This window comes from Parasteatoda tepidariorum, chromosome 7 (assembly GCF_982258835.1).
Source record: "Parasteatoda tepidariorum strain Cologne lab strain chromosome 7, Ptep-v5.0, whole genome shotgun sequence".
Taxonomy (NCBI): domain Eukaryota; kingdom Metazoa; phylum Arthropoda; class Arachnida; order Araneae; family Theridiidae; genus Parasteatoda; species Parasteatoda tepidariorum.
The window spans coordinates 112,790,797-112,934,975 of record NC_141761.1 but is presented as its reverse complement, the minus strand read 5'-3'; the positions used below and the strand labels follow the sequence as shown (position 1 = coordinate 112,934,975).

The 144,179-nt window shown below is 30.5% G+C and overlaps 4 protein-coding genes across 7 annotated transcripts; all 4 read left to right on the top strand.

Moving 5' to 3' along the window:
• The first annotated feature begins 30,193 nt into the window (after nucleotides 1-30,193).
• On the top strand, nucleotides 30,194-31,609 carry LOC122271128 (general transcription factor II-I repeat domain-containing protein 2B-like). The gene has a single exon (XM_043051297.2). It carries the CDS (start codon nucleotides 30,194-30,196, stop codon nucleotides 31,607-31,609), a length of 1,416 nt encoding a protein of 471 aa, XP_042907231.2.
• A 7,421-nt stretch (nucleotides 31,610-39,030) lies between these two features.
• LOC107450514 (uncharacterized) lies at nucleotides 39,031-86,599 on the top strand. 4 transcript variants are annotated; one of them, XM_071183730.2, is made up of 10 exons: nucleotides 39,038-39,277; nucleotides 67,201-67,270; nucleotides 68,629-68,714; nucleotides 71,034-71,126; nucleotides 71,484-71,543; nucleotides 72,480-72,566; nucleotides 77,751-77,834; nucleotides 80,528-80,668; nucleotides 82,724-82,863; nucleotides 86,425-86,599. In XM_071183730.2, the coding sequence occupies exons 1-9, from the start codon at nucleotides 39,203-39,205 to the stop codon at nucleotides 82,814-82,816; spliced, it is 789 nt and encodes a 262-aa protein (XP_071039831.1). In that variant the 5' UTR covers nucleotides 39,038-39,202; the 3' UTR covers nucleotides 82,817-82,863; nucleotides 86,425-86,599. The 4 variants fall into 4 exon arrangements, with proteins under 4 accessions (XP_071039832.1, XP_071039834.1, XP_071039831.1 ...); XM_071183731.2 differs by lacking the exon at nucleotides 82,724-82,863 and having other exon boundaries at nucleotides 39,031-39,277; nucleotides 86,425-86,591; XM_071183733.2 differs by lacking the exon at nucleotides 80,528-80,668 and having other exon boundaries at nucleotides 39,031-39,277; nucleotides 86,425-86,583.
• Nucleotides 86,600-92,265: 5,666 nt separating this feature from the next.
• On the top strand, nucleotides 92,266-93,879 carry LOC107450510 (uncharacterized). The gene has a single exon (XM_016066323.2). It carries the CDS (start codon nucleotides 92,266-92,268, stop codon nucleotides 93,877-93,879), a length of 1,614 nt encoding a protein of 537 aa, XP_015921809.2.
• A 17,640-nt stretch (nucleotides 93,880-111,519) lies between these two features.
• Nucleotides 111,520-111,999, top strand: LOC107450507 (uncharacterized). Its single transcript, XM_016066322.1, has one exon. The coding sequence runs from the start codon at nucleotides 111,520-111,522 to the stop codon at nucleotides 111,997-111,999; it is 480 nt and encodes a 159-aa protein (XP_015921808.1).
• Nucleotides 112,000-144,179: the final 32,180 nt, after the last annotated feature.

The following is a 144,179-nucleotide window of genomic DNA, read 5'->3' as shown; positions in this document are numbered from 1 at the left end:
AAATACTTTGTAAAATAATTAAGTAATGCATTTTTTTCTATGCATTGAAAATAATAAACGGCTAAAAAAGTAATTTATTGGAAATCTAAAATGTAATTAAATATACGACTTTTAAAATTTCGATTTCTCAGGAATTACTCTCAATGGATTTTGATCAAATTCTGTATTTTGCCATGTAAAATTATTTACTTTAAAATGACGACAATTCAAAATTTTTCGACTGTTATTAAATAAGAAAATAGGAAACAATAAATATTTGCTAAAATTTAGTTTTTGCATGGAATTATCTTTGGATAACCAAATTTTATAATTGCGTGCAAAAAAAAAAAAAAAAAAGAAACAAAAAAAAAAGAATTCAAATCACTCTCGAGATAGAGCATTTGAAATACGGCGAAGTTCCCTGGATATTGTGAAATACGCAAAAAAATAGAATTACCATTACGGAGTTCAAACTTTGGATTGCTCTCCTAACCGAACGATGGGGACCCTATTTTCCAGATTGTGGCTACCTCCTATGCTTTTGGGGTCAGAAATCCATATGTGTTGAAAAAATGCATACTTATTTAAGAAAAGTACGTTTTTGTGCATGATTTCGTAACTTAAAATATCGTCTGCACTTACTAATTAGCATATTTGAACTCACCCTCTAGAACAATTAAGAATGAATCCAAGAACGTGAAAATCCGATCATTAGATCAAAAGGTATTCAGGGTGGTCTTTTTTTGGCGCGCTGTACATTAAAGATATTACATATTTCCTTTATTTTATCTTATCTTTTTTTAATATTGGGTGGGGTATTTTGAGTTATACAAATCTTTTTCCTTTCTGATATTCATATTAATGGATAAAAACGATTCTGATTCGTAGTTGCAATGCATTTCAGGTACAAACTCTCATAATAGCTAAACTTTGCTGATCATTAATTTTGATATTTCGATGAGGGGTTTGATCTCATTGTACTCAGTGTTTCGAGATGTAGTTTTTTTTTTTGAAATTTAATATAAAAATAGGCCGGTATTAATACATTTAGTCAGTTAAAACAGTTATACCATTAATTTATGACTGCTACTTCAATAATTTTACACTTTTTAACTCACAAAAAATACAATAATTATTGAATAAAAGTTGCTTTTAGGTTGGTTGTTTACTTAAATGCGTGTTTTATTTCTCTATCCAACTGCACTATTATTTTGACACGATTTGCTTTGGAATAAGTGTACAAAGAAAAAGATACTTTCTTTTGAGACTTTTCCTTATCAAACTTGATGGAGTTTATTATCTTTCACCTGAAAATATTTTGTTCTTTCGACTTTTTCCATGTTATCTTTGGTATACTTAGCATGGAACCTATAAAAGATACGTACGACTAATTAGCATAAAATATATATTGCACTAGTTAAAAATTATTAAGAATATCGAATTCCTAAACAGAAAAAAATTATTTAGATGTAGAGGATATGCACGTGTTTAAGTTTTAAAGCCAGTGGTGATTCCCCTCGGATTAGGGTACGTTTGTCAATCTATATATCTCTAATCTCATAAGAATCTCATAGTTTTAAAGCTAGTGGGGATTCCAAGCACCCCTCGTATTAGGCTACGTTTTGTCAAAAATCTCATAAAAATATTAAATAAATCTCGTAAGACAAAAAGTCTCATGAAAACATTATAATAATTATAAATAGTTAATGTAACTTAAAATGTGCAGTAAAATGACATTAAATACCATTTAAAAAATAAAACTATGCACTTCCTTAAAATTTTAAATGTTTTATAAGTTTATGTCACGTATTAACGTCAACAACGAATACTGCTTGTTTTAATAATGTGCAATATTTAGCATTTTATTGGGCGCAATTTTTCAAATATGCACAAATTATCGACCAAGCTTTTAATACTTTTGTCGCTTTGAATCCCATACATAAGCACTCATAATGTAAATTAGTAAAGAAGATGGAATAATGAAAGAAGATTTTTGAATTGTGGAAAATTCAGAGTGGTACACATGGATTAACTTTCAACCGAAACACCTTTATTCAGACTGATTTTGAGATGTTTATTTATTTAGAGAATATTAAAGGCTACTTGTAAGCAATATATATTGGTAGGAAAATGAAACTGTGTTAAAATAGGGCTTTGAATTCTACTGGAAATGCATTATATTATATACATTGTTGCTTAGTTTCAATTTTAGAGACTCAGCATACTACAATAAACCCATAGACAATTTAGAATAGAAGCTTTTAATAACAGATATAAGGATTATTTTGTTGGATGAAGTGCTTTTTAATTGTCATAAATTTTGACATTTTTTTTCTTGTGGCTAGAAATCAGTAAATATGTTGTTGTTGTAGTAGTTTATTACCGTGACTCTAGAGCTGCACAATGGGCTATTGGCGACACCCTGGGAAACATCTCCGAGGTTGATCCGAAACCATGCCATCACAATTTTGATCCTCTGCAGAGGGGATGGCACCCCCGCTTCGCTGGCCCGATGACCTGCACGCGAAGTCGTGCAGGTCATCGTGCTACCGAACCAATACGAGGACCAATACAGCACACCCTCGGCTCATACGAAGACTGATCCAAGTGGTCACTCACCCGCACACTGACCTCAGCCAGTGATGCTTAACTTTGGTGATCTGCTGCGAACCGTGTCTTAAAGATTATTCCACTGCGGGACACCAGTAAATATGTAAAAAATATAAAAAGTTAGATATAAAAAACCATGCCATTCTAGCCTTGATACCAATTAGTATTATTGTAGCTATTAATAAAGAGCACTGATTGAATTATGGTAAGTTTTTAAATCATCATTATTTAAAATTAACTAAGGGACAATGATATGTAATGAAATTTAGAGACTGTAAATTTAGAGATCCGAGTTCGAACCGACCGCAGTACTAACTTAAAATATTCATATATGGTGCTAGTGGAGATTTGCTTCGTAGCTTTCATAGAGAAATGTCACAGGAACATAAATCCTAAGACAATCCTGTTAAACATTCTTTGTGACAAAAGATTTATTTTGTAACTATTACAGAAAAAATTTCTTTTAGTATGGTAAAAAGCAATTATGACTTCGGATTTTCTTCATAATCTTTTCGAAGAAAATTTGTTGTTGCGTCATAAGAAATCTTTGTGACTATGGATTTACTTTGTAAATTTTGAGGAAAAAAATTGTTCTTGCATCCTTTACAAAACATAGGTTGTTTTGCGGTATCCACTTGAGGTAAAAGAATGAGGTTATGCTTTGCACCAAATGTAACCTCATCAATAACCTCAATTTCAACCTAATTTGCACCTCGTAAAATAAACCTCATATATTAATGAGCAATACTCTTAGTTGAAATTAGGTAAAATTATTCACTCCTTTATTATATTTATTTTCTTTAAGTGTAGAACAAATAACATATACAACCAAAAAAAAAAAAAAATCTCTGAAAGCTGGTTGCTCCAATGTTAATTTTTCAATCTCAAAACAACCTCAGGCGTGAATAAAACAACTTCATTCACCTTGATTATAAACCTTGGGAGGTGGAACTTTTATGGTTGTTTTTGAAGTCTACTACAAATAAATTTGAAATAAACCACAAAAACACTTTAAGCTTTCGCAAGGACAGTTTAAAACCGTTGCTGATACGGATTTACTAAGTTTTACAGTCTTGCAAAGTGAATCAAGCTGCCAGTTTAAAAACGCACATTTTACGGGATAATTTATCACAGTGAGTCAAGAATTAATTGAAGAACAAATTATGCTGAAAATTCAATACGATCAAAAATTAATCAGGGAGCAATAATAAACAGCTCATGTTATGCTGACAAGAATTAATAAGGAAATTCTGCCTTGTAAATTAAGTGACATCAAGAGTCATTCCGAAAGTGATGACATAAAATTACCTTCTATCACGAGCCAAATAATGAGCCATGATAACTTTGAAATTCATTTGTAAACTACAGTTTTACTTCGAAAAATATTAACTACCTGCCTGTGTCAGGGAACTGGCTTTACATCAGAAAGGTTTTGGGTTCGAATCTCGGGCAAGACAAGGATGTTCTTCCATTCTTTGTACTATCTGTCCCTACTGTGGGAGCAGCGCTGGCCCACCTAATAGGGTGCCCCCTTAAAAGCGGCCAACAAATCTGCCCTGTAAATGCCTGAATGACGAAATGACATTATCCACACAGACATTGGAAAATAAAAACTTTGAAAATATTTGAAACTTATTTGAATTTTTCATAGTACAAATTAAATAGCTAAACTGAAATTAGATTATTATGTATACACTCAAAACAGCACTATTTCTTTGTAAAGGTCACGTATAAAATTACCTTTAAGAAACTGCTGTTAGTTTTAAGTCACTGTAAGAAAGAAATCCTGAATTTTGAGTTTTTGTCTGCCCAACAATTAGGCCTACAACTTTTATCTAAGACCATCGCCAAATTTTATTTGTTCAGCAGAAGTACACTGTTGCCTGCATGTAAAAGGTTGCTTCCAGGCAGGGTTAAAGAGAATAGAAGGGCTGGTTAACTCCTTTGAAGTAGCTCTCGCCGCACCAATCCTCCGATTTTCTCTAGTAACGTCACTTTGGCTCAAAGCTTGCACTTTTACTTCAAGAACGGAACGTTCGGCCTTAATAGCTCTAACTAATATTGGAGCATTTCTTTTTGCGAGATATTCTAAGACATTTGTAATTTTCTATAATGACTTTCCTCAGTTTTTGCAGTGAGTTTACAAGAATTTAAAACTATTATCGAAATGCCAGTTTGCGCGATTGCAACTTGGAAAAAATTCTGATAGAAAAGCAAAAGGAAAAAATATAATTTTCCGCGTGTTCCCTAAAGTAAATGAACAACTATGTAAAGAATGGATTCCGAAATGACACAATTAATATAAAACAGCAATACGTTTATTCTGTCGTTAAGAACTTTTATAAAAATTCATTATCTAAATAGAAACCGCCTCGTTACTTCAAAAAGAAAGGCAGGTGAAAAAAATTAAAAAACGGATAAAGTCAAAGAAAATTAAAATGTAAATAAAAAGTATAAATAAAATATATAGTATATAGTTGGAATTCTCCTAATTTCATAACATATTTTTTAATGTAGTTATTCTAAATATTTATGATTTTTTTTGAAAATTACAGTCTCTTAAATTTAAATATCTATAAATTATATCATCGTATCGTAAGTTTAAATATCTATAAGCAATTGTAAAATTTCTAATGTCATTATGAAATCTAAATTAATTATTTTGTTTCAGTAATTGGTGTTTAAGGTTCATGTTTCCTAATGATTAAGTATGAACAAATTGCTATTAACGGCATATTTTAAAATCAGGGATTCTAAATTTAACTCAACTTATTGTTATAAAAGAATATGTAGTTAAAAAAAGCGTCGATATATGCTTTCATTTTTCTTAATAATTAAAGTTAAAACTGAACTTTTTAAAATAAAGTATTTATGGTGTCATTTTCTCCAACTAGTAAAACATTTTTATAAGTTTAAAATGGTATTTTTTTTTTAATATAATGGCCAAGAAAGTTTTTTTGAACTATGCTTATGAACGGAAATAATGTGCTAATTACGTAAAGTTTGAAAGCTAATAAACAGAAAAAGTCTAAACTTATTTTTACGAAGAGAAGGATGCAAAGTTATCATAATATCTTTGCTTGCGATCTCCGAGATCTGTGAACACAGTGACGTCATGAGGAGGGAAATCGTAGCTTCAGCTCTAAGAGCGGAGTGAACTAGCCCTTCTATTCTCTTTAGCCCTATCTTCCAGGTATACGACTAGTTTGGACAATTTTTTTAAATATTAATATAAAAATTTTAAAAAACTAGTTTATGTGTTCTATTATGTGTAAAAAATTATGTAAAACTAGCAAAAAATTATTATTAATTTATTTTATTTCTTTAAATGGTAATTTTTAGGCAAAAATAAGGCGATTTTTTGCATCTATCGCCCAAAACTATCGCTAAAACCTATCGCCCAAAACTAAAAATCTATTGAAGATTTTATTTAGAAGGCTATCAACTATGTTTTGAACTGCTATCTTAAAAGCAAGTGCTATATACTACTGAGCTAGGGATCAATATAGTAAGCAAAGCACTTGTCTTTGCGAAAACACGTGCAAAAAAATATAAAATTCTGCATTTTTTCTCTTAGTCCGCAGTTCAAATAATGTGTGCTATAATCATGAACACTCATGAAAAATTGTAGATCATTATTTTTTTTAAAAAAAGAAAGATATTTTGGTGGTGTAAAAGGAGAAAAAAAACAACTTGATTTTGAGATAAACCCATTTAAAGACTTAAAATCCCTTGTCTACGCACTGTTATCACTTAGCCCAAAAACTGCTATAACTTTGTAAATAATTGAGGGTACAAACAAAAGTAAAGTATTTTTAGAAAGCTACGCAGACTGCAGGAATTCTAAATTTATTATAAACTCAATTTTAGGAATTTTGTCCAAAATCAAGTTTTTACCCTAGTCAGATACTTTAATTCCTTAACTTTAATTGGAAGCTTAAATATTTTAATTCTCAAATGATAAATTTAAAAATTAAGATAAAGAATAATTTTTTTTGCATAAATCCAAAGTCCCGATAGATCCTTGAATTTTATTAGTATTTATTAAGATAAAAAATTATTTTCTTAAATAGAACACTAATTAGAAGTAGTTAAAAATTTATCTGTCTTTTCTAATTAGTATGTAAATTGGTTCTCTCAACTGTGTCAGTCGTTGTTTATAATCCGTTGTAACTTCTGCGATTCTTTACAAATATTTTGCGATATCTTTTTTCAGCAGTTTATGTCTTCGTAATAAAACTAAATTAGATATAACGTAATGAATATACTATTTCATAGTAAAAAATACCTTTATTGAATCAAATGTGAAACAGAAGATGTAAATTTGGTTAAATAAATAACATAATTTATATCCTAAAATATGAAAAAAGCGCTGCTCTCATAAACAAAATATAATTTACTTAATTAAAATTTAAATAAAATTTTTCTTTTGTATTTTTGCCATGAAAGTAAACTTCTCATAGTTAATAAATTATAGAACCAAACTTAATGCCTTAAAAACGTATTTTTTGGTTAAAACAATTTATTTGATCTGCATTAAAAATAAACGAGGGAATAAATTAAAATAAACCTGAGCTAAAAATGGATGATTTTTTATGGTTTTTCTCTTCATGATAAGTGCGGGTTTGTTTCATTGAAAAAATTTATGAAACGTTTTCGTTAGTCTAATGTAGAAATCCAAGAGTTCCTTAGACTTTCGGATTGGGTTAAAATTTATTGGGTTCAAGTAAACAAGGAAATAAATTAAAATAAAAACAATAAATATCATAAAAAATTAAATCTTTAAAAATGAACGAAGGAAAAATTAAATCTTTAAAAATAAGCGAGGAAATTTTTTTAAAATTTTAACAATCTATGCTTTTTGCTTACTTAGAATGTAAATTAAGTTCTTTATAGTTTAAAAATCTCTTCCAAAACTCAATAGAGAGCTAATAAAATATATTCTATGATTTTTAGCCTGGCAAAAAAGTAAAGATTATCATCTTACTTGTTTGCTAAAGTTTTAACGCTTTTCAAAAAAAAATTTTTTCTTACATAAAGGCTTTCTTTTCCTTAATTTATTTTTCTGTAAAAGAATCTTTTGAAAACGAAAATCTTTCGAAATTATCGATCAAAATAAAAATCTAATGAAAGAGAGAATGAGCCGTTGTTCAATAAAATGATCTATTCTTTTAGGGCTTCATCATAAATTCTTAACAAGGCGTAAGACAATATTTTGGAGCTTCCTTTAGAAAATTCCATTAATGTCTAGTTCAGCAATAAACTCTAAAGATAAGTGAGTAATTAAGGAGAATTGTCGCATTATTATTAAATACATAAATTCTCTTAATTCTTCTCTATTAAATTAATATTTACTTTATGTTCTTTCGTATTACATATGATGGATGTTTGAATTGAAGCCGGGAATCGTGTTGTATTGTTTTGCGTAAAATATTCAAATTTCAACTTATTTTCGAAATTTGTTTTAACTGTTTAGTAACAATGAGACAAAAGAGAGAAGAATTGTTTTATATTTTTTCACATATTACGTGGAGAAAAGAATTATTAGATATTTTCGATTTTTAGCCATTTTCTTTTCTAATGCTTTAAGTGTTTGATGCATTACCTTGTTACGTTTGGATTCTAAAATTCACGTGATTACAATTTTTAGTGACTAGCATTGAACAGATCAGCGGAATCATTTGTGCTCTTGATGGGTTAAAATAGAAAGCTAAGAAACTCTTTGTTCTACGCATTTAAACTTTAAACTACGCTTTTAAACTTTTTTCCCATTAAGATTTAATAGGGAAAGAAAGCTTGCAGGCACGGATAAAACCAAACAAACTTTCTTAGACATTACAGTTTTACAAAATACTTAATAAAGATAAAAAATTTTTCAATTCGACTGTATTGTGTGATCTTGTGTAAAATTGCTCTAAGCCAGATCAACTTCGATTTTTATCAAGATAGCACGAAGAATAGGAGAAAGATTATAGGTTGTTTACTTTACAGAACGCTACGTTATTTTCTAGCCATCACGAGTTGAGCTCTCAGTGAGGATCAGCTTGTGATTGACAGACAGAAAGTAAATAAGAACTTAAGGAAGTGCACATCTTAATGTACCACCCCTTCAAGAAGTAGAATCAACATTTTTAGGGAGTTATTGCTTCCAAAAACCAATAGCAAAATTATAAAATCGTATAAAACAGGAATCAACAAGTTTGGAGAATGGCAGTCGGTGAATGAAAGAAGACCTTTTTGTTCATTTAGTTTCTGCTTTAGTTTTAGGAAGTATATTTGTTTAGAGAAATATGTAACGCTAATAAAACGTTTTTATTTTATATTGTACCTTATATAATAAATAAATGTAAATCAATTATTAATCTTAGTTTAGATGTAAAAAGGGAAACAACATTTCTTTACATTAAATAGATTGTAGTGGCCCTAAGTATTCTAGGATCGTGAGAGCAACTTTAAAACTCGGATTTAGTTCTTGATATAAATATTTCATATTTCACCTTTAACTGATCTCTTTGTAGTATGGCTTGACATTCCTGGCATTAATATAGCCGAGAAAAAAAATGTCAGGTGATTAAGTTTGTGTATGGCATATTGTGCTATATTTGAAGCTTTTTATTTTTGAGTTTTGTTACAATCATATTCCACGCAAGCATGTATATTAAATGGAACGAAATTAGGTATTTTTCGAAAAAAAACAGGTAAAAAGAGATTTTAAAGTACCAATTTTGAAGAAGAGACCTAGAAATACTCTTCACAACATCAAAAATAGGTAGTATTTTCTTAAACAGTCGTTTTTCTTACAAAAACTTAAGTTAAAGAATGGTTATTTTATCATCTTCAATTCACCTAGGCAGTCTATGTGAGAATTCGAATGTTTCAACTCAACTTTGAAAACTTCTGAATTGAGTTGAGCCTTCTTCTTAGTGTAAGCTAAGTTTTTGTCTTCTTCTTACTGTTTAATAGTAAAAGTTGAGTTTTTGTCTCCTTTTTGCTGTTTAAATGCACAAATACTTAGTATGTTAATAAATGACTCTTAGATCAAAACTGCTTCAAGTGTTCCGTTTCTTAATTTGTACATTTTGCAATGATTTTTTGTCGGTAGAGAATTAGTTTAGTGCCACAAGAATTATTTTAGCTATAAGAACAATTATAATTGAAATAAAAGTTATGATTACGAAAACTATCAGCAAAGAATTCTAAAAATTTGAGAACGTTGAATAAATAAACAATGTCAGAATAACTGAAGAGTTTACTCAGAGCATTTATATTAAGTTTCGTTAATTTGACTTGGTATTTAATTAGTTTCAAATGAGGAAAGAATTTTTCATTCAAAAGTATTTAACCTTATTTTCGTTTTTATTTCTGTTTGAAAGATATATGCAAATTAAAATACTGTCTGGGCTTTGTCAGAGAGCTGTTTATCTCAAAATTGCATTGCTCTGAATTGAAAATTAAAGTTTCCTTTAGAAAATGCTTGATTAATGAATGAGAAATAAAAATAAAAAAAATAAAAGGGCTTCATGAACATGAAAGTCTCCTTAATCCAGTGATTCTCAACCACTGTGCCGCGGCACTTTTGTGTGCCGCCAAATTTTTAAAATGTGTCGCCAAATATTAGAAACGATACAATAAAAATTAAAATGCTTTTTTATTACGAGTAAAGTTTAAATTAAAGAAAAGTGTATATTATGTATAATATCATATATATATATATATATATATATATATATATATATATATATATATATATATATACATAATATTATATATATATATATATACATAATATTATATATATATATACTTTTACAATTTTTCCGGACTTTAACAGCGTGAAAATCTTTGTCATCGATTGTCTTGTCTCTGACAATCTCAAAATAAGTTAAAATAAGAAGGAAGCATTTAAATTGTCTATGGCAATTTTAAAAAATGTTGAAATAAGTAAAAAATTTAATGACCATTAAAATTATTAATTAACAAAAGAAAGAAAACTAAATATGACTTTCAAACGGAAATAAAAGCTAATCATTAAAATAAGCTATACAATTAATAGTTATAAAAGCGAATTAGCAAAGGATAACTAACAAAAAAATATGCTAACAATTAAGTAGCAAAAAAACTAGTTAACAAGAAATCACACAAAAATAGCAATGTAGAAAAACTAACAGTTAATAACTATAGAAAACAAGTTAACAATTAATAACTAGCAAAAAAATAAATAACTGTTACCAACTAATACAAAATTAGTCGAAAGAAATAATTATCTCTTAATAAACGTGCTTTTGTTGTACATATTATTTTATTTCACATTCAAAATTATTATCACTAACTATTTAACACGGTGTATTATAGGTAAGTAAACAACTTTTAAACTATTTTTTTTTATTGTGTGCCGGCAAATTTCGAAATCGTTAAAATTGTGCCGCCACAAAAGAAAGGTTGAGAATCACTGCCTTAATCTATTTTAATGAAGTCTATTTTAACGAATTTTAAAATCAATTTTATAGTGTATAAGATCAGGAAGCAATTTTAAAAGCTGTTATTTCTTTCATTTAAAATCACCTCAAGGGTCGAGATAGCCTGTTCGGTAGGGCGCTGGGCCCATATCCGAGAGTTCGTGGGTTCGTACCCCGCCGGCCAAAGTTTCCCCGTGTAGTAAATGGTGACTGATGCACGTTAAATCTGTCGAGTGGCAGAAGTCAAATTCTTGTCCATAGATGGCGCCACTGGAAAACAAGAACAATCGCACCCCTCTTCCTTAGCAGACGAGAGAGAGAAAATCATCTCATATCAAGAGTCAACAAAGTTAATTGATGTTTTGTTTCGCTCGTCGCAGCCATAATATGTTCCCGATAATTAAAAACCATTTTATTTACGTAATCTAAATAGTAAACTAATATGTTTTTATTCAGAGTTGGCATATTCAATATTTAAAAACCATTTCAGTTAAAGACTTAACAAAATTAATTCATGGTTTCTATTTTATTCGAGGCATTTGACGACTCAGCTATAACATATTTATCACTTTGGTTTTGCTTTTACCATTGATGGTTGATTTTTACTATTATTCGAGGCAGTCATAATATATTTATCACAAATTATTGCCTAATAAGTTATAGTAATGACATTGCCTGCCAAATAAATTTCAGTAATGATTTTATAACGCAATAAATGAACATTGCAATCAGCTTATATATTTTTTTAGATTTTGAGATTTAATCAAAATTAAAAACGTACTAATAGCAATGAATAACATTAAGAAGGAATGATAAATGGATATTACAGGAGAGCAGCGCTAAATAAGAGATAAATGAATAAGTTACAAGGAATCAAAATACGTGTTATTCTCAAGAAACAGAGTCCTACCTTGAAATAGATTCTTATAGATTTGGAACAGCAAGGGGTTTTGCTTACTTAGGATCAATTATTATTATTGATAACAGAATGTCTCCTGAAATAAAAAACAGACTCCATCTGGAAAATAGGGCTGTCTATGCGCTGAGAAAGTTTATTAAATCAAGATTTCCTTCTAGAAAAACAAAGTTCGTAATTTACAAAACTCTTGTCAGGCCGGTTTTGACATATGCTTCTGAAACTTGGATAATGACAAAACTGGAGGAAAATTGTATCGCAATATTTGAGAGAAAGATTTTGCAGAGTATACTGGGTGGTGTAAGTGAAAACAATAATTGGAGAAGGAGATTTAATTTTGAACTGGAGAAGATTCATAAACAACCCGATATTATTAAATGCATAAAAATAAATAGAATAGATGGCCCACGTGATTTGAATGAGTGATGACAATACAAAAGAAAAATATTGCTTTTTAGACCCACCTGAAACAAGAAGGCAGGGAAGGTTGAGATGGGCTGATTCGGTGGAGTCTTGTTTTCTTACCATCAATGAAAAGAATTGGAGACCAAAAATAAATTGGAAGTCAAGGAGAAATTTTCAGAAGAAGGCATTGGCCCACATTGGGCCGCCTGGCCAACTATGATGATGATGATGAATAAGTTACAAAATATAAATTTATTAATGAAATATTTTTTATTAAGATCTTTATATCTCCATTAATTTCAAGCTAATGAAATCGTAATGCATTCTTTTTTTATTATTATGAATCGCACCATGTGATTCCATGTCCAATACGAATGTAACGGCAATAATAAGATAAGTTTAGATAATTTTTGCTTAATGTAATACTGGGGAATAAAGAATTTATGAGAAAAAAATTCTGAAGAGCTACTGCACAGAACTCTTCATTTTCTAATTTCTTATGATCTTTCTAATTAAAACATTTTTTTAAAACAAAATAGTAAAGCATTACTTAAATCAATAGTTTTTCTTTTTCTTTTGTAACTATAGTTGCAGCATAAATTTATTTCACAGCTGAATATTTGAATTTAGCTCTCAGGTGGCACAGAAGGAGACTTCAAGAGAAAGCTAAAACTAAACTGTAAAAAGGAGTTTAACATCAAATAATTGTTTTATTCTGTGCAAGTAATCAAGACACAAAATTGGAGTAAAATATGCGCTGAATATCTAAGTCATTATAACTTTGTAGTGATAATGTAATTATTTTTGACAGCTTAAATGAATAAGAAGAAACAAAATCATGCAATGCAAACAATTGAAGTCAGTTTTTAAGTAGGTAGAATGAATGAAATGTAGTTAAATAAACTTTCAAGAAATAAAAAGTCTATTTAATGCTTATTCTAAGAATTTTTATAATAGAGCAAAGGAGTTATTAATTAAGTTTTAAATGTCACCACACCAATGAGTTTAAAAACAATGATCAATGATGATATATTTGTTTTCAATCATACGAATCATCAGTTTCTGCAGCTGGAAAGCAACATTCTCCTACTTGTAATTGACTGTGAACTCAAACATATTTAAACCGCACTAACCATATGAGTTTAGAGGAAGAGAAGATATTTAACGTAGGGTGTTAATGATCTTGGGGTAAGCGTTTTGCATTTTCGGTGTTTCAAGCTTTCATACACCCTTTTAATTGTATATAAAAACTCGATTAGGTGTCAATTTGAGAAGAAGAGCATCAAATTCGGAGAAATATTGCACCATAGTTCTGAGAGTATGCGTAATAAGTACCACAAATACGAATATAGAATATGCACGAAATTTAAGTACGAATTACTATATTGGTACATTTGGTAATTAAAGTTACACCAATAGGGCCGTGAGAGCCTGGTTGGCGGGTGTTGGACTCACTTTAGTTAGAACGGGAGTTTGAATCCAGCCAGCCGAAGACTCCCCGTGTAGTAAATGGTGACTGGTGCACGTTAAATCCGTCGGGTCACAAAATCCTCCTATCCCCAAAACAAATTATGCCTCTGGAAGTAATGAATTGGAGATTGGTCGTCGTCTGGTTCAGGTCAAAATTATGATCTCTGGTTGAATGAATGGTTGTATGAATGGGTCCGCCCTGTAAACTGGTGTGATGTATGTGTGTGGCAGGAGTCGAATTCTTAGGCATAGAGGGCACCACGGGAAAACAAGAAGAATGGCACTCCTTGCCTTACGACAACAACAAAAACAGTTAAACTAATACTGAGCAGTTTTAGTATAAATACTGTGGTAATCGATGCCTAAAGTTACGGTTCATAGAAGAATAAAAACAAGAGAAAATTACTTGATGGAGGTAAATTTTGACTATCATGAGTTGGCTGCGAGCTATAGTCAAGTGATATTGAATACATTTAATATTCATTTTTATGGGACGAACTACAAATAAAACGTGTTTTACTTAATCTAATGACGTAAATCTACCGTGTTGGGCATAGGAATAAATGGATAAATAAACAAATAACTGGAATAATTTTTATTGCTATTATTTTATTTCATAATTTAACGGAACAAAAAGTGTCTCACACCAAAACACATATTTGGAATCTAACCCTCCACCTAAAATAATTCCCCTTTAAACTAAACTAATAGTCTTTTAATTGGTATTTAATGTGATTGTTCAGTTGAGCATTGATGATACACTTAATTTGGCTGGAAAAATCCAAATTGCATTTTTAAATCAATTTACAGTTAAAAAAAACCAAAAATAATTAAAATTACAGTTTCGAACAGTTTTACAGTCAAACTAAATTACAGTTTCAAAACTACTAATTTGTGTAAAGTATTTAAAAATATGTATCCCCTAGAATATCTATGGAGACTTACTCCCCTGTGGGCACAAATGCTTCCGTCAGCCCGGGAAAGAAAACAATAAGTTTGAGATTACGAACTAATCATAAATATTTAAAAATAGTCTTACTTTGGCATTTAGTTTTTTTTCCTTATTCTTGTTTATTTCATGGTATTTTATTGAAATAATTATAAAAAACTTTTTTATTTCAGTTTTTTTAACGTTTTCTTCCGTTTGGGTTTGGAGAGACTCGTTTTTATTTTTTAATACTACTTATTCGCTCAGAATTGTGTAAAATTAATTTTCTCTTCTATTTCAAATGATTTAATTAAAATTTCAAATAGTTCACTTCTTAAATTTAATATTTTATTTATGACTTTCCATTTAATATGCACTTATTTCGTAGAAACACTCGTGTCCGCAGGATTCATGTAAATTAATCTATGAAATATTAAATATCTACGAAGGAATTTTAACGAGAAAAAAGTAATGCAGGAAAGTAATGAAATTTATTTTTAAGGAGACATAAAAGCTTTTAGTCTCATGAAATTCATTATTTTATTCGACATTTCGGAATAGTTTATAGCATTGAATTTTTAATAACTGCTCACCTAAAATCCTAATTAAACATTAAGGTGCTTTGTGCTTCAATTTTTGTTTCGGAGTAAAATGTATTACTTGGCAAAAGTCCTCAAACCAATCCACGTGGACATATATATAACTATATATATATATATATATATATATATATATATATATATATATATATATATATATATATATATATATATATATATATACAAACACCGAAGAGTCATTACATTATGACCACCCTCCATCTATAACAATGATCTCGCCCAGGAACAATGTTTTCATGGGGCACATTAGGACCCATAATCCTCATCCCTGACGTCTGTAAGCTACTTGAACATAGTTGCAAACCAGGTTCACCCATTCATGACAACAGGTTTTCCTGCGGGGGATGGCGTTTACCAGCAGGATAATGCACCATGTCATAAGGGTCGAATCGCCGAGGAACATTACAGTGACTTTCAAGTCATGTCTTGGCCCCCAAATTCACCTGACCTTAATCCAATAGAGCATTTGTAGTCCTACTTGGAAAACCAAATTCGTGCTGCCACACTACCCCCTCGCAATGTGAGGGAATTGCAGGACCAGTTGGTGAGCGCTTGGTACCAGGTACCTCAGACTACCTATCAGAACCTTGTGGAATCACTGCCACAGCGGGTGCTAGCAGTTTCGAGGGCTAAAGGTGATCCTACATGTTATTAGCAGGGTAGTCATAATGTAATGGCTCTTCAGTGTGTATATTCCCACAGAAAAAGAAAAAAAGAAACGAAAGAAATTGAGAAAAACAGTAAGTTTTATTTACTGCGCACAAGTAATTAGAACTCATGAAATAAGTTCAAAATGTAAGGGAAACATGGAAAAAATTATAGAACAATGAAAAAAAGGGAAATATAAGAATAATAAAAATCCAGAAAAATAATCCGAAAAAAGGAAAAAAAAAATCAGAAAAATCCATAAAATTCAATATATATATATATATATATATATATATATATATATATATATATATATATATATATATATATATATATATATATATATATATATATATATATATATATATATATATATATATATATATATATTCAAAAATATCATCCTAGGCGAGTTATAGTCTCAAAAATTTGAAATTTGATTGAGGAAACTGAAACTTAAATGTTTTCAGTTAGGTTAAGACAGTCATAACAGTCAGTTATCAGTACTCCTTGAACTTTAAACTTACCTTTATTCCTTAAAATTCAAGTTAATAATCCTTAGTGGGACAGATTTTACTTTCTTGTAATTTGAAATGAAGAGCAGATTTGGCACATATGCCACTCTTTGCTCGTGTGACCAATGCAGTGATTCTGAAAGTACCACGTGTAGGTAGCAGGAACTTAAGGATTTCCCTATCCTTATCGTGACAACCAAATTTATAACCGGTTTCATGGATTTTCTGGTGAAATTTTCAGAAATTTTGATTTTCTTACAGCTTGTTGAGAAAGTAAATTCAGTTTTATGATTCAATGCCTAGCGTTACAACCACATAACCGAAATCTTCGTCTTCTTTAGTCAAATTTAGGTCCTACTTTGGAAGAGACTATTTAGGTTCTCACGCTAGTGTCGTAAAATGAAAGTTTGTCAATGAGATATTCACTTGCATTCAATAGACGGAGCTGTGATGGCTCAGTGGATAGAGCGCTCACCTTCAAATGAGGTGAACCGGGTTCGAATTCCGTCGATGGCTGGTCAATACGAATTCCGTAATATATCCTCAGTGTGGTGGACAGATCATGGGTCAGAATCCACTTGCAATCGAGCTAACCATGGGAGGTTTTCGTGGTTTTACCCTCCATGTAATGCAAATGCGGGTTAGTTTCATTGAAAAGTTCTCCATGAAGGCAAATTTCTCAAAATATCAGATCCAGGAGTTCCTTTTTTTTCTGGATTGGGTTTAAAATTACAGGGTTACAGTGTTGAACATTAGTAGTCGTGAACCCAAAAATTGGGCCGGCTTTTCAACAACGGTTATAAAATAAAATAAAATAGTAATAGACGCTTGAGTTATATCCCATTTAATGACATTTGCGTTATCCTTCGCTCCAATGTTCGGCCTCTACAACCACTAATTCTTGCTTAGTCAAACAGGTTTAGAACTATCTGCTTCTGAAAAGATTACAGTAGCGAAAATTAAAACAATTAAATTTAATTTTAAACTCAGCAGCGACTTGATGAAATTCCTCCAGGCATCTAAGACAATTGATTTTGGAGAAAGCCTCATTGCTTAGTGGTTCTGGACAAGAGTTTGAAATGATCTAAATCCAGGTATTTATTAAATAATCAGACCGATGTTTTTTTTTCATCCTATTTTTAAATGAATGCTTATTTAGTTATCCCTGAGATTGTTTTTTCTGGCCACGATGGCTGCTATTCGTTTTGCTGTGTTTTTTTTGCTGCCAAATAAGATTTCTATTGCTCGTCAAGAATCTTCTTCGTTCCATTTTACGTTATGACATTCCACAGTTGAAGAGAAGGATTACGCATATTGGTTCCATTGGTAAATTACTCAAGTGTGGAGTCCTAAGTGCAGACATGGTAGGTGACTGCAAATGTAGATTAAATCGAAGAAAAGCAAGTGAAACGCATTATCTATAATATCTATAAGATAAACCGTATTATTCTGTCCATTTTTTTTTTATCCTCTGGTCGTTCGTTTTTATAGTTCTGTTGTAAATGATAAATATTAAAAATCAAGGTTTTTTTTAAAATTTAAATCGATATTTTTAAATAGAATTATAAGTAAAAAATGTAAATGTTTCTTTTAAAAAAAACGGGGAAAATTATTTTGCAGCAAAGTCAAATATTTTTTTTATGAGATTATAATATACCAATATTTCTTACAAATATTTCAATATTTAATTCTCAATATTTCATTATGACAATATATTTTATAATTATTTTAAGATAAAAATATTTCTTATAAGTATTTCTTATAAATATCTTAATAAACAATAATTTATAAATATATTGCCTTTTATCATGTTTACTATCTGTTGTAGATAAGTAAATGTTGAAATTGTAGAATAAAAGAAAGGTTTATGAACAATAAAATGAATTTGTGTTTTCTTTTTAAACTTAAATTTTTTCTTGATGGAAGTTTTTATTTACTTTAAAATTATCTTATAAAATGCAACCAAAAGAAAAGCATTGTTTTTTTAAATTAAAAACAGAGGAAAAGTGTATTGTAAATCCTTGAAAATAACAAACTTCTTTTTTTAAAAAAAATATTTATTGATTTAAAATCAATAAATATTCTTCTCAAAAGACAAATGAACTCATATTTAAAATTTCTTCGCAGACATAATTGTATACAGCGAAATTGTTTTTTTTTAATTTATATTTTTTTAAATTTTTTTAATATTTGCATTTTTTATATTTCAGATTTTTTAATTTATATTTCATATTTGAGTAAATGCGACTGATAAATTTTTTTTTGAAATTTTGAATGAATAAGTTATTGGATATTATGCTTCAGCTCTTATTTTATTTTTAAAAAAACCAATCTAATTACTGAATTTGCTAGGTGAAATTTTTTTATAAGACAGAATTTTAATGACACTACTTTTTCGTTTTATCCAAGTTTCTCAAGTTTCAGTAACATCCGTTCTGGGGATTAAAAAGTTTCATTCCATCAGTTTGAAAGAAAACTTGGTATCTTATTTTTTCTCTAATAATTCTGATAGATTACTTAAAGTATTTTAAAAATCATGTTTTAAAACTATTCTCTTATACTATAAAATAAAAAGTTATACATTTAAAAAAAAAAAGAAAAAAATAGTAAATTATGAATTTAAATGACATTATGAGTTCCTTTTCTTTTAAAGAAATGAAATCAGGGACCTTTTTTTCAAATTTTCTTTTTTAAAATTTGAATGAATGAATTATGTTATTTTCACGAAGGCGGATTGGGTTACCACGGTTGATAGGACGTTGGTCCCCTGTTCGGAAGATTGTAAGTACGAATCCTACCAGCCGAGGAATCTCGTGTATTAAATTGTGACAAGTGCATGCTAAATCTGTCTGGGTAACAAAGCCCTCTAATTTCCTGTAACCTCTGGAGGTACTGAATTAGAGATTGATCGTTTTTCGGTTCAGATCAAAATTTCGATCTGCGGAAGAATAAATGAGACATTAATGGGTCTTCAGTGTAAAACGAGTTGTGACGTGTGTGTGGTTGAAGTCGTATTCTTGGCCATAGATGACGACACTAAAAAACAAGAAACGCACCATTTGCCTCAAAAATTCGCTTTGGTTTCCCATAACAGGATTGCTGGTATACGCAAGTGGCATAATTATCGTTAGAGTCTCGATGGCTCAGGTAATAGAGCAAATTTATCGGGTTTACCACATTTTATGTTCAACTTCTCAGTTTTGTAATTTTGAACCCAATTCAGAAGACAAGGTAACTCCTAGATTAAGTATTGGGAGAAATTTGTCTTCACGGAGAACACTCTGATGGAACTAACTCGCATTTTCGTTGCATGAAGAAGAAAACCACGAAAACCTCCTATGGTTAGCTGGATTGCAAGTGGATTCTGACCCATGATCTGTCTACCACTGAGGATATATTTTACGTCAGCTCTGTGCGCTGTGTGGGCCGGGTGCGAAATTTGAATCGATCTGCCATCGCTGAAATTCGAACCCGGTTCACCTGATTGGAAGGCGAATGCTCTATCCCCTGAGCCACCACGGCTCGAAAGAAACATATTGCACAACTCTCGATTTACTAATGCATTTATCTCTTTCATATCAAATCCAATAAAAGGATAAAACATATTTTTACGCGTATATAAAACATATTGTGAGATATAAAAATGATTGCTTTACTCATATATTTAAAAAACTATATCGATATGAAATTTCAGATACATCTTTCCCATATTAATAACATTAACATCATACAACATTTGAACTATATTATGGATAAATATTACTTTTCCCAAAATATTAATAAACCTGCGTACTAAGAAAGCAATTTAATACATTTTATACATTCGGTATTTTAACCCTAATCTGGCTATACTTTAAATTTAATGACGATCTTTTTCTTATCTAATTAATTAAATTGAACAATTTTATGCATATGTAATTTGTATGCAACCGTTATTTTAAGAACCGAGCGCCTATCTGATTGCTCATGAAAAGCGACTTACAAGGGTCAACTGTCCTTTAATTGGGATGACAAGCATTAATAACGAAAAGCTTTTATGTCGGTAGAGAATTAGTTACGGTTACTTACCAAGCCGATGCCTGTCTAATATATAGGTTGATGTGCATTGCGATTATAATACTTAGAGAACTTTTAAAGTAATGTCTAGAAAATGTGCTTTTATCCTTTACTTATTATGCAAAATGATAGTATTATGCGTAAAGATACACTTATGAATTAAACTTATTTGTTAATTAATAAACAACAAGCTTCATAGGCTATTTTTGTATTATTTTTGTTAATTAATCTATTTTTGAGCCGCGATGGCTCAGGGGATAGGTCGTCCACCTTCCAATGAGGCGAAACGGGCTCGAATCCCAGTTGTTACTGATAGGAAAAAAGTAGTAAATCTTACCTTGTAAAGGCGATGAGTACGATGAATGGCTGAAAATAAGTTCTTTGAAATTGATTAATTTGTGAAGGAGTTAAACTAGAATCATTGAAGAATCATCTCTTTAAGCAATATAGAAATTTAATGATGCATTTTGACAAAACATTTTTACAAGCAGTGAGGAAGGAAAAGGCTTCTCCCTCAGTTGAAGATACACAAAAGGAAAAAGTGAAATCTGAAAAACGAAGTGCATTAAAACATAAAATATAACATTAATATTCAGACCTTGAAAAGATACATGTGATGAGAGTCACATGACATGAAAGTTTCAGTTCTCAAAAACTACACTTCCTGGTTGTAAAATATAGCTTCAGAGATCATTTTATCCAACAGTTACGAATTCCGCACCCGGCTTGCACCGACCACAGTGCTGACGTGAAATATCCTCAGTGGCAGACGGATCATGGATCATGGTCCCCTTGCCGTCAGGCTAACTGTGGGATATTTTTGCGGTCTTTCTCTCCATGTAACGCAAATGTAAATTAGCTCCATTAAAAAGTCCTTCACGAAAGCAAATTTCTCCCAATACACGATCCAGGAGTTCCCTTGTCTTCTAGATTGGGTTCAAAATTACAGGGCTACGGAGTTGAACATTAGTAGTAGTAAACCCATTGAATTGGGTCGGCTGTTCATCGACAATTATAAAATAAAATAAAATTAATCTATTTGTGCAAATTTTAACTGTGCTAAATTTACCTATTTTTAATATTAGTAGGGTGCCCCACTCCCTTCTCGCTCCCCTCGTAATCTCCTTAATTGCTTCTCATTCACCATTGTTTATTTATTTTTAAACATAAATATTTCCCATAAAATCACTGAGCATTTTCGATTCAAAATATACAATTAGCGTGGCTTTATATAAGAACATTTTGTTAATGTGGTAATCGTAACGAAATGGACTTTTACCTAGATCTGAAAAATAATCATCTGAAAAAAAAAAAACAACTTAAGAAAGCAGATTGAAATACTCAATACGAGGAAATAAATGAAAATTATTTTTACTAGTTCAGGAGACTAATTCAAATAGAGAAATTAATTTGTGAAATTTAGTAATTCAAATAGAGAATGGTTTTTATCGTTATTCATTAAGTTTGTTTTATTTTTAAAAATTTCACTATGCATGCTAAGATTTATATCTGGCACCAAGTAATTAATCTCTCTCTTTCTTTCCTACCTTCGATTGACATCTACTCGAGTGGGGGCTCATAAAATATAGATGCTGTGAATAATTTTTCTTCATCAAGTAATAAATAGTCAATATTTAAAGCAAAAGTTTTAAAAAAAGCACTTAAATTTGCAATAACTTTTGAACAAATAAAAATTTCAAAGAAATCTTGTTAAAATTAAGATACAAAATGGTCCTGACAGCATTTCAGCTATTTATTTGCATTTTAGTTGACACTTGATCAACGAAAAGGATTTTTTTATTATAAGTTTAACAGTTAATTAATCAGAAATTTCTTTATTTTCCGTCCTATATATTTTTCTGCAAACCTTCGAAATTTAAAGTTTCTAAGTTTTATAGACTTACAGCAGCGAAACAAAATATCAGGTAAAGCAAAAAAATGATAGATACAATATTCCGAGTAATTAGGTTATAACTTTATTAAAATTATAGAAACGCTTTGGGAAAACTACATTTGAAAATTGAATTGAAAAGCAAATAAAAAAATACGATTCGCTAAAAAATGAAGAAAATTGCGATCGCCGCATGGCCATCACAGGTTACCCTTTGGAAAAATGGTTGTTGTCAAATTTTTTTTGGGAAAAAAAAACTTTATTGTGTTTTCATCTTGGACTTCTTTAACTGTTAATCCTGAACTGCTCGGTACACAATTTCGCAGACATATTTTAATGCAGCTCAGACTCATTCTGTTTAAATTCTTTTGAGGACTGAATAGACATTGAACAGCCAATCGAGATTAATATTAACGTTTTTGGATTGGTACAATGGTGTTTGATGGAGATTGCAAGCTGCATCATACACCCGTTTCGGATTCACAAGTTCATACACGAAATATGATTTGAAAGCTAGGCGTTTTTTCAATTTTACTCAAATAGTGAATGAATTATTTATATTGCGCGGAAGACAGTTTACGGTCTTGTGCAAGTTATTGGGTACGTTGACAATGGATCCTTTTATCCCTAACTGGTGATCAACACCCAGTTCTCGTATTTGCATGAAAGGGGTTCGGAGAGTCACCATTCTCTCTTCGGTAGGGTTCAATTCTCTCAACCACTTTGGTACTTTTGTGAGGGACCGGCTTCATGCTTGCGTTTGCGAACGAAATCTTTTCGCTTTTCCGTTTGTGCGTAACTCTTAAGATATTCCCGTCTACGCTCTTTGGCTTTTGCTTTTTCAGCCTCGGTAAGCTTAGGCCTTGGCATCAATTTTCTTGTTTCAACTCTAACTTATGAGACCGTGTCAATCAGTTTGGACCCTCTTTATGTGTGATATTCTCCTGAATTAGTATTGAAAATGATCCAGTTTGAACTGCAGGTAAGAATTTCTGATTCTTAATTAAAACAATAAAAACAAAAACATAGTTTATATGATGAAATTCTCTTTTATTCACAACTCAAGAAGTATTTATGGGATCTCTCTGGTCCCATATCTCAAAAATAAAAATGCATAACAAAATTTAAAGTGAAAAAAAGAATTATAAAAAAAATATCAAACAGCAGCGGTCGCCATAGCATCACATGCGCACTGTTTACTATTACTCTTGATTATTGTAGTTGAAAAGTGAGGAAGTCATGAAATCCAAACCAAGGCCCATTTTGCCAATGGGTAAAAAAATCATAAAGAGCTTAAAATTGCAATAATTTTCGAACAAATTAAAATTTCAAAAAAAGAAAACAAACTCTGTGCTAAGTTTAGAAGAAATGTGATTCTTTCAGCATACCAAAAGTCTACTCTGTAGTTCCATTTCTGCGACGTATAGAGCGGTCCGTGTTGTATATTTTCCAACGAGTTTAACACTTAATAATTCTCGATCATAATTTTTTTTATTCCATTATAATCGCAGTACACTTATCAACACACCATAGTAGATAGAAAGTTTTAAATTTTATAGTTTCTGCTCAGCAAAACAAAATGTAACGTAAAAGTTAAATTTCCAAAACAGGGTTGGCAACGGACCTTACAATGTTTTAATGTAGAGGGAAATATGTAAAATTATTTTAAGCAACTAGTTCTAAATAGATAATTTTGATACGGAAACGTTATGAAATTTCAATTAGGTTTTTAAGTATTTTTATATCTATGTTTTGCAGCATTGTACGTAAACAAACACATTTGAATAAAATTTAAGTTTTTATCTAAGCAGAGAAAATATAAGGGAAAATTTTTTCTCTTTATGGATGAACTTCTTCGTCGTATCAAAAAGTAAGCAACCACTACACTTTGTATTGAAAAATATGCAAAATAATTTGAAGTTTGAGTTTTCAGGCATGAGGCTAATTTGAGTTCTCAGGCATGCATTATTCAAAAATGGCTACTCTGTTTTCACAGTTTCTTATAAATTTGATTCACATCAGAAATGGCTACTAAAATATTTATGGAAATATATTTATAATTTATGTTTCGAAAAAATATTTAATTTTTTAGATTTTAAAGGTGAGCATTTAAAAGACCATAAAAAAATCATAAATATGATTTAATTAGATCGTTAAAAACTTGTTCATCTGATAAACACTCTTCATGTAATATTATAATAATTATTTTTTTAAATGTTTTTAATGTTACATTTTATGGTAAAAATAATGAAGCAAATACTTTTTTTGTGTAAGGATGTTATTGTTAAAAATGCATAATGAAATTAATATTAACAATCCTTCTAATTGAGTTCAAGCTATTACAAATGATTTTTGTTGTATACTTGTTAATACATTCTAAATATAATATTTTTAAATTTAAAATTTTAAAATTATATGACAAATAAAAGCATTTTTGGAGGATATTTATTTGGATGATTAATATTTAAAAAAATGATTATTTGCACTTTAATAGTCAGATTTTTATCTAATTTTCTTTTACGAAGTATGCAATTTTTAAAAAAATAAAAACAATAGCTTATGGGAACTTTCAACCAACTGTGTTTTGTATGGATCCCTGTGGGGAGTGAAAAATTGACTATTTCAACCTTCATCTATCAAAAGGTACCACGAGATAAAATTAACATGTCTTATATACTATTGGCATTTAATACTTGTAGTGGCACATTACTCCCCTTCCATAATTTTATCCGTGATAGAATTCGATGGACCACTAGTTGATTAGTCCTCTTTATATATATTTTTTTCGCTCATTATCTATATATAGTTTTTTTGTCTCTATATTCTTTCTTATTTCTTGTCATTGGCCAGGAGAATAGTATTTACTTCACCGGATTTTTGAGCGATATTTTTCGAGCAAATCAACTGTTCAATGTGGACCATCCATCGATGTCACCAGTGCACAGCGGGCCAGCATCCAAGGTTTCGTGGCCAAAATTAGTATTTTGATAAAATTTGTTTCAAAATTTGTATTTAGGGGTTTTTATGTGCAGGTTAATTGAATTCATAGTTGAAATTTTGAAATACACTAAAAATACCCGAAAGACAAACAAAAGGGAGGCTGAAATATGGCGAGCAAAAATAAAAAAATAATATTGAACCTTTAAATAATTAAATATAGCAGTGGAAATATAATAATTTTCGTAATTTTATATTAAAAATGAAAAGCATATTATATTTTCGAATAATATCTATAATAACAATTTCTTAAAGCAATTAATTTTTTATTAATATATAAAAAAATATAGCTTTAAATTAGTAAAACAATGTTCGGTCATAAAAATTAAGCAACATAATCAAGAAATTATTTATTCGTTGATTGTTTAACATAAGAAATGAAATATTTCACTGTTTTTGCTATCAAAAACATAAAAAAATGTTATTATAATGCGATATTTAAGTAACCAACATTCAATCTCCATCATCTTCGTCTTCAGAAGCTGTTAACTCCATATTATCTGTCCAATTTTCTACTCCATCTTCATCTAGCAATTCAGTATCGCAATTTGTTTGTGGAATTTTAGGCAAATCCAATACAGCTATCACCTCAGGAGAAAAAATTTCTTTTTTTTTGCTTTGAAACTCGCTCCTGCAAATCCATACTCGATAAAATGGGGTCTGAACAATCCATTGCACGATTAAAAATATCTTGTAGTGTTGCACGACTACTATATTGTCTACTATGATGTGCTCTGAAACTTTTTTAGCTTTTATTATTTCCCTCTGAGGCTTCTTCTGCTAATACACCTATTGGCAATGTACATGATCGAATGACTTCACTACTGTGAATCAAAATTTTGTGCAATGTAGCTGACATTGGAAACCATGGATATAAAAAAACATAAAGCTTAGCAGTTGCTAAACAATATCGTTCAAGGGAATCTGGATTAATGGGTAAATGACAAGATAGAGACACTAAAATGTTTTTCAAATGGCACAATAATTTCTTATTGATACCGAGACAAGCAGCAAGTTTTTCAGGATCATGAAATGCTCTGCGAGCGGTATTGCCATCGTTTGTGTTCCCAAAACCACCAACTTTGGGTTTGTCGACTTTCAAGCCCAGATTTTCCCACAGAATTCGCTGGATGTCTATTTTCTTCTGTGCAAATAACTTTTTATCAATACCAGATCTGACTTGCCATTTTTTAAATTGAATGCGGTAAGAGATGTGCAAGCAACACTCGAATATTCTGATCCAAGCATGTAGAGGACTTAATCCATGTTGCAATGATGATAAACTCGTAGAAAACTTGTCAGTATTGATGCTGGATAGATCATTTAAAGATTTTGGGATAGCATGACAAAACGGGCAAAATTGCATAGATTTCGTGTTTGTTTTTATATTCAAGACCTTGTCATCAATCAAAGTTAAATATAATTTAAAATGCACATGAACAATTTTGTCTTCCAAAGAAATCGTACATTGATCTAAATTCCTTATTTGTTCTTCAAAAGCGACCTTGTTCTGCAGAATAACTTCTTTAGATTCTTTAATAAACTGAAGCTTAATGGGACGACAAAATCTTGTGGATTGAGGTGTTCTATTGTACCATAATATCTCACCATTTTGGTTTGATAGTTGAAGAGGAATTAAAGTAGTTACGAAAAAGTGCTCATCATCTAAGTGATCAATTTCTTCTTTATGTAATTGCTTGTATGAAGAATATCCGCTACTTCCGTCAAAACCCCATGAGCAAAATAATAAAACTTCTGTTTCTGCTGTATTTGCTGTTTTCATGAGTTGAAGAATCACTTCTGACTGATAACTACAAATTCTGCTTACGGTGTGGTTTAATAAACCTTGAAGCGATACTTCTGCAACTGTCTCAGTTATAATGATTGAGCTTGATGGTGGTCTACAAATAGTTTTAGTTTCTCTGACAATATTATAAGCAGGCCAAATATCAACCCCACTTTTTATGCTGCCTAATCTCATATTTGTATACTGAGCTTTAGAAAGTGAATTGTTTAATAAAAAAAGTAAAGCTTCTTCAGGTGTTTTTTTTACTATTAAATTCCTGGGCTCATCAAGCATTTTCCTTGTTTTTGCTGACTGTTCTCGATCTTTTACAATTTTGTCTACAAATTTCGCCATAGCTTTATCTCCCGATTTTTTAGCAGCGTAGCGACACACTTGTAATAATTTATTTGGATCATTTTTAAGTTCTAAACTTACTGTAGCAATTTCTCGCCTCTTCGATCGTTCCGATTTTTCATAAAATTCGAGACTTGGTCTTCCTGGACGTTTTTTCTCGGCAGAAGTAGACGTTAAATCTTCAATCTTGATTCTCAAGCTTCCAACTTTAAAAGCAGATTGCAACCAATTTGAATTTTGTTTGCGAAATCTGTCTTTCATCCGATTTGATGCATCCCATTTTTGTTTGAATTTGCATAACAATGTATTCACAGACTTCGTTAATCTACTTAAGTCATCAGACTCTACCATCTTTATATCTGCATTTCTTTTTTCCATAATATAGTTCAATACTAAATTTGTGCATTGTGACACATAACTGAATCTTCCGTGAACTAAATCTACCAATTCTTGTTTTAAAATTGTAACCTCCAAGTCCGAGTTCATGTTTGTTTAGATCTACCAATGGAAATATTGCATCATTTCTATGCATTTCACCTGTAACTCACCTGTGAAACGTATTTATTCGATACATTTATATACGATAAATTATAAATGATGCTAAATCCGAATGAATTAATAATTAAATCCGAATTGATCCTGATGAATTAATAATTAAATCCGAAATTTAATGAGTTATTTTCACTATAAACATAACATAGTTCGTTTAGAAGAATCAATATCCTCCATTGCATTAGCATAAGATATTAAGGAATTGAAAAACAGAGCCATCTATATAAAAAAAATTGAAACCATTGTGTAAAACAAATATTTCAGACAGTAGGATGCAATTTTTACAATAAATAAACCTCATTTAGAACAATAATAATATTTTATATGAATATCTATACAAAATACCGCAAAAAAATGAAAAAAAGAAAATTTTTGATTTTTGGTATATTTAGTCCACCTTCGCAATATGGGCAAAATGGGGCAGGTTTTTTCGAAAGAAGAAACATCAAAGAAGACAACAAAAAAAAAGTTTAGCTAATTACCTCGTGGAACTTTTTGGAGATAAGTTTCGAAAGTGAGTCAAACATTGTAAAATGTCAAATGATAAAATATAAACTATAAGTTTGTCAAGAGTATTAACTAATTCAGCAAATTGAAAAATTGTACTATATTTTCAGACTAATTACTCTGATAAAAATGTAACAGAAAGGTGAAATTTATATATATATTTCTGAAATATAAATTTAAAAGCTATATTAAAAAAAAATTTTTAACATATTTTTCACTACATTGCACTCTTGTCGGTCCAAAAAGTAAACTAAAATGTTTGGAATGATTATGAATACTTAATTTGGGCGATATTAAAGCTGACTAAACATGTTTTAGTTGAAATTTAATTTTTGACTTTTGGCCAAAATTCAAGGTCTTCTGGCCCACTGTGCAGTGGGGTGAGCGTAATATCGACTTCATCTATCAAAAGTTACTTCGAGATAGAATCTAGTTAACAAGTTCAATATACCAGGAATCGGTATTTAATATTTGTAGTGGTAGTTATGCCGCATTACAAAATTTAGAATTCTTGATATATTGATCTCTCATTAACAACCTATGCAATTTTGTTCAGTCTGATCTATTTTAAAAAATCTTTCCGTTAATAACTTTGAGTACTGTCCCTGGACAAATTATTAGACGCACTGTAAGATTCTACTTAAAATTTTAATTATCAGGTGATACTCTACAGCATAGGTGGGGAACCTGCGGCCTCCGCCAGGCTCTTGTGCGGCCCTTTGCCACCTAGTACAAAATGGTAGAGTTCGTTTTAAAAAACAACTATTGTACATCAACGCCATGACAGTTGCGCGAAAAATCCCGCCAAAGACTGAAAATTCCACAAATTCCTTTACTGAAAATTCCACAATGTTTATGTAATTTACATATCTACAAGAAACGAATAATGTTCTATGTAATATTTATTTGAAAATAAATTAAAATTACAAAATACTATTTACAAAATTTGTTGGTTTCAGATCTCCCGCTTGAGTGTCACACCTTGCTTTGGCTTCTCTGACTCGCATCTCTCAACGCTTCCCTGTTGCGATCTTCAGCAAACTGTAGTTAACAGTGCGTGCTTATAACAGTTGTTGAAGATATTATTTGATATTCGTTTTTTTATTCATCATGTCAAATAGTAAGAGAAGAAAATTAGGTGATGAAAACAGAACATTTAATGTAGAATGGGAGTTAGATTTTTTCTTTACTGCTGAGAAAGATAAAATGATGTGTTTGTTGTGCAATGCAGTTTTAAATACTTTAAAAAAAGCGAATGCAAATAAACACTATTTGACTCATAAAGAACATAAATATTTCGCTTCAGAAGATTAATCACGAAAAGCTGCACTTCGAAAGTTTAAAAATGAGAAGCATCATCAGCAGGCATCTTTTAGTGCCTTTGTAAATCAAAATTCCGCTGCAGTTGCTGTTACGTATAAAATAGCACATATACTTGGAAAAAGGGGCAAACCATTTAGTGACATTGAAATAATTAAAGAATGTATTGTTGAAGCAGTGAGTATGTTAGATCCAAGAAATGTCGACAAATACAAACAATTACCTCTTTCAAGAAGAACTGTAACAGATCGACAGCACGAATTAGCGCAAAATGTAACAGAGCAACTTCATACAATTATACAAAATGAAGATGTTTATTTTTCAATTGCTTTAGATGAAAGCACTGATAAAACAGATTCGGCACAAGTTTTATATTTTATTCGTGCTATAACTAAAGATTTTCAATGTGACGAAGAACTACTTGCGTTGGGTACACTAACTGGAAGAATTCGCGGAGCCGATATTTTCGAAAACTTCAAAGAAGTATGTAATAAATTACAATTGAATGTCAGTAATTTAGTCAGTGTCTGCACCGATGGTGCACCTTCCATGAGAGGCAAAAAAGAAGGATTCGTTGCTTTGTTAAAAAAGGAAAACTTAAACTTGAAAAAATTGATATCATTTTACTGCATTTTGCATCAGCAAAATCTTTGCGCAAAATCTACCATTTTGCAAGACACTCTGGATAGAACCATTGCCATTGTCAACTATATTCGCGTAAATGCAATGCGTCATCGTGAATTTCGGCAGATGCTCTCTTTAGATAAGGAAACGTATAGTGTTGACCTACCATACTACTGCAAGGTTCGCTGGCTATCAACAGGTCAGGTTTTGATAAAAGTTTTGTCTTTACGACGACAAATTTTAAACTTTTATCAAGAACAAGGAAAACAATGTGATCTATCAGATGAAGTATTTCTCAGAAACCTTGCATTTTTGTCTGATATGACGACAAAACAAAACAATTTAAATATTTGTCTGCAAGGTGAAACGAGGTATATTTATGAAATGTGGCAAAAGATCCAAGCGTTTAGAAAAAAATTATCATTTTTCAAAACATTGCTTTGTCGATCGGAAATATCTGCACAACACTTCCCGGAGCTAGCTAAAATGTTAAATGAGCAGAACTGTGAAAATAAAATATTCGATGAACATGTAGGTGTCTTGGATTGTTTAATAGAAGAGTATACTAAAAGATTTTCTGATTTTGACGAGCACACTCCTGCTATGAAACTGGCATTTGAACCACATTTAATAGATATATCCGAGGCTCCTGCAGAACTACAAATGGAGTTAATTGATTTAGGGGAAGATAGTATCATCAAATCCCTTTTTAACGCTAAAAAGGATCCCATAGAAATCTGGAAAAATGCTGTTGAATATCCATGCCTTCGAGAACATGCTCGCCGTTTACTTTCCTGCTTCGGAAGTACCTACTGTTGCGAGACAACATTTTCTCTCATGTCAAAAATAAAAACAAATTTAAGAACGCAAATTACAGATGCACATTTAGAGGATCAATTAAAGCTGTGTGTTACGAAGCTTGATCCAAATATACAATTACTGTCAAACAAAAAACAAAGCCAAATAAGTCACTAACTTAGTGAATAAAAAAATATTTTTTATTGTATTTTTTCATAATATTTTTATATTATTTTATATGTATATTATATTAAAAATTTTGTAGTATTATATTTTATTTTTTCTATATAATGCAATAAATTGTTAAATCTATAGAAAAACTATAATAATTTCACAAAAGTCACTTTCTTAGGTCAATCAGCTTATGCGGCCTCTCTTATTGCTGCCTAATTTAAATGTGGCCTCTAATGGTAAAAAGGTTCCCCACCTCTGCTCTACAGCTTTTACTCCGCTGAAACCAGAATACACTTGTTTATGGTCATGTATAATTTAGTTAACATTGTAATGCAATACGTTGAAATTAAATATAAATAGGAAGTATAGAAAAAAAATATCCTCTATTAGAACCCATTACATGTATGTTTATATTTAAAAGTATTGCCTCGTGCAAAACATGCAATTATTAAAACACTACAGTGCGTCTAATAATTTGATCTAATTATTACAATATACTAAAATAATGCTTGATATAATATATATTCTATATTTATATAATATATCGTCCAATTTAACAAATCATTGAATTTGTATTATATATCGTTTAATTTCACGAATTGATACACGAACGTAACCAAGTGCAAACAGGCTTCAGCAGCGTAAAAAAAATAAAGCTGTAAAATATCACCTGACAATTCAAATTTTAGCATCTTAGAACGCGTCTAATAATTTGGCCAGGGACTGTAATATTGTTAAATCAAAAAGTGCAAGATCATGGAAGTAAAAAGTTATAGAATTATAAAATGTCATTATCCTTGCACTTGAAAACCAGATTATGACAGAAAATGAAAAAAAAGGGAAAAACTAAATTCATATTTGGTTTTCAAACCTTCTACAAATCTTTGTTTTATAAACAAAAATAGAATAAAAAAGGTAAAATCAGTTGGGTTAAGATTTTGAACATTTTTAATTCTGACGTTGGATTACTTGATTGCTCTAATTTGAAAGCTGTTTCAATTTATCAGTATCAAATATCCTTAAAACAAGTCTGATCCCTAAATTTAAAAAAAAAAAAAAAAAAAAAAAAATTGAAAATCACGCCCCAATTTCAATGAACGAAAATCACATGATATTTTCCATCAGGCAAGCACAATCACATGCCGTAATCGTAAAACACATACGTCAAAACACAGTGGGAAAAAAATAACGTTGTTATCGGTGTGTGGCCTATCGTCGAAAAAGTTTGAAGCTGAAATCAGTAGCTAAACTAGAAAAACATTGAGTTGTTTTAAATTGTTGTCCCATGAATTATAACCGTCGTAGAACACCCGACCGCCAATGATCAACTCCGCATCCTTGAAATTTTGAGCTCAGTCCAAAAGACAAGGGAACTTCTGGATCACGTATTTTGAGAGCTTTGCCTTCGTGGAGGACTTCTTGATAGAATTAACCCTGCATTTGCATTACATGGAGAGGAAAACCACGAAAATCTCCCACGGTTAGTCTGATTACAAGGAGATTCTGACCCATGATCCGTATACCACTGAGGATATATTTTACGTCAGAATTGTGGTCGGTGCAAGCTGGGTGCGGAATTCTTATCGATCAGCTGGGATTCTAAGCCGTTTCACCTGATTGGAAGGCGAACGCTCTATTCCCTGCGCCACCACGGCTCAAACGAAGCATATTGCACAACTTTATCGATTTATTAATCATACAAGCAATGCATTTATTTCTTTTATATTAAATCCAATTAAAGTCTAAAACAGACTTTTAAGCCGTGAGGTATGAAAATAATTGTTTTACTCGTATATTGAAGAAACTATATCAATATGGAATTTCAGATACATCTTCTTTTCCCGTATGAATAGCATCATACAACATTTAAACTATATTATTTTTGTTCCGGCTCTGTCCCATGAATTGTGGATCTATTTGTTAATAAGGACATAATTAACATTTTGCATCGGCCAATGTAAATTTATATATGCATAATAAATATGCAGCCAGCTTGAAAGATACCTATTTTATCTGAATAGTAAATCATTTATTACAAACTGAAAGTTGAAAGAAGGTAAATTATAAACTATCAAACAATGCTGACAAATGCTGACAATATATTTCCAAACGCTGACAACTATATATAGTCAGATACTGGCAGTTTAAAATATAATAAACCGTTTATAAATATTAATGATTACTTTATTACGAAATAAATCTTGAAAAAGAATAAATTATCAATATTAAAATGTGGAATAATGCCCAGATACTGATTATATATATATATCAACAATATATATCCAGATACTGATAATATATATGGCCAGCCATTGATAATTCGCAGACTGTTTACAAATATGAATTAATAAAAAATAAATGTTGTTAAATGGTAAGTGATCAAAGAGAAGGGGGGAATAATAATAAATTATCGACTAAGTATTTTTAAAAACAAAATGCCAATGAAATTTAAACAAGAGTTGTAACATTTCTTTCTCTTCGACATGAAAGCATTGTTCAACAATACGCTTTTGAATCTACCCTTTAATAGAAATACACAAACGATAAGGAAAAAAAATATCTCTGCATAAATGAAGCTCAGCCCTTGTACGAACAATGGAGGCTACTGACAATTTTTCCGAATTCTTTTTATACCAGACTCATGTTTCCGAAGGCGCTTTTAACGGGAAAATTGTTGATTTTATTATCAATGAAAGTTTCAGTTTTATGTTTCCAAATTAGATTTCATCTTTAAAGGTCATTCTCGAGAAAGAGTTCCTTTTATTCAATTTATTCTTCTTTCAATACCTTTATTTTTATCAAAACACTTAATAAAGCCTCCCGATTGCGCATAGCAGCAGCTTATTTTAAATGTTCCAAAATGTCTTCATTTGTGTCGATAAATACAGTACAGAATATATATATATATAAGAAGAGAGTGAAATGATAACACATAGCCATTCACAGAAGACTTGCGGTTAGTAACGAACAAAACAGTCAATCAAAATTGAGAACGCATGAGTGTGAAAAAGTAATAATTTTTAATAATGCTATCTGCTGCATTGTTACAACTAAACTTACTACCTAAAGTTTGTTGAAATTTTTATTTTGTTTTGAGTATCTCTAATGATTGTTACATTGTTGTCCATGCATTTTTATTGACCGGAAAACCACGTAGTAGGACTAGTTTTTTCTCATTCTTTTCCAATTTGTTTTGGTTGTCATCAGCATAAAACTAATATAAGTCGTAAAGATATTGTTTTTCTATAAAGATTTTTGTATCCCTAATTTAAAGTTATTTTCCTTACAGCTACTATTCGCGATCGCAACGAACTATAGGGGGCGTTGTTGTATGAGACTAATACCTGCGATTTCTATATGAACAGTCATTCAGTTACTCTAGAGACGTCGTTAATGTAGCACGTAGCATTGCAACGTTCCTTCTTTATTGTGGCTAATTAAATTTAAAAAAGAAAAATGCTTGATATTCTTTCTTATGCAAACGAAAACAAAATGGTATCTCTTTTTATTAGAGAAGGAATATCCAAAACACATCGGAAAAATATTTGTACATTAGCAGAAAAAAATATGTATGTTCTTATAAGAGTTAAAACCTAATGCCCAAGAAATAGTATTACTAAATTTAATGATATAACATGAAAGGCCCATTTAAACTTTACATTCTATAGTTTTAAGAATCATATTACTTCAAAAATTAAAATGAACAAAAAGTATACATAAGCCTCATAATTTTATGAAATTTATTTTTGTAAACAAAGTTTTTTGACAGCAATTTTTTACCAAAAAATTTCAAGTTTCAATTAAAATCATTATTTAGAAACTAAGAAACGTAAAATAAAGAATGCTGACGAAAAAGAAAAAAAACAATTCTTTTTTGTCGCCATTTTTAGTGCTACGAAAATTCGTCTTTGGGATTTGCCAAAAACAAAACAAGATGCAATTTTATTTTTTCAGGAGGGAAATAGTTTACCGAAAAAACGAAAATGTACCAATTCCCACAACATAAAACTTTATCTTGGTAAACGTACGTTTTGGAAATGTTATTTCATTTGGAATCTTATTTATCAGAGTTCATATGGCGATATGATTGTTTTGAATCTATGCTAAACTCTATATCGGCTCATTTTCCACCGAAATCCGATTGACTATTTTGATTTTAAATAAAGAGTTTTATTTTATGAATTATCGCAAAAATTTTAAGTGTAGATTGGCGGCACTTAAAAACCGCCAAATCTGTAGCGGCGGTGGCGTTAATACGTAAGTACCGAATTTTTATTCCATACTTTTCTGAATCATATTACTTCAAACATTGGAATATACAAGAAGTATACATAAACACATAATGTTATACCATTTAATTTAAAAAAAACAGTATTTTGAGAACAATTGTTATCAAAAAATTATAAACTAAAAAACGGAAAATAAAGAATTCAAGGATAAAAAAACGATTTTAAGAATTCTTTACATTGAAATAAAAACTTTCATATTGTTTCTTTTTTTATTATTCTTATATGTCTTAATCAGACGTAAAAAACCATTCTGTAGAGAACCATCATCAAATGAAAAAAAAAAATATTTACAAGCAAATTTTTTATTGTAAAAATCATTGCACTTACCTGATTTATAATTCCCGGAGAACTCCAAAATGATAAGTTCCTTGCTTGAAAACTTTATTCTCAAATAAAAGATACATAGTTTATCCCTTCATTACTTTTAGATAACATACTACACAGCAAAATTTTATAATATATATGAATTTGAATATGTAGCTAAAAACAGAATAGCTGAATTCTAGTTGAACTTATTCTTTCAAAACTAAAAAATACTTACCAAGAAAACGATTATAATTAATTAAGAATCAGCACAAATGGCACTATTTGAAGTAACTTGGATAATTTTTTATTGTTGTTTTCCGAATTATATGGATACAGAAATATGTACTATTCTATAACGAAGAAGAATATGCTATAACTATTACAATTCTGTATGTTCTGAATTCATATTTATTCACTGGAATGACGAAAGCAATGTTGACTTCACTTTAATTCGTAATGAATTGAAGACAGAAGAAATGCATTTTACCTTAATACACACATCTGTAACAGTATCCGAAATCGGAAGTCATCAGTTGCAAGTTTGTTGATAATAGAAATTAAAAATTATTGAGGAATTTTTCTTCAAATGTTTGGCGTGTTCTGTTCCTGAAAGATTTACTAATATTCTGGAGATTTTTTTCAAGTTCTTCGGCCTTTTCCTTAGGGAAATTCTGCTTATTATTTGCTGCTAAAAAATGGCGTCTGATTCAGTCAATGATTTTGATGGAACTAAATGAAAACGTGATAAATTAATGTCTGATATTTACAGGCTCCCGCTAGACGGCGTACTCGAGCGTTGCGATCGCGAATTACGTTTTTAACTCAATTTTCGAGTTTAAAACTAAGAGAATAGTTGTATTTTTCATTATTATTATAATGTAATTCAAAAGCGTAAACAAACAGAATTTCCTTTATTACATATACGTTAAGTGGATAATTTTAACATTTGTGGAAAAAATTGTGTTCTGCCAAAAAATGACAGTAATGAAAAAAGATGCCAAAAAATGACAGGGTCGGTGAGCGGCAGCGAACATATATATATATATATATATATATATATATATATATATATATATATATATATTATTGTTATTATTTGACCATAAAATGGTCATACATTTCGGAAATTTACGCAAAATTGTTAAATAGTTTACCGTTTATTTATACAGCTTTTCTTTGGGAAAATGCGCACTGTCTATAATTGTAACGAATATCAGTAAAATTAGTAGAGTTAACCGTCAATTTATACTTCTATTATATAAAGCATCCTAACTCAATGCATAGGGGTACACCTTATTCCATTGATTACAACATCTAACTACTGACAAAAACGTGCCGGGTTCTTTCCCAGGCCGCAATAAAGATCTTTCTCAAGCACTCACGAGCTCGTAATAGTGACCACAGGCAACGAACACGCAACACCCGCATTCCTCTACAAGGCAGATATTTCGTTTAGTTTCCCACGGTTTGCCTTGATTCGGCAAACAAACCACAACGTCGAGACCCCGAATTAAAGATAACTTTAAGGAGCATAATGTTTATTTACCTTCAGTGAACATACATTTTATGAGAAAAAATTTATTGGCAGACTTGTATCTTCATGATCATAATAGCTTTACCGGCGGGAATATATTTTTACGGACGGTGACAGGAACTCTTTTTTCCTGGTTTTTAAACATTTTAGAGAGCACTAATTGAATCAAATAGGAATGAAACATTAGTTTTTTCTTCACACGCAGATGAAATATTGTAAGTTATATTGTGAGTAGGTTAAATACAATAATATGCTATTTTCATAACCACTGGTCAATATGAAGGAAAGAGTACCAGTACTGACGATATAATGAAAATTCAGTTTTGTTAAAAACGCTTGTGATCTTATTTTTTAATATTTAAAAAGTTATTCCCATGCTGTATTGCCTGGACTGGAAAAAATTGAGAATTATTTATTGTTATTGCTAATTTTTTATCTAGGAGTAAAAATCTCCCCAAATTGGTTATTTTCAAAAAATGTTTTATAACGTTTAAAATATTTAAGTTATTTGTCCGTTCTAACACTCACGTAATTCTTAACGGCTAAATGGCATATATAACTTAAGATTATAGTTTTGCTTAAAGGGAAAGGCAATTTAACTGTTGCATTTAGGAATATCATGTTAATTTACCGTCAGTGGCCATATATTTTATGAGAAAAATTTACAGGCAGATCCGTATCTTTATGATTATGAGAGCTTTACGTTAATAAATTCATTTTTATGGACAGTGCCTTGAACTCTTTTTGTTGGTCATACACTGCAATCTAGTGGTGAATAGTTTGATAATTAACATGATAAGTAACAAGCGTTTCTTTTAAAACTTATAAAAATGAATAACCGAACATTACTTTTATTTTCTATACAATGAGAATTCTGAGACATCCACAATTAAAACCAGTACCAAATCAATCCCAGTTACAAAATCCCAATTTCAAAACCTGAATAAATTTTTAAATATTTTTGCCTCAAATTGTACTTCATAGTTTAAATTTTAATATTTAACCTATGAAATTAACTACGACAAACAATAAAAAAATTAATTAATGATGCATTTTATACAGTTTTTCTGCATAAATATTTTTAATCTACGTAGACATTTTTCAGAATACTTTATAAAAATATCTGATTTCTGAATTTCAGTTTAGCCAATCGAAAATTTCATTTAATATGAATATCCAATGCCAAGGACAGGAAGAAAAAAACTGAACTTATATTTAATTTACGACCGTCGTCCTCAACTGTCATCCTCAACTCAAACATCTATGAGTTTTATACCGGTGTGATCGAATAATATTGCAACAGGCACGGTTCTAGTAGATGGCGCTTCTTATAAGAAACGTGCGCGAATATCCCAAATTCCTCGTTTTATTTCGTGCCTCGTTCACTGAATTTATTTTAAATTACCAACTCCGGAGGATATAGATGCAGAAATTTTCTCCCGAATTTGCTATAGCACGTGCTTTGATATGGCTATAGTAAATGGTTGCTGTTGTTGGAGAAGTTTAAGAAGTGGAAGTTTTGCCGCAGGATTTTATGTTTTGGTAAGCATTGTATTTATATATTTTGAGAAAAATAATTGTTGTTTGACTGAATATGTATATATAGTATTATTGCTACGTTAAAATCTCAAGAATTTAAATCAACTATAAAAATCTTTACAACTGATTTCTTATGAAGAAATTAAAATTTTTCGTCAACTACAAGTTATTGAAATAAAATTATTTTTAAACTGAAAAGAATGACAGGCAAAAAGAATTCTGCTCTGAACAAAAATTGCTATTAACAAATTTAGCATTTTAAGAAATAACACTCCATTTTCAACGAATAACCAAATAAAAATAACTAAATAAAATTATTATTATCGAAGTGTAGTTAAAGCATAATATACGAACATTTACTTGATATAAACTATTCACTCTTAACACTTCTTCCCATATTATAGAACCGTTTATTTTTGGTTTTTGTAGTCCAAGCGAGAAAGGAACATTCTTTCAGAAATTTGTAAACATAAATGTTTACTCTTTCACGCTTATGGCAGCTTATACGCTTTATATTTCAATTCTTTGTTGCCAACCTGAAAAAGAAATGAGGATTTCATTTATCTACGTGTATATATACTATATAAACAGTTTTTCAAAGCAAGGAATTATTAGTTAGATGTACTAACTAAATAATCCTAGACATACTTGTACTAACTAAATAACTGAAGCGGTGAGATATTACTTGATTTAAAAAACTTCATTGATTTCAAGAATATACAGATGGAAATAAAAATCGATACGTTTCAAACTCTCGAAAATAGGCACCCATTCTCAAGATTTGACAAATGTGATGGCACCCATTCTCAGGAAATCGCACCACTTTTGTGTGTGAGGCTCATTCAGATGAACATGTGGTACAATGTTAAATGCTTGGGTTCATTCGAAATGTGCCTGTTAAAAGTTAAAAAAAAGAAGTTTAGTATGAATCTGAAACATAGCTAAATCAAAAACCCATCAAACACTGAGCCAAATGGTTAATTTAATAAGTTCATTTCAAATAAAAGTCATGATTGAGCTTTCTAGTAACAAACTGCCATGTTTTATGTTAACTTTTTTTGGCTTAATATCATTTACTGAACATGTAACAGTTCAGAAAATGTAATACTGTGTTTTACATTATAATACTAAACATTTGTTTTAGATTACTTATTCTCTATTTATATATTTAATCATTTTTTCTCTCTCTGTATATATATATATATATATATATATATATATATATATATATATATATATATATATATATATATATATATATATATATATATATATATATATATATATATATATATATATATATATATATATATATATATATATATATATATATATATATATATATATATATATATATATATATATATATATATGAAAAATTATGTATACTATACACGATGTAAATTTATAAGCAAATCGGAAAAGAACAATAAGACTGATCATGAAGTTATACTTAAAACAGAAGAGAAAAAACGGAGAACAATGTAGAATATAATTACTGATCCTCTTTAAATTTAATTTAATAAATGTTGAATTAACTAATTAAATTCAAGAAAAATATTTAAATTGATTTTTTTTTTTGAAATTATTTTCAATTGTAACATGAAAAATTAGTAAATTTTCATTTCTACCCCTTTATCTGTATCTACCCCTTTACATAAAACACCTAATCTATTCGCTTTGGCAGCAACAAAGAAACGATTGAGCAGTTATGAAAACATGAAAAACAAAGCATCTACTTTGAATACTAATAAAATAGGCCCCGTTTAAGTAATAAAATCTAGAAAATAAATAAATAAATGAAGCGTTAGACCGTAGACCGTTCACTACGATTTTATCTTTCTCACGACAAACCGTAAGTACGTAGTCGTTCGCTCGTTCCTTTCGTTCAACCAAAAGTATATATTTTATACGAACAGGACATAAATAACGAGAACTGATCAAACCATTAGGCATATAGCTGTAAATAATAGCTTTCTTACCTTTTTTCTCTAGTTCAAAAAAAAATGCATATTTATTTTTCCAGGCATTTTTTGTAGAGATGAAAGACAAAAATAGTTATAGCAACGGATAACAGGCAATGGTAAATGAATATAGAAGGTTGAAATTAAATTAAATGCAATAATCTAAACCTTGAACCAATCGTAAAATTCTAAACAAAAAGTGTAGCGTGTAGTATCGGCTTGGCGATAATTTTCATTCAGATTTGCTGTAAACCCTTTTTCTGGGTACCATGATAATCTTTGTTGTCTTTGCTTTCAATAAAGTCAAATTCGGGTTACCACAACTTTTGTTTACCTTTAGCGATTGGTTCTAGTTTTTATTTTTCGTTTTTTCCCATTCATCATTGTTTATTATCTTCTTTGTTCGAGATCTTTTTTCAACTTTGTTCTCGTGGTCCTCCCACGGTTAGCTCGACGGCATGGGAATCTAACCCATGATACGCCTACCAATGAGGATATTTCACGTCAGCACTGTGGTCGGTGCAAGTCGGATGCGGAATTCGTATTGGCCAGACATCGCTGGGATTCGATCCCGGTTCACCTCATTTGAAGGCGAACGTTCTGAACCCTTCAGCCATCACTGCTCAAGGTATTAAAATTGAAACAAGTGTTGTCTACTATATTAGATTTTGTTCTTATTAAAATGAATGCCGTATATAATAAGAAATGCACTATTCAAAATCTCTAAACGAAATAACGAATTTTCTGCGAGTGAATTCAAACTAGACAGATAATATACTGAGAAACTCAATGAATATTTTTTCTTCATATTGCTTGCTGTAGGATTAGGTTAAAAGCGTTTGCGAGCAATTGTTTGCAAAGCTTTCAGGTAATAAAACTAAACAGACTGCACAATGATTACCTTTTTTCCTTTCCGGAAATTTTTTTACATTTTCTCATTTTATTAACGAAGACAAACAGTGAATTTGTCAATCAGCTAATTATATACCATTTGTTTATTTTAGAGTTTCATGAAAAAATTCGTTCAGAGCTTTTTCTTGTCAAATTAAATTTGTTAATACGAGTGACTTGATTTAATTAAATGTTTTATTTGCATTAGAGCTAAATTTTTAAATAAAATTAATTGTAAGACATAGTAATAAGAGCAATAGCAATTAGTTAAAGTGCATTTTTACATTACACTTATTTCACAGCAATAATAATTATTTTGTTCGAAATACACTTTCATCGTAAAATAATACAATAATTAAGTAGTAAATAATAAAGTATTACACTTTGCTGGCATGCGTATTTTTAGATTTCGTTTTGCTTTTATTTAAATTCTCACATTTTTATTTAGATACAATAATACTTATTTTGGTTGAAATGCGCTTTTACCGCATACTTTAGAAATATATTGCAAAAATGCACTTCAACGAATATATCATCTGTAATATATCTTCTGTATCAGCTGTTCTGGAATTTTTTAAACGGCACTTAGAGTATGTTTGAAATTTAGTTTAATAATGAATTCTCTTTGACACTAATATTGCGAAAATTATGTTAGCAGCGATCAGAAAACGATTGGAACATGTACTGTTTTCAGATAACGGAGCTTAATTGAATTTTGAAACTCTAGCTCAACGAAATGATGTCAGGAATTTGATTAACGACACATTTATTGCAATATTTGCTGCTGATAAATTAATATAGTGACGCATTCTGTATGTGGTGGTTAGAAAACGATGCGAATTGTATTGTAATCAGGAGCAGAGTTTAAAATAAAATTTGAGGCCTTTTGCAAAGCTTTGACAGGAGAAACTATCCTATCACTATAACTTCCGATCACTTTATTGCATTTAGCATGCAATATAGTGAATGGAATTCTTTTATTTTTATTTCTTTTTAATGGCCTGCATTGAATTTTAATTTTTCGCCACGAAAATGCTGCTCATTTAACGTTACCTGTGGGTATCCGTGACCTAAGTCACGGGAGGGGGGGGGGTACCATTACCCAAGTCACAGATACCCGTTTACAGGATTGGTCACATTCACACAACGCAGAACAACACGCAGACAGAAACATCCATGCCTGAGAGCAATTGGAATCCGCAACCATTGGCTTTGCAGTCAAGCATGCTGACAGCGCGGCCTCCTGGCTGGCAGTGATCTGAATTTTGAATGATGGAGAAAAAAACTATAAAGTTTGCTAGCAATCTATAGAGACAGATTGAAATTTATGTTCTCATTAGGATCACGACTGTAATATAGACAAGAGAGCTTTAGATTGAAAATTTTGAAATTTTATTACAAGATACCTTTTTTCAGAAATACGTTTAATTAAAAACTGTATAGACTAGACCAGTGTTTCCCAACCTTTCTTGTGCCATGCCCCACCTAAGACATTCTAAAATTCTTCTGCCCCCCTATGTAACATATACATAATTTTTAATATTAAAAAATTGAATTGTTCACTTAAGAAACTTAAATGATATGTTTTAGGAAGAAATCACCAGGAAATTGTTAACGAAACACAGTAAGTAAATTTTCGAAACATATAATGAAAAAACTAAAATTCAAATAGTTTTAATAAAGATTTTTCTATAATAATTTAATATTTTAATTTAGTCAGATCCTTGCAGCACAGAGATTTTATGTTAGGTTCCAATTTGGTTAGCTTCAGTCTCAAGTATCCCCGTTGTGTAATATCCAGACGATTTCTTTTTTTAGCAGTAAACCATTTACAGCACTAAATCCAAATTCAGCTAAATATGAAGATGGAAACGGTAGCAATAGTTTTCTTGCACATTTAGTTGAATTTGTGTATTTGATTTCTGTTTCCTCACAAAGTCATGCCACCACTCCCTTTATATTAAATAAAGTTTCAACTGACTCATCATTTTGCATTTCTGCGGGTTCTTCTTGGTACTGCATATTTGATATATCAGACAAATCCACTAACTTGGGCTGCATCATCAATGTTGGAAAATCAATTTGTTTTAAATCAGAGAATCTTTCTTTTAAATCAGCCGATAGAATTTTCAGATGATCAACAGTAACAAGTAAAGCGGTATTATTTACTTCACATTTTTGGAGCCAATGAAACTGTTCAAAGTTTTTGTTATTAATATATATCTAACATAACTCAATAAGGGTAATGAAACCAAATATCTATTTGTTTCTTGAAGTTGCTTATTTAATATATTTAGTTTTTCAAAGATATCGGCTGAATAACTCACAAATGCATCATCGACTGTTAACAGATATTTCATTTTAGGTTTATCGCTTAAAAAATCACTAAGAATATCAAACAGTTCCATAAATCTTTTCAAGCAGTTCCCTTCAGAGAGCCATCTCACTTCAGTGTGAAGTGAAAGTCTCACATGGTCTGCATTTTGTTCTTCACAAAATAGCTTGAGGAGAAGCTCACATTTGGCATTAGCTTTAATATCATTGATGCACTTGATTACTGAATGTAGTAAGCAGGCAAGATGTTTCTAGCTACCAAGTTTTCCCTATGAATAACACAATGCACGAGAATCATTTCTGGATTCTCATCTCTTTCATCAATTTTAAGCGGCCATTTTTCTCAGAGGCACCATCTGCAGCACAAGATGTTATGTATTTATTGGTATATTATTGACATTTATGTACATTTTTAGCTTATTATATATATCGTTGGAGGTAGTGGTGCTTTCTAATCTTTTACAGAACAACATTTCTTCAGCAAAATGCCCTTTATCAATATATCTTACGTAAGTCATCAATATTGCCACATTGTCTATCAAAGTTGATTCATCCATTTGCACTGAGAATTTTCTTGTTTTCATCTTTTCAACATGTTGTTTTTCAATATCTTCACTCATTTCGTCTATTCTTCTGCTAACAGTATTGTTACTGAGTGGCATAGCTTTTGCAGCTTTGTCATCTTTTTCAAGAACTGCTTTAAGAGATGCTGATATTGACGATTTTATCAAAATCTCTCCTGTAGTATGATTTTTTCCAGATTTAGCGATGAATAAAAAAATTTGATAACTAGGCTCAAGAATACGATTATGAGTTTAAGTGTGAGCAGTAAATAGAGACTTTACTGTTGTCCTCTTTTCAAAATTTTTCTTATAAGTTTGAAAGTCCACGCGGAGTCTGCTGCAGGGAGGTTAACTTGACGCCGCCAAAAACCCAGTTGATATTCTGGTCTCGTCAAAAGAATTTATGATATTTATTGGCTGCAATTATTTAAGAATTTGATTTTTTCTTTCATAGACACCGAAATCTAGCATTGCATTTAAATGGCTCGGAGCAAAAGGATTAAACTCGTGTCGAGTCCATTTTTGAATTGTCCCCCAGTGGGGCGTGGGCCCTACGTTGGGAAACACTGGACTATACTATAAAGTTTATAAAGTAGCTAAAAAATAGTTTATAAAGTAAGGACTAAAATAAAAGATAGAGCTTTAGAAGTTTGAAATTTTTGTTACAAGATACCTCTTTCACAAGTACGTTAAATAAAAAGACTAAAAATAAACTTTCGACAACTTATCGAATCGCCACTTTCGCTTACACTGTAAAAATTTCCGGATCTACTGACGATAAAAAGTACTGGCGTACTGAGTGCAGCAACCGCAAAAATTCATTTTACAATAAAGTTCATTTTATAACAAAATCAATTTTACCTTGAATTCCATTTGTATCGTAAAATTTGTACCATAATTTTAGCAGCAATATTAATTTTTTTACAGTGATTTTTTATAAATTGTTAAAAGCGATATATCTGAGTTTCTGATGTTACGGTAAAAATGGATTTTGCAGTTAAAAGTACACTCAAAGTGCTCGAAATTTTGTCATTCATATTGCGATAAATTCTGTTTGAAGGGGTCAGGAAACGATTGGAACTTGAGCTTTTTTTAGATACAGAGCTTAACCACATTTTGAATACTCTAGTTCAACGAAAATCTGTTAGAAATTTGATTGACAATGTTTAGGGGAAAAAAAGTTGACGATAAATCTTGCATGTAATATTTAGAAAAATATTGAAATTTACATTTTCTTCAGGATAGCATACCTGCCAATTTTTACGCATTTGGCGTAAAAAATTTCTTCTATATTTAAAGTGGTAGTAAAATGTATAATTTCCATATATTCCTTGCATTTATAAACTTAATTTATAATCTTTTTGACCCATCACTATTTTAAAAAAAAATCATATATATTAATATATAATTCTGTTATCTTAGTTTGCGTAAGCTTGTTCAAAAATCAGCGTATCTTTCTACCTAAAATTGTAATATGAATCCCATTTTACTACCACTGAGAAAAATCATCCTCGAAAAGATTAAAAGTTGGCAGGTATGGGATAGCAATTCTAGTGGACAGGTGACACGTATGAAATTTACTTCAATATTTCAATATTTTATATTTATTATTATATTTTCAATATTTTAAATTTCACAAAATTTTATTTCAATATACATCCTTCAAAAACATGATAGCGAGTTCATAAAACATTAAGTTTAAAGAAAGCTTCGACAGCTTAATAGAATTGCAACTTTCGCCTATTCTGTAAAAAAAATCAGGATAAAATTTTGGAAAAAAAGATGCTAGCACCCTGAGAGCAGCATTCATAAAATCCATTTTACCGTAAAATTTTATACCTGAATCCTCACTGTAATATTTATTTAATTTCAGCGATTGAGTGATTTTACAGTAAATATTACTGTAAAAATTTCGGTAATTGAAGTTTGATGCGGAATTTTTTACAGTAGTAGATTTTAACTAACCTTTGGAATCTTACTTACTTACATATAGAATATTTCGTATGGAACAATTAAGAAATAAATGTTGTTGAAAATATTAGATCCTTTTAGACAAAAGACTAAATAATAATATAGAATAATAGATTTTTAAAAATGATTGATACTACCCATCTTCAAAAACTGCAGCGCATATTTATAAAAGGAATGAGGGCGGTACCCCAGCGATGGCTCAGGTGATAGAGCATTATCCTTCCAATGAGGTGAGCCGGGTTCAAATCCCAATCATGGCTGGTTGATGCAAATACCACATCCGGCTTGCACCGACCCTATTGCTGACGTGAAATATCCTCATCGGCAAACTCATCATGGGTTAGTGTCCCCTTGCCATCGATTTCCTTGCCTTGCGATCTTGGTTTTCCTCTCCATGTAACGCAAATGCGGGTTAGTACCATCAAAAAGTCCTCCACGAAGGCAAATACTTGATCCAGGAGTTTCCTAGTCTTTTGGATTGGTTTCAAAATTAGAAGGCTAAGGAGTTGAACATTAGTAGTGGTGAACCCAAAAAGTGGCTCAGTTGTTCACCGACTGTTATAAAATATAAAAAATTATTTAAATACAGTGTTTGAGTGATTTTTACGATAAATATTACTGTATATAAACATTGAAGTATATCAGATTTTTTTGTTTCGTAAAATTTTGCGGACAAAAGCACCCTGAGTGTCGGTACTTTTTTCCCAAGTCTGATTCGGAATTCTCAACAGTAGTAATTTTTTTAACTGACATTTGGAATTCTACTTACATATAGAACGTTGCTTACGGAACAAATAAGAAATAGCTGCCGTAGAAAATGTTACATCTTTTCAGTTCAAATATTAGTATGAAATAGGAGATTTTTTTAAGAAAATTATTGCTTCTTGTCTTCGAAAATTGCAACGTATGAAAAGAATGCTAAGAAATAAAAAAACGACAATTGTCAAGAGAAAAACCTTTAACACTAATTTTATCGATCATTTAGTGTTGTCAAGGACAACGTTCTTTCTTTAAGAAGTGAGATGCATAGTAAATACTTAAATATTACTTTAAAGACAACGACTTTCCTTAAAGATCAATACTTAAACAGTTCTGTTTGCTAATGATAATGTTTGATTGAATATATGACTCACTATTATAAAGATTAGAAAATTTAAATATGCTAGTTTGCACATTTCTCTGACCAAATCCTGATTTGCAATAATTGATCGCATAAATCCAATTTTTTCTGCGGAATTAATCACTTAAAATTTATTGTAGTGTAAAGATTGATGATGCGCTTGTGCCTCCTTTCTTTGAATTAAATGTTTATTTCGCTGAAAATTTGAAGAGTTAAATATTATGAAGGATCTCACGCGATCCCTTACGATACTATCAGTTAACAATTTTGCTTAGTTGTAATTTTTCAAAAAAAATAACTCTTAAAATTAAAGGTACATTAAAAGTTGTGTCAAATTTGCTGAGTTCACAACTGTACTTCAAGAAGACCTCCCATACCCACGCATGTCAGCGCCATCTAATCTTTATCAGTAAAATGGCATATTATACAGTTGAGCTAAGTTTTTCTATATAAGTTGGAATAATAACGATACGTTAATTAAATATAGAGCCGTATCGCTCATCGAATGAGTTGAAATATAATTCTTTCTCGTCTATTTCTTTTACTTAACTTAGATTTATTAATTGTTTGTGTATTTTATGGTGACCATTATATATTTTTAATTTGTGCACCGAACAACTTCAATGCATAATTAGTTTGTTTATGTTCCACATGGCATCTTGCCTGCTTTTGTGTTAAGTCTCTGTGTAAATATATAAGTGAAAGAATTGAAATCTTTGAGAAAGAATTTAGAATGTGTCACTTAAGAGATACTTAAGATACTAGAGATATTTGACGGGTTTGAACGATGAAGGGCTTGAACGAACGAAATGAACGATGAAGAAAAATTGCTGAAGTTAAGAATTGTGGAGTAACTACCACTATAAATATTAAATACAAAATCACTAGTATATAAGACATGTTAACTTAAATCCATCTTGAGGTATCTTTTGATAGATGAAGGTTGACATAGTCTATAATTAACTCCCCACAGAAATATAGAAAATCGATTCAGATGAGTTCTTATCTTAAAACTTTACGGCTATAAGTTAATACCATAGAATTACGTTGCAATAACGAACAACTCTTTTAATTTTAAACCCTTATTTTTAAAAATAATCAAAATTGTAAATGTGATGGAATGAATTAGAAAAATAAATATTACAGGCAAAATTTGGGAAGCCAAATTTGCGATCGCAACGCTCGAGTACGCCCTCTAGCGGGAGCCTGAAAATATCGGCCATTAGTTCCAGCATAACCATTGGCAATGACGGATGCCATTTTCTTAGCAGCAATTAAGAAGCAAAATTTCCCTAAGGAAAAGGTAGAAGAACTTGAAAAAACTGACCAGAACATGCCAAACAATGAAGCAGAACACGCCAAGCATTTGAAGAACAATTTCTCAATAATTTTTACTTTTCTATTACCAACAACATAACTTCTGATTTCATGGTCATTTGCTGTTACAGATGTGTGTATTACGGTAAAATAATTTTTTCTGTCTTCTATTCATTACAAATTAAAGTGAAGTCAACATTGCTTTTGCCATTCCAATGAATAAATGTGAATTCAGAACGTGCAGAACTGTAATAGTTATAGAATATTCTTCTTATTTGTAGAATAGTATGTATTTCTGTATCTATATAATTCCAAAAACAACAATAAATAATCATCAAATTAGTTGAAATAGTATCATTTGTGCTGATTATTAATAAGTTTTTATCGTTTTCTTAGTAAGTATTTTTTAGTTTTGAAAGAATAATTTCAACTAGAATTCAGCTATTCTGTTTTTAAGCTACATATTCATATTCATATAGAGATCTCACAATTATAAAATTTTTATGTGTGGTATGTTATCTAAAAGTAATGAAGGGATAATCTATGCATATATTATTTGAAAATAAAATTTTCAAATGAAGAACATTTCATTTGGAATTCTGCGGATTTAAAATATAGGTGAGTGTTATGATTTTTATAATTAAAAATTTGCTTGCAAATAATTCTTTTTCTTATTTGATGATCGTTCTCTTCAGAATGGTTTTTTGCGTCTGATTAAGAACTATAAGAATAAAAAAAAAAACTAGCAATATGAAAGTTCTTATTTCAATATGAAGAATTTTTAAAATTGTTTTTTATACTAAGAATTCTTTATTTTGCGTTTTTTAGTTAAAGTTTTTTGATAAAAATTGTTGTCAGAATACTTTTCTTGAAAGATTAAATGGTATAACATTATGTGTTTATGTATACTTCTTGCATATTCTAATGTTTGAAGTAATATGATTCAGAAAGCATGGAATAAAAATTCAGTACTTACGTATTAACGCCACCGAAGCTACAGATTTGGCGGTTTTTAAGTGCCTTAATCCACACTTAAAATTTTTGTGACAAATCATAAAATAAAACACTTTATTTAAAGTCAAAGTAGTCAATCGGATTTCGGTGGAAAATGGGCCGATATAGAGTTTAGTATAGATTCAAAACAATCTCTATTCTCTTTGACCTGGTCGCATGTAAACTCTAATACAGTGATTCTCAACCTGTGGGGCGCGAGCACACTAGAGGGGTGGCGCGAGAATATTCAAGAGAAAATATTATTTAAAAAAAATTGATTAACTGTATGAAAGGAAAGCGCACAAACACATAGAAAACAAAATACATTTCGACATATTTAATAACTTATTAAAGTGAAACAACTTATTGAATCAAAACTTAAGGTAGGGAGCCAAAAATGGGTTTGCTTTGAGGATTTTTCCTAATTTTCTGGTTAAGTCTGTGTGGCTGAAATTTTTTTTGTAACATCTTACACCTATATCTAATATATATCACGTATACTTTTAATTGTAAAATAAAATTTCATTTATTTTATAGTACAATTTCAAAATTGTAGCTTCTGCACCTAAAGTTTCCCACAGGTTCCAAAGGTGAGCCATATATTGAAATCACTTTTTCACTTACTCAAATTATCCTTAGAAAAAACATTTAGACTGGCAAACGTCTTTTAAAAAGGCACTTTAAGTGTCTTGTTGGTAGGAACAAGTTTCCCGATTTTGAAAAAGATATTTGTTTTTTCAGAGTGTATAATTTGTTTATTGATTTTACATTGATAGTTCTTGTGTGAAGTCACTAGCGATTCTTTTAATCTTTATTACTGAGTTAATTTTTTCAAAAGGATTAACTAACAAGAATTAAATAACCATACTAGAGTTAACTAACCTAACCCATAACTAGTATAAAAATACCCATATTTACAAGAAAATACCAGAATCGACCACAAAAACACTCATAATTACCAGAAAAATAAATAAAAAAATACCTGAAAAATTACTTTGAAATGCAAACAATACAAAAAACTTGTAACAAAATATCGCAATTTCTGCTAAAATGCAGAGAACGTCAAAATATTATAAAAGTTTAAAAAATACCAAAGTTCCATATTTGCTTAAAATGAAATAAATCAATTGGCATTCAATTCAATCATTCCTCTTTGAGAAATAATATGCTACGTAATGATTTATAATGAACTCTTTTATAGATTTCACGTTTGTTTCCGAAGGTGGCCCCTGTGTCCCCAAGATGGCACCGGTGTCGGGCCACCTTGGGAACATGCATATGGTCACCATTTGCACGACTTAAAACTATTAATCTGATAGATTAATTAGAATTAAAGTAATGTGGTTAAAGAAAAAGAAATAAACTTTCAAAGTTCTAAGAATTTGAACACATATAAATTACAATATCTTCTTACCCGGAAATTAGAGCAACTGCAAAAAATTAAATCACTTCATAGAGTGGAGGCCATTCAAGGAAATATCTTCCAATTCAGCCTCGTGCACCTCAGATACAAGATTTACAATGCAGCAGGGACGTCCTATGATTCAAAATAAATTTAATTTTACTTTGGGGGGTGGGCTACGTTAGGAGCACTGACCACCTTTGGCTTACCCACCTTACTTAATCAAAGCACACTAAATTTAAAAAAGAATGTAATAATTTTTAGTGACTTCCTTGGGCCCAAAGAGCGGAAAAGATTCTTTATCTCAGGGTTCTCATTTTTATATAATTTGTAATCGTTACAACCATAGTTAACACAATATTAAAACCAGGGACGCATTTCTTTTGAAGCCAAAGCTTCTCTGTGGATCATGCAATGTGTCCAGACGCATGTAGCCGATTTTTTACAAGTTTACAAGTGCTTGCATACTTTCGAACCTTCCGGATATTGAACGAGCACCATCGGTGCATATTCCGATGCAATTTTTGCATTCTATATTTGCCTCATTCATAACTTCATTTGAAATATCAAATAATGCTAGCGCTGTTGTTTTGAGTTCTATTGATTTGCAGAAAAGAAGTTCTTCTACTGACATATTATCACAAAATCAAACATAGGCAATTAAATGAGCATCTTTATTATGCTTCATCAAACTGTATTAAAAACATTTTGTCAAGCAACACCGAGAAAAGCTGACACTACATTTTCAGCTGTATCACCAATTCGAGGAGCAACAGTATCGTTTGAAAGAGGACGGTAATTCTTTTGAAAAATTAACTCCAAACATAGTTTCTGCAATCTCAATTGCTGCTGGCTTTTACTTTACTTTTGTTTTGGCAGTTAGTTAAAAATATTTTAAAGACAGAATTCAAAATACTCAATATACATTATTGTTGTATACATTTTACTGTAAGTGGGGGGCGCGATGAAAATTATGATAGAAAACTGGGCCGCGAATACTGAAAGGTTGAGAACCGCTGCTCTAATAAATAAGATTCCAAATGTAATAACATTTCCAAAACGTATGTTTGCTAAGATAAAGTTTCATGTCATGGGAACTGGAACATTTTCGGTGAAATATTTTGTTCCTGAAAAAATAAAATTGCATCTTGTTTTTTTTCTTTTTTTTTTTGAATCCCAAAGACGCTTTTTGTATCACTAAAAAATGGCGTCAAAAAAGAATTGTTTTTTTTTTTCTTCTTTGTTTTTGTTTCTGTTTCGTAAGCATTCTTCATTTTACTTTTTTTAGTTTCTGAATTCGCGATCGCAACGAACTATAGGGGGCGTTGTTGTATGAGACTAATACCTGTGATTTCTATATGAACAGTCATTCAGTTACTCTAGAGACGTCGTTAATGTAGCACGTAGCATTGCAACGTTCCTTCTTTATTGTGGCTAATTAAATTTAAAAAAGAAAAATGCTTGATATTCTTTCTTATGCAAACGAAAACAAAATGGTATCTCTTTTTATTAGAGAAGGAATATCCAAAACACATCGGAAAAATATTTGTACATTAACAGAAAAAAATATGTATATTCTTATAAGAGTTAAAACCTAATGCCCGAGAAATAGTATTACTAAATTTAATGATATAACATGAAAGGCCTATTTAAACTTTACATTCTATAGTTTTAAGAATCATATTACTTCAAAAATTAAAATGAACAAAAAGTATACATAAGCCTCATAATTTTATGAAATTTAATTTTGTAAACAAAGTTTTTTGACAACAATTCTTATCAAAAAATTTCAATTCAATAAAAATCATTATTTAGAAACTAAGAAACGTAAAATAAAGAATGCTGACGAAACAAAAACAAAAAATCAATTCTTTTTTGTCGCCATTTTTAGTGCTACGAAAATTCGTCTTTGAGATTTGCCAAAAACAAAACAAGATGCAATTTTATTTTTTCAGGAGGGAAATATTTTACCGAAAAAACGAAAATGTACCAATTTCCACAACATGAAACTTCATCTTGGTAAACGTACGTTTTGGAAATGTTATTTCATTTGGAATCTTATTTATTAGAGTTCATATGGCGATATGATTGGTTTGAATCGATGCTAAACTCTATATCGGCTCATTTTCCACCGAAATCCGATCGACTATTTTGATTTTAAATAAAGAGTTTTATTTTATGAATTGACGCAAAAATATTAAGTATAGATTGGCGGCACTTAAAAACCGCCAAATCTGTAGCGGCGGTGGCGTTAATACGTAAGTACTGAAGTTTTATTCCATACTTTTCTGAATCATATTACTTCAAACATTGGAATATACAAGAAGTATACATAAACACATAATGTTATACCATTTAATTTTTCAAAACAAGTATTTTGAGAACAATTTTTATCAAAAAATTATAAACTAAAAAACGAAAAATAAAGAATTCTTAGGATAAAAAAACTATTTTAAGAATTCTTTACATTGAAATAAAAACTTTCATATTGTTTCTTTTTTATTATTCTTATAGTTCTTAATCAGACGTAAAAAACCATTCTGACGTAGAGAACCATCATCAAATGAAAAAAAAAAAATATTTACGCGCAAATTTTTTATTGTAAAAATCATTGCACTTACCTGATTTATAATTCCCGGAGAATTCCAAAATGATAAGTTCCTTGTTTGAAAACTTTATTCTCGAATAATAGATACATAGTTTATCCCTTCATTACTTTTAGATAACATACTACACAGCAAAATTTTATAATTGATATGAATTTGAATATGTAGCTAAAAACAGAATAGCTGAATTCCAGTTGAGCTTATTCTTTCAAAACTAAAAAATACTTACCAGGAAAACGATTAAAATTAATTAAGAATCAGCACAAATGGCACTATTTCAAGTAACTTGGATAATTTTTTATTGTTGTTTTCCGAATTATATGGATACAGAAATATATACTATTCCATAACGAAGAAGAATATGCTATAACTATTACAATTCTGTATGTTCTGAATTCCTATTTATTCACTGGAATGACGAAATCAATGTTGACTTCACTTTAATTCGTAATGAATTGAAGACAGAAGAAATGCATTTTACCTTAATACACACATCTGTAACAGTATCCGAAATCGGAAGTCATCAGTTGCAAGTTTGTTGATAATAGAAATTTAAAATTATTGAGGAATTTTTCTTCAAATGTTTGGTGTGTTCTGTTTCTGAAAGATTTACTAATATTCTGGAGATTTTTTTCAAGTTCTTCGGCCTTTTCCTTAGGGAAATTTTGCTTCTTATTTGCTGCTAAAAAATGGCGTCTGATTCAGTCAATGATTTTGATGGAACTAAATGAAAACGTGATAAATTAATGTCTGATATTTACAGGCTCCCGCTAGACGGCGTACTCGAGCGTTGCGATCGCGAATAATGATTTTTATTGAAACTTAAAATTTTTGATATAAATTGTTGTCAAACAACTTTGTTTACAAAATTAAATTATATAAAATTATGAGGCTTTATGTCCTCTTTTTTTGTTCATTTTAATTTTTGAAGTAATATGATTCTTAAAACTATGGAATGTAAAGTTTAATGGGCCTTTTATATTATATCATTAAATTTAGTAAAACTATTTCTCAGGCATAAGGTTTTAACTCTAATAAGAATATACATATTTTTTTCTGTTTATTTATAAATATTTTTCAGATGTGTTTTGGATGTTCCTTCTCTAAAAAAGAGATACCATTTTGTTTCCGTTTGCATAAAAACGAATATCAAAACTTTTTCTTTTTTGAATTTAATAAGCCACAATAAAAAAAGAACGTTACAATGCTACACGCTATATTAAAGACATTTCAAGAGTAACTGAATGACTGTTCTTATAGAAATCGCAGGTCTCATACACCAACGCCCCCTATAGTTCGTTGCGATCGCGAATTATTTTATAGGTCAACAGTTCTTTTTAGCTTTTATTAAATTCATGCTGATGACAGCTATAAAATATAAAAATTAAAATGGAAGAACTGGATCCTACCATGTGATTTTCCATTAAATAAAAATATACCGATAAGTATGGAAAACTGCGACAACACCATTAGATTTTTATATATGCACTGAGAAAAAGAGTATGGCAAAAAGTATCAGAATATGGGTAAATTTACTGTGCTTCTGGCTTTGTGGGAACACAAAATCTCAGAACAGTGAATTGGTAAAACCAATAATAAAATATTGTTTTATAATAGGCGATTAAATTTTGTTATTTTATGACTCTTTAGAACGAACATGGAGCAAAAACATTTATTCTGATCAATTTACTTTTCAGATTTGTATTTATTAACAAATGTTAGGTGAACTAAAATTTTGAAAATTAAAATTTCAGGTAAAAGTTTATCACATGAACGGAAAAATTGCCAAAAAACCGTATACTTCGGTTTTATCAACCAGAATTATGGTTTCGTTTTAACCAGAAATGTCAAACATCATACAGTACGGAAATTTTACTGGATATTTTCTCTGTGTATAACCGGTTTTGAACAAAATCTGTCACAAAATTCTATCCAAAAGTAAATCATTGCCAAAGAAAAATTCCAAACTTGTAAAACTTGCTGGAACACTTTAATTTTAACTGAACTCTTAGTTAAAATGAAAAAGTGAGTTTCAATTTATTTCCTGAACTATATCTTCAAAACACTCACGTTATTATCACCTCAATTTAATAGCGAAATTAAATTAATCGTCAATCGAAATTCCGACTATTCCGTGGATCTGACAAGCTCTAACTTGACTTCTGTTTTCAATAACAATGAATATTTTAATTGTTTTCTTACTAATTAAAGAAAAATTTGCCACCATACTATGGCAAAATAGACAAAATCATTGAAAGATATTTCGATTCGATGATTTCTGTGCTGAATAACAATACAAATTCTAATCTTTTCTGAAATTATCGTCGTATGATCACAGAAAAATATATTTCGTAAATCTATACAAATTACAATAACTAGTAAAAAAAAAGTTTCTCCTAATTCTAGGTAATAATCAAAACATAACATCGCGTTCTACACGTATTAACGCGAATATTTAAATTTCACTGACTATCAGGTAAGTAGTTCATTCACTAGTTAGTAATTACGTGGACATTTTGGATGGGGAAAAAACACACAATAGTTACTTAATTTAACTTTATTTACACTCTTTGATAGATTGGTTTTCTCTCAAATAAATAGATGGCAGAACTGAAATAATGTGCTCAATATTTAGAGTATGTTTCGGTTGCTTATATTAGTAGTTAGTAAGGAAAATAGTCATTTGGAAGGTAATTTTTAGATATTTTTAGATACTATTTTGATGTTGGTAAATTGATTCTCTGTAATGGGGAAAAATGTTACACAGTTTCAGCATTACGAATGTCAAGATTTCGAACATTTTTGACATATCTGTGAGTGCGTTATTAGTGACTTTAATGTGATATGAGTTGCTTAAGGAATATTATGATGTCTCAAAATAATGCTTCTTTTTTTATTTGAACAGTAATCAATGCATTTGTTATTAGAGTTTGAATCCATCAAAAATAAAGTGAAGAAAATATATTCATTTGGAACGGCATATCTTTATTTAGGAGACAAAAAATCATATGCAAATCCATCGCATCATTAAAATGGTTGTCGAAATTAACAACATAAATATCTCTTTTGTAGCAGCAGGACAACTAGGGAGATAGGAACGACGATTATAAAATTTATTGAGCAATCAAACTGGTTTTGATGTTTTTTTTTTTACTGGTCTGACTTCCAAATGTGATTCATCAGCTTGTAATAATATGTTTGCTTTTCCGTTGTTTAAATATTGTTGTTACTTGAGGATGCGTTTCCTGTTTTTTTCAGTGACGCCATTTATGGCTAAAAATACAACCTCAAGTACACACATCCCGTTTTACAAGAAAGACACAATCAAACTTCGTTTTTTCAATAATTCCCAGATCGTTATTTTGGCCTGAACCAAAGAAATATTAATCTTCAATTCAGCACTTACAGAGGTACTGATTTGTTGTGGGATCATTGAGGACTTTGTGACCCTAAAAGATTTAATGTGCACCTGTCGCAATTTAATACATGGGGATTCTTCGGCCTGTAGGATTCGAACTCACGTTCTGACGAACACGAGCCCATTGTCCTACCAACCGAGCTAGTTGACATATTAATTTGCGAAACTTAGTGTATATAATTTTTGACTAGAAATTTATACTATATACATACATATTAAAAGTGATGATAGTGTAACCTCGTGTGCATTGTTCAGCTTTTTTTAATTATTCTCAATGGCACTTGACAGAAAAAATAACTTAAATCTCTTATTAGAAATGATGCATTCATATAGAAACGCAAAAATTTAAATTTTACTGCTAAAAAATAAACTAACAGAAATTAAAGTATAAAGTGGAAAACAAATTGAGAGAAAAATAATGCATTAAAAAGTAAATGCGTTTTTACTTATGGTAGAAAACAACATTTACTTTAAGTAAATCCCTTTTTTTAAAAAAAAATGTGACAGGATGAAGAATTGTATAAAAAAAATATGGAACATTTTATGAGTTCAAACTATATTCAGTACTCCGAAAGTGAGTTAAGATCTTTTTTGTTGCCATGCTTACTTCAAATACTATGACAGAATTACTTTTAAAAAAAAGATTTCATCGTAAGCACAATTTGTAACATTGTTGACAGAGGATTTTATTAAATACTAGGTGACATTTAACAAAATAAAAATAAAAATCAGTTTTTTTTTATGTAGCTCGCATTTCAATTTTAAAAGAAACAATTTATATTATATTATATTAAGCTAGGAGGCTTCGCCCCCTGCTCGCTGGCGCTCACCAACCCCCGGAACTGCTTTCACAGTTCACTTCGGATTGGTTCGCAATCCAACGCTCGCTTTTTGCTCGCTCATTGGATACGTTCTTAACGTCTAGTTTTTGTATACTTTTTTGAATACTGAAGTTCCGAAAACTTTTCACTGTAGAAAATTCTAAACCTGTACATTTCAATATTAATTTGAAATTGCAAACAGTTCATATATTTTTCTTAATCACACTATTCTAAATTTCAGTTGTTGAGAAAAGTAACTGTTGTAAGTTTTGTTTTAAAGTCTTTCCCACCAGAGGGCTAAAGCCATGTGTTGTAAAGCAATATGAAATAGTAGTCTGCCACTGAACGCCGGATGTAAAACATCGGCTTTGATGAAGATAATTTTGTGTTTTTAATTCTCTGAAGGGCGCCACCTTAATAATATGGAATTTGTAAAATAAATTTATATATTTTTGATTGTTGATGAAGCCCATCATTTTGTGTTTTCATCAGTGTTCAGAAGCAGAACAACTATAAGTTTTTTATTTTATCACAAAAAAATAAAATGTATAAAAAACAAAGAAAAGAGTAAGAAAATGAGTATAGTCATAGAAAAAGTTTAAATTATAATATAGTATTTGTCAGTTAAAATAAAACTTTTTGTTTAAGTCAGTGCTAACAATTCATATTTCTCCGAGGCAATTCTAAAGTATAAATTAAGGAAGTTTTGTTAAGTTGAAACACAATATTTTTAGTTTTGATGTCAACAATACAATTCAATTTTTCACAAAAACGATTGTTTCCATTGTTAAGTTCAATGTCAACAATTCAAATTTTTCTGAGGCAACTCGTAACCTCTAAATATTATTTTTTATGTACACATTTCTAAATGTCAGTATTCAACCACAAAACAACTTAAAATCCTCAAATTTAGCATGAAGTTGTAAAATGTAATGAAAGAAGGTCATAGCAATAATGAAAGTAGAAGTAAAGTTAGTACTGTAAAATTAAAACAATATTTTTAATCAATGAGCAAAGTTCTTCAAGAAGCAGTTGTAGAAGTAGGTTGTTTATTTAAAACTTTTTATAGAATTTCCTTAAGAACACAATTGTTAATTTGGGCATTTGGCGATACAACACTTTTAGAATTGAAGGATTTGTTACGTCAAGCGCTCAGGTATCATAATTTTGATATAGTTGCACTTCTATGTCATTTTGATTTATGTTGCTAAGTTAACTTTTAAAAAATTCTGACTGGCAACAGCATTTTTATTTTTTAAGTTGTTTATTTTTATTTCTTTTAGAATTCGTTATTTTTTTAGCAAAATGCTTTTTAACCTAACAGAATTCTTTGCCGACTGTTTTCTCTAGGAATAAAGAAAATAAAGTAAATATTTAACTGTTGTGAAAAGAATCTTATTTAGATGTACAAAGTACTTCAGCCAAAATTTGAGAGCCACGTAAGAGAATTATATATATTAGATCAGAAACACATCATTTAAAGGCAGGATGCTTTGGTGTTTTCAAAACAAAGCAAGCGTTGCCACCAGCGGAAAAGAAATACAGCCAAAATTTGGGAGCCACGTAAGAGAATTATATATAATAGATTATATTATATTATATTACATTACATAACATTACATTACATTACATTATAACCATCATTGAACAGTCAACCCAATTTAGGGTTTACGACTACTAACGTTCATTTCCGAAACATTGTAATATTGAACCCAATCCAGAAGACAAGGGCACTCCTGGATCAAATATTGGGAGAAATTTACCTTCGTGGAGGACTTTTTGATGGAGCTAACCCGCATTTACGCTATATGGTAAGGAAAAACCACGAAGACCTCCCACGGTTAGCCTGACGACAAGAGGACTCTACCCCATGGTCCGTCTACTAACGAGCAATCTACCAATGAGGATATTTTACGTCAGCACTGTAATCGATGGGTGCGGAATTCTTATCCACCAGCCATTGCTGGGACTCGAACGCGGTTCACCTCATTGGAAGGCGAAATTTGGAAATTCTCGTAGTTTAAATTATTTAAAGTGAAATTTATGTTTTATGGAACGCCGATTGGCCTGTTTATGGGCCAGGGAACTGGCCTTGCATCAGAAAGGTTCTGGGCTCGAATCCTGGGCAAGGCATGGGTGTTCTTTCATTCTCAGTACTATCTATCCTTACTGTGGCAGCAACGTTGGCCCACCTAATATGGTGCCCCTGGAAAAGTGCCCAACAAATATGCCCTTCAGATGCCTATATGACGAAAGGTCATTCCGCAGGCGGGCATTGTAAAAAATGTTTTAAGGAAGTAAAAGATAATGCAAAAATACTATTTATAAAAATATAATTTTGGAATTATTCTACATGTTGTTTTTTTAGATAACAAAAATTATATTGAAAACACTGAAATCTGCGAAATAAGAAATTGAAATCTCCTAAGTGTCATCATCATCATAGTTGGCCAGACAGCCCAATGAGGGCCAATGCCTTCCTCGGAAGATTTCTCCATAATGACTTCCGATTTATCTTTGATCTCCAATTCTTTTAATTAATTGCAAGAAAATCCACTGAGTCAGCCCATCTCAATCGCGGAGTGCCAGATGTCAGTAATAAGTTCTGATAAATTTCTCAATAAGGTAGGTTCACAATTTTTTAGTAGTTCTGCTGAAATAAGATCATGTCCCGAAGACTTCTTATTCTTTAAGGTTTCAATTGCAGCCCTGATCTCCTCAATAGTTGAGCCTCAACCTCTCTGTCATTGCTGGATTCAGGTGCAATTATTTCAACATCCTCACAATTATCATTAAGAAGTTCTTTGAAATGTTCACGCCATCGTTTTAAAATTTCTTGTTTATCATTAATAACTTCTCCAAATTTGTTTCTGCATAAACAAGTAAAATTTCTGCATAACAGTAAGTTTCTGCATAACCATTTAAAGTCCAATCGACTGCGGTTAGTTTTTCGATAGAATGCTCTGCATTCATTAATAGATTTCAGATGTTCAACATCTTTAAACAATGCTTCATCAAAGACCCTTTTCTTTCACCTAAAGAGTTTTTTCACCTCTTTTCTTCGTCTAGGGTACTCCTCCGCACTAATTCTTGTGTGTGTTTGTATCATATGTTTATATGCAACATTCTTTATATCATTAGCAATGGCGCAATCAATATCATACCAATCCTTAACCTGTTTCTTAGTTAATTTAGCAATCACGGTATTGGCAGTGTTACAGATACTGTCTTTTATACATTCCCATTTATTTTCCATAGTACCGTCACAATTCATTAAATTCAACTGCTCCTTTACTTTTTCGCAAAATTGAAATATTATCCTTTTATTTTTAAGTTTATCACAGTCATATTCACTCAACGTCTCTCCCTTAAACTTTTTGGTGTTCGATAATCTTGATCTGACTTTAGCAATAATCAAGAAGTGATCTGAATCCGCATTAGCCCCAAGATAATTTCTCACGTCCATCAAGTTTGAGTAATGTTTTGCTTCAAATAGTACGTGATCAATTTCATTAGCATAAGTGCCACATGGGGAACGCAGAAGTGGTCTACCTATTAATTTTTGTACCTTCTTAAAAATACTCGTTCAATTTTGAATCGGGACCATGATATCAACACTTTAAATCGTAATATGCTCTTAGGATTATTTGCAACCTTAAAAAAGTGTTAAATTAAATCAGGTGTTCAATTAAATCTGGTGAACTGATCGACTAAGCATTAAGAATGATGAAATAAGCATTGCGAATGATGAGATTTCGAACATTTTTGACGTATTTGCGAGTGCGTTGTTATAGTGACTCTAATGTGATTATGGATTGCCTAAGGAACATTATAAAACCTAGAATTAATTTTTTTAAAAATTTAAACAAATGGCTCCTTAACCACTGTTTTTAATATGTTAAGTTTGAATCCATCAACAATAAAGTGAAGTCCTCATTTGGAATGGCGTATCTTCATTTAGGGGAGACAAAAAAAAAACATATGCAAACCAGCTAGCTGCATCATTAAAATGGAAGTCGAAACATAAAAACATAAATATGCATAAACATGTATATATATATATATATATATATATATATATATATATATATATATATATATATATATATATATATATATATATATATATATATATATGCATGTCTGAAAATAATCTGTGTAAAGCGATCAAATCATGTTTTTCCTAAAATAATTGTCAGTTTTCCAAAATCATTAGAATTGCATAATTAAATATCAACCTTATTAATTATAAACTTTAAATTATTCAGTATCATATTATTACCTTGAGCACATCCATTTTCGGGTCAATCCGAGGCAACTATCAAATCAAACGTGCCTCAGTACTGCAGTAAGAAATCGCCATAAAATATGTCTCTATTTACGCTTCTGTTTTCATATTTTTTAATCTGGCAATACGAAAATAATTTGTATCATTCTTGAAAGATTCCGGTACGTGTAAAGTTCATTTGAATTCACTACTCGCTTTATTGATTTCATTTTGTGCTTTGTTCTGTATTTTCCTTACATTTTATTTCCTGTTTTTGCTTCATATGTTCTTTTTCGTATATATTTTTTACTTAATGTGTTCTATTTTCGTTTCAATTTTTTTGAGTGCCCTTCACACTATTGTATTGATAAATTTTGCTTTGGCCATATTGATACAATATCAGAAAGGACTTCTTTCAGCGGATATAATCGTGTGATCTGATGAATAGGTTATATATTTTCTTTATTTTGTTTTCCAGCTTTTTAATATTTTTTTTAAATAAAGTTTTTTTTTGAATATTTTTTATAATATTTATTTTTAGTAATTTCTCTTTTCATTAATCTTTATTATATTTACTTGATTGAAAGAATATTTAAAATATGTTTTGCCTTATTATAAAAAAAAGATACAATCATAGAAAAGCAAAAATTAAAATTTTGCACTAAAAAACCAAGCTGACGGATAATAAAGTATAAATGAGAAAAAAGAGAAAATAAAGCATTAAAAATTAAATAGTTTTTACTTTGAAAAATGATGAGTGGTTTCTAAGATCTCTCGTTCGTAAAAACATAGTTTCTCGAAAAACGCAACTGAAGTTTGAAGACTTTGTAGCATATGGCGGAACTACATATCACTCTCATTCATCAATAAATTAATGTTTTGAAACTTTATTTTAATTTTTTTTATTACTACACTCATTTATTCATTAATTACACTTCATTAATTCAGACTCTCATTCGATAGTTACCTATTTCTTTTATCCTGCAGTAAGTTAATAATTTCGTAAATTGAAGAAAAAAAACTTTTAGAGCTATGGATAAGAGTTTTTCCTGTGTAAACTTTAGCATGACTTGTACCTATATTTAATGACAAGGTAACAAGGTGCGTAATTTAACATTGACTCTAAGACACTGTTCAATTAAAATTTTAAAAAGCGCATACTAAAGTCCGAGATTTTAGCAAAAAAGCAGTACATTAAACCAATCAGTTTTAATTCCTTTATTATTTCATTAATTTTGTTCATTATTTTATTAATTTATTCATTATTTCATAAATTTATACATTATCCCATTAATTTATTCATTAATTCCATTTCATTTATTAAATCTTTTATTATTTAATATTTATTATATAAAAGAAAAACGAAAATGGAAACCTTTAGAGCTACAGATAAGAATTTTCCTCCATTAACGTATCATGGCTTCTTGCATTTAAATTTTCCTCTATTAGCTTTATCATGTCTTCTTTCTACATTTAATAACAATTTACGCAATTTAACATCGACTCAAAAGTACTGTCTATTTAAATTTTAAAAAAGTACTTACGGTAACTCAAATTTTTAAGAAAGAAAACAATTCACTTAAGAACATTTCATTTCTTATTCATTATCATTTCATGATTTTATTCATTATTTCCTTAATTTATACATTAATTAGATTTCATTATTTGAGACTTTTATATTCAATATTTTTTCGTGTATCAAGCAGTAAAGGACATAAGTCAAAAAAAAAAATTCTTTTTAGAGTTATCTATCCGTATTTTACTCCAAGACATGAGGTTGTTTCTTATATTTAATAACAAGGAACAGAATTTAACATTAGCTCTGAAATACTCTTTACTTAGAGTTTTAAAAAGCGCTTACTGAAGCTCAAATCTTAAAGCAGTTTACCGTAGTTTCTGTCTTCTCATCTTCTCATCTTATGTCATTAACTTTTTAAGTAAGAAAGTGAAAGACACGTCATTAAGTAAAGAAATGTAGCTGAGATGCATAATCTTAACACGAAATTATAGTGTTTTAGATAAAAATAAAAGCTCTTCACTTGTGTTAAAACTCAATCGATAAAAACCAAGAATCTCTGAAAATGAGAGTGTATATTCGAGTTAAGTAAAATATGTGTTTTAGGGTTTTACATATATTATTTTTAGCTAATCAAAATGTTTTGCTTTGCGCAATAATACATTATTACGCAAATCACGTAATTATATTTTATTCAAGTTGTTTAAATGATTTTGTGCATGTTAAAATAATCTTTTCAACTTATGCTTTATCAATATTCTTTTAACAGATGTCTTAAGAGCCGTGATGGCTTAAGGCAGGGTTTCTTAACCTGTGGTTCATGGACCCCTAAGGGGTCCATGAGTCATATTTTGGGGGTCCGCTGACTACTTCTAATTTTTAAAATGTGTGGAAGCCTACCCATTGCTTGTAAAGCGAGCTATGGCAGCTATAATTCCGTTTGCTGCAGTGAACCTTCGCGAAGCTGGATTTTCCCCACTTGTGACAATAAAATCAAAATATCGAAATCGATTGAATGTTGAACATGATATGCGCGTTGCTTTGTCGAATACCATCCCTCAATCCAATTTATTAATTAAGGAAAAGCAGCAGCAACCTTCACATTAAAAATTTAAATTTTAAAAATTTTGTATACTATGAAAATAATAAAATTAAATGTTTTCTAATAATTGATGTTTTTTGCAATAATTTTTTTCACAGGGGGTGGTCTGTGACTTCTTAAAAAATTTTAAAAGGGGTCCATTATACCAAAAAGGTTAAGAAACACTGGCTTAAGGGATAGAGCATTCGTATTCCAATGAGGTGAACCGGGTTCGAATCCCAGCGAAGAACTGGTCAACCCGAATTCCGCATCCGGCTCACACCGATCACAGTGCTGACGTGAAATTTTCTTATTATCGATATTTAGATTAAATTATTACTCGATACTAAGATAATTTAGATAATTACTCGTTCAAATGGCTATGAATAGCTAAACCATAAATAGGAAGCCCCGACTATCGTATGAGGACATTTACGATCCTGAGTTGTTATAAATTTTTTAAAACCATAAAACCGGTTTTGAAATCATGATGCGCTCCCCTTCTGGTTCGTAAATGTTCCACTAAATCCCCGTTTATGCATCAATCAAGGATTCAAATTCAGTAATATGATTTTTTGTATGCATGAAAGATTAAACCTTTCGGATCAAATATTAAATTTGTTTCGTTCTTTAGAGACTTATGAAAATATGTAAATGTAAAATGTGTAACTTATTAAAATGTGCATATGTTTTTCTATTTTGTTTCACAGATCTATTTTCTTCGGTTTCGCAAAATTTATTGCATCCTTTTTTTTTAAAAATTTTATACTTAAAAGCCTGTACATGTTTTTGCTTTGAATTTTAAACTCAAAAGACATTAGTGTTCTGTAAATGAGATTAAAAAACAGAACATAAAATTTAAATATTCGTTTGGCAAAATAAAATATTTAATTAATGTAATTAAATCAGTTACTTACTTGTTACGTTGAAAGTAAATAATGCTGGAATTAGGAAACTTAATATTAGAAATATCTGTTAACATCTGGGTTTTTTTGTATACAAAAAAATTTCAGAACTAAGGAAACCTAACTAAATAACTAACTTAAAACTAACTAAGAAAATAAAATTTAAATGTTAACTATCTGTAGTCAACGGTTTTTGCCTCCACAGAAGGACTTTGACTTCAAATTTAACTATTTTCAAGAGATGTCCGCGATACAGTCAAGTTAATGTTTTCTATGTACTGAATTTTAGAAATAATAAAAATCTGTCCGGCAAACTATTAAATCCCACATACCACCATATGTAAGAGTTCAAATAAGAGTTTTTTCTTCATAAATCGCTTCTAAGAAATATAAGTTATAGTCTTTGTCATACGTTTTTTTTTCTTTAATAAAAGTTTTCAATATAGAAAAGAAAGGAGAAAAAATACTAGTTCTTAAAGGATATATATGGCTTTGTTCAATGGGCTATAATTTATTTTCAATAATTTATTTTAAGTTATTTTTTATCCTTAATAGGCTGCGTTTTATAATAAATATGAATTATTGTGCTTTGTTGTTTAATCATTGTTTTTTAAACTAAAGATTTAGTAATTTGAAATAATATCATTTGAAAGGATTAAGTTTCAGCAATAACAGATATGAAATATTTGAAAGTTTAAAAAATATAACTTTATTTGAATTTTCTCAATTTCATTTCTGTTCCTTTGTTTCGTTTCAGGTTTTATACACAATCATTCTTACTGCAGGAGTTTTTCAGCATTTTTTCAACACAATCACAGAAAGTCCAAGTAAGTTTTTAACGCAATATGTAACGGAAGAAATATAGTTTTGAAATTGATACGATTTTCCCCAATGTATTTGTTATTGTTATATTTCTTTAAAACAGGATAGGCGTCTTAAAAATGCACGATTAACTCTCTCTATATACGTTCCTTCATCCCGTATAAGTATATTCGAACTTCTTTTTTAAACACACTGCAGTGGGAGAAAATAAAGACAAGAATTGCTGAAAACATTATCCATCTACCTTTTCCGAGCACTAGTATTATCTAACTTCCTTCTGAAACTCACTGCTGTGGGAGAAAATAAAGACAAGAATTGCTGAAAACATTATTCATCTACCTTTTCCGAGCACTAGTATTATCTAACTTCCTTCTGAAACTCACTGCTGTGGGAGAAAAAAACAACAACAACAATTGCTGAAACCATGGTATGAAAGGGCTGATTGCTAAGCGAAAATTGCATCATCCAAATAAGAACTTAAAAATAAGTAAAAAGATTGGTGTGTGACGCATGTTAACCTAAATGAGGTAACAATTACATAGTGGTACCTAATTCTACAAGTTTTTTAAAAAAAGTGCTCTAGTGCGATTCTTTCCTTACACCGTGGATATATTTAGCCTTTAGAAGATGGCTAGTAAGGAAAAAAAAAGAATGCCTTTTATTATAATTTAATTTCTCTGTTGTATTTTATATAAAAATTCGAATTTGTAGTATTTGAAAATAAGTACTTACTATTTTTATTTACTAATAGTCATATTTAATGTATCAAAAGGTGTACCTTAATCTTGTTTCTTAGTTAACTGAGATAATATGTTAAGTTATGAAGCCAGAATAAAAGTATCTCTGATAAATATTGTTAATGGATTTCTGACCATAAATATGGTGTGAAGCTGCAAGCCGCTTACTTTGGGACGTTGGTCAATATTTTTTTTTCAGTTTCACTTTTTCAATAATTTGAATTTTCTATAATTCTATGTGAATGAAAAATAGCTTGCATCTACTTAAAAATTTCCATTTACCAAAAATATTTACATAAAATGTGTTCAACTACTTATTATTTTTCGTTATTTAATTTAATTGTTCAAAAACGGTTAATTAATAAAGTATTAAATTAATTTACATGATCTCAAACAATATCATTTAAAATAACAGAATTTTAAATTTGGACTAAATAAACTTAATAATTTCTCAAAAATATAAATAGTTCCGGTCAGGCAAATCCGATGTTCTGTTCTATGCCCATTCTATACAGCACCATTCTATACAGCGTTTTCGCACTAGAATTAGCAAATTTTTTTCCCCTAGCATTTTTACACATTGGGATCAATTTAATACAGCGGTGTTAAATTTTTAATTTTTACAGGTACTCTTATATTTACACTTGTACTGATATTTTTCTCCGTATGCTGTGTGATTTCATCAGTTTTGCTCTTAGTTGGACTCTGCGTGGTGAGATACAGACATTTTCAACTTTATTTGAGTTACTTAATTTTTAATTGATTTTAAATTATTAATATTTGAAAGATATTCTTTAATAATTATTCTAATTTGTATATATATATGATATATATATGATATATATATATATAGTCCAGTCATATTGATTGACCACCTGTCAAAAGCCAGAATAACCAGCTTTAGCAGAGCGGACCGCTGCGAGACGTGTAGGAAGAGAGTCAATTAGGTTTACTCTTGGTTGCCCTTTGGTTCATCTGGGCAGTCAGTTGCTCAACAGTTGCACGTCTATTCGCCCGAACGCATCTCCGTACCCTTCGTTCGCCTCTGTCATCTATAGCCCGTGGTGTACCACATGTGCCACGCAGCTTATTTTGGATAGCGCCATTTTGCAATGCACGGTATACTTTTACCACCGCCGCACTCGAACAGTTCACAAAATTAGCCGTTTCCGAAATGCTTCCACCCTTGGTCCGAAAGCCAATAATCATGGCCTTTTGGACGTCGGATAAATCGCTACGTTTCTGCATTACGCCAGCAATTGAAATGCTTTCCGATGCCCTAGGAGATTATTTGTATACACTCCACTGCTGCAATCTGCCTTCTGTTATTCGTTATTGCACGTTGAAGTCGAAAGTAGGCGTGGGTCACATTAATGTGACTGGACTGTATATATATATATATATATATATATTTTCTTTTCTTTTATTTTATTTATTTATTTATTAAATTTTAATTGTCCAATGTGATAAGCAGTTATTTTTTTAAAACATTTTTTTATTATTTTTTCAACATATAGGAATAAGGCTCTGACTTACAAACGGACACTCTTGATGAATGCTAATAAGTGCAGACTTTAGTGTTATGATTGAATGTATGAATGAAGGATAAAGTCTATAAAGGGCTTTATATCCATGTATGTAGGCTCTAACTTAAAAACAGTTACTCTAAGAAAGTAGGAAAACCCATGAAAGGGTTATATTCCTAGTTTACGTTTGTATGTTAAGCTTTACAAGCATTAACTATTTCACTTTTTTTTTCATAGATTTTACAAAAAATTTTTTTTTGTGTCATTATTAATTTCTTTACCTGTTATGTGCTTTGTTGCTTAAAATCTCCAATTATTATAACAAAAGCGTTTTTTTTCATAGATGACAGCCCTGAAATGTAATTTGCTTTAGATATTCTTTTACCAATTATTTTCTACTTAAAGCTAAAGGCACATTAATCATATTTTTCCTCTTTAACAATTTTTATTAACTATTAGATTAGTATATTTAATTTTATCACATGTTTATTAAAATTAAATTATTTAAATTCTTTAGTGGCATAGACGCATTATAACGAGTAATTTTTATCTTAGGATAATTATTCTTTATTTCGAAATGTCTCTTTCACTGTCTTAATGAATGTGTTCTGATGAGAACCTTTTCCTTTTTTCATAAATGTTTTTATTTTTTAAAATTATTTTTCGAATTATATTATGGTTATATATATATATATATATATATATATATATATATATATATATATATATATATATATATATATATATATATATATATATATATATATATATATATATATATATATATATATATATATATACATGCAGGTGATTATCAAAATAAGGGAACTTGTGAATAAAAGGGATATTTAAGAATTCGCTTCATAAGCATTAAAATATAATCTTAGCTACCAGTTTTTTTTAATATGAAAAGTACATATATTAGGTGGTATGAGAGAACTTTAGCAGAGTTGTCTACGTTTTGATTTTTTGTCAGAAGCGTAAAATGTCAGACCTCACAGATTTTCAGAAAGGCCAAATTGTAGGAGCCCGACTAGTTGGAGCAACAGTGACCGAAACATCCCAGCTTTTAGGCGTTTCTAGAGGAACGGTGTCTAAAGTCATGACAGCATGCACACACCGCGGAAAGACAAGCTCAGCAAAGCAAAATAGTGGACGGAAGGAAAAACTGATTGAAAGAGACCGACGGGTATTGAAGCGGATTGTAATGTCTAAAAAGAAAACAACTGCAGCCAAAGTGACCACAGAGCTCAATCAGCATCTCCAGTGTCAACAATTACAGTTAGAAGATACCTTCTTAAAGAGAACATTTGCGGCATAACAGCAATTCGCAAGCCTTCAAAATCTAGGGTGTTTCCATTATTTTGATAACCACCTGTATATATATATATATATATATATATATATATATATATATATATATATATATATATATATATATATATATATATATATATATATATATATATATATATATATATATATATATATAATTTTTTTTTCAGGATAGCAGAACGTTGATGCTTCCTTGGTTAATATCTGTTTTTTCAGCAACACTTCTTGATGTTTTGGGAGCATTGTATCTAATAATAGACTCAGTAGGTAGCATTATCCTTTTTCAATTTTTAAATCTAAATATTAATAAAGCAGATAGCAGAAAAAAACATCTCGTTCTACTGTAATTGAAGTGCTTAGTAGCGAAGCATGTTAAGAAAAATCTTAATGGAAGAACATGTTCAAAAAGTTAGGAATTTGTCTTAAAAAAAATTGCTGTTTCTGGGTGTTAGGAAGAATTTTATCGAAGAACATGTTCAGTGAACCTAAAACTGGTTTTATTATATTGAACTTAACACGCTCTTCTCTTCTAATATTATTTCATAACGAGCTGTAATTTTAAAAATATTAAAGTGCATGAAATATTTTTATTTTTAAAATATGATAAACTTTTTTTCCAGAAATATCATGAATACCTGATTACTTTGTTCATCTTTGATATCATTATTCTTGGGTTAAATGTAAGTTCTTTTAACTTCATTTCTAAATTTAATTTTTTGTATAATCTTTTCATGATGAAAATATATGAATAGTAAATAATTTATGTTTAGCCAGTATTTCCTCACATGCGGGTCACTAATTAAGATTTAAGCTTCTAGCAAAACAAAACACGATTCCTCATACTTATCAATGAAATTTATAGTTTTTACAGGTTTGAGGGACCAATAATAAATTACAAACGAATAATAAGGTTTTTGATCTCCCTATGCCAAAAAAATGTTGCAATAAATTTGTAGTTTTTAACAAATAGTTCGGTAATTATGCAATAACTGCACAAAATTTTATAAAAAAACAAATTTTTTTTGTCTTACAATTTCTTTGCAATGATTCTAAAAAAATCATTTAAATAAGAAAAATTTTTTGGAGCAATTTAAAATTAATAAAAAATTTTTTTCTTAAAAAACTTGAAAAAAACTTGTTGAAAATTGTGCAATATATAAGTAATTAAAGTAATCATTTTTTGCTTCGCATGTGCACGAAAAAGTGAAAATTTTTGTTCATAATTTTGCAGTAAATCGTATTTGCCAACAATTGAAAAAAGTCCGATTTGAATATCTCGAAATTTTAAAAAGTTTCGAGCAATTTTCGAAGTAGTTTTTGTACTTTTTAAAAAGAAATTCAAATTGTTATGGTGTTTTCTATAAATATTAATTTGTATCATAAAACAAAACGAAATAACGGATGATAATACCTTAGAATAGCCGTTAATACACCGAAATATGATTGTATAAGGAAAGAAAATAAAACACAAAACGAAATATATAATGCGATCAACGAAATCAAATGAAATTTCACGTACCGAAATAGTTTTGTGTTTTGTTCTGTATTTTCTGTTATTTGCTTGATATGTTTTATTTCTCATATATATTTTACTTAATGTGTTCTATTTTTTTTAGTATTCCTCACACGATTGTATAGATATAGTTCGCTTCGGCTATATTGAAAAAATATTAGAGAGCATACTTTTTTGCGAATATAATCTTGTGAGGAAATTATATCTTTTCATTATTTTGCTTTCCACCTTTCTTATATTTATTTTAAATAATTTTTTTAAAATTATTTTTAAAAAATATCTTATTTTTCTTCTCTTTTCATTGATTTTTATTATTTTCCGCGTTTTCTCTATATTTTTGACTTATTTTATGAGTTCTATATACTTGTAACTTATGCGCAGTTGATTTTCTCAATTTTCTTCGTTCTTCTTTTTTTTCTTTTATCCTTTTTGTCTTTATTGTGCTATATTTTGTATATATATATATATAGTGGTTGATTTTTTGTAAAAAATAAAATAATGCAGTCAGTAAACGATGTACTTAATTTGCTAATTTACTAAATTTTATTTATTTTTTAAAAGATGTAATTTAATGAAAGTTCTAGTGTTAATGAGGAATTTATTTACAATATTTACATCAGATGTATAGAAAGTCTTTAAAAAATATTCAACTTTCACAATATGGAGTTGGGAAAATTTAAATTTATTCAGTAAATCAGTTAATAAATAAAATTGTTATCATACCTTTACTTTTCGTAAACTAAATCACCTTTTGACATCTATGTGAATGGCGAATCTATTTGATAAAATTGGTAGGTCCCTTGCAATTAAAGTAAATAGATTATTAAATAACAATAAAGGACAAATATGTAATAGTAAAGAGAAATAGTTTTAGCTACCATAATAGTTTAATAAAAAATGCATTAACGGGATTACGGAAGAAAAATGTTATTATTATCAATATAGTTTAAAAATGGAACTTTCTGTTCCCCTAATAAATATCCTAAGAACTAAGTAATCAAGATACCAGTCTGTAGTTTATTGAAAGAAAAAAATAGATATGTTTTCAGCGTAAGAGTTTCGGGTTTATTAATTTATTTAATTAAAAATAATTATTTTTAATATCATATATTACGTAGTGAAATTCTTTATTACTGAAAAAAAAATCTAATTTGTGCTAAGTGTTAAAGATGAGCGGTTTTTTTAATAAGTGAATTTTAACCGACATGGTTGGTATTACTTAGATTTAAAGAATTGCAAATGAATTTTTTCACTTTTAAATGAAATATTTAAGAAACTAATGCATTTTGTTTGCAATAATTTTTCTGTTGATATGGCATATGTTGATAGGACATCCTATGTTGATATGACACTTCATAGTTGCGATCCCCAGGCCACGGACAGTCTTTAAAAAAACTATTCTACTCGTATAATTTTTCATTTTATTTCTATTATCATTCCAACAAAAGCAAACAATAGGCACATTAATTACCCTGCATTTAGATTTTTACACCGTAATGCGGTTTCCATCGTTTGCGTTCGGCAACAGCAGAAAATCATTATTTTTAGATATGGTTTTTAGTATAAATCTTGAATTATTTTGTTAATTATTTCATTAAATATTTAATAATAAACTGTCAAAAGAATTAAATATTTGTTTCATGAAACATTAAGTTAAAACTCTTTCAAATATGTTAACTGAAATAATTTAGTAAACATGCCAAGTGAAATTATCTGTGATCATGTTAGGCATATTGTAGTAAACATATTGCATGAAATTAATAATGAACATGTTAATTAAATTATTTTTATTAAGCGAATAAGTTTAGGAAACGGTTTTAAGACTCTTTTTTGTTAAGACAATTTTGTAAATTTAATCTATATTATATGTAGTACAGAGATATCTTAATGCTATTTATAGTAAGTAATAGATTTGCCATTTTTTCATTCATTTGTAACATTATAATTAGAATTACTGAGTTTATAAGTGAAACCTTTTAAGTAAATCTTTTTAGTAAATATCAGCGAACACGTTTACAACTGTTAGTGAACAAGTTAAGTGAAAAAATTTAGTCAACATAATTAAGTGAAAGGTTTCACAACCTATAAAAGAAAAAAAGTTTCTGGAACATATTTGTGAGTGGCATATTAGGAACATTAGAATAACATTTACAAATTATAAAATAAAATGCAGTTTTCATTGAAAAATTGTTAAAAACGGTTAATAGCCATTCAGCATGCTCTTTTTCCAATCTTTTGAATTTCAAGGAATATTTTACTTTATTTCAATCACTCTCACTTATTAACGCAAAAGATATATATATATATATATATATATATATATATATATAATTACTAAACATTTTTAATTGATCTTACTAAACTTTTTTATCACATGAAACGCTCTTTAATCTTAAGAGAATATATTTATTAAAAAATTTGGTTCAAAAACTTCGAAAACAGGTTTAATGTTATTACTTGTGCTAGTTATATGTTTGTGTGTGTTTTACATTTAAGTATTGTTTAAACTTCAAAGAGATACGTTAAGAATTTTTACAACGAGAAGGAAAGGATATTTAATTGGTTCTTTTAAATAGAAGCAGACATTATTTCTATTTTTTTTCCAAATACAAATCAAACAGGCAATTTCAAAAGTTTACTTTCACTGCCCTTATTCTAATTAGAATGTTCATATTATTGGTTTTCTGATGAAACAACATTCGAAAAATGATGATTGGGCACTAGAGATCAAACGAAATTTAATTTGTTTGAAGTTTGTGAGATCGAAATAAAAGTTTACATTAGATTCTCTTACAATTACTATTTATAATGCATTCAGTTGTCCCGTATTGTTTTAGATTAAATATTTCTAAGTTGAAATAACATTTAGAAAAGGGAAGTAAAATTCTTACAACGAATAATTTACTAACTCTTGGAAAAAAGAAATCCTATAATCTCAGAAAATTAAAATATTATATTTTTTTCCTAAGGAACTCGGTGAATAAAATTGTTTAAATTTCAATTTGAATAATTAGCTTTAAAAATTATTATGATTTAATCTAATAAAACTATATTTTGGCTGATAAATTAATTATGTTTTGGGAGATGTGCTAAAATCCGAATTTTATCCGATCCGCTTGAATATAATGGGGTTTATATAGAAAGAATGAAAAAAAAAAAAACGGAAATGAAATTTTTTCTCACGAAAAATATTTGTTTACATCAACAAATTAAGATGGTGTTCCTCTTACTCTTAGTAACATACAAGTATTTAAAAATCAAGAAACAAAGGGACTACGTTTGGAATTTCTACAGCCTTTATGCACTCATCGTTCAAAACTTTGAAATTATTTTCTAACCAACATTGATTCTAGACAATTACAGGAATAATTATAACATTTAGCTACCTAAATTGATCCTTAAAATTTGTAACTTTGCACGTGTTAATGCAATTATTACTTCTAAACATTCAATGATTCGCATAAATATTTAAAGACGTTACAAACTTGTATTATTATTTGCGAAAATAGATGAATAAATGTCATTTACCTAGTGAATTTAGGAATACGTCTCACTGCAACAATTACGGTTCAAATTACAGTGAAAAGTACCGGCACTTAGAGTGCCAACTTTTTTTACTACAAAAGCCACTTTTACCGTAATATTCTGTGGGACAAAAAAAAATCGGTTTAACTTTAATTTTTACAGTAATATTTACTGTAAAATTACTGATTCACAGTGAAAAAATATTATTGCAAAAATCACGGTTTAAAGTTTTACGGTAAAAATGGATTTGACGGTAAAATTTTATGAATGCTACACTCAGTGTATCAGTAGTTCTTACCCGATTTTTTTACAGTGCTGTAGCTATCTTATTTTTCAATACAATATTCCCTCAGAAAAATGTTTAGATCTTTTCTTCGTATTATTTAATTCAGAATTCGTAAGAATAATATTCTGATTGAAAACCAACATAGACCACAAAAGATCTTATTAGAGCACTTTACAATGTTTTGCGCCCAACTAGAAGCAATAAATTTTATCGTTGACTATTTATATATTAATTACACTTGATATGTATAATAATTTTCGATAAATGACTCGATAAAATTTCTTCGATTCGATAAAATTCGATTCGTAAGACTCGTTGAAATTTCTATGGTAGGCCCATAAGCCCATTGATAGCGAATCAACCTGATCCATTTAATGCATTAGGTATTAGTGAATTCAATTATAACAAAGTAAACACCATTTGTTAATAATGCTAAATAAAATTCATTTCATGAAATTTAAGAAGTTAAATATGTTGTCAGTAACAACAAAAACACTATTTAAGTTTCACTACTATTATACAATTACGCTAAAAATAAACAAAAGTACAAAATTAGTACTTTTTTGTAGTACAGGAACTTTGTTTAAACGTAAATTAATTCCATAGTCAACAAGGCTGCTTTAAAAATTCATAAATAGTACGAAATAATTGAAGTGGCCTACGCTGCCAAAATAGCCGGATCAAATTGCGTTTAAGTTTTACGGAACAAAAAATCGGATGAATCGTAATTTTTATTTAAAGTAATACTTACTGTAAAATCAATACAATTAAATAATTATTACTGTAAAAATACTGATTTTAAATTTTACGGTTCAAATCGGTTTTACGGTAAGATAGAATTTATTAATGCTGCACTCAAAGTATTTTTTACTCTAATTTATATCCGGAATGTTTTATCAGTGTAATGAATGAGGTAGTTCAAAAATAGTAACTTTTCTCTAAAATATTTTTATGTGAAAATCATAATGTAAATTTTATTAATTTTAATTTAATTGTTAATTGTTCCACTTCGAGAAGAAGTATAGGAGTCTTACATCAGACATACCCACACACGTGATCTATGACGCTAGCGCCAGGTGATCGTCAATAAACAAAATGGTGTGTCAAAGTTGAGCTTTTTTTCTCACAAAGGTTGGAATCTTAATTAGCTTTAATTAGCGTATCGCACATTGAATTTGTTGAAAAATAATTATTTCTTAGATTTATTATTTGATTAAGTATTCTATTGTAACACGTGATATATATTTTAGTTTTGTATACCTGGCAACTTCGATACATAATTAGTTTGTTTATGTTCTACATGGCTTCATGCGTTTCTTTGTGTAAGAAATATATAGTGAAAGAATTGAAATTTTTGTAAAAGGATCTTTGCATAGGAATATAGAATGTATCATTTAAGAGAATTGATCTTTGACGTGCCAGCCTTACTCGAAATGTAATGGAAAAAACAGTTGCGATCGTAAACAAATGCCAAGTTTCAACAACCAATCAGGATTGAGATACCCACACTACGTCACTTGCAGGTATCCAAGTGTAAAATTTCTTTTAATTTTTTTTTTTTAGGTTTACAGTTTGTTATGTGTTTTTACCCATTATAAGGAACTTTGTGCTGGAAGAGGCCATCCTCAAGTTCAAATAAACAGATCGGTAAATATTATACATGTTTCTCGATAAAAACCCTGTTTCTTCTCTTGACTTATAAATATTTATCTATAATCATAAAATCTTTATCTATAATTATGGAATCTTTATCTATAATTATAAAATCTTTATCTATACTTATAAAATCTTTATCTAATATTATAAAATCTTTATTTACGCTTATAAAATCTTTATCTATAATTATAAAATATTTATCTATAATTATAAAAGTTATTGTTTGGTACAGTTAAGTAATTGCAGTGCTGCACGATGAGGTCGCTTACATCTAGTGGAATTTTAAGAACCATATGCAACTGTTTCTGGTACCGTTTCCATGTGAAAACGGTACCAGATATAGACAAAAATAATTGCAAGGTACGAGAGCGTCAGCAATTTAGGACAAAGAGGCCTTTTTTGAAAATTTTAATTGTTCGAAAAGGGCGGTTTTGTTTTCCCCCTATTTACAACGATGACGATCTAAAAAAAATGCTTATCACGAAATATTTTAACTTTCGACGAAAAAAAAAGGGAATAACGGATTTTTGTAAACTTTTAAGATATGAAATTAAATAAAAATTATCCCACAAAAACATAAGCGGTAATATATTACCCGAATCATCATTTTTGTTTCTTTGCACTCACTTCTGGCAAGTCTTGAAAATGGATACTTGGGAGCTTGTCCACTGTTTTTTCATATTTGTATATTTTTTGAAGCGAATGCAGTTTTCAATTACGTAATATGGGTTTTCTGTGGTAAGTTTTTTCTCCAGTTACTCTGTGAATTCACAAATGAAAAATAAAATATTTGTGGTTCTTCTAAAGAACGCATTTGTAGGATTTTCGAAAATATTTTAATTCAAGTATATTATTTCTTCCCTTCTTCCTATGATAAATAAAATATTTGTGGTTCCTCTAAAGAACGCATTTGTAGGATTTTCGAAAATATTTTAATTCAAGTATATTATAATTTCTTCCCTTCTTCCTATGATAAATAAAATATTTGTGGTTCCTCTAAAGAACGCATTTGTAGGATTTTCGAAAATATTTTAATTCAAGTATATTATAATTTCTTCCCTTCTTCCTATGATAAATAAAATATTTGTGGTTCCTCTAAAGAACGCATTTGTAGGATTTTCGAAAATATTTTAATTCAAGTATATTATAATTTCTTCCCTTCTTCCTATGATAAATAAAATATTTGTGGTTCCTCTAAAGAACGCATTTGTAGGATTTTCGAAAATATTTTAATTCAAGTATATCATAATTTCTTCCCTTCTTCCTATGATAAATAAAATATTTGTGGTTCCTCTAAAGAACGCATTTGTAGGATTTTCGAAAATATTTTAATTCAAGTATATTATAATTTCTTCCCTTCTTCCTATGATAAATAAAATATTTGTGGTTCCTCTAAAGAACGCATTTGTAGGATTTTCGAAAATATTTTAATTCAAGTATATTATAATTTCTTCCCTTCTTCCTATGATAAATAAAATATTTGTGGTTCCTCTAAAGAACGCATTTGTAGGATTTTCGAAAATATTTTAATTCAAGTATATTATAATTTCTTCCCTTCTTCCTATGATAAATAAAATATTTGTGGTTCCTCTAAAGAACGCATTTGTAGGATTTTCGAAAATATTTTAATTCAAGTATATTATAATTCCTTCCCTTCTTCCTATGATAAATAAAATATTTGTGGTTCCTCTAAAGAACGCATTTGTAGGATTTTCGAAAATATTTTAATTCAAGTATATTATAATTTCTTCCCTTCTTCCTATGATAAATAAAATATTTGTGGTTCCTCTAAAGAACGCATTTGTAGGATTTTCGAAAATATTTTAATTCAAGTATATTATAATTTCTTCCCTTCTTCCTATGATAAATAAAATATTTGTGGTTCCTCTAAAGAACGCATTTGTAGGATTTTCGAAAATATTTTAATTCAAGTATATTATAATTTCTTCCCTTCTTCCTATGATAAATAAAATATTTGTGGCTCCTCTAAATCGCGTTTATTGTGTGGTACAATCGAAGCGGTTGGGGATTCGTAAAAAAGAGATCATAACAAACGTTTAATTATAACAAATAAAGATAATCTAAAGAATAGAATGTACTTAATGATTGCTCATTCTAATCGAAATATATTCATATCACGAATAAAAAGTTATCTGTCAGATTTAAAAAACTAAGAACTTGTGGGGAGTCAACTTACTTTTAAAATAACCATCACCATGTATAGTAAGGACAGTCATCACGAAGCACCGTATTTAGTAGTGTAGTAATTAAGAAATACCCTGTTTAGTATAGACAATCATCACTGAACACCATGTATAGTAAGGACAGCCATGACGAAATACTATGCATAGTAAGGATAGTGATTACAAAACACATTCTTAAGTAAGGATAGTTGTTACAGAACATCGTGTAAGTAAGACCAGTTACTACGAAACACTATGCATAGCAAGAACTGTTACTTCGAACTTCCATGTATAATAAAGACAGCCAGTACAAAACACTCTGTCTAGTAAGGACAGCCATTGAAAAATTCCCCGTTAAATAAGGATAGTCGCTGCAAAAATATAAAGTGAGGGCAGTCAATACGAGACACCCTGTACCAGTTACTGTGTGTGTAGTAAAGATAGGTACCGCGTATATTAATGTAAATTCAACGAAGTTTATTGGTCAATGTTTTCTCATAGATATCATTAGTGGAGTATCCTATTGAGAATCGTACACCATCCAAGAAAACGCCACTAGTTAATGATTCCGGAATGACCAACAGCAGCACCGTTTCTGCGGCGAACTCATCAGCTTTTGTAATTCAAAGTGATGCAATATCAGTAAGTGTAGTTTAATCAATCACTTTTAACAGTATTATAGCGGAATAATTACGCAGTTTATTTGACAGCTGTTGAAATATTGAAAGAGTTAATCTATTAAATATTAAATAAATTGAACAATCATAAACTTAAAATAGATTTAAAACATTCCTACGTATGCAATCGGATCCCCTTAACTTATCTGAAACACGAAAGACGTTAGAGTTACGGATGCAGAGTTTAGAATCGGTAGTAAAATAAATACTAATATTGTTTTTGTTTAAATCAAATGGTTTCTAAGGTCAACAGCAATAACTCCTTCATTATGTTTTTAGGGCAAAGTTAGTCCCAAGGGACATAATTAAAGAGGTCCTTTCTTCAACATCTTCAGAAATTAAAACATTCATTTTGGAACTATGCCAGAGTCGTGAAAACTCGCCAAATTATCATTGATACCAGTGAAGCTTAGTTAATTGTGGTAATAGGCAACATAAAGAGAAACCCTTCGCGCGGGTTACCATAAACGAGATATCCGATCCTTGAGTAGAACGAATGTTGTGACATCTTTCTTATTTTCCCCCAATCGCTTTGTTGAGTAATAAGACAGTTGTGACATTAAACATTTTTCTCATTTTTCGCCTATTGAGTAGTTCATGTTCTCTACGTCGGACTATTAAATTGATTCATGTAGGGTCCCTCTCTTTTGTATGAGGTGGCGTAATAGGTACCAAATATTTTAATATAAGAACAAAATAGATTTTTTGGAATCCCTGAAACAGAGTATTACCTTCGGTTTTAACTATTTGAGGGGGGGCACGGGATAGCCTGGTTGGTCGAAAGTGAGTTCAAATCCTGCCGGCAGAAGGATCTCTGTGTATTAAATGATGGCTAATCAAGTTAAATCTGTCGAGGTCAAAAAGTCCTCCAAGTTACCATAACAAATCAATATCTCAGGGAGTACTGAATTGAAGATTGATTGTTCTCTGGTTCAGGTCAAAATTACAACCTGTGAATGAATGAATGGAGGGTGATTGGGTCCTCCTTGTAAAAAGGGGTGGGGCGTGTGCTTGGTTGAGATCGTAATCGTGACCATAGCTGGCGCCACTGAAAGGCAAAAAATGCATCTTTTGCCTTAAAATTCGCTTTATTTCCCAAGCAGGCTAGCTGATATTGGCAAATGGCATAAGTAGAGCCCTGATGGCTCAGGGGATAGAGCGTTTGGCTTCCAGTGAGTTGAACCGGGTTCGAATCCTACCAATGACTGGTCGATACGAATCCGCATCCGGCTGGCACCGACCACAGTGCTGACGTGAAATATCCTCAGTGGTAGACGGATCACGGGTTAGAGTCTCTTTGACGTCAGGCTAACCTTGGGAGGTTCTCGTGGTCTTCCTCTCCATATAACGCCAATGCGGGTTAGTTCCATCAAAGAGTCCTCCACGAAGGCAAAATTTCTCCCAATACTTGATCCAGAAGTTCTCTTGTCTTCTGGATTGGGTTCAAAATTACAACGCTGCAGAGTTGAACATTAGAAGTCATAAACCCAAAAATTTCGTCGTCTGTTCAACGACGGTTATAAAATAAAAAAATAAAATGGCATAAATAACAACAATTATTCGAGGACTAATTTAATCACTTTTCAAGGCAGTTTGTTGCTCTTACCTCCCTTTGTATAACCTTTTTTGCTGTCTGAACTGATCGAAATTTTGGTAAAAAGTCTGAAACGTTAGTCAAAATACCAAACCAGCATGCGGTAGATTAGTACACATTTTCCTCACAGATCAAGGCAGAGATGTACGGTGCTAGTATACGCTACTTATAGTAAGTTACGGCAAAATGAAGAAAAAAATTCAACAAATCATTTCTCTTTGAGGAATATAAATGAGCTTCACTAAAACGAATGATGGTGTAAACTAGCGTTGATTTTTCGGAGAGTGTTGGTACTTTAAATTTGATAAAAATACATATGGATTTTAGTATATATCTCTTTCACCAATCTCCTTATTTCTGCAACATACTAAAAATTTATCTGCCTAGACATATTGCTTTAACGCATAAACACGAAATATTTTTCAGGATACATCAATCCAATTTAAAAACATTGAGGACATAGATTTTACTGAAGAAGTGTCATCTAGTGGTTGCCATAGAAACAGTCAGACAAAATAGCATTTCTAAGGAGCGAAGTGACATATGGGAAACAAAGAGGAGCTTATGTAAGTTTGCAAGTTCAAATTTTTAACCGACAAATTTAGCTATAAATTCTTGAACTTAAACTAGAATTAATTAATTTAATTTAGGAATCGAAATAAAAATACACGATACATAGTCACGTGATTTAGAATATAGCCCTGGGCAATCCTTTAAATTTTATTTTAAATTGTAAGTTTAAAATCCATTTGGCCCTTTGGCGATTCCTGTTGGCGGAACAAATCACGATACGGAAATATCTTCACTCTCTCTCTCTTTCTCAAATGAGAATAGGGTATTGATTCGTTAAATATTAAAATTTATCAGAGGATAGAGCACCCGCCTCCCAAGGAGGTCACTCGGGTTCGAATCCCAGCTTTAGTTGGTCAATACGAATTCTGAAACAGGATCGCACCGACCACAGTGCTGACGCAAAATAACCTTAGTGGTAAATGGATCATGGGTTAGAGTCCCCTTACTGTTATCTTAACCGAAAGAAGTTTTCGTAGTTTTCCTTACCCTGTAACGCAAAATCTTGTCAGTGCCATCAAAAAATTCCTCAACGAAGGCAAATTTCTACCAATACTTGATCAAGGATTTTCCTTGTCTTCTGGATCTGTTTTCGGATACGGAGTTGAACTGCTTATTAGGACTAAATCTCTACAACTTTCTAATTTTCTTTTCCACCTGGTTAACGTTGTTTTCAAGAAAAGAACTCTAATTTTTTATCCTGTAGACATTTTACTATACCTAAATACTACTTTATAATTTTATCTTGAAGCCTTCAAAATTTTAGAAGGATACGATTTTTTTTGCATCCTGTCTATAGTTCGATTGTATATTATTTAACGTTATTATTCGACATTATGAAAATGAATCCCAAATAATTGATAAAAGTTCGAGATCAATAATATATGCCTTTATTCAAATCTGATACTTTATAGGTGTAAGAGTATGGTCATATTGGAAATCTCAATTTTGTTTCACCTTCGGAAATAGTTTTCCTCGAATATTTATTGATTTATTTGTAATTTTTTTAAAGGAATCAGAATTTTAACGGGACATTTTTCTGCTCCTACTAAGATGATTTAAAAATTGAAAAATAGATTTCTTCCTTCGAAACCAATTTCGAACGAAAATTTCAGAACTTTTCTGCGCTCTACTTTTCTATAACCAGAACAAAAATATTCTTCCTATCTAAATGGATCGTTATGATTCGATTATTTATTTTCTAAGAAAATGTTAGTGGAAAATATTCTTTTTATAGAGTATAACAAGTTTTTTTTTCTGTTATTTTTATTTTTTTATTATGAATGAAAGCTTTTATATTTGCAAAGTAAAATCTAGGACAATAATAGATACGACTATGGAATGTTGGGATTTATAAAACAAGGGTCGAGACCAGAGCGTGCAATTTATGCCATCGTAAAGATTTTTCTGTATTGTATTTAATAAAAAGTCGGAATTTTAAACATTGTCAAATATCTTTGATATTTTTAAACTTTCATTTTTTTCAAACTATGCGATGCATAAGACGATTGCAAACTGTTTTCAAAAATTCATATCAGGAAAATGATTAACGTAAAAATAGAACAACTCTAGTAGGTAATTCATGTAACAGAACATAATTTTCCCTTCCCACAATTCTTGTGTTTATTTCAAACGGTTTTCAACAGATGACTCTGTGAGTAGTGATCCTTTATTTTTCGGAAAAAGAGTGAAAAAACATCCGAAAGTTTTCAAATTCTTTAAATAAATGCAGTTTGCGTTAAAATATTCTCGAAAATTTGCAGTCACAATCACATGTCATAATTGGAAGAAGAAACTTGAATACATCAAAACACAATGGAAAAATAAATGCAGCGATACCTAGCGAAAAACTTTGGTGTTAGAATCAAGTACATTTATCGTCTGTCACGTGAATTAATTTTAAAAGAAATCGTTTTGTTTCCCCATTTATAGTTTTCCTGTTACATGTTTTTGTTAACCTTCAGTCTCGATGCATAACTGGATACCTTTTTTATGTGCATGTTGTCTGATAATTACAAAATCATTGTTGCTGTAACCGAAGTACTTAAAAGTTTCTACTAGAAAAGTTTTCATATAATTGATAAGACAACTGTAATTCGAAGATATTTTTATCTAGATGGCGCAACAAGTGATTTTCAAAATAGCAAGCGATGTTTAAATGATTCCGAAATTAAAAATGAACTTAATGACTAAATGTTTAAATGAGTACGTTAAATGACAACGAAAAACTAAAATTCAGGTGATCAATTTTCCGAATTATGCTAATTAAAGTTAAATAAACTTTTAAATTAAGTCAAAATTTGATAAAAAAAACTGCAATAATCTAAAAAGTACGTTATAAAGTACGCAGAAGCCACAAAAAACTCTTTCTTTCCAATAAGGCTGAAAGCATTTTACATAATGTCGATGGCGTAAAATAGAACAGAGCTTCCCCACTACTATGCATTTAAGTATAGTTTGTCTGCGGTAAAAACTCCCCCGGTCACAATGTCTGAGACCGTCTGCTGCTATCAAAACGAGAATAGCGCATTTTAGGGAGGGTAGCTTTTCTTCACTCTAGGGCTAACACAATAGCTCGAAGAAAAATATTCCCTTTCTCTCACAGAGCAGACCGAGCCAAAAACTGTCCTAAACAATGACCCTACACCCCTACATGAAATAGTTATACCTCGTTACCATTGTCACCGCCCCTGGTCCAGACGAATGGATAGGGTAGTTTTTACTTTAGACAAACCATTTATTAGTGGGGAGAGCTGTTCTGTGGGAAAGCACAGTTAAATTTCACTATGCATAAGATGTTCGATGTTTTTGTTCCATTTTCAGATTTTCTTGTAATATTTGGTTTCATGGAGATGATATAGCGTAGCTATACCGTCAGGGAATAGAAACAACAACAAGAAATATTTGGTGTTTAGGAGAATTTAAGGCAAATACCATTGCAATCTGACTGGAAAGTAACACGGTGTAACAAATACTTAACATACAACTAATTATTTAACACTATTATTCAAATTATTACTTAAGACTATCTAGCAAAATGAATTATTATGTATGACCATGTTGCTGATTTAGATAAAGAAATACTCGCGTTTTTGGTACCCCGTCAGAGAAATAAATAAATAGGTTGACGAATTTTTAAGCCAATATAAAATTTTAAGTTTATTTAGGTATAAATCTTAGTTTTATAAAATCATAATTAAGCATTTTTCTTTTATTTTAGATGCTAAAAATATATACCGATATTTTATCAAAAAATAATCTACTGGGGAAAAAAATCTTCGCTATCTGGACATTTTTACGAAACTAGGTTTTTTGCATCCATGCGGAAATGATGATGAAGAAAATAAAAAAAATTTTTTTAAATCAAATTCTGCTTCGTTGCTAGAGCACAACGTTGTTATTTTTTTTCCTTTCTAAAAGCTAAATTTTCTTTCCTAAACAGCATTTTCTTGCTAAAAAAATACCTCAACGGAATGTGTGAAAAGTATTTAGGTATATTTTTCTTTACTGGAAAGATATATTATTTTTTCAACATTTCATTTCATTTTTTTTTATAGAAGAGCGCAACTATTGGTTTGAAAGTATCGTCCGATTGGAAGTTGGATGGGAGAAACGTGTAGACGGAGGAACGAATCAAATTGAAGCAATCATTATTAATTGTCATTGTCAACAAGGAGCTTATATTGTAAATTGAAATTTAGAATTGTAAATAAAGCACAATTTTCAATCCAATATGCCTTTTTATAAAGATACATATTTTACATTATTATAGTAAGTTCCTAAAATTAGTTTCTTACATTAGGAGACTTTATTGTTGCTGTTGTTGTTAATTTACGTCGCACTAGAGCTGCACAATGGGCTATTGGCGACGGTCTGGGAAACATCCCGGAGGATGATCCGAAGACATGCCATCACAATTTTGATCCTCTGCGTAGGGGATGGCACCCCCGCTTCGGTAGCCCGACGACCTGTGCGCGAAGTCGAGCACTTTACGGTAGCACAGTTTAACGAGGACCAATACCGCACACCCTCGGTCCCTACGCAGACTTATCCAAGTGGTCACCCACCCTCACACTGACCGTAGTCAGTGATGCTTGACTTCTGTGATCTGCTGGGAACCGTGTCTTAACGATCAGTCCACTGCGGGACTTAGGAGACTTTAAAGAAATACAACTCTAGTCCTTATTATTGAAACGTAGACAATGATTAATTATAGGTGGTTCTACTTATAACTACCCTATGTTTGTTTTCAAATGTGATTAACTGGCTGACGAAGAATCAGAAGTAAATTACTGATTTATTAATTAGGTAAGTTAATTTTTTTGTCGACTGATTCGTTTATTTCAGTCTTGAAATAACCCAGTCTCGCATTGGACTGATCGTAAAAACACGATTCCCAGCAGAACACCTAAGTCGAGCATTGCTGGCTGTGGTCAGAAAGTGGGTGGGTGACCACTTTGATCAGCCTGCGTAGGGACAGAGGGTGTGCGGTATCGATCCTCGTTAAACTGTTCCATCGTAAAGTGTTTGACTTCGCTACCAGGTTGTCGGGATACAAAAGCAGGGGAGTCATCCCCTCTGCAGCGGATCAAAATTGCAATGACGTGTCTTCGGATCCCCCTCAGGGATGTTTCCCAGACCATCACCAATAGCCCATTGTGCGGGCTCCAGTGCGACGTACATAAAGTATCTACTTACCTACATATATGCAGATTTTTGTGCTCATTAAAAAGAAAAAGTTACAAACCCGTGTCAAGTACAGCACAAAGATGAATACAGGGTTACGATGAGATTCGAACCCTTTACTTCGCTCCAGAAAGTTTTGTGGAAGGATTATTCTTCATCGAATGAAGCCCCAAGTTTTTTCTCTGAATGCAATTTGATCAAAGAACCAGAGAGGACTTATCGTAAAACATGGCTTTTAGTGGAACACCGACCGGAGTCAAGCATCATTGGCAGTGGTAAAAAAGCGGTGCGTGATAAATTTCATCAGCCTGCGATAGGACAGAGGTTGCGTGGTATCGGCCATCGTTAAACCCCTCTACCGTAAAGTGCTGGACTTCACGCGCAGATCTCCGAGGTATCAAAGAAGTGCCGATGGCATTTCTTTGGAATGTGATGGTATTTCTTTGGATCTTCCTCATGGATGCTTCCCAGATCATCTCCAAAATTGCTTTGCGCATCTTCAGTGTGACATAAACAAATAATTACTACTGTTGACTTAATCAAAATGACTTATTTTGTGGCAGTGATCTTGAACTGTGACCGAAAAAATTGCAAGTCCATTTTCAAAGTCACTGAAGAAATCCGCGCTTGCAAATCTAAGTAGCCCTTCATAGAAAACCCTGACTACATAGTTTCTGAAGGGGTTTTCCTAGCAGAGCGGTATCACCCGCCAAGAGCAGTGTGAAGCGCGGAGGGGACGGGCTCGAATCCTGTTGTAACCCTGGATGCATTCTTCGTGATGTCTGTCCTTCTCCTTGACAAAGGCTTGTAAGCCTAAATTAAGCAACCAAATCTGCAAATGTATGTAATTTCATTAAAGCAATAATAAAGCATAGGGAACTAGAGAGTCGGAGATTGTGTGTTAGGGAAAAATCTTTGGAAGTTTTAACTATGTGAATCGACATCAACGAATTGTGATAAAGTAGGTCCTTTATATTTCTAGTAACGGATACTTCACCTCGGTTACTGATAAGAACTTCGTAATTTTTGTTTTCTCCCGAGTTGGGAGTTTTCGTTAGTCGAGAAAGGAACCGCCCCCTTCACCGACAGACTCTTCTGTTTCTTTGAAGGAAAACTGTAATTTACAATTTTCTGTATAACTTGGAAATGTAAATTATGGATCAGAATGAATTAATGGATGAAACTGCTGCAGAATAAAGCAGTCGTCTTGTGAAAACAAATACTAACATCCTCTTAGAATATGACTATACGATCCAAGACAAACTGACGTACGCAACGGACAATGGTCTAAATTCATACGCACTATTTTTCTCGCCACCAGGAGTTACCTCGTTTCCCAAAAAACCTTTGCAATTAAAAACAATTCTAACTAACGTGCTTATTCAAACCTCTGATTTAGTTACAGCATTGGAACTTAGCAACCTCAATTCTCTATTTGATATACCTACCAAACCAGAAGTGATACAAGAAAACATTACATCTCGCTTCCTTCTGCATGAGATACCGTTAGACTTAAATCTTTGTGATTTAAAATCCGAATTAGAGCTCAGCAACATCCAAGTATATAGTATTCGACGATTCCAAAAAAGGGGAGATACCGTCCCTTCTGAAGCCTGCTTAGTAACCTGTTACGGAACACACACGCCGAAGAATCTTAGACTCTTCTATGATAGAGTCCGACCTATAGCATTTTATGACCGCCCCAGACAGTGCCATAAATGTTACAAATTCACGCACCTGAAAAAGAATTGCCCCGCTCCTACTCAAATTTGTAGCCAGTGCAGTGGAAGTCATCACAAATCTGCATGCAACAGCTCTACTACGATCTGTAGCAATTGCACAGGGAACCACGCTTCTGACTACCCTGATTGAAAAGCACGACTAGAGGAAGCTCGATTTTTGCGCTTCAAAATCGAATCTCACTTAACGTTTACAGAAGCTCGCAGACAATATAAATCACAAAAAGATAAACCAAAGTTTGCATCAGTGGTGAAATCCGACCGTTCAGAACAAATTGCGGATGTCAAAGAAATAATCAAAACAGCTGTAGCAGAAGTAGCTACAGTGTTTGACGCAAAACTCTTGGCGTTAACTCAACGCCAGGACGCCCTCTTCGACAAAATATTTAAAGTCTTAGAAATTCTTAATTCTCGACAAGACATCGAACAATCTCACCAAAATCTTTCACGTAAGAAATTTCGTCCGACACTCGACACGGAAGTCCTATATCACGGTTCTGAAACCGAATTTTCTTTCGTGGCCGACACTGAGTCATCCACACCGAACATACCCACCTACATCGAAACAGAATCTCGATCAGAATCTTCAGAAACTAAAGGGCAGGGCCCAGTTACACCAGTTAGAGGTATAACCTCAAGATCACAAAATAGAGGTCTAACTCAAAAGGTCTCGCAAGTTCAAACAAAATCATCGACCAATAAAACCAAAAGCTAATATCTACTTCCTTTCTGCAATTGACAATACAACTTTCTAGCTACCTTTTGTATAGTCTACAAAATACCAATTAACATCACTTCCTGGAATTTGCCGAAGTATTAAAAACAAACTTCACTTGCTTAAAATAAAACCTTTTCTCAATCTCATATAATTGCTCTTCAGGAAACGTTTCTTAGTTCAGCAGACTCACTTCATGTTCCGTCCAAAACATTTTTCCGTCATGACCGAACGAGAGGTCGAGGAGTCCCGCAGTGGACTGATCGTTAAGACACGGTGCCCTGCAGATCACCGAAGTCAAGCATCACTGACTGCGGTCAGTGTGCGGGTGGGTGACCACTTGGATCAGTCTGCGTAGGGACCGAGGGTGTGCGGTATTGGTCCTCGTTAAACTGTGCTACCGTAAAGTGCTCGACTTCGCGCGCAGGTCGTCGGGCTACCAAAGCGGGGGTGCCATCCCCTCCGCAGAGGATCAAAATTGTGATGGCATGTCTTCGGATCATCCTCCGGGATGTTTTCCAGACCGTCGCCAATAGCCCATTATGCAGCTCTAGTGCGACGTAAATTAACAACAACAACAACAATAACATGAGGTCGAGGAGGCGGACTCGCCATCGCGGTTGACCGCAACATTTCATCGAAAATCATCCCAATACCAAATCTACCAACATCAGATAATGAAATCTTAGCGGTGCAGATCACAACGACTGATTTCTCATTTTTACTAGTTAATATTTATTCCCCTAAAGGTCAATTTTCAATAGACTGGCTGCAATCCCTAAGACGAACGTTAACAAACCCTTTTAATTTAATAGGGGATTTCAACGCACACCAATCTGCGTTGAAGAGTTCAGACAACATCAAGAGATGCGGATAGGCTCCTCGAATGAATCCTAGATGTGCAATTCTCTCTACTAAACACGAAGGTCCCCACATGCTTCAAACCAGGGTGCCAACCCTCCCTTCTAGACCTTACAATCACATCAGCTGACTTTTTCCCCAAAATGAATTACGTAGTGTTCCTAGACACATTTGATAGCGATCATGCCCCTGTGAGCATAGCCCTTAATACCCCAAACAGCAACCCCGCTTCGAACTGACAAACTCGAGTGCACTGGAAGAACCTAACCCGTAACCTAACCCCGTGACCCGTGAAGAAACTATTCGAACCGAAAATACCCTCACAACTCAAAAGTTTCAAACTATTTTCCAGCAAAAAATAAAGAAACATACCTCTTTCAGACCAGCGATTAATCCACTCTTCCCACCCTTTTGGAACAGTCTGTGCTCCTATTTATTAGGTAAGAAACGTAAATATCTAAGAATCGCGCGTAGATCCCTCAACCCAGATAAGTGGAACACATACAAAAAAACACCAGCAGGGCTTCGAAAAACAATACACTCAGCCAGAAGACAATATTGGAATGACGTTTGTGTCAACGCAGGTCAAACTAAATCCATTGGAAAAATACTCCGAGCAAATTATTAACCGCCCAGAAAACCAAAATATATCGTCAAACCTAATCATGATCAACAACATAGAACTTCACAGCCCATTGTCTCAAGCAAATGCATTTACAGCTTGCTATTCCAAACCACCAAACAAAACCCCACTCCCACTGGATTTCAGCGGAGTTGACCAAGAATACAACGAACCATTCTCCTTACAAGAACTCAACGACGCCTTCACAGCTTCAAAATGCAAGTCTCCCGGACCAGACGGCATCCCTTTAAAAATTCCTCGCTCCCTTTCGGAAGCAGCTACTCAGAAGCTACTCGACGAGATAAACTGTATCTGGGTCTCAGGACAGATCCCAGAATCCTGAAAGTTAGCCCATATCATCCCTATCCATAAGAAAGGGAAACCACCTGATCTAGTATCATGATACAGAACCATATCGCTTACATCAACCTTGAGCAAATCCCTCGAACGCATGCTCTTAAACAGACTCGTCGATTTTTCACTCAAAACTCGAATTTTCCATCCCTATCACTGTGGATTCCTACCATTCAAAGGTGTAGACTCGGTTCTCACCATTCTTCACCATGAAGTGCTCCAAGCTCGGTTCTAAAAAAAGTATGTAATATGCTGCTCCCTGGACATTCACGCTGTGTATGACAGTATAAAACAGGAATATTTAATCCTCAAACTCTTAAAGTCCGGAATTACTGGTCGAGTTGCCAAATTCATCCACAACTTTGTCAACCCAAGAAAAATAGCTGTGCGATGGAGGAAAGCTCATTCCGCCAACTTTCCGATGAACAGAGGCGGTCCGCAAGGATCTGTGCTCTCCTCATTCCTCTTCATAATTTACATGTCAGTCCTGCATCCCATCCTCCCAGGTGACATATCTTGCCTCATTTTTGGAGACGACATCCACCTTATAGCAATCGTTGAAACCACCTACGAAGTAAGACATAAGATGCAATTTTCACTCCACCTTATTCAGGAATGGTACAAGGACTGGAGTCTCGAAATCGTTCCGGAAAAAAGCACCGTCATCAATTTTTCTAGAAGACGCTCAGGTGATAACTTCAGTCTCAACATCTTTAATAAACCCATTCCGTGGGCTCAAAATCTCCGAATTCTCGGGCTTCACTTCTCCAGTAACCTGAGCTTCCACCACCACTTCAGACTATTAAAGCAAAAAAATTTAAAGAAACTCTCCGCTCTTCACTGTATTGCCACCACCCGCTGGAGAGCCCAGTCAGAACATCTTCTTCAAATCGCAAACTCATGCATCAGAAGAGTTTTAGACTTCGGTAGTCACATCTTTACCTCCTCAAGTGTAACAGGTTTACGAACCCTAGAAATCCTATACAACGCTGCGCTTAGGGTAGCAACAGGACTACCTCGATGGACACCCATTCCACTAATTCTCAAAGATGCGGGAGTGAGTAAATTAGCTTCACGTCACAAATGGATAGCAGCTAAATTCTACTTCCGCCACACCTCCCTACAGTCATATTCTTCAGTCTTCCATCACCTTCATCTCCCACTATCCAACCTTCCACTAGGTAAATTGGCCCCGCTTATACCATACATGCATAAATGGATGATTAGCAAGAACCTCTCTCAAAATAACATCATTAAATACCATACCCCTACTCCAATTCCCCCAAACGTCGTCATTCATTTAGACAACTTTGCATTCCAAACCAAGAATCTAGCCCCACCTCAGATAAGAGCCTTATTTGAAGAGTTTCGCTATCAAAACCTTACCAACAGCATTGTTCTGGCAGCAGACGGATCAAAACAATTGGACAAAACCAGCGTGGGTATATATTCCTCTAAAGGTTATACGGTCTCTGGCCGAATTCCGTCACAAACATCAGTCTTTACCGCAGAAGGATTAGCGATCTTCCTCGCCCTTAAACATTGTGTTACCAGCTACGAACTTTATACCTTGCTAACAGACAGCCACTCAATACTTCAGTTCCTCTCCAAAGGCACTAGAAAATCTCCAAGAATCCCACTACTGCTCCTAGACCAAATAGCCAAATCTAGCCAAATTGTGAATTCTCTCTCATTTATCTGGGTCCCATCCCATACTGATATTATAGAAAACGAACAAGCTTACCAAATCGCTAAACAGGCCCTGAATCAAGATTTTATTTCGCACCTTTTATCAACCCAAGATCTTAGTAAAGTGTTTTTGAAAGAAGAGCTCAATAAAGAACACAGAGAATGGAAAGAGTGCAAATACTTCCAATTCTTTCCGCACCTCGACGAACCTCAAGATTACAGCCCACTTATCAAGTCCCGAAAATTAGATGTGTTTATAGCCAGACTCCGGACGAAAACGCTTCCAACTAACGCGATTCTACATAAGTGTAAGTTAGTAGAAAGTCCTAAGTACCCCAACTGCTGACGTATAGACACCAACGAACACTATCTCCTGGAGTGCTCCTTTTATCAAAATGCTCGTAAAGACCTCTATCAATCCTTATCCATGCAGAGCCCAGCTTTCACTGGTCTGGTTACCTTGTCTCTCAACTCTCAGACCAAAATCCAATCCCTCTTAAAATTCTTCCAAGCCACTAACCGATTCTAGCAGTTTGCTCCAACCTTGTGCTACCTACTCAGTCCCAACCTTAAACCTTACCTATTGAAATTAAGCTGCTAAATTAAGCCTTACCTATTGAAACGCAGAGCTATAAGCGATAAGCAGAGAGCTCGCCGCACTTTACTATACTCAATACTCAATAAAGTATAGTTTCTGATTCAGCATAGTGATCAAGGGACTTCCTTGTATTGAACGCACTGGATTGCTGATTTAACTAAGAATGAAATCAGAAGTTAAACGACTTGTGCTGAAACACCAAGTAAAGAAAAGTGCAGGTAAAAACTAATGGAATCAAATTATGTCAGTAATACGTTTTAGAAGTTCTGGTTCTAAATCTCATAATCTGATCATGCTGGTATTTTTTTAAAATCGAATTGGATGACAGTTCAATTCAGTTCAATAGAGATAACTTCAATTGTAAAAGATTGTTAATAGATAAATTAAATTTTTTCAAATTGTTTTGGAAAAAATAAAAGCGAATTCTAAAATTTGAATTTTTCTAAGAAGTAATGAGGCAATTATATCTAGTCACATGATTTTGTTTATGAGTTATACCTTTTAAAAGATTGTTATTTTTCACAAATTATGTAAATGTATATGAATTCATAAAAATACTGGTAAGAAACTAAATTATGTCAATAATACGTTTTTGAAGTTTACATAATCTGATCATGCTGGCATTTTTTTAAAATCGAATTCAATGCCCGTTCAATTCAGTTCAATAAATATAACTTTAATTGTAAGAGATTGTTAATAGATAAATTAAATTGTTTCAAATTGTTTTAGAAAAAAAAATTGTTGTGAATTTGGCTAAAATGTAATACGCAATTATATCTAGTTGCATGATTTTGTTTTTGAGTTATTCATGTTAAAAGATTTTTTTTCAAAAAATTATACAAATTTATAAACTTTGTTCACTTATAAATTATTTTTATTAATGCTTCGCACAATTATAATACACAGATTAGTGGGTAGTCAGCATGGTGAGGAAGATCTTTCTCACACTCAACTACTAATAGCAACACAGAAGAAATCACACACACAACCGTGAACTTAATACAGCTCTCACTTCAAGTGCTCAAATCCGGTGAACTTAACACAACTCTCCCGGTCTTTCACAAATACGGCAACTAGTGTTATCCGTTCATCGAATTCTGTCCCTGATAAATTTGTGGTGGGGGAGTATTGCGGCGTAACTACCACTACGATTACTAAACAGCAATTCACTAGTATATAAGACATGCTAACTCGATTTAATCTTGGGATACCTTTTGATAGATGAAGGTTGACATTGTCTATAACTACTACCTTACCCAGAATACTACTACCCCCTACTAAATTGCCAAAATGTTATGGCCACATGATCCAGAATTGTCCACACGATCAGAATTGAACTCAACTAAGGATTAATTCCACTAACAACAGCTCTTTAGGGCAGTTATACCTAAATCTATTCAAAAATCAATAACCAAACTAAAACATCAGGTCAATGATTCGTCGCTCTTCTTTCTACGTTTTTTTTCTTTCTTTTTTTGTTTGCTATATTTAAAATTGGTCTTAGTTACGGGTTCCACAACGACGCGTTATTCCAAAAGAAAAGGAAAACTAAATGGCAGTTATGATCTTGAAATGATTTGAAAAAAAAAAAATCTGAATTTTGTTATTTGATGATTACTTTTAATGATGAACGCCTTTCAAACAAACATTCTAAATCAGTTTCTAATGAATTGCATATTAACTTACTAATTATCTTGGTTTTAAAGAATTTTCCGGTTTTTTATCACTGAAACTAATTTATTTAATTAACTAAATGGCTCTTTTTCCGGAACTGAAATCTAAATTGCTGTTTAAAAATTCATTTTGTCAATGATAAAGACTGAAATTTCCCTGAAGTATAATTTACGTAATTATAATTCCCATTTCTCACTTTTCCAAATTTGTCTTTAAATGGAAAGGGATTTATAGTCAATTTACATAATTTGAAATGCATGTTTATTTATTAATTCATCTTTTACTTTTTTGTTTGTTTGCCTATTTGAGAAAAAAATATGTTTAAAAGTAAGATTTTCAAATTCATTATTTTCAAAAAATAAAATTAAAACAAAATTAAAAAAATGCATAGAAAATAGTTTAAAAGTTTCATTTTTATTTGCACAGTGTGCAAAAATTAAGAAATATTTTCTATTTACATGTAAATAATATAATATAATAATTACATGTAAATAATATAATATAATTTCTATGTAAATAATATGAAGAATTGAAATTGCATGAGAATATTGAAAATATATAAGAAAGTGTAAAATAAGCTGTAAAGATTTTGCCACGATTTAAGTGTGTACAAAGGTATTAATTTAAGTGACATTTAAAAATACTTCCATGGTTAGCACGATCACATTTAAGATACCAGGTAGTTTCAGCAAGGATATTCCAGCTAACTTCGGGATTCGAATCATTGCTGATTAGCAAGTTTTACTTAAAAGGCTTTATTCGCTGACAAGGATACACTTTCCATTGATTAGGTAAAAATTCACCTCAAGTAAATAATGCTACTTAGCAATCATGTGTCAGAAACTTGAATCTATTTAGAATTTGAAAATATTTTACTAATATCTTCACTTTCGAAAGAACACTAAACATACCAACATTTAATCTGTACCTATTTCCACCATAGCCGGTCAAATGACCGCATTTTGTTTCTTGATTGAATGTATGAAATATGGATGTTAGGAAGGAAATAAACTAAAAAAACTTTATTATAATTAAACAAAATTGTATATTGTCAATTTTTATGTATTACAAACACAAAGAATAAGAATTTTTAATTCATTGCTCAACACAATTTTTACATATACAGGGTGTTTCCATTGTACATTTTCCGCAAACATATTTCTTCTAATTATTATTATTTCGATAATTCTTTTAATTATAAGAATATATAAGAATTATAATTAATTTTATAATTAACATTATATCTTCTAAGAACTTGTGCTGTCTTGATTGTTTCGACATTTTTCTGGGTGAAAACTAATAGTTAGTTAGAAGTGAAGTAAAGTGAATGAAGGCTACTTATCAAAACATTTAGTTTTTATCACTTTTTCTTACAAAAGAGCTACATTTCTGTGTAAAATTATAGCTTCAATTATTACAAAAGTAATTTTAAACAAACATTACCTCATACGTTCTTAAATTTAATTGCTACTGATAGAATCCGCTAATTTTGTCCGAATTTTTCGTTTGAAATGCAAACAAAATAGGACTTTACTACTTTCGCTAAAAATTAAGCGGCTTCGAAAATCATTTCAAGGTCATTTACCCCATAAAATACGTTTGAAATGTTCTGAAATATTTTGGGAAAAGGGGAAAGTGGATCTCAATGAAGAGTTTGTTCAATAGAAAATTTACTTTGCTATTTGGAAGTTATTTTACGACGAAATATCCAAAACGTTCTGGGTTCCTTGAAAAAAAAAATCTCAAAATAGAGAAATTCGCAGAATGGAAAATCGTTAAATAGAAGTCCGACTGTATCCATTTAATGAATGTAAAAAGTAAAAAAGAATCAGTAATCCAAATAATTTCAGTTGAAACGCGAATTTTTCCTGGGCCGATACATAAATAATATCAGTTTTCTCATCTCTTAATAAATAATAATGGATTCTGCTGAACCGTTTCGTAATTCTGACTTGAATCAGTTAATGAGAATTGTATATTTTCAATTACTGTTGCGAGTATACCAAAAATAAAATCTGTAAACTGAAATTAATGAGCCGTGAACACTTCAAATGCAATATGCGTAATCACTTCGATAGTTAAATGCATAAATGATCAAAGTCATTATTTTAAAAGCTTATAAGAATTAATAAACTTGTTGATCTCCCATCCACTCTCTATTCTAAATCATTACTATTGAAGTACTTATTGCAAAATAGTTACTTCAAAAGAATGATAAAAATAACTTCAACATTTTTAAAACATCAAAACATGTTTTGACTGATTCAGAGAATGTCTACTTCAGTTTCGTAAGTGCTCGAGATCATTTAGGAAATATATCTTTTATCTTTATTTTGCATAAACAGAAGTATTAATGTCAAAAAGGTAATGTAGTACGTATTTTATACGCTTTGTGAGAAAATGTCACTTAATTTGATATTAAGTAATACTGATCATCTAAGATCTTGTAAATATTATATTTAGATATAAAAGCAAACATTTTTAAGAGAATCAAAGGCTACTCGACGGTTGATTTGTTTCAAAAGTAAAATGATTAAATTTGTTTGTTTTAATTACACAGTGTGAAAAGTAAATCATAATAATTTTGATCTCGACCTTAAATTATTGTTTAGGTTTACAGCAATAAGCAGTGATTTTTTTTCTTATATACCAGTACAGTGATAATTGAGTGATTTTTTTCTCTCTATGTTAAAAAAATCGCTGTTTTAAGTGTTCATCTTGACGTTACGCTTTGTTTTCTTTTGTAAAAACTGTGCCCCGCCGTGGACTGATCGTTAAGACTGACAGTCTAAGAAGAGACCGAGGGTGTGCGGTATGGGTCCTCGTTAAACTGTTCTACAGTAAAGTGCTCGACTTCACTCGCAGGGCTACCAAAACGGGGGTGCCACCCCCTCTGCAGAGGATCAAAATTTTGATGGCATTCCTTCGGATTATCCTCAGGGATGTTTCCCAGACCGTCACCAATAGCCCATCGTGCAGCTCTAGTGCGACGTAAATAAACTACAAAACCAACAACAAAAATTGAAAAAAACTTTAAAAGTTATTGTAACCGACAGACAATGTAATAAACATAATTTAAAATAATTAATATAATGCATAGTTAAAATAAGGCGTGCGCAATGCGTAAAATTATGAGTTGAACAACTTTTGGATCTGATGACCGGATATTCACGGTCTAAATAACATTCTTAAAGATTGTTGTTGAGATTAATTTTTATTTTAATCTTAATTTGTTCAGATAATATTTTAAGTTAATAAATCAGGCACAAAAACCTATTTTTGATGAAGAAACATATTTCTTCAGGTTTCTGATTCCCAAATGATAGGAGTGGGCACTTGGTTTAGTCAGGAGGGTTGTCAAAGTTTGGATGGTTGATAAAGTTTGGCCGCATTACTGCTAATAATCACTTGGTTTAGTCAGGAGGGTGGTCAAAGTTTGGATGATTGGTAAAGTTTGGCCACGTTAATGCTAATAATCACTTGGTTTAGTCAGGAGGGTGATCAAAGTCTGGATGATTGGTAAAGTTTGGCAGCATTAATGCTAATAATCACTTGGTTTAGTCAGGAGGGTGGTCAAAGTTTGGATGATTGGTAAAGTTTGGCCGCATTAATGCTAATAATCAATTGGTTTAGTCAGGAGGGTGGTCAAAGTCTGGATGATGGGTAAAGTTTGGCCACGTTAATGCTAATAATCACTTGGTTTAGTCAGGAGGGTGGTCAAAGTCTGGATGATTGGTAAAGTTTGGCCGCGTTAATGCTGATAATCACTTGGTTTAGTCAGGAGGGTGGTCAAAGTTTGGATGATTGGTAAAGTTTGGCCGCATTAATGCTAATAATCACTTGGTTTAGTCAGGAGGATGGTCAACGTTTGGATGATTGGTAAAGTCTGGCCGCGTTAATGCTAATAATCACTTGGTTTAGTCAGGAGGGTGGTCAAAGTTTGGATGATTGGTAAAGTTTGGCCACGTTAATGCTAATAATCACTTGGTTTAGTCAGGAGGGTGGTCAAAGTTTGGATGATTGGTAAAGTTTGGCCACGTTAATGCTAATAATCACTTGGTTAAGTCAGGAGGGTGGTTAAAGTTCGGATGATTAGTAAAGTTTGGCCGCGCTAATGCTAATAATCACTTGGTTTAGTCAGGAGGGTGGTCAGAGTTTGGATGATTGGTAAAGTTTGGCCGCGTTAATGCTAATAATCACTTGGTTAAGTCAGGAGGGTGGTTAAAGTTCGGATGCTTGGTAAAGTTTGGCCGCGCTAATGCTAATAATCACTTGGTTTAGTCAGGAGGGTGGTCAAAGTTTGGATGATTGGTAAAGTTTGGCCGCGTTAATGCTAATAATCACTTGGTTTAGTCAGGAGGGTGGTCAGAGTTTGGATGATTGGTAAAGTCTGGACGCGTTAATGCTAATAATCACTTGGTTAAGTCAGGAGGGTGGTTAAAGTTCGGATGATTGGTAAAGTTTGGCCGCGCTAATGCTAATAATCACTTGGTTTAGTCAGGAGGGTGGTCAAAGTTTGGATGATTGGTAAAGTTTGGCCGCGTTAATGCTAATAATCACTTGGTTTAGTCAGGAGGGTGGTCAAAGTTTGGATGATCGGTAAAGTTTGGCCACGTTAATGCTAATAATCACTTGGTTTAGTCAGGAGGGTGGTCAAAGTTTGGATGATTGGTAAAGTTTGGCCGCGTTAATGCAGATAATCACTTGGTTTAGTCAGGAGGGTGGTCAGAGTTTGGATGATTGGTAAAGTTTGGCCGCGTTAATGCTAATAATCACTTGGTTAAGTCAGGAGGGTGGTTAAAGTTTGGATGATTGGTAAAGTTTGGCCGCGTTAATGCAGATAATCACTTGGTTAAGTCAGGAGGGTGGTCAGAGTTTGGATGATTGGTAAAGTTTGGCCGCGTTAATGCAGATAATCACTTGGTTTATTTAGGAGGGTGGTCAGAGTTTGGATGATTGGTAAAGCTTGGCCGCGTTAATGCAGATAATCACTTGGTTTAGTCAGGAGGGTGGTCAGAGTTTGGTTGATTGGTAAAGTTTGGCCGCGTTAATGCAGATAATCACTTGGTTTAGTCAGGAGGGTGGTCAGAGTTTGGATGATTGGTAAAGTTTGGCCGCGTTAATGCAGATAATCACTTGGTTAAGTCAGGAGGGTGGTCAGAGTTTGGATGATTGGTAAAGTTTGGACGCGTTAATGCAGATAATCACTTGGTTTAGTCAGGAGGGTGGTCAGAGTTTGGATGATTGGTAAAGTTTGGCCGCGTTAATGCAGATAATCACTTGGTTTAGTCAGGAGGGTGGTCAGAGTTTGGTTGATTGGTAAAGTTTGGCCGCGATAATGCAGATAATCACTTGGTTTAGTCAGGAGGGTGGTCAGAGTTTGGATGATTGGTAAAGTTTGGCCGCGTTAATGCAGATAATCACTTGGTTAAGTCAGGAGGGTGGTCAGAGTTTGGATGATTGGTAAAGTTTGGACGCGTTAATGCAGATAATCACTTGGTTTAGTCAGGAGGGTGGTCAGAGTTTGGATGATTGGTAAAGTTTGGCCGCGTTAATGCTAATAATCACTATTTCCACATTTTGCCATCTCTGAAAGTATTTAAGAAAATCAAAACTTTTAACACACTTTTATAAAATTAGAATTTCCAAAGATAAATCTACATGGAAAACTATTTTTTGATTATTATGTTGTTTTTAATTCAATAAAATTGTGCTTAAAATTTAGGATTGTGTACGCTATACGAATTCTTATACCATTTGAAGCTACGTTATTTTAATGAAAGAATCTAAAATTTCAATGAAATTCATCATAAATCTCTTCCACAATTATTATTTAAAATTTCAATTTCTTCGAAATTTTATGAATTCGAAATGATTTAGTCAATATTGCTCAACTTTGATGTTTAAAATGTTGCAGTTTAAAAGCTAAATAAAAAATTATTTACTATTTAAAATCTTATGGATTTATAATAAATTGAATAATAAAAATATTATAAACAATTCCACAACGCATATTTATATTGTAATATACTTTATTTAAATAGTTCTGAAGATATGGCAAAGTATGCAAAAAATAAAATTAGATTCAAAGGCTAAAACATTCGATATTTTAGAAAATACAGTAGTTGTTGACAGGCCTGCTTAACTTGTGTAGACAATATTTTAAGTTTCAAAATCAAAGACAAAAACGTACTTATTCTAAAGAAACAAATGTACCTTTATTTCATAATCTGATTTTTTAATTATGAAATATTGAGATAACCCCCACCTAGAAAATGTGGCTCTAATAGATTAATCGTGTCTCCCTTTTTTTTGTGCGATGTGCATTAATAACACTCCAAACGCATCAAAGGATTAAATTTGTTCATACAAATCTCACTATTTGAAATATAACTGAGCTCGAATATTTCTGAAAGCTTATTGTAATTATATAATGCTCCAGGGAAGTTAAAATATTTCTAATTAAGCCCTCAAACTGCTCTGTGGGTAATTGATGTTCAGCAATAAAGTTTCATCTTAAAATTAATTTCTAAATCAAGTTTATATTTCGTAATTGATGTAGTATTCCTGTCAGTAGTTCCCAATACTACAGAAGAGTTAATATATTCTTTGAAACCACACCATTTCTAAAACTGAGGTATTTTTTTGCATATTAAATTTGTGATTTTTCCCTTTTATAAATACCCTAGGGAAGTCTAAAAACTAAACACTTTTGAACTACTGATTAAGATGTCCTTATCACAGATTAGTAATTAAGTGTAATGGAGGTAGTATTTCTATTTGACATCTAGTTTCTCTAACTTGTTCCCAAAATAAATAATTGGCGATTCCATTTCTAATTATGAATTATTTCAAATCAAACAAGACATTTTCTGGAAATTTAAAATTTCTTTCAAGTCATCTTTTAATAAGTTGTGCTTGTTAAATTCCTTTGTTCCTATTATCCTGGTATTATGAAAACTAAAAACTGAAGTTCGTTGGTTTTCATGGAAACTATAAGTTGAAATTTAAGCATATTGTGTAATGAATGAAGTACATTTGCTCTCACATTTTGTCACCTTTAAGATTTTTCATATTAACTCTCGTACTCTTAAACTTTTTCTTATATTTTATTAGGGGGACCAGAAAATAACGTCGTTTCAACGCATTAAATATTCGTTAGTCTGAAAAATCAATTCATTTCCTACGATCCATATCGATTCCTTTTCAATCCTGCAATGAAAGGTTGTTGCTAACTAGGGTGAATACATTATTGATTAAAAATAAAAGCCTGATAACAAATATCTAATGCACCGACACGACATTACTTTCCGGTCCCCCTAATATATATGTTGCACTATGAAGAAATTAAATTCATATTTTAATAACGTCTTAACGTTTTAGCACTCCTATAAAAGCTTTATTTTTATAATTAATTGAAAAAATCTGAAGAACTTTAACAAGAACACTTTTTGTATAAGAAATTAAAGCTTAATGAACCAGCACCGAGAATACGATCATTCCCTTCTGATGTTGAAAAAATAAGGAATAATGTTAGTGGTAGATAATTTCATCAGCATAGTGGGAATAATTTCATTTTAATATGGTGTAGAAAAAATTCATATTTTATTAAAGATGAAAACTATCTTTTTATAGGAGATATTAACTATTGCTAGTACATTTCCTAATAAGATCGTATATTTTCTAATCTTGCATATTTCGATTTTCTATTGAAAAATAAGCGAGGATATGGCGATTATCCGAGATCCAGATCTGAGACATTTAATCTAAGATAGGGCCTCTCATTATTGATTACTGCGATTATAATTGTCCTCTATTACTATATTTCAAATACTTTAACGGTGGTAAATTAAGACTCTTATAATAAAAGCCAAATTACGGCAATAAATCCTTTTATTTGGTTTTTGACGGTCGGATATATATCTGGTGGTTTGGAATAGGATAAATAAAACATAAGTTCCATTATTAAATTATTTGAAGAAGCAAACCCTATTCAAACATGAATATTTTTTTAAAGTTATTAAACTCACCACATCAGAACAAAAAATATTTCAATAAATCTTTTTTTTTTTTTTTTTTTTTTAAATTGAGCGTAAACAAAGTGTTTGCAACGCCAATAATACACGAAATGAAATTCAAATTATGTCTAAAATATTTCAGCAAAAACGAGATAGAATATTAGGGGGATATAATTTTAACAGGAATGAGATTTTGTTCTATTCAAAATGATTATAAATGTTTGTTTTCGAAATATATTAGCATCGTATTACATATTTGAAGTAAGTACGATTCTAATTTTGGATAGTATTCTAGATGTTTCCAAAGCAGTTTTTGAGCCCGACATATTCAATAACATACACAATTAAACAACTGCCTTTTAGCCTAAAATCTTAGAATCGTGATATTTCACAGAAATATCTTATTTTCCTTTTTAGACATTTTGTGAAAATCTCTTTTGAAAATTGAATTCTATCAAAACTTTTAGCTTCGTTAAAAATTCTGAAGAAAAATTTTGAATTTTATCAATTCGAAAATGAAACATATTTTTGAAATTCTATCTGGAAAATAGAAACCTTTTTTCTTTATTTTATTGAAAATATGTATTTTAAATTTTTGGAATTCTATTAAAATTGTTTGTCAGTTTTTTTAAAACTAATTTTAAATAAGAGGGAAATTTCTTTTTTCTTTAAAAAAATTTGTCCTGATTTTTGGAAAAAAGGAATACTATTCGGAATTGTTTGGAATAGTATAAATCTTCAAATTTTTAATGAAACATGTATCTTTTCAATCGATTTTCTGTAAAATTGTTCTGAATCGAAATCTTTAATTATTCGTAGAAAGTGTCTTAATTTTACTCATTTTTAATTTTAAAATGTGTGCATTAGAAAGATATAAAAAATCGGAATTTTGCGGGAAAGTAAATTTTAATCTTTAAAATTTTCATGAAAAATGTGTTTTTTTTTACACTTCTTTATTATTTATTTATTTATTATTTTTTTTTCCTCCTTCGATATTTTCGAAAAATGTTCGAGAATGGAAATGTTAAATGCCCGCAGAGAGAGAATTTTTTAAATTATTTAAAGTTTAAAATGAATGCTTTAAAAAAATTGCTTATTATATATATATATATATATATATATATATATATATATATATATATATATATATATATATATCGGGATTTGATGCAACACTAGATGTTTTTTCTTTATATTTTAGTTTCCTCTTCGTTCTTTCTTTCTATTATATTGCATGTAATGTTTGATTTTTGCACAGCATAAAGGCTTATAGCTTTTATGACACTAAAATTTATATTTAACAAACCTAAATAAAGAATCTAAAAATTATTTACGTATAAAAATAATTTTTTTAGAACTAGAAAACTTTCGATATCAGAACTAGAGAATTATTAAAATTGATAGATATATAAATATGTAGCTGGGATATTAATAGAAAAATTTATTTTTGAACGAAGATTTAATGTGCATTCTGAAAAAATAAATTCTTTAGATTTACAAAATTACAAATTGATTGTTTTTCAACAAATCTCTCAAATTAATAAAGCATAGTAAATGTGTAATTACATGATTTTAAAATTTTCATAACATATAAAATGTAATGTTAATGCTGCATGTAAAATATACTGGTTTTCCAAATTAGACTAACGGCTTTTACGAAATCATAAGGGGAGGAGGAGAATTTTACTGCTGAAATACATGTAACATATGACTGTATGTCACTTCTATTATGTATTATATTACGTTCTAATGTAGAATTTTTTTTTTATATTATGACTTGCGATAGTTGCTACAGGTGAGTATTTCGAAAATAATGTAATGTGATTTTCTTTTATCAAAAGATTTGAATAAAATTATGGTTTTAGTTGTTCTCTTCTTTGACCAATGCTATAGGTTTAACTATTGAATTAATTATCGGCTGAAAAAATTTGATTATTGGTTAATTATCTGCCGAAAAAATTTTGAACTAAAACAAGTCGTAGTCATTCACAAAAATTTTCATTAATGAGATAAATTTAAAAAAAAGAATGCTAAATAAATGAACAAGATAAAGAAAAATAATGAAATAGTATGATAAGCATGTCTTATGAAAGCAGTAAAATAAAAGTATGTCTTATGAATTTTTTGCCAGAACTGTATTTTTAATTTTAATTAGTTTCCTGTTATAAATTTTTAAAAACAGTTAGAATAATTTGGATCAACCTGTGTACACAAAAATTGGTTACTTGGTTGCCTCATTCCTTATGATAATTAATAAGAGTTATTCGTAACTAATTAATTCGTAAAAATAAAGCAAAAGAATTTTAGAAAAAATTAATATCAGGAGTCATTTAAATTCAAATCTTCCATGCGAAAAGTCTAAAAAAAATTACTTAAATTCCTTTTTCAAAATTTGCTAAACAAGAAAGGTTTGAGAAATTTAATTAGATGTAAAAAGAGCTTTGGACAAACAGAAAGAAAATTACCTTTACAAGAAATAGAAGAACAGAAGAACCTTTATCTAATAAATAATTAGATTTGATCAGCAAAGTTTTCGAGCTTCATGAATATTTGTGGTTTTTAAAATATAGCATAATGAAAAATAAGGCTAGTATTAAAGAACTGCTTAAATATAGCTCAAATGACAGTGAATTCTTTTTAATTAGGCGTTGAGAAAAAATTAAAAGTTAAAAAAAAGGTTCATATATATAAAGATATATATTTTTTTCTTATTTTAACACATTTCTCTATTCGTGATTTTTATTCTACCATTAATTATTTGTTTTCTTCTACTTTTATGTCAGTCTTAGTTTACAGCATTGTTAAATTTCGCTTCTTAAAATAGGTTATACGTCTTGTGTTTGGTACAGAATCGCATAATTCGGAACTATTATCATTGAATTTGATATTCATCAACTCAACCTAAACTAAACTTCAAATTTGAGCAACTTTTTGCCGATGTGAGTAGGTTGTTGGTAGATTTATATCCTGCAATTGAAAAATTAATTAATAAGAAATTAAAAGTAATAAGATTTTTAACATTGAGTACAATTAATTCTACTTTGATACATTATGCATTAATGGTACAGTTTGCAAAAAAAAAAAATTATATTCAGGCTATATTTTCAATTATTTATTTTAAATATTTTAATTTATTTTCGCTGTTCATATTTAAAGTTACAAAGTAAAATAGTAAACACGCCCTTTTGAATTAACATATTTTTGTTGTTGTCTGATTTGAATTATCGCTTCTCAAAATCGGAGAGTTGACGAAATCTGAAAAATATCTCATAGTAAACTTGTGAAAGCAGTCGAAAAATTAAAACTGGTGAAGATTTAATTGCGCTCTTCGCCATATCTCTTGAAATATTTAAGAATTTATTAAAACTTTTTTCTATAAAGATATCACTATGTGCTTGCCAATGATATTTATCCCAATGTGAAAAATATTTTTCGGCAATGTTATTTATTTTGTCTGATTTGAATTATCGCTTCTCAAAATTGGAGAGTAGACGAGATCTGAAAAAATATTATCTCTTGGAATTAGAGAGCGGGGGGAAAGTTAAAACTTACGAAGATTTAATTGCGCATTTCGCCATATCTTTAGAAATATCGAATTTACTAAAACTTTTTTCTCTAAACACATATCAATGTGAAAAATATTTTTCAGCAATTATTTACTATTTAATAATATTCGAAAGGAATCCAGTTTTCTATTTTATTTTAAACTAAGAAGTTTTGATAGGAAAAAAAATTAAACAAATTCGGATGAATAGTTACTGAGTTGTCAAAAGAAATATTATTTCTCTTAAACTATTTCATAGATTTCGTTCAAACATTTAAGTTTATGTAATGAAACGTTAGGTTACGTCATAATGAAATATGCCAAACGTAAATAATGAAACATTAAGTTACGTCATTTAAGTTTACGTAATGAAAAATTTTTTGGAGAAAAAGTTTTACAATCACGTGATAGAAATTCTTAAAATTCTTAAATGTAATATTTTCTTCTGAACTTTAATTGTTTTATTAAATTTTTTTTAAGACTCCCTGTCTATTTTCAAATTCTCGGTAAAAATTTTTTTAGCTATATAATGTGTGTAGCTATAATGTATTTATACTTAATAATTTTAATAATTAATATTCTTAAATATTTCCAATGATCAAACGAACTACTTACAAATTTAAATTTTCAGGGTTTCAACTTTCAATATCTAGGAAACTCTTAAAGGGAAGAATTATGCCAGACCAGTTAAATTTGCGATTTTTTATCTTAACCTTAATCGTTTTTCAGATAAAAATTTTGAAAACAATCGGTCTAATTTAGGACACTCAGCAATAAATTATTTTATTTTTAACCAATGCTAGGTAAGAAAATTATATGTTCTTGATATTTAATATAACTAATTGAAGTTCTGAAATATTACAACGGCTGTAATTAATTGCTCACAAATCTCTATTTCTAGAGGTTTCTAAAGTAAAAACTTTTTTTGCCGGACCACATAAATTTGCTGCAATATTTTCTTAACCTTAATCTTTTTCCTGATGAAAAATTTGGACAACTGTCAGTCTAATTTAGGACATACACAATAATAAATTAATTTATTTTTGACCATAAAATGGAGAAAAATTTTAATTTTTAGGGATTTAAACTTTTGAAATCTAGGAGGTTTAAACTCCTTCAGAAAAATCATGTCATACCACTGTAGTATTATTCTTAATCGATAATAAATCGATTAAGCAAGTTGATTATAAATCATTTCTTGTATGTTGGATGGCAACAGTCTGGATAAAAAATAGAACAGCTATGGTGAATAAATATTTGCTAACCTTCTGAATAACTCTATCTTTTGTTAATGTGATAAAAACACAATTCAATGGTGACTATGAGGACGATTTGAATTGATATTAATGATATCCATCAAGAATTTTGTTTAGTTTGACTACGATTTCAGTTTGAAAAAAAAATCTTGTGACGCCATTCAGATTTCTTTCGCCATGTCAGAGGTAAGTGCAGTACAAATACCAATATATAACAGATCAGATCCTGCTCTTTGGTTTATTATGTGTGAAAGCACGTTTAGATTGGTATCTCCCAAACCTATAACAGAATCTTTAACCAAATAAAATTACATTGTTTCTCAATTACCGCCAGAGATTGCATCGATTGTACGAGATATTTTAATGAATCCTGATGCTGCAGATCCTTACAATAATTATGAAACAGAATTAATTGTTAGATCAGGCGAATCCTCGCAACAAGAAATTCGCCAACTTTTGTCTGGTGAAGAACTGGGTAATGGGAAGCCTTCCGAACTATTAAGGATTATGAAACGTCGTGCAGAAACATTAAAAGTCCCTGAAAAGCTTATGTTAGAATTATTTTTGCAGCGTTTGCCGACATCAGTGCAAACGATTTTAGCAGCCGTTTCAGATTTAACTTTAGAAAAAGCAGCCGACATTTCCGATAAGATATTAGAAGTCATTCCCAGTTCCCATGGAAACCCACTCTATAACTGAAAACGATTCATATTCAATGAAAGAGAAATTACTTCGCCAAATAAAAAAAATTAAATGAAAGAATTGATAAGCTTGAAATTTCCCGCCCTCGTTCTCCTTATCGCAGAAACAGAAGTAATAGTGTTAAAAAACGAGATTCATCTGTTTGCTGGTACCATCGCCATTTTGGAAACAAATGTAAACCAGGAAAATGCGTTATGCCATGTAAGTTTCGGGAAAACGGAGTTGGCCAAGAATAAATGCGACCTGTTCTTTGCCACAAACATCGCGTCGCCTGTTCATTCGAGACCGGACAACAAACTTATCATTTCTGGTCAATACTGGATCCGACGTGTCCATTCTCCCGGCAAATTATATTCAAGAAAGAAATAATCCTCCGCAAACAGTTTTCGCTGCTAATCCTACACCAATTAATGTTCATGGACAAAAAACACTTTCTTTAGATTTCAGTTTAAGACGAATTTTTTCTTGGTCATTTTTTATTACTAATATTACGACGCCAATTTTAGGTGCCGATTTCCTTCATTCCTATGCATTAGTGCCAGATCTACGCAATAAATGTCTAAGAGATTTGACGACTAAATTTAAAACAAAAGGTCATGTCAAAGAAACAATTTTTCAATCAGTTAGGTGAGTCAGGTGATTCCGTGATTCATTCACTTTTAGCAGAATTTCCCTCAATTACTAAATTACCGGATCCCAATCAACCCGTAAAACATAACACCCTTCATTTTATAAATACGGTAGGTCCTCCGGTAGTAGCAAAACCTCGCAGATTAGCTCCGGATAGACTAAAAATTGCAAAATCAGAATTTAAAAAAATGATGGAGTTAAGGCACATAAGACCATCTAGAAGTAATTATGCATCCCCACTTCACATGGTCCCAAAAAAGGGAACACTGGAGTGGAGGCCAGTTGGTGATTTTAGGGCACTAAATGCACAAACGGTGAAGAAAAAATATCCCATTCCTTGTGTAGCTGATTTCATATCTGAACTGCATGGCGCCCAAATTTTCAGTCACATTGACTTAGTAAAAGCCTATCACCAGATTCTAATTAACCCTGATGACATTCATAAACGGCCATTTGTACACCTTTTAGACTATTCGAAAGTACACGCATGCAGTTCGGACTGTGCAACGCAGCAGCTACAACGCGCAGCAGCAGCATTATTGACGAAGTCACTTGAGATTTACCTAATATTTATGCATTTGTCGACGACATATTAATTGCGTCTAAAAATCATAATGATCATATACAAAACCTTAAGAATTTATTTGCAAGATTAGAACAAAATGGTCTTTGTATCAATGTCGAAAAATGTACATTCAGTAAAAATTCTTTCAATTTCTTAGGCTTTAAATTAACAGAATTAGGAATCGAACCTCTATCCGATCGCGTACAATGCATATTAGAATTCCCTCAACCTTCCAATTTAACACAACTTCGCAGATTTTTAGGCATGTTTAATTGCTATCGCTGATTCATCCCAAAAGCTGCTGATATCCTTAATCCTTTAATACAGTTTTTAGAAGGAAATGAAAACAAAAAGAAAAATCTTTCTAAGGACAAAAATGAGCCATTAAAATGGAATGAAAACGCAGAAAAATCCTTCCTAAAGGCAAAGGAAGCAATCGCGCAGACAACCCTCTTAAAACACCCTATTCCTGGTGCAAACTTAAGTTTATGGGTTGACGCATCGGATTTTGCAATAGGGGGTTCATTAATGCAACTTTCAGAGGGGAAATGGGAGCCTTTAGCTTTTTACTCGATGAAATAAAATAATTCTAAAAAAAAAATGGTCAATCTATGACCGCGAGTTATTTTCTATTTATTCGGCAATAAAAAAATTCAAACACATGTTAGAGGGTAGAGAATTTCAAATATATACTGATCAAAAACCATGTCAAAATACAGACACGGACTTAATACGCGACATTTCAAATGGTTCTCCACGGCCATTCTTTCCGGCAACATTTCGAAGACAAATTTTGGAATACTTGCATGGCATATCATATCCTGGTATTACAGCTACTACTAAGCTCATCTGTGCAGATATATTTGGTCAAATATGAAGAAAAACATAAAAGAATTTGTGAAATGCTGTGAACCTTGTCAGCCTTCTAAAATTCAAAGACACACCAAAGTTCCTCTAGGAACATTCAGTTTACCTGATGCTTGATTTCAACAAATACACATGGGCATTGTAGGCCCGTTATCTTCATCTGATGGTTACAGCTACTTATTAACAATGATCGAGAGATTTTCAAGATGGCCAGAAGCCATACCGATTGCGGACATGCAAGCCAAAACCATCTGTCGTGCAATTTTCCACACTTGGATATCTCGATTCGGATGCCCTTCAATAATTACAACAAATCAAGGTTCTCAGATGCGATCATCTTTATATCGTGAGTTTTCCGGAATGAAAACTCACCATGAAAACTCACAGTGGACTGAAGTACTTCCAGTAGTCCTTTTAGGAATCCGTACTGCAGTAAAGGAGGATATCAACGCATCGTGTGCCGAACTGGTATACGGAACAACTCTTCAACTTCCAAGCGACATGATAGAAACATCTATCATTCCAACATGTGATGACATTTTTGTTGATCGTCTTAAGGCCTGGTTTCTTAGGAAACGTCGGCGTCAGCTTGAAACGAACGTTTACCTCTGATTGGTTACTTTATGAGTTTGACAGCATACGTCATCGAACGCTCAGTTTGAACGACAACTGCCGTCCAAATCAACTGCAGTTGGATTACAACGTGACGATAACAACAGAAGCAATGGCGGACAACAGCCGACAACAGAGGATTGAAATCAGCCGAGATTTTAATTTTAACATTAAACATAGCTTCTTTTTCCTCTTCTTCTTCATTTAGCTAAGCTATAATGTGTTTTTACTTGCACCAAAGTCATTATTTTTTCTTTAAAGCACTGGTCGACAATCACAAAATCAATGCAAATTCAAAATAAATATTTATTTACGTTATTAATGCATGCGCAATGCGAGATAATGTCTATGTTGGACCGACTGCTCACGCTGAGCTAACAAAACGGTATTTTTATGGCGTCAAAATTACATCAACTTAGCGCTGACGCCCAGTTAAGACGCTTCTCCTAAGAAACCAGGCCTTGAGCTAACAAATCAGTATTTTGTTGGCGTCAGGGTAACGTCAACTTAACGCTGACTCCCAGATAAGGTGCTTGTCCTAAGAAACCAGGCCTTTAGAAACACCATGCATGAATTGAATCCAATTGCGACATCTGCGCATGGACGAACTACATTTTACGTTAAACCTCACTAAGCACTTATTCTCACGTGTCTTTAAGAGTGGATTGTGTAAAACCTCCCTTATGTCAACCCTATACAGGTCCACATAAGGTTTTGAAACGGTCAGCTAAAAACCTTACAATTCAACTAAATGGTAGACAATCTACTGTGTCCGTAGACCGTGTAAAGCCAGCATATTTCATTCCTACTACAGAAAAGGTTGAATCAAACTTACGCGTTATAAAACCTGGAAATTCCAAATCCTTACGTACAGAAAAAAATCATTCTCTCAAGGAACCCGGCAAAATTGTGACTAAGTCTGGAAGACATGTACACTTTCCAGCAAAACTGGCAACTTATGTTTGTTATCAACATTATTAACTAAGCAAGGTTGTTTAGTATAAAATATTATTTATCAATGATGTAAATAGTGTAGTATTAAAAATTTTATGTGAAATATTATGTCGTTTCAGAGTAAAATTCTCTGTCACTGGGGGGATACTCTGTAGTATTATTCTTAATCGATAATAAATCGATTAAGCAAGATGATTAAAAATCATTTCTTGTATGTTGGATGGCAACAGTCTGGATGAAAAATAGAACAGCTATAGTGAATAAATATTTGCTAACCTTCTGAATAAGTCTATCTTGTATTAAAGTGATAAAACAACACTTCACCACATAAATGTTCCATACACGTACTTCAGCCAGCGGCGCCCTCTATGGGTTGCTGTTTCAACTCTCTCTTGCCATCAAGTTTTCCCCGCTCTTTCTGAGAGGAGATAGGCTGAGAGAAGGAGGTGTTTTTAAGATGTAACCTGCTATGATTTTCCCGCTTATAAATAAATGTTCAATCGTCCACTTCTTTCTCTTTATCCCTCTCTACCCTCTTTGATATAAATTTGCTTCAATATTTTCTTAACTTTAATACTTTTCCTGATGAAAAATTTTGAAAACTGTCGGTCTAATTTAAGATATGCTCAATAATAAATTAGTTCATTTCAAACATTATATGGAGAATAAATTTTTAATTTTTAGGGATTTAAACTTTGGAATCTAGGAGGTTCAAACTCAATCAGGAAAAATCAAGTCGTGCCACATAAATTTGTTGCATTGCGATATTTTCTTAAAGCCATAATTTGTTTCCATAATGAAAAGAAAAATGAAAACTGTTGAACTAATTTAGGACGTAGGATAATAAATAGTTGTATACTTCTGCTTTTACAAGGAGAGTAAATTCAAATTTTTAGGGATTGAAGCTCACGAAATCAAAATCTGATGAATCCGAAATTCCGAGAGAAAAAATTCGGCCGTGCCTCTTAAGTTTGCTGCAGTACGTATTGATTGTTATCTTTTTCTTTATCGTTTTCCGGTTAAAATGTTTAAAAAAAACCGGTCAGTCTAATTTAGGACACTCAGTAATAAATTATTTCCTTTTGGCCATTACGTAGAGAGTTAATTAAGCTTGTGTTTTATGTTTCACTGCTCTTTGTTTAGATAGATTTTAAAAAATAAATAAATAAACCAGTGTAAATGGTTATCTGAAGAGCTTAGCAATTGAACATATTGTATTCTGTTAAAAGGTATAGGTTGATTGAAGGGTATAGTTCATTTCTTCTTCTGCTAAGTCAATGCATAATAGAGTTTTCCCTGGAATATATATTTTATGAACAACTTTCAGATATTTTTATGAATTTAAGGCTGATTTATTGAATTTCAAAATCTCGAAAATGATTAAAATTATGATCATTAATATCAATCTACTTCATTCCAAAATATCAGGGGGTTAGAAATATTATATTTCTCAAAGAAAATTTTTATTCTTACCATTTTTCGTTTTAAATAGTTACTTTGCTATATCAGTAATTGAAGTGATTAGATGCGTAACAGAAATCAAAAACAATATTAACGTGTAAAAAAATACACCTACTGTTTAGCTCTCTTTAGTAATAATTTTAGTAATGCTAAATAATTAGTTACACCTTATTTATTCAGATTCATTTTATTAGGGTTATAGTATAGTAGGTCTATTAGTATAAGTTTAAGTAGTGTTGAATATTTAGTTACACGTTAAGTATTTATTTTAAATAGTTTTGTATTTGTATAGAAATAAAAATATGAAGTGATTTAGAGTTTATTTTTGATCCTTTAAAAGATGCTGTAGCAATTTTAAAAAATAAACGGTTTTCTTTCATATCGCATGGCAGAAATGGGAATTATTCTAGTATTTCTGATACCTATTGCGTTGTAAAGTCTTTTGAAAATATTGCATATAAATATTGTGTATATTGAAAATAGTTAAAATTGAAATCAAAGCACTTTCGTGAGTGCAAATTCGTTCGCAACAGGTAGTAAATAGATAAAAAATAACAAATAAATATAAATATTTAATAAGAAAAAAAAGAAGATTGGAACGAAAGAAATTATCTTTTAAGTTATGTAACAGATTATTTTCTATGTTAATTTCCCTCCAATTCTACATGCCTGGAAATATCACATTCTAGCAGAGTAATATTTTTAGGATTTCGACTTCGTTTCCGCATTCTTTTACAAATTCTACTTAAAATATGATGATTAGATTTGTTCAATCGTTACAACACAATATCTTCAATTTATACAATTATAAACTCAAATATATATTTATTTATAGATTTATTTTCCTATAAATAATTATTTAAACATATTTTATCTACCATAATATGTACAATTCTTTATTTCGAAACACAAATTTAGTTCACTGTTTTCTTAAGAGATGGCAGCATTATTAAACCGTAAAATTATTGCATAGCAATGACAAATTTTTATTCTTCATAATATTAATTAATTAAAACTGTTTTGCTCATTTTAATGATGCAAGTATTGGTTTCAATGCAATAACGTGATTAATTGTAATGATGCAAAGACATATAAGTAACAAACGAAGAAAAAAATAATTTACATTAAAAATGCCAGGGGAAAAAGAATTCGAATTTACTGTACCAATTCTGATATAAAAGCTTTACTCAAATTCTGAATCAGAAACAAAATCTAAAATTTATAAAATGCATTTATGCATCCGAATTCTACTTCTGTGTTGCATTTATATGTAATTATTATGTGTATTCAAAATCTCCCTCTTAATACAGGTTTGAACTGGAATAAAATTAATTTAAATATTATTTATATAAATTATTTTATTATTTATACAATGGTTTCAAATAAACATTTTTCAAATAAACATTTTTAAAATAAATACAACACATATGTGGATCCGTTTATCATTTAATGCATCCATACAAGAATCATGTAGAATATATGATTAAAATAAATGTCAAGATTTCATAGATTATGTTCTTCGAATTATGAGCATTTAAATACTCGTAAACTTAATATTATAAATTTGTGTTAGATATTTTATCAAATTGATGACTATTGCTAAAAATAATTATAACATTATTAAATAAAAATATTTTATCTTATTTTCTAAGTTATCTAACTCACTGCTCCTTATTATTAATATATATATATATATATATATATATATATATATATATATATATATATATATATATATATATATATATATATATATATATATATACATATAATTTGAAATAAAGATGGGAAAATTACAGACATATGAAAAAAGGGGAAAAAAGAAAAATAAGAATAAAAAAATAACAAACAACTGGGGGATAAAAATTAGAAAAACCGGAAAAAAGGATAAATTTTTTTTAAAAGATCCGGAAAATAAAAGATATAATCTTTTCATCAGCCCACACGATTATATACGCAGAAAAGAGTGCTTTCTAATATTGTATCAATATAGCCAAAGCAAAATATATCAGTACAATAGTGCGAGGAGCGCTCAAAACATTTTTAAAAAATTACAACAAAAATAGAACACAATAAGTAAAAATAACACGTAAAAACATTAAATAAAACATTAAAAAAAATAGTGCGTGGAGTCCCTCTGCGCGGAAGAAGTGAAACTTCGTAATGTGGAAATGAAAATAGGAAGGGGTAGAAATTGATTTTTAGTGAAATCATATTGTTTCTTTAAAACAAACTTTACTAACAATGCTTACAATTCACAATTGATCGCTTCTTTTAATTATCATTTTCGAGTGGAGAAATATCCAAATCTATAATATTTACAATGGGATTGTGATAACTAAAGTAAGATAAGAAATGTTTGAGTTCTATTTTTTCAATATTTCTTGAAAAAACTGCATCAATGGTAGTTACCCCTTTGGCTGTTGGATCATTTCCAATCCAAATTTGTCTTTAAGGAAGGTTAATAATGTTTCAGCTTCAAGTAACGAGAAATTCACATTAAAATCTCCTGCAAGGATCACAGGCCGCTCACAATAATCAATTTCTTCACCAGTAACGTCTGCCAGAGCTTGTGAACCTGCAGTGGATAGTGGCAATAAAGATTTTGCAATAAATAATTCAATATCCCTCATGGCTGCATTTGGTGAAATATAAATGGCAATTAGAAAAGAGAAGACCTAACAATCAATTGATACTCACAAGAGACGTACCTTGACATAACCATAAATCCGTCGCATTGTCAGTGGGATTGTTTTCACTCACTTTTTGCATTTGTTATCCACTAAGTTTGAAGATAAAAAAATACTACCCTATTAAATTATATGTGTATCAAATCAAACTAAAATATTTATAAAAAACAATTCGCGATCGCAACGCTCGAGTACGCCCTCTAGTGGGAGCCTGTAAATATCAGACATTAATTTATTACGTTTTCATTTAGTTCCATCAAAATCATTGACAGAATCAGACGCCATTTTTTAGCAGCAAATAAGAAACAAAATTTCCCTAAGGAAAAACTAAAGAACTTGAAAAAAAACTCCAGAATATTAGTAAATCTTTCAGGAACAGAACACGCCAAACATTTGTAGAAAAATTCCTCAATAATTTTTAATTTCTATTATCAACAAACTTGCAACTGATGACTTCCGATTTCGGATACTGTTACAGATGTGTGTATTAAGGTAAAATGCATTTCTTCTGTCTTCAATTCATTACGAATTAAAGTGAAGTCAACATTGCTTTCGTCATTCCAGTGAATAAATATGAATTCAGAACATACAGAATTGTAATAGTTATAGAATATTCTTCTTCGTTATAAAATAGTTTATATTTCTGTATCCATATAATTCGGAAAATAACAATAAAAAATTATCCAAGTTACTTGAAATAGTGCCATTTGTTCTGATTCTTAATTAATTTTAATCGTTTTCTTTGTAAGTATTTTTTAGTTTTGAAAGAATAAGTTCAACTAGAATTCAGCTATTCTGTTTTTAGCTACATATTCAAATTCATATCAATTATAAAATTTTGCTGTGTAGTATTTTATCTAAAAGTAATGAAGGGATAAATTATGTATCTATTATTTGAGAATAAAGTTTTCAAACAAGGAACATATCTCTTTGGAATTCTCCGGTAATTATAAATCAGGTAAGTGCAATGATTTTTACAATAAAAAATTTGCTTCTAAATATTTTTTTTTTCATTTGATGATAGTTCTCTACAGAATGCTTTTTTACGTCTGATTAAAAACTATAAGAATAAAAAGAGAAACAATATGGAAGTTTTTTATTTCAATATGAGGAATTTTTAGAATCGTTTTTTTATCCTAAGAATTCTTTATTTTACGTTTTTTAGTTTATAATTTTTTGATAAAAATTGTTAAAATAATCGTTTTCAAAAATTAAATGTTATAACATTATGTGTTAATGTATACTTCTTGCATATTCTAATGTTTGAAGTAATATGATTCAAAAAAGTATGGAATAAAAATTCGGTACTTACGTAATAACGCCACCGCAACTACTGATTTAGCGGTTTTTAAGTGCCACCAATCTACACCAAAATTTTTGCGACAATTCATAAAATGAAGCACTTTATTTAAAATCAAAGTAGTCAATCGGATTTTGGTGGGAAAGGGGCCGATATAGAGTTTAACATAGATTCAAAACAATCTCTATTTTATTTCCTATCTTAACAATCCCTATTTCTGTCGCCATATTAATTCTAACAATTAAGATTCCAAATGAAATAACATTTCCAAAACATACGTTTACCAAGATAAAGTTTCATGTCATGGGAATTGGTAAATTTTCATTTTTTTAGTAAAATATTTCGCTCCTGAAAAAATAAAATTGCACCTTGTTTTGTTTTTGGCAAATTCCAAAGACGAATTTTCGTAGCACTAAAAAATGGCGACAAAAAAGAATTGTTTTTTTTTGTTGGTTTCGTAAGCATTCTTTATTTTACGTTTTTTAGTTTCTAAATAATGATTTTTATTGAAACTTAAAATTTTTTGATAAAAATTGTAGTCAAAAAACTTTTTCTACAAAATTGAATTTTATAAAATTATGAGGCTTATGCATACTTTTTGTTCATTTTAATTTTTGAAGTAATATGATTCTTAAAACTATGGAATGTAAAGTTTAAATAAGCCTTTTATGTCATATCATTAAAATTAGTAAAACTATTTCTTAGGCATTAGGTTTTAACTTTGATAAGAATAAACATATTTTTTTCTGTTTATTTACAAATATTTTTCCAATGTGTCTTGTATGCTGCTTCTCTAAAAAAAAAAGAGATACTATTTTGTTTTCGTTTGCATAAGAAAGAATATCAAACATTTTTCTGTTTTAAATTTAATAAGCCACAATAAAGAATGAACGTTGTAGTGCTGCATGCTACATTAAAGACGTCTCTAGAGTAACTGAATGATTGTTCATATAGAAATCGCAGGTATTAGTCTCATACAACAACGCCCCCTATAATTCGTTGCGATCGCGAATACTTTTATGACTTTTATTATTTTTATGCTAGTGAGAACCAAAACAATATGGAAATGAATCAGGGAAAACTGGATCCTACCACGTGATTTCCCGGCCAATAAAAGTGTAGCGTTAAACGTTTAACAACCTTGTTGGAAGTCGCATAAGAAGTATCACTTCAAAAAAAAAAATAAATAAATAAAAATTTCGCAACATGATTGCCAGATTGCAAAATATGAAAACGAAAGCGCATATTGAGCGTAACTAGAGGAGTTTTGTTTTAAAATGTGTTCCTACTGCATTACTGAAGTGCGTTTGATTTGTTAGTTACCAAGGATGGGCCCGAAAATGGATGTACGCAAGGTAATATTATACTGGATAATTTTTAGGAGTTGACTATAAATAATTTTAGAAAATAAATATTTATTTAAGAAAGAAATATAGAATAGAAAAGAGAAAGAAACATGAATAGCCTGTTTCGCAGATAAATTTTGCCACGGATTTGCCCGAAATGGATTTGCACATGGAAAAATTATATCAATTAACGAAGAAATATTTTTAGTAAATAATTTTACCCACGGATTTGCACATGGAAAAATTTTATAAATTAACAAAGGAACTTTTTTTAGTAAAGGAATTTTTTAGTAAATAATTTTGACCACAGATTTGCCACAAATGGATTTGCACATGGAAAAATTATACAAATTAACAAAGAAATTTTTTTAGTAAATAATTTTGGCCACGGATTTACCCGAAATGTATTTGCACATGGGAAAATAATATAAATTAACAAAGAAAATTTTTAGTAAATATATCCACAATAATATACGGTTAACTCAATGATTTTATATAGAATTTTATTACTTTAGTTGGGTATCCATTGTTTTTTATCAATTTTTGAAAGAGTTTATCGATTTGTTTTTTGGATAAATAAATATTACTACATATTCTTTTAATTCTATTCATTTCATGAAAAGTGGTATTTAAATAGATGCTCCTGGAAATATTAGAATTCCAAGTAATTAGTTTATTAATATTAAAATTAAAATCATTTCTTGTATAGTATAAATTAACAAAGCAGATATTTTCTTCTTTTATAATACCCAAATCCAAGAAATCGAAATTAATATTATCATCATGATTACGAAGCAAGATTAATTGCTCGGGGTAAATATCATTTAATAAAATAGTATAATCTTGAAAATTAAAGATAATTGAGCCATCAATATATCTGATAACTAATTTAATACTAAGAGTATAATTTTTTTCATAATAATGCAAAAATAAGTTAGATAAGAGAGATGAATAATTGGATCCTTGTGGTATTCCATCAATTTGAAGAAAAATATCCCTTCCATTGTAAAGATAATTATTAAAAAGACAAAAATTAATCAGAATTTCCCAATAATCAAAATCGCGACAAGGAATATTTTTAAAATCACAGTAATAATTCAAAAGGATATCTTTTAGTTTAGAAAGGGGAATGCTATTGAAAAGATCCTGGAAATCAAAAGTCGCAATAGAATTAATTTAATTATGTTTATTGAATTCTAAAATCGGTTGATTATTAGTGATAATCCAAGAGAAACCTTCTTTAGAAATATTGTTAATAATTTTATTTAAGTAGTTAGAGAAAATTAAATCCTGGCTAAAATTATTTACCAAAAAATCTTTTTTTGTTAATTTATATAATTTTTCCATGTGCAAATCCATTTCGGGCAAATCCGTGGCTAAAATTATTTACTAAAAAGATTTCTTCGTTAAATGATATAATTTTCCATGTTCAAATTCATTTCGAGCAAATCCGTGGCTTAAATTATGTGCAAAACAGGCAATTCATGTTTCTTTCTCTTTTCTATTTTTTCTTAAATAAATATTTATTTTCTAAAATTATTTATAGTCAACTTCTTCAAATTATCCAGTATAATATTACCTTGTGCACATCCATTTTCGGGCCCATCCTTGGTAACTAACAAATCAAACGCACTTCAGTAATGCAGTAAGAACACTTTAAAAAAAACTCCTCTAGTTACGTTCAATTTGCGCTTTTGTTTTCATATTTTGCAATCTGGCAATCTTGTTTCGAAAATATTTTAAATCATTCTTGAAAAATTTCCCGTTCATGTAAGTTTATTTGAATTCGCTACTCGCTCTATAGAATATGTTTTATGTTTTATTCTGTTTTTTTCTTTATACTTCATTTTCTGTTTTTACGTGTTATTTTTCTTTATTGTGTTCCATTTTTTGTTGCAATTTTTGTAAAAATTTTTTGAGTGCTCCTCACACTATTGTATTGATATATTTTGCTTTGGCTAGCTTGATACAATATTCGAAAGCACTCTTTTTTGAGGATATAATCGTGTGGGCTGATAAAGAGATTATATCTTTTATTTTCCGGATATTTAAAAAAAATTAATCCTTATTTTCCCCTGATTTTTTTGTTTTTATCCCCCAGTTGTTTTTTTTTTTATTTATTATTATTTTATTATTATTTTTCTTCTTCCTCCTTTTTTCATATGTCTGTAATTTTCCTTTGTTTTATCTTCATTTTGAACTTATTTTATGAGTTCTATTTATTTGCAGCTTATGCGCAATAAATGAAACTTATTCTTTTTCTTAATTTTCTTCGTGTTTTTTTGCATTTATTTATTTTGCTGTATCTTGTTTCTTTCTTAGTTTTAATATTGTGTATAAAATTTATATTAATTTTTTAAAATCTTTTACGGAGGGAAATTACTTAAAAAGAAATTCAATAACTTTTTCTGAACTTTTTTAAGAAGAATAAATTTTAAATTATTTTTAATAGTATGTATATTACTTGAACAGTAGAAAATTACAAAAACGATAATAAATAAATAAATAATGATTAGTCATAACTATTTTTTTCATGATACTCAAAATTTGAAACATTTTTATTCATTTAACACTTCTAGTAATCAATTTTTATCAGAATATTACTAATTTCATATATTGCCATACTATGTACCTATCTCTAAATGTAATAACATAAATTAAAGAGTGTGAAATTTAAAATGTGATATCTTTATGTAATTCAGTTTGTGCAAGAACTTAAAACTTTACTGCAACAAATAGTTTTTTTTTTTAAATAGACTCATTTTAAAAAATTATAAATTAAATTTTGAATAATCGTAATGTATAATCATAATTTTGAATAATCGTAATGTATAATCATAATTTTGAATAATCGTATGGTAGCGTGATTAAGGAATTTCTAGGTAATAAATACACGCACAGCTGGTTTTTTTTCTTCAAATTTTTTAATAAATAAACTTGAACAATATTGAAAAATGCGTGCAAATTCAGAAATTAAAAACTATTTCAGAAAAAAGAAAATAAAACATATTATTAGGGTTAAAGATTTTTTTAAATAATATTAAACACTTTTTAGTCGTTAAAAATACATGAGTAAATATGTATTTAATAATCATTTTTTGCAATATAAAAGCATTTCCCCAAAAATTGATTTTTCACAATAGATGGCAGCACCAGATCAATATTTATGTACATATTTGGTTTGATAATTTGGTTCAATAATTAAAAAATTTTGTTCAATAATGCTGTTACAGTTGTTTCGTTTCGGAATGTTAATGCGAAAGGTTAAAAAGTAAGTTACGCGCAAAAAGTTAAAATTCCTTTTATAATTTTTACATTTTTGTCAGTATAAGATTATAAAATTATAAATAAATAGTCATAGTTTAAGTCTATTTTAATTATAGTCTAATATTAGGTCTTTCAAACATATTTATTATTCATATAATTGCGATTTTTAAAAGATTTCAAGCTTTTTGTATAAAACTTAAGATGAATTTCTTTGACTTCAATAATATTTTGAATTACAAATTAAAATTCTCGAAGCATTGTTCTTGCTTACGTCCTGAATTATGAAATGTTAGTATAAAATATTAGAAAATAGTACATTCACAATCAAAAAACCAACAACTATTTATATTTTTTAATGTGGAATGTATTTTTTTTTTCAAATATCGTAGCGTTATTTCGAAAAATAAGTTTAAATGTTGACGCCATAGTTTTAGGAACATTTATCGTACCATGAAACATATCCTAAACTAAAATACAGAAGAAATTTCATACACCATTTTTAAACTAAGTTGCTGCTCTATTGCACAAGGTATGGTACTATTTTAACGAATTATTTTATCTAAATGCCTCAAAATTTTAGAATTCGCTGTTCAAGATTGCGAAATAAAATTTTAGTATAGTCATTAGTATCAATGTTGTTTACCTACAACATTACCCATAGTTACTAATTTATTATTTACTAATAACTGTTACTACTAGTTATTATTTGCTAATAACTTTACCAATAGTTACTTACATTATTGACTAATAACTTTTTATACAGTTAATTAGTAAACTTAGTAGTTAACTTGATAAAATTGATATAACTTTTAATATTACTATTACTATATCTACAACTAATAGTACTATAAATCTATAACCTTTTCCATAGTTATTAGTATTATTTACCTATATCTTTACCAATAGTTATTAGTATTATTTACTTATAACTTTACCCATAGAAGTATATATACATGTGTATATACAAACGTAAGCTGCTCAATATGATATACTACATCTTTTTTACAAATAAGTGAACTAATAAAATAGCAATAATCTATCATTTTTATTATTATTAGTCTTTAACAATTTGTAAGTAAAATTTTTGTCAACAAAACATGAACACTTGATATTTTTTTCAAAGAACATCACAATTTGTGACTTATAATCCAGATGATAGGGAACATTTTATCACATATCTTTCCGTTGCTAAGTAACTAAAAAGAGTTTGATGAACTTTAGTAATTTTCTCTTTCAATGCCTATTCTTTCTTGTGGTTGTTAAGCAATAGAATTGTCAGGAGAAGAATAGAATTGTTCAATGAGATTTCCTTTTAACAAATTAAGGAGTTCTTATTTTGGATGATGCAGCAACTCTTAAATTATGTTTAGTAAATATATTAAATATTTGACCCATGGCTTCCTTACACTTCAAAGCACTGTGAGAATTTTTGTTTTGTTTTGTTACGTAGACATTATTTGATTTTAAAACTTTCTTTGCGCTTTATGACTGGATGATACAGGGTGTAGTGCACTCTCATTGCAAGAAGTTTTTCCCGGATAAATTCGCGGCTATAACTGACTCGTCATTCACTTTTACTCATTTTATATAGTATTTCCTGATCAACTGTAAATATAGAGTAAAGCTTAACAACTTTACTCTGATGATCCTCAAGCAAGTGAATTTTTTCAATTTGACGGAATATTTACTCATTTTGAAAACAGCGAACATTCTCATCATGAAATGTTCGCTGTTTTCTCAAAAAAAGAGAGGAGATTCGTTAAAATTCGAGTTTCCATTTTTTAAATGTGGTATTTTCGAAGAAAAAAAAATTCAGTTTTTAAGCAAAAGTCTATCTATTACTTTTTAAATGCTTCAGATAATTGTGTTATCATGAAAGAATGACTAAAAATAATCTGTGTTACGATGAAAGTAAAAAATCTGGTTATTATTAATACTAACCGGTGATTAATAATAATGACCATGTTTTGGTAAATGTGATAATTCTTGCACAATAATAATCACATTTACCGGTTGCAATAATTAATTGCCCATCAATATGCGTGAATAACTAGGCATAATTTATTAAAACTTCAACTCTAACGTAATTTTTATAAGTGTAGCTTTTTTATATGTAGCGTAATTTTTATATGTGCTACTTGTAATTTTTATATGATACTAAATCTGTCTGCATATATTCCCCCGATATACCCTACTCTGTTGTTTTCTTAAGGTTAAGTACCTTAAACAAATACAAAACAAAAAACGTAAAAATTATAGAAAATATCAAACCCCTTTTCTCCAAGCTTCCTGCGCGAACGTATATCAACATCGCCAACTCTTAAAACGACGTTGCACAGCCTTCTTTTTGCTTGCTTCTTAAATCGTGTGAAATGAGGAATACAAATTGAATAATCAGTTGACAAGTAATAAGAATTAATGAGAATGGCAAAAAATGTAAGTCTTTCTATTAGTATTTAAAGAAACTGATGCAAGAATGTTAAATATTGTTCCTTGCAGACTATTTTCTTCTACGGTGAAACAAAAGTAAACATTTCTTATCTCGCATTTTATTTGTCAAGGGCATGTTAGCATAAAGCACGCCATTTTTACCGGTCCAATCAAATCCAAAGCTCTTGCAACGTCATATAGTTTCTTTTTCGAGAGCGAATGTTCACCTTATTTATCGACATATGTCGCTAAGAATAGAGTTTCCAGTAAAACTTCGAAAATATAACCTTTTTTTAAGTAATTCTGTGATATATATTGTAAAAGATAGCACGAATTAAATTTTTGTTTGACGTGTTTAACTTTTGAAATCTTTTATATTGTTTTAAAGAATATTTGTTTGATTTGGTAATGAAATAAAACGGATGTATATGCAGTTTCGGATGATTATTTAAATCCTATACCGCAATTGAATTTTCTTAACTTGCATCGGAGTATAGCTGTTTGAAACCTGAAATAACCATTGTCTAGCCAAATGAGTTAAATTATTACATTGACCAAATTTCACTCATAATATACTAATAATAACCAGTAAATGTGATATATTCTGATAGATAATTAGCTTTAACCGACTTGCTTGCTTATTATTAATAATAACCAGCGACTATATATATTAATTGATTAATTATATTTACCAAAACATCTGCATAATTTTAATTCATGTTTATTTAATAAAATTTCTCTTTCTGATGATAAGATACTTCAATTCATATGAATGATTTATATCCACCTCGTTATAACTCATCTTCTAATTAGCTTATGATGGATGAATATAATTCATTATAAGCTTTAGTTTGATTTGAAACAACATGATAGAATTCACACGTTTATTCAATTTGCTTTAAAACAATATTATAACAATAACTATTGCAGGTAAAATAGAGTAGTTTTAAAATATTTTTCAAAATGATAGGTTTTTATATACCTTTATCGTCTTTTACAAATCATGTGTGCTATCTGGAAATATAGCACACAAGGCATCGAAAATTAAAACGAAAGAGATTTATTTTAAATTCTGAGCAATTGAGGTTATTTTAAAAAGTAATTCAAAAAATCTTTTGAAAAACTCTAAATTTGTAGATGCTCAAAGTTAAAAGTATTTTTTTTCTTAAAATTTGCGTTTGACTTTCATAAAAATACTCTGAAACTTTAATAAAAAATATACAAAGCTTGAATATATACGCATGCCTGCCAACTTTTAATCCCTTCCATTATCATTTTTCCCAGTGGTATTAAAATGGAATTAAAACTTCAATTTTAAGCAAACAAATACGTTTCATTTGAGAAAACTTAAGATGACAACCATGATAGTAACGCATATTAATATATGTGCTTAACTTTTGTGAGAATAGTGGTGGTCAAAATCATTTAAAATTAATTTTATAAAAGAAAAATTAGTATATATTTACTACCACTTTAAATATGAAAATAACACTTTACGCCAAATGCGTAAAAGTTGGCAGGTATGTATACGCCATAGAAATATATTACGTTTATGGAAAGTAAATATATTCGTCATAGAAATATATTACGTATATGGAAAGTAAATATATTTGTCGCAGAAATATATTACGTATATGGAAATTAAATATATTCGTCATAGAAATTACGTATATGGAAAGTAAATATATTCGTCATAGAAATATATTAAGTATATAGAAAGATCGAAATACATACATAATAGAAATATATTATGTATTTTCGTAATCAAAAGTGGAGTAACTTTCTCATTCTCTATACTACAATAAGAACAATAGAAACCAGGATTTATGTGCACTATAAACAATTTCTGTATCAAATCATGATGTACCGGCACTCAGGGGGCTGGTGCTTTTTTCCAGAGTTGGCCAAAAATGTAATCGATTACATTTTTTGATTACAGTAATTTTCAAAAATTTTGATTACAGTTGTAATCATGATTACAGTATTAATTACAGTAATCAATTACTTGTAATCGTGATTACAAAGTTTGATTACAGCTGTAATCATGATTACATAGTCGATTACAGTAATCAATTACTTGTAATCGTTATTACAACTTTCAAAAAATTTTGATTACAGCTGTAATCATGATTACAATTTTGATTACAGTAGTCAATTACTTGTAATCATGATTCCAAGTAATTGCGATTACAAGTAATCACAACAAAAACGATTACGGGTAATTATGATTATAAATAATCAAAATATATAATTACATGTAATCATGATTACATGTAATTTGATTACAAGTAATTATGATTACATGTAATCAAAATATATAATAGAAATTTTTTAAATGGTAAAAAAAAAGGTAAATTTTATGCGTGGAAATAATATTTAGAAATTTGAAATAAAATTATAGTTTGCTTTCTAAAAAATATGAGGTCGAGTTTTATATGCCTTAGAAAAAATTTTAAAACAAACTTTAATACCTTTACTTATCTAAATTTTTTAAATGTATGCACAATGTATATGTATATTGTAATTACATATATTTAAATGTACGCATGTATTTATACATTACTTGTAATTATGTACATGTATACGTTGTATGTACATGCTTACATTGTGCATAGAACTATTTTTTTGTACATCGATACATTACATGCGCATAAGTTTTAACAAAGTATGTAGTTATACAAGTACATACGTACGTTGTACATAAGTACATACTTTGCGTGTACATATATCGATGTACATATAAATGTGCATGTATGCATGTACGCATTTTATTTACGCAACTGTGTGCATATATTGCATCTTTAAATAACATTCTTACGTATAGTACGTAAATACGCACAAATTTATATACATACGTACATTGTATATACGTGCTATTATCGTAAATTTATGCAATGTATGTACTTAAGTACATAAAAGCATGCAAACGCATAAACATTATTTTCATATACGTTCATACATATATTGTCTATGTATACAAAGATACAAAACATTGCCTTTTTGTACAAACTAACATACATGCGTACATGTATCATAAATCCATAATTATATGTACTAAGCATATGCGTATTGCATTAAGTATATTACAATATAATTATGAATATTGTACGTACAAACAACGTTTGTGCATACATTGTGTATATAGGAATCGAAAATTGTACGTTCATGCATGCGTATATTCTATGTTCATAAAAATATGTAAACTCATGCATACTTACATAATGAATTTGCATATAGTATACAATCGTAATAACTTGTAATCGCACAGTTTGATTACAAGTAATCACAATTACATGTAATCATGATTACATGTAATTATAAATTTTGTATACTTGTAATTATAATTACCCGCAATCGTTTTCATTGTGATTACTTGTAATCGCAATTACTTGGAATCATAATTACAAGTAATTGGTTACTGTAATCAATATTATAATCATGATTACAGCTGTAATCAAAATTTTTTGATAGTTGTAATCACGATTACAAGTAATTGATTACTGTAATCGACTATGTAATCATGGTTACAGCTGTAATCAAACTTTGTAATCATGATTACAAGTAGTTGATTACTGTAATTGAAAAATTCAATCGATTACATTTTCGCGCTACTCTGATGTATTCAAAAATTTTGATTACTTGTAATCGCGATTACTTGTAATTGATTACATAGCTGTAATTATCTGTAATCATTTACAGATCAGATATAATCGATTACTGTAATCCAGCGTTTCTCAACCTTTCAGTATTCGCGGCCCAGTTTTCAATCATAATTTTCATCGCGCCCCCCACTTACAGTAAAATGTATACAACAATAATGTATATTGAGTATTTTGAATTCTGTCTTTAAATTTTTTTAACTAACTGCCAAAACAACAGTAAAGTAAAAGCCAGCAGCAATTGAGATTGTGGAAACTATGTTTGGAGTTAATTTTTCATAACAATTAAAGTTCATACCTCTTTCAAATGATACTGTTGCTGATCAAATTGGTAAAACAGCTGAAAATGTAGTGTCAGCTTTTCTCGATGTTGCGTGACAAAATGTTTTCAATACAGTTTGATGAAGCAGCGGATATTAATAAAGATGCTCATTTAATTGCCTATGTTTGATTTTGGGATAATAAGTCAGTAGTAGATCTACTTTTCTGCAAATCAATAGAATTCAAAACACCAGCGCTAGCCATGCGGTGGCCAGTGCTCCTAACGTAGCCCACTCCCAATGTAAAATTAAATTTATTTTGAATCATAAGATGTCCCTGCTGCAAATCTGTACCTGAACCTATTGTAAATCTTGTTTCTGAGGTGCACGAGGCTGAATTGGAAGATATTTCCTTGAATGGCCTCCATCGTATGAAGTGATTGAATTTTTTGCAGCTGTCGGGAGAAGATATTGTAATTTATATGTGCTTAAATTCTTAGAACTTTGAGTTATGATATGTTTTCTGAAAGTTTATTTCTTTTTCTTTAACCATATTACTTTAATTCGAATTAATCTATCAGATTAATAGTTTTAAGTCGTGCAAATAGTGAGAGAGACCACACGCATGCTCCCAATGTGACTCGACACCGGTGCCACCTTGGGGATACGAGGGCCACCTTCGGAAACAAACGTGAAATCTATAAAAGAGTTAATTATAAATCATTACTCAAAAAGGAATGATTTAATAGAATACCCATTGATTTATTTCCTTTTATGCAAAAGTGGAACTTTGGTATTTTTTTAAATTTTTAGAATATTTTGACGTTTTCTGCACTTTAGTAGAGTTTGCGATATTTGTTTCAAGTTTATTGTATTGTTTGCATTTTAAAGAAATTGTTTAGGTATTTTTTCATTTTTGTGGTAGCTATGAGAGTTTTTTTTTTGTCGATTCTGGTATTTTCTTGTAAATTTGGGTATTTTTATACTAGTTATGGGTTAGATTACTTGACTCTGGTATGGTTATTTAATTCTTGTTAGTTAATCATTTTGAAAAAATTAACTCAGTAATTCTTGATTAATTCTGATGAGTTAACTCAAAAGAATCGCTAGTGACTTCACACAAGAACTATCAATGTAAAATCAATAAACAAATTATACACTCCAAAAACAAATATCTATTTTAAAGTCTGGAAACTTGTTCCTACCAGCAAGACACTTAAAGCGCCTTTTTAAAAGATGTTTGCCTGTCCAAATATTTTTTCTGAAGATAATTTGAGTAAGTGAAAAAATGATTTCAATACATGGCTCACCTTTGTAAAATGTGGGAAACCCCTAGGCGCAGAAGCTACAATTTTGAAATTGCACTATAAAATAAATGAAATTTGATTTTACATTTAAAAGTATACGTGGTATATATTAGAGATAGGTGTAAGATGTTACAGAAAAAAATTCAGCCACACAGACTAAATTAGAAAATTAGGAAAAATTCTCAAAGCAAAGCCACCCTTGGCTCCCCACCTTAAGTTTTGATTTAATAGGCTGTTTCACTTTAATAAGTTATTAAATATGTTGAAATGTATTTTGTTTTCTATGTGTGTGTGCGCTTTCCTTTCATCCAGTTAATCATTTTTTTAAATAATATTTTCTTTTGAATTTTCTCACTCCACCCCTCTAATGTGCTCGCGCCCCCCTAGGGGGGCGCGCCCCACAGGTTGAGAATCGCTGCTGTAATCGACGGCCAACTCTGCTTTTTACCGCAAAATACTGTTACGGAATAAAATATCTGATATACCGTAATTTTAACAATAATAATTACCGTTAAATCACTTGGGGCTTGATTTGATTCAACGTAAAAAATTACATCAAAAACATTATATCACTTGCCAAGGTAGCACAGAGTATGTTTTGTCCCGTTTGCTCCCTCCCCCTCAGTAAATTTCAGGAAGGAGTTAACTCGGGAGTAGGTGCTAACTTCAGATATTCACATTTTAAAAAATGTCTGATTTCCCATGACAAATTTCTGCTTTCAATTACTCGGGCCTTATTAAAACTGATTCAGTATAAATATAGATCTGTGAATTAATTTTGTTTTATTTGAGACTTCTTTGATCCCTTGTCTTCTGGGTTGGGTTCAAAATTACAAGGCTACGGAGTTAAACATTAGTGGTCGTAAACTCAAAAATTGGGTCGGCTGTTCAACGAAGGTTATAAAATTATATAAAAAAAAAATATGAAAAAATATTTGACGAAGGCGAGTCGTGATGACTCAAGGTATAGAGCGTTCACCTTCCAATTAGGTGAACTGAGTTCGAATCCCAGGTATAGCTGGTCGATACGAATTCAGCATCCGGCTTCCACCGACCCCAGTGCTGACGTAAAATATCCTCAGTGGTAGACGGATCATGGGTTAGAGTCAGGCTAATTGTGGGAGGTTCTCGTGGTCTGCCTCTTCATGTAACGCAAATGCAGGTCAGTTCCATCAAAAAATCCTCCACGAAGGCAAATTTCTTCCAGTACTTGATCCAGCTGTTCCCTCGTCTTTTGGATTGGGTTGAAAATTACATGGCTACATTAGTAGTCGTTGAACATTAGTAATCGTAAACCCAAAAATTCGGTCGGCTGTTCAGAGACGGATATAAAATAAAATATAGTTAGAGTGGAAGTAGTAAAGCACAAAATTATGTCAGTGCCGTGGTCATTTCAGAGAAAAAAATTTCCTCTTGCAAACAGATTACTTTTTTCAACATTTTAGAGAATCATCGTCTTTGACCTTAAACAAAAAATAATCATAATAATACAAAAAAAAATAGCGTACCTAAAATATTTACATAAAGAACATATCCTGAAAATTTCAACAAAATCAGCATCCAACCTGGACTTATTTGGTGAATTTTTAAAAATATGGCTTTTAAAATACCGGATCAAATAATGTAAAGAATGGGAAAAGTGGTTTTTAAAGTTCAAATTCGAAAATCTTAATCACAGATTGGATCTCTAATTTCTGTTAAAATATGTGATGATAGTATAGTTATCGACAATCTCAACCTTCCTCCATGAAAAGGTACCCCGATATAGAATAGAGTTAACATGTCTTATATACTAGTAAATTGGAATTGTATTTTTGTAGTCGTAGACAAAGCACAAAATATGCTGAAATAGTCTATTAAAAAAATTTCTGTAAAACAATACCACTGTAAATTCCTGTTAAAATTTAAGCAATATTACATTTTGCTGAATTAGTTTAATTCTGAGGGAGAACTTCTACAATTATTCTGAACATTTAGATTAAAAAATTATAATTATTCACCCTCAAAAATTTCGATTTTAGGAAAAGCATTTACAAGAAAATAAGCAATTTTTATCCACATGAAGTATACTGATTTGATTTATAAAAAAATAATAATACTAATTTAATACGAAAAGTCACCGATGGGGAAAATAGCACTTTTAAATGTTCTAATACTTGTTTCTCAACTTAACGATAAATAACTATTTTTTAATACAAAGCAACAGTTATTATTATTTAGAAACGTTTCTTCATATGATCACCATTTTTATATTATACTAATAGTAAACATTGCTCTAATTATTTCCTCATCGACAAGTTTTAGAACATTTTCTTTTCTTTTTTTTTAGAAATTTAAACCGCTTGTTTTGTTGATGCATCTCTAAGTATTACTTCGCTCATTAAAATCACGTGTTATGCTGATATTCTAAACACTTCATGCCATTTTATGTGCAATCTGTGTAGGTTCTATTTTATAACCTTCGCTGAATAGCCGATCCAATTTTTCGGGTTAACGACTATTAATGTTCAACTCCATAGCCTTGTAATTTTGAACCCATTCCAAAAGACACTCCACTATCAAGAACTGAAAGAAATTTGCCTATGTGGAGGCTTTTTGATGGAACTAACCCGCATTTGCGTTACATGAAGAGGAAAACCACGAAACCTCCCATGGTTAGCCTGACGGCAAGAGGACTCTAACCCATAATCCATAAACTGAGAATATTTTACGTCAGCACTGTGGTGCAAGCCAAATTGTTCGCCTTGAGTTCTCGTGGTCTGCCTCTCCATGTAACGCAAATGCGGCGCCAAGAGTTCGCCTCATTGGAGGGCGAACTCTCTATCGCTAGAACGCTCTATCTCCTGAGCCATCACGCCTTAATCTGTGTAGGTTCTATTTTGCTGCATACTAGCCTTATTGTACACGAATAAAGATATTCTGGTAAAATTACCGCATTGTATGGTAAGGGCATGGACGCCGACAAAAGAAAAAACTGGTAAAAGAAAAAACTAATTCTGGTTAATAAATCCAAAATACACAATATTTAAACCGTCCGGGATTTTTTCCGTTCATATGGTAATGGTTCATGGAAAATACTGGTTTTCAAAATTATAGTCCTTATTGTCACACATTTAGTGAAACATACAGAACTGAAAATAAATTTAAGCGAATAAAGGGTGTTTATGCTATATTTTAGGTTTCATGATAAAATTACTAAATTTTATCATATATTGTAAAAATCATATTTTATTGTTAACTTTACCAAAGAATTTTCACTCAGAGAAAGAAACCCTGAAAATTTTTCCATGTTCTGGTATTTTTGTCTATACTCTTCTTTTCAGTATACTTATTTTCTTTATTTGTATACCCAAACATATACAGAAATAAAAAAAAAAATACAAAATACAATCGTGACTATTTTTTCATTTCAATTGAATGCTAATCCCAATACGCTTGCTCTCATAAAGCAGCCTAGCTTTTTTTTTTCAGAATATTTCTTTCAAAAAATAAAAAAAAACTGCTTTTAAGATATTTGAAATTAAATTAAGGAAATATCATGATAGTTTTCCTACATTGCAAGAAAAAAAAGTCAGAGGAAAAAAAGGGAGAAAAAATATAGTCTTCTATATTATTTAGGTTACTTAAAGTTCTTTTTTTTCTTCAAATTTGTAATCTATCATTTGTTATAGCCTTAGGAGTTTTATTCCGGCAAAACTAAAGAAGATGTCAGAAGAAAATTACATTTAATCGAGGAAAAAAAATAAACTTCCATACCTATGTGTAAAGAAGTAAACAGAAACAATCTAAGTGGATTACATTTTGGCTCAATAAAGAGGGTAAAAAAAATTTATAGATCTAAACCTTCACTCTGCAATCTTAAAAAATGTTGTATGTTCCACTGAGTAAGCCTTTGAAACGAATCCCCTTAGAAAAAAAATAATTAGATCGAAACATAAGTAAACAAAAAAAAGGATAAAATTATTATGAACTGTTTTTATATGAAAATTTTAGAGATCTTAGAATCTGTGATAGAATATCTTGCATTTTGTCTAATTCAATACGAATGAATAGAATTTTTAATGACTCGAATTTACAGTTTTTTTAATGTTAGTAAAAATATCTATCACTTTCTGTTTTATATTGCTCTCTTATTATATCTATTACTTATTGTGTAGTTATTTCGAATCTGTTACGATATTGTATCGAATGCAAAAATTAACATTTTAAGTTCATATTACAAAATTTAACTTAATGTTTCGTATTGATTAGGATTTGAATGTCAGAAAATTACTTTTCACTTTTGAGTTAGAATTGTCATTAAATAGTTTTTAAGCAACTCTAAATTCAAAAAATCTAAAAAAATTAAACGCATTTCGATTTTAGTGAAAATTAAAAATTTCAATTTTTTAAAAGTTCGTGACATAAAAAATAAACTATATAATTATGTCACTAACTATGCCATAAACAACTTGATAGACCTGAAAACACACATAAAATCCTCAAATTGGGATTTCCCATCATTCCTTTCTTCTTCATTTATTGCTTTAATTGTTTGCTCCACATGTTTAATAAGAATATGTAGTGACAATTGCGTTTGGCATGGTATAGCCGACTCTGACTATTGCATATAGTATTGCTTTTCGCTGCTTTGAATGTTCAAACCGATGACTAAAGCATTATTTGATACCTGCATGGATTCAATACAACGGGATCCTCTGCTATTATCTAACTGTACATAATGACATTTAATTGCACTTTATTGCACTTTTTTTAATAGGAGGGATTCTAGTTATATGCATTTGTGATTTTAAAAAAATTAAAGGGAGATAAGTAAAAGATGCTAATGAGCGAAAAACATTTTCGAATAAAACTGAAAATATACAGGCGAAATTTATTTGTCTTATTTGATAGTTTTTTTAAAAAAATTTATTGGCAGTTTTACGATTTTCTTGAGAATTAACAATTCTGAGAACTAAAGAAAAAAATATTAAAGTTATAATTAATAATTTTAATGAATAATAATTTTAATATTAACAGGATTTTAGTTCCCTTGCTTGTTATGAAGTGGCCAAACTGGTCAGTTTTTTTAATGAAATAAGAGTACTTCCAGAATATCTTTTAACATGAAACAGCTTAATTCACTGAAAAGATAGAAGTGAGAGACTGATGAAGCCTATTTTGTGATGGTAATTTTAATGGAATGGCCATTTACAAATATTAAAAGGTACAATGACAAACAAGTTTCTGACAATTATGAAAAAAGTGTAATTCTAAACTACATCTTCCAGAACATCTTCTCAGTTAAAAAGTCTAGCTGAATGTAAAGCTAGAACTGAGAGATTGATACAGCATATTTTGTGACGGAGATATAAATAAATAAGGTCATTTGAAAATATTAAAGGGCACAACATCTGCAAATAAGCTTTTGACAGCTGTGAAAATGTCTAATCTTAAAACAGAAAACAAATAAATGGAGTAATAATGTGAACAAAGTAAACGAAGATAAACCTTTAGTTTTCGAGTATGAATGAGCTTATTTGTTTCCTTAAAAGATGTTATTAAAGCTGCATTTACGTTTACAAAATCAGAGTTAGTAAACAAATATTAGGTTAGTTAAATAGTTTCAAAAAACAAATATTATAGCGGTAAAAATGTTCCAGATGCATAAAAGATGTTTTAGTTTTCTCAAAAATAAACAAAATACTAATATTAAAGACCGTGGTTACATTTCTAATAGCAGTTTTTCTATTTATTTTGAAAGTTATTCATTTTAACAATAAAGTGGAACAGATAAATATGGAAATTTTGTGAAAAACTGTAAAATATTTTAAAGTACACTGTAAAAAATTCCTGATCGAATTACGGTATAAAGTAACAGCATTTTGTGTACATCATCCAGGTAATCCACATAGCCAGAAAATCCATTTTTACCTTAAAATAATATATCAAAATTTGAACAGTAATGTTTATATAATTGAAATACTGTAATTATTGTAAACAGTAAGTTATTTTCAGATATTTTTTTGCAGCATGTTCCGGTAAAAATGGTAAAACTACAGAAGTTTTCTTTTATATCATAGTTTGATCTGGAATTGTTTACAGTGTATGTAACTTGGTTGCATTAGTAATATTTGAAGTTTACTTCTTGCATTTTTTTGAATTTTTATTTGAAGTTTACCTCCCGCAGATGGAAGACTTTACCCTTTTCCCGCCATCTGGGAATCAAGATGGCGGGAAAATGGTTCTAAGAAAGGTAGAAATTTGAACATTCTAAGTAAGGTAATAATTCTTATGCATTTTCTTTTTGTTAAATTAAATCAGACAAAATAACAATTCGATCGATCTAATAGCAGTGTAAGAAGTATTGAGGATTTTTTGCCTAAAAATCGGTGCCCTTGTAGAAGAATACCTCCAGCTTTCAAACTCTATCAACTTGTTTTTATCAAACAAATTAGCGTAAAAATACGTAGAAAACAAAACCTAGCTTGTCAAGAAAACAAAGTTTTCATAAATTTTTGGACCGTAAGGTCAAAAGCGTCAATTTATAGATTTCAATGCTACGTTTTAGTATTGTAGAAACATTTCATTTGCTTACTTTACTATTAAATACCCTTTGAAAATGTGTTTTAATAAATATTATAATGCAAAGTCACCGGTGAGGGGAAAAATGGAGTTACTTACTAATCTCAATACTTTAATTTGAATTAACACGTTGAATGCCATGGGGGTCACCGGTGACCGCGAAGCCAAGATAATTAGAAACGCATAATTCGAGTAAATTTTTAATGCTTTTAATTTTTTGTATTATTATCGTTACTAAAATGGTTTGAAAAAATTAATGCAATACATACTAAGAAAATCATTTTGACCAGACGAGCAAGCCATGTAAAATTAGCGTGGTATTCAACGTGTTAAATATAATCTGTTATATTTAATTAAAATTAAATAGAAAAGATTTTATAATAAATAACAATAAAAAACGACAAGTACTTAATTTTGAGAATTGCTCGTTGTTAATACATATTTAAAGGCACTTAAAAACTTCATTTTCATGTGAGCAATCACAGAATCAACAGCCTGTTAAATTATACATTTCATTAACATTATTGCAAATACGGCGATTAAAATTAAGCAAAAAGAAACTAAATAATTTTATTTATTTTATAAGAGCATCAGCCTTTGTAGCTGTTTCTAGTACTTAGAAAAGATTAAACCTAAGAGAAACTTTCTCTTATGGCTCCTTTGTATTTTTTCTTCTGACCTTTTGTTGGGAATGAAGAGGTTCGTCATGAAGAGATTCCCCCGCGGTCAAGAGGAGAAAAAACAACTACCCTCCGAAGTTCTCTTATCTATAAAGATGATGATACACCAACCCGAGATCATTACTTAGGCCATTGTCCAGAAGAAGTTTACGGTTTTTATTATATTTGCTTGTTATAAGCTTGCTTAGAACATCCGTAAAATTTACAGTGTTTATGTTATCGCTAAAGCGTAGAAATCAGTTTTTCTACAGATTTTATAGAAAATGAGCACAATCGCTAAAGTTATCCTTTAAAGTGACAAAAATTTAACTTAATACAGCTCTCACGATCAGCACCCAAAAAAAGTACGGTGATCTTAATACAGTTCTCCCGGCTTCTCACAAACATTATATATGTAAGAGTGAAATGATTACACTTAGCCAATCACAGAAGACTTGCCGTTTGCATCGCACAAAACAACCAATCAAAATTGAGAACGCATGCGTGAGAAAAGGTAATAATTCAAATAATGCTGCCTGCTGCTGAAATATTACAAATAAACATACCAGCTAAAGCTTGTTGCAATTTATATTTTGTTTTGAGCAAGCCTAACGACAGGGGAGCAGTTTTCCATTGTTGTCCGTGCATTTTTATTTGCCGAAAAAACATGTGGTAGGATCAAGTTTTTCCTCATTCACTTACATATTGCTTTGGTTGTCATCAGCATAAAATTAATTAAAGTTGTGAAGATATTCTTTTTCAATAAATGTTTTTGTATCCGTAATTCAAAGTTGTTTTCCTGTACAGCTGTTATTAGGCTTTTAATTCAAGTTTAGACATGGTTAAAACTAAGAGAAATTTTTAAAATTATTATAATAATGTAATTCTTGGCTATATTTTAAGATATACATTTAGAAAGGTGGTTTAATCTCTTTAACCGTTTTACAACTATAATTTTTGTGCAAATAACATTAATATCTTTATATATATTTTTCGTCTGTTCGTGTGTTTGTCACTGAACTTCTCCTAAACGGATGGACCGATTTAAATGAAATTTTCTGTGTACCTTCAGAAGGATTCGAGAATGGTTTGTATCTAATTTTTTTTCATTTTTTGGACAGATTTAACGTATATTTTAAATATATCTTTATTTAATCGTATTCGGATCCAAACTAGACATAGATACATAATAAATCAAAAATAATATTCACGCACGTTGCAACAAGTCATATTAAACTCTAATACTTATGCATGCCCTTAAAAGAAGAGCATCAAATATATTTGCAAGTATGTGAATAAAGGCAATGATATAGCAGTATTTCGAGTTGAAAATACCAATGTGACTGCTCTTCCAGTGAATAACAACGACGAAATAACGCTGTACCAAATAGGCCGGTACATCAGCTCCAATGAAGCTGTTTGGCGCATCTTTGGTTTCCCAATTAATGAACGGGATCCAACCGTTTTTCATTTAGCCGTCCATCTTAAAAACGGTCAGAGCGTATATTTCACGAACGAGACAGCGATTGACCGAGCTATAAATCCACCAAAAACTACACTCGCCAAATTTTTTGAATTGGGTAATCGTACGGATGCTTTTGGCGTCTTTGCACGGACATTACTCTACTCAGAAGTACCACCCTATTTCACATGGGTTCAAAAAAATGGGCACTCCACAAGCAAGGCACACCGGTTGATGCATGCCCCGGTTTATTCAAATCAAACGCCTTAGGGAGAATATTTACAGTCAATCCAAGGCAGACTGAGTGCTTTTATTTTCGACTGTTGTTGGTTAATTACACCGGCTCATTGTCATTTCAAGATATATGTAAAGTCGATGGAAATCAGCATCCAACGTATAAAGATGCATGCTTTGCACTCGGCTTGCTGGAGGACGACAACCAGTGGGGATGCATGCTTGCTGAAGCAGCATTGAACTGTACTGCAAAGCAAAATCGTCAACTATTTGCTATAGTATTAGTTACATGTTTCCCGGCCCGTATAGAAACGTTATGAGAATATCACAAAGATTCGATGACTGATGATATACGGTATCAATATCGCACACGTTGCAACGATCTAACGATAGTATTCAGCGATGCTATGTACAATGAAGCACTGATTGTTATTGAGGATCTTTGCATTATTATTGCCAAATTGCCACTCAGTCATTTCGGTATGCTTTCGCAAAATCGAAGTGCATCTGATTTATTAAACACTGACATGGATCGTGAACTTCAATACAATACGATAAAAATGGCAGCGATTGTTACTCGCAATGTTCCACTAATGAATGAGAAACAAAGGAGCATTTATGACTGCATTATGCTCGCAGTTTCAGCAGGACAGTGTGGATTTTTTTCCTGATGCACCAGGTGGAACTGGCAAAACATTAATTACTTCGCTAATTCTCGGTGAAATACGATCAAATAATGGCATCGCGTTGGCCGTTGCATCATCTGGCATTGCGGCAATTTTATTGGACGGAGGCAGAACAGCTCATTCAGTATTTAAGCTGCCACTAAATATTCAAAACAACCCAGATGCAGTGTGCAACATAAAAAATATTTCTTCTATGGCCACAGTGTTAAAACACAGTAAAATTATCATCTGGGATGATTGCACTATGGAACACAAAAATCGCTTGAGGCATTGTACAGGACATTGAAAGATATAAAAAAAATAATGACAAATTATTTGGCGGCACTCTGTTACTCCTTTCAGGTGATTTCAGACAAACACTTCACGTCATTCCGCGTTTAATGTACGCTAATGAGATCAATGCTTTCTTGAGATCATCTCCACTTTGGCGTAATGTTGAAAAAGTTCTACTAAAAGTAAATATGCGCGTCCAAATGCTTCAAGATCCATCTGCTGAAACATTCTCAAAACAATTGTTAGATATCGGTGATGGAAAGGTTACTAAGGATGAGACTGGATGCTTAAATTACCGGACGATTTCTGCACAATCATTGATTCACAAGATGCTCTCATTAGCCTAATATTTTCCGATGTACACACGCAATGCATTCATCATGAGTGGCTGGCAGATTGGGTGATTTTAGCAGCAAAAAATGTGGACGTCAACGAATTGAATCTGTACATGCAACAGTTATTGCCAGGTAACTTGGTGACATGCAAATCCGTTGATGCAGTTTGCGATCCCATTGAAGCTGCAAATTTTCCAACAGAGTTTTTAAACTCATTGTATTTACCTGGCATATCACCGCATAATTTAGTACTCAAAGTTGGATCTTCGGTTATTTTGCTTCGTAATTTGAACCCACCTTGGCTGTGCAACGGCACGCGATTAGTCATTAAAAAATTAATGAACAACATCATCGAAGTCATTATTTTAAATGACAAATTCCGGAATGAAAGTATATTACTTCCACGAATCCCTATTATGTGCCAATTCCTATTATGGCTCCTATTATGCCCCCACAGATGTGCCAATTCAATTTAAACGCATTCAGTTCACATTAGATTGGCATTCGCAATGATAAGGCCAAACAATGCCTGTTTGCGTCTTAGATTTGAACACACCATGTTTTTCGCACAGATACGTGGCATACTCTCTAGTGGGCAAACCATCCAGTTTATTTGTGTTAGCTGAAGATGGAATGACAAAAAATATTGTACACTCCATTGCACTAAGAGATTAATATTGTTGACTAATATTTTCAGAATTCGTTGTATATATAATTTATAAGAAAAAGTTGCAATAAATTAAAAAAAATATATTATTTGGTGTGTTGTTACTTTCACATTCCGTCATCGTTCACAGCGCTCCATGCCTCTTCCACTCATATACCACATACGCACACATTTACAATAAATAAGATATATTTTCATACTCTAGAAACAATTCATATGGCAAAACATCGTTTGCCGGGTCAGCTAGTATTATTATAAATTACAGTTGAAGAGATCTGTTAAATGATTTAGAGCCTAATGATCAACTTCAAGCACAATGAGATGTGAACAAAAAAGTATTTAATATATCCGCTCGGTTGGTAAGCGAAAATATTAAATTAGGGTTGGAACTCATCAAATTTATTTGAACAGTATAATGTTATAACAATATAAATGTTATTTTAAAAAATGATCACTTAGAAAAATTACTGTTGTTCACCAATAGATCCAAATATTTATAATACCAACAGATATTTGGTCGTGAGAAATTACGGCACAAGCAAACAGAATTTCTTTTAGCACATATATGTTATTTGTGAATAATTTAAACTTTAGTGGAAAAACTGTTTTCTACCAAGAAATGACAATTATTGCGAAGTAATCATCGGGGTTGGTGAGCGGTGGAGAACAGGGTGCTTAGCCCCTAGAATATATATATATATATATATATATATATATATATATATATATATATATATATATATATATATATATATATATATATATATATATATATATATATATATATTTATTACTGTATAAGCTTTAATTAATCTTTTATGTTATTCCTTTTCTTAACTCATTATTCAAAATGAAACGCTTTCTCACACGTTTAAATTCAGATCCTGGCTTTTAATCTGTTTTTGGTTCAAGTATGCTTTAATTAAAAGTAAGATATTTATCCCTTTGCTCTTTGTATTTTGGAATCGCGCAACCTATTTAATGGACCAATTGCAATTACTAAATTTACTCTTATTCCCTAGAATGAAACATTTTATTGATTTACTTTGCAAGATTTTCCCTAGCTTTTATTGAGGAGCACAACGATTTCGTGTCCACCTTTATAGCTGTTCTCACTCTAATAATTAATAAATAAATTTTGTACCATCTTTCTCTGCCTAAGACCTGTTATATATATGTAAATCCTGTCAAGACATTTTGTTTATTTTAAAAATATACGTTCTTTAAAATGATACATAATTTCCATTTCGAATTTCTTTCAATTCTTTTATTTTATTTTTTTCTTACAAACAACATTTGCAGTTTTTTATTGGTCAATCGAATAAAACGACTGTCTTGTCAAGCTTTGAAATCAAACATGATGATGATCGCCAATGCAACAATTGTAACAATCTTTTCAAAAGCAATCCTATTACAGGAAGTAGCGATGCAAGCAATTTTCTTTTATTGTTTTTTGGAATAATAAATAACAATCATTACTTTACTTTTTTTAAATATAAATATCAATGATCTTTTATTTTGAAAAAGAAGCGTGAAAAAACATTTTTATTTAAAGTTTAAAAATACTGATAAATTTTTCTCTAAATATTTTTTATTTAAAGAAATGGTTGCACTAGGAATTTTGTTTAAAGGTTAAAAAATTAATACTTTTGTAAATATCTTTTAAGAAAAGATTGCTAGAAGATTTGTAAGAAGATTTATATTTAGAAGTGAAAAAAAACTTATTTTTATATAAATATCAATGATGTTTAATTTTAACAAAATGCGTGTAAAAAAATTGCAATTTAAAGATAGAAAATCAAAGCTGAGCAATTGTAGAACCATTTGGAAATTAATATCATATTACAAAAAGTAGCAATGTGAGCAAGTTTCCTTTTTTTGCCACTTGGAAAATATGATTTAATATGATTTATGATAAGTTATGATTTTCTTTTTATATAATTTCAACGAATTTTTAATTTAAGAAAAGCGTGTAAATCTTTTTTTTTCTAATAGATGAATGATAATGATGATTGATGAATTGATGATTTTTTATATAAATATAAAACAAGAAAATTGAGAAATCATTTAAATGTGAAGAAACTAATGCTTCTTTTGTATAAATATCTTTTATTTTAAGAAACAATAGTAATAAAATTTTTATTCAGAATTTAGAAACTATTATTCCTTTTTATATTATAGTAATAGTATATAATTTAAAAATTTCCTAGGAATTCAATTTTAAGAAAAAGCGTGTATAAAGACTGTTATTAAACGTTAGAAAATATTAAAATTTTAGTAATTAATAATTATTATAGTGCAAAATTGTAGAACAATACAGAGATCAATAACCTAGCTATTGTAAAAAATAGCGACGTGAGCTAGTTTCGTTTGTTGCTATTTTGAAAAAATTATTACAAATAGTGTTCTTCTTTTTTATATAAATATCAACGAACTTTTATTTTAAGAAAAGCGTGTAAAAGGATTTTTGTTTACAATTTAGAACGATTTATTCGCAGTTTAAAAATATTGACTCTTTTTTTATCTAAACATAAAAGATGTTTTTATAAGAAGAGTGTTTTAAATGATTTTATTTAAGATTAAAAGAAAATTGAAGTTAAACAATTGCTATTATCTTTTAAAAAAT

Excerpts from the sequence above, each read along its gene's own strand:
- LOC107450510 (XM_016066323.2), top strand. The coding sequence starts at position 92,266 with ATGAACAGAGGCGGTCCGCAAGGATCTGTGCTCTCCTCATTCCTCTTC.
- LOC107450507 (XM_016066322.1), top strand. The coding sequence starts at position 111,520 with ATGGGCATTGTAGGCCCGTTATCTTCATCTGATGGTTACAGCTACTTA.
- LOC122271128 (XM_043051297.2), top strand. The coding sequence starts at position 30,194 with ATGTTAGATCCAAGAAATGTCGACAAATACAAACAATTACCTCTTTCA.
- LOC107450514 (XM_071183730.2), top strand. The coding sequence starts at position 39,203 with ATGGCTATAGTAAATGGTTGCTGTTGTTGGAGAAGTTTAAGAAGTGGA. Across the intron at positions 71,127-71,483 it reads TGTATCTAATAATAGACTCA|AAATATCATGAATACCTGAT; the intron begins GTAGGTAGCATT and ends CTTTTTTTCCAG. Across the intron at positions 80,669-82,723 it reads TTCAAAGTGATGCAATATCA|GATACATCAATCCAATTTAA; the intron begins GTAAGTGTAGTT and ends AATATTTTTCAG.